The 140,221-nt window shown below is 48.4% G+C and overlaps 6 protein-coding genes across 8 annotated transcripts; 2 read left to right on the top strand and 4 right to left on the bottom strand.

Annotated features, from left to right (window-relative positions):
- The first annotated feature begins 8,469 nt into the window (after nt 1-8,469).
- On the top strand, nt 8,470-70,513 carry NECAB2 (N-terminal EF-hand calcium binding protein 2). The gene is made up of 13 exons (XM_050311102.1): nt 8,470-8,676; nt 17,052-17,076; nt 39,547-39,655; nt 53,448-53,473; nt 56,723-56,820; nt 66,403-66,539; nt 67,592-67,710; nt 67,822-67,901; nt 68,474-68,530; nt 68,643-68,755; nt 68,995-69,072; nt 69,435-69,526; nt 69,691-70,513. Exons 1-13 carry the CDS (start codon nt 8,479-8,481, stop codon nt 69,717-69,719), a joined length of 1,161 nt encoding a protein of 386 aa, XP_050167059.1. The 5' UTR covers nt 8,470-8,478; the 3' UTR covers nt 69,720-70,513.
- SLC38A8 (solute carrier family 38 member 8) lies at nt 70,486-75,333 on the bottom strand. Its single transcript, XM_050311655.1, has 10 exons — nt 75,142-75,333; nt 74,484-74,757; nt 74,109-74,262; nt 73,865-73,969; nt 73,482-73,539; nt 73,104-73,218; nt 72,834-72,981; nt 72,563-72,759; nt 72,350-72,401; nt 70,486-70,877 (listed from the first exon to the last, which is right to left on the bottom strand). Exons 1-10 carry the CDS (start codon nt 75,331-75,333, stop codon nt 70,781-70,783), a joined length of 1,392 nt encoding a protein of 463 aa, XP_050167612.1. The 3' UTR covers nt 70,486-70,780.
- A 2,460-nt stretch (nt 75,334-77,793) lies between these two features.
- MBTPS1 (membrane bound transcription factor peptidase, site 1) lies at nt 77,794-100,910 on the bottom strand. The gene is given in 23 exon segments (XM_050311101.1): nt 77,794-78,605; nt 79,634-79,764; nt 80,427-80,553; nt 81,027-81,047; nt 81,050-81,157; nt 83,457-83,597; nt 85,104-85,181; nt 85,601-85,725; nt 86,578-86,734; nt 87,925-88,040; nt 88,682-88,854; nt 89,399-89,587; nt 90,662-90,806; nt 91,368-91,529; nt 92,445-92,596; nt 93,320-93,422; nt 94,013-94,080; nt 95,046-95,162; nt 95,530-95,639; nt 96,852-96,962; nt 97,334-97,537; nt 97,936-98,193; nt 99,290-100,910. Coding segments are annotated over 23 exon segments (3,180 nt in total). The 5' UTR covers nt 99,477-100,910; the 3' UTR covers nt 77,794-78,408.
- Nucleotides 100,911-102,467: 1,557 nt separating this feature from the next.
- HSDL1 (hydroxysteroid dehydrogenase like 1) lies at nt 102,468-107,726 on the bottom strand. Of its 3 annotated transcripts, none has more exons than XM_050311517.1 (5): nt 107,625-107,726; nt 106,651-106,883; nt 105,598-106,043; nt 103,656-103,883; nt 102,468-102,753 (listed from the first exon to the last, which is right to left on the bottom strand). In XM_050311517.1, the coding sequence occupies exons 2-5, from the start codon at nt 106,868-106,870 to the stop codon at nt 102,652-102,654; spliced, it is 996 nt and encodes a 331-aa protein (XP_050167474.1). In that variant the 5' UTR covers nt 106,871-106,883; nt 107,625-107,726; the 3' UTR covers nt 102,468-102,651. The 3 variants fall into 3 exon arrangements, with proteins under 3 accessions (XP_050167474.1, XP_050167473.1, XP_050167475.1); XM_050311516.1 differs by lacking the exon at nt 107,625-107,726 and adding an exon at nt 107,322-107,392; XM_050311518.1 differs by lacking the exon at nt 107,625-107,726 and adding an exon at nt 107,047-107,288.
- Nucleotides 107,727-107,731: 5 nt separating this feature from the next.
- DNAAF1 (dynein axonemal assembly factor 1) lies at nt 107,732-118,700 on the top strand. The gene is given in 14 exon segments (XM_050311515.1): nt 107,732-107,824; nt 107,826-108,009; nt 108,622-108,756; nt 109,224-109,359; nt 110,137-110,228; nt 110,822-111,043; nt 111,776-111,942; nt 112,187-112,308; nt 112,827-113,041; nt 113,525-113,785; nt 114,348-114,442; nt 116,380-116,448; nt 117,566-117,920; nt 118,200-118,700. Coding segments are annotated over 14 exon segments (2,244 nt in total). The 3' UTR covers nt 118,298-118,700.
- Nucleotides 118,701-119,482: 782 nt separating this feature from the next.
- Nucleotides 119,483-139,935, bottom strand: HSF4 (heat shock transcription factor 4). The gene is made up of 13 exons (XM_050311394.1): nt 139,801-139,935; nt 137,094-137,202; nt 135,781-135,908; nt 134,805-134,929; nt 132,496-132,571; nt 131,015-131,079; nt 129,899-129,998; nt 129,013-129,137; nt 126,877-127,089; nt 125,518-125,623; nt 124,156-124,221; nt 122,511-122,598; nt 119,483-121,920 (listed from the first exon to the last, which is right to left on the bottom strand). Exons 1-13 carry the CDS (start codon nt 139,921-139,923, stop codon nt 121,724-121,726), a joined length of 1,521 nt encoding a protein of 506 aa, XP_050167351.1. The 5' UTR covers nt 139,924-139,935; the 3' UTR covers nt 119,483-121,723.
- Between the last annotated feature and the right edge of the window lie 286 nt (nt 139,936-140,221).

The raw sequence follows: 140,221 nt of genomic DNA, 5'->3' as shown, positions 1-140,221 counted from the left end.
ACAATTAAAACAGTTATTCAGATCATTTATCTCGTTGCAGTTTAAGATTTCTAAATTTCTGCAGCCATGGGCACAAGTTTTATTCTGCTATTAATTATAAATCTGACGTGACACCTGAAGAGAACTGCTGGTGGATCTGTCAGCAGGGAGCCTTGTGCCTGGTATGTGACATCCCAGCCAGTGCTCACACTTCCTGGGTGTTCATCAGCAGAGTTGGCTCCTGCCCCATGAGAATCAGTGCTGAGGAACCTCACACAGAAATCTCTCTTTTTGAGACTGAGCTTGCTGCAATGGACTTGGACAATCTGTGTAGACTGGGAGTCCTCTGCAGTTATAAGTTTATGGTTTCACTTAATTGCTCTATTTCTGCCATTTTCATGGGGAGAAGTGATAAATAATTAGCTTCATATTTTTGCCAATGTGTCTCCTACTGCATCATCTCCTGCCAAAATGTAGGGGCTCTCAGGTGCACCTAGAAATTAGATAGGTCTTGTACCACTGCAATCTGTGCTTCGCTTTGGATCTTTTTTTGGTCTTCCAGAAGGTGCAAACTGAAGTTCCCTGCAGTTAAATTGTCGTACTGTGTCCTGCCATCTGAAACCATGAAGCAGCAGGCAGAGGAAGGGTAAACCCCTCCAGACACCTATCCCTGGTGCTGGAGGAATGGTTTCTCAGGGAGTCTGTGCCTGGGAGCCCTGAGAAGGTGCTGTTGTGTGCTGGGGGCTCTGCAGGCTGGGCTGGAGCAGGAGACACAGCCCAGGCGTGGCCAGCGACACTCAGGGTGTTTGCACCGAGCGACCCGGAGATCTCCAGCAGGGTAATTTGGACGTGGTGCTGTGTAATTACCTGGGCAGGCACTGTGCAGATGTGTCTTCAAGGAGGGGATTGGCTGTCATGTCAATCCCCAAGCACCGGTCTGGACTTGCACAGGGTGGTGAAGCTGCTGGGACAGGTTTTGCTGGGAAACAGTTTCAGATGTGATTTTAAACCCCAATCAAAAGGATAAAACCTGTGTGTGTGACTCAGGGTGCAGTTGGCAGTGGGAAGGTCAGAGCTGGGGTCTTTCATCTTCCTAAAGAGATGACAGATGGGATGGGGGAGGATGGATGGGTGCCCATGGGTGTTGGGATGTTGCATAGAGGTTTTGTGCAAGCGGGGCTCCACTGAGATGGGGATGGTAAGCTTGTTAAAAATGTGGTTTTCAGGGGGCCTAAAGTTACACATAACTTGTGCCAATTTTGTTAATATCTATAGATTTTTAAAACTTCCAAAGAGAGAGGGGAAGACAGCTAAAACAGTGTTGATCCATTCAATGAAAACCTCTTTAAAGCAATATTTAAAGCACATTATGCTGTAAGGTCTGACTGGAAACAGGCTTGCAACCCTCCCTGAGGTGACCCTGTGTTGGTCCCACAGCAGCACAGCTCCCTCTCCCGACTGCAGAGATCCCAGCTGAGCGGGTTATTGTGAGACAGGCTCAGTTCTGCCGAGTAAATGTCCTTTAAAGCACGAAGGGATCCATCCCTGCCCATGGGGATGGGCTACATTAAGACATCCCAAAGCTGTAATTATTTCAGGTTCTCTGTTGAACTGTGTGGCTCAGTGGGACCTTCCCTATCTCCAGCTGTCTTCTCTGAGTCTCATGTAAAGAAAATCTCTATTTTCCAGAGCCAGGGCTGCTGCCTAAGGAAGGGCTATTGGGCAGGGGCATCTGCTGGCAGCACCTCGGTGTGATGAGTTCCTGACCTTGGCTGAAGCACGTGGCTGTGCTTGCCATCCTGTGTGCCAGGGTTCTGCAGGGACATCAGCAGCACAGGTACCATGAAACATGCTTTGTGTCTGAACTGCTGATGCTCCTATGTTTCAATCCGAGATGCTCTGACCTTTAGCCCCATGAAATTGTTTTGACATCTTGATTGTTCATCATTCTCAACTGTCAAGAACTTAGATTATCCTCAGATATGTGGTGTTTCTGCTTGTATAATGGCTTGGTAAACCCTGGTTGTGTTGCCCAAGCAGGTCTAACACCAGCTTGGCTATGGACAGCTTTGGACAAGAGGATGTCCTTTGAGAACAAGGTTGGTTTCTTGTGCTGCAAACTGTGTGGTCAGCTCCATCCCCAAATGCAGCAGTCAGGGAGGATGCTGGACCTGTGCTGGACTTTGAGAAGCTCCCAGAACAGACAGAGGAACACAAAGGGGGGCTCTATAAGCAGATGAAGACACAGCTCTCCACTGTGATCAGTGTGGTGTGTTACCTGCATTACCACCTGAGCATTTTGTGTCAAAGCCTGGCTGGGGAAACAGCCCAAAGCTTCTCAGGCTGCACTTGTCAGAGCAGCTGTGATTCAGGCACAGGGCAGGGGCTGCTGGGGAGCCCCAGCTTGTGAGACAAAGCCCTGGATGGTGCAGACACTGCAGTGTCAGAGCCTCCCAGGGACCCTCCCAGCAGGACCCCACTCTCAGAACACCCCTGCTGCTGGACCCACGGGGACTTTTCATTGCTGCAAGGAGACAAGGCAGCAGAAAAGCACAGTGCTGGAGCCCAGAGCCTCCCTGCAGCCTCAGCATCAGGCACTAGATGTCCTTGCATGCCGTGCTGTGGGTGTGCAGGTGGGACATTTCCACCAGGGTGACAAAGGTGGCCCTTTTCCAGCTCTGCCCTTGTGAGACAGAAGGGAATTTGTGAGGGGAAGGTGTTTGTTTCACTGCTCATCTTCATGCTGCCCTGGGGATGTGAGGTCAGGGGCTACCTCGCTGAGATCCCAGCAAGCTCCGCTCCTTGAGCATTCCAGCACCTGCAGCTCAAAGTCACTTCTTGGTGATCCCATTAAATTATTTCAAGAGCAGCCCTTTGTTGTGGGAAATCGATATCTGCCTCGAGGGCCTGTTGATGTCTCAGTGAAACCCATTAAATTACATGGGTTTGATCCCGAAGTGGCAAACACAGCAGCATTTTAAAATAGCTTCACAGCCAGGAAACCCAATAACATGCTCATAAAGTGATTTTTTTGTGTGTGTCCAGCAGTGAGCAGGACTAGAGAAATGGAAGATGTTACTCTCCCAAACTCTGGGTGAATAATTACTGGAGCAGTGTAAGATATAAATAATTTCCTTGCCTCTGTCACTTTGAGGACAGAAAATAAGGACAAATAAAATACTGCTGTGGGGAAAATGAATGTGCCTGGTGCTTGAGCAGAAAGCTCAAGCTTTGAGGATGCTGCTGAAGAGATGGTCTGTACCTGAAAGAGTTCACTCCTGGAGTTGCCCTGAGTGTCCTTGGGGAGCACCCAACAGACCCCTCTTTAATTTCAACAATTTGCAGATGCATTTTGACCATTAAGACTGTGTAAATTATCGGTTTTATGTAGCAATTGGGAAGGCCAGTTAAAAGAGGCAATATTTTATTTAGGTGCAGTAACTTTAACATATTAGATTGGTGGTCTTACCAACACACAGGCTTAGAAATCTGAAAGTCTACAGTTCCCTATTTCCATGTTTTTTATCCTGTTATATACAGCCTGAAGTGAGATGTATGTGGCAAAAGAAACAAAGGGTAAATATGAAAGGTAATCAGAAATATATTAGCTTACTCCAAGGGTTCTTAATAGTTCTGACCTAAATTGCATATTGAAGGGAAAAATATTTTGGTCTGCTTTAGGTGAATGCTATTATAAATAATAAACATGCAAGAAAAATATTACAATATCTCCTCCCTACAACCACACAGTCACAAGCTCTATCAGGTCAGTGACCTGTAACTTTAATTACGAGTGTATTGGTTTGGGTGTCAAATGTTCATTTGCTCAGTTACCAAAACAACAGAGCTCAGTAATGCCCCTTAAGAGTCAACACCAAAACAAAACCATCCACCACCCTCTGATGTTAGCAGCCATCAACACAAGGGGTTTAGCTGTCCTTTGCCTGCTTTCCTACACTCAGAATAATAAGAAGGCAATATTCTTTGGGTTTTAAGGTTTGCACTAAATGGTGGCAGGTTCCCTGGGGAGGAAAGGCCGCTGTGCAGCCCCCAGCCCAGGTGTTCTGGGTGTTAAAGGATGCCCAGCCCAGCCAGGAGCTCTGCTGTTGCTGAGGGGTTGGGAGAAGCCCCACGGTTCCCAGGCCCTCTCCAGGATGAGCCTATGTCTTGGAAGGTGAGTGCCTTATGCATTAGAGCTTTGATTTTGATTTTATTTTTAGAATTTTTTTAATTCTTTTTTTCTTATGTTTATTTTTTTCTTACGGTGATGATTCCTCATATTGCTCTGGAGAACCATCTTAGAGCTCTGGGGAGGTCTGGACATCTGAGAACTGTGATATCCTATGCTGCAGAAGTTTTATGTGATGGTTAGACTAGTCCTTATAATTTCCCTTTTTCGGATTTCCTGGATACCTGTGCCTTTAGGATCACGATCAGCAATAACCAGAGCTCTCAAACTGTGCCTGGTTTCCATTTGCAGCACTGGGTGGGCTGAGTAATTCCTCAGAGAAACTCAGGCTCTCTCACCTTGTGCTGGAGCTGTTTGCTCCCCCCTTGGCTGCAGTGCTGGGCCTGGAGCAGGAGGGGGTGTTTGGATGGAGAAGTACTTGAAAAGAGGGCTTTTGTCTCATTACAATAACTGTGGTTGGAAGATGATCTGGGGGTATTTAAAGGCTAAGACTACATTTTGTCTTTAAACAAGAACTTAGACTTCTGAGCTGAATCCAGCATAAAGTGCTGCATCTGAAGCTTTGCACCCCCCCTGACTTCACTGGAAACTTTGCACCCCCCTGGCTGCATTGGAAGCTTTGCACCCCCCTGGCTGCATTGGAAGCTTTGCACCCCCTGGCTGCATTGGAAGCTTTGCACCCCCCTGACTGCAGGGCCCTGGTCGCAGTGACTGGGGTGGGCTTAGCCCTTTCTTAGCTGGGTAGGTGAGCTGTGTTCCCCAAACCACGGGCTCTGCCCTCCTCAGCTTGCAGAGGTAGAGGGTTTGTTGTGTTTTTAGCAGTTAACAGCTGCTGCACATGGACATGGTCTCCCCAGGTCAGTATGGGGAGCTACCTTGGCTCTGTTGGCTGGGTGGCATTTTCAAGCTGGGGCATGAATTGTAATAAAATCACCTGGGGATTCCATGTTGCATTACAATAAACAGAAATTAATGCAGGCACTACAGTGTCATTACAGCCTCTGGGCTGGGCAGGCAAGGTTGCTCTGCTTAATTCCCATCGCTGTGACAGGGTTGCCATTTCCTCTTCCTGCCATTAACTGTTGTATTAACCTCAATCCCTCAGTCATTAGTTAATATTACCAAGTCATATGTGACATTTTGCACCAAGCACGGCTGCAGGTCCTGCCTGTTGGAAGTTTTTAATTAAATAAAGCTGCCTGCTGTGCGCAGAGGGGCAGGGGGGAGAAGGCAGAATTCAAAGGAGAGATGAAAGCCACTGCCTCTGCCTGCCATGCCAGGGTGTGGGCAGGACTTCTGCTCTGCCTCGGACCTTTCCTTCAGAGAAGCCCTTGGGCTTTTCAAGTGGCCTCTCATCTGAAATTACAGCACATGGTTCGGGCTCCTGCTCTAACAGGCTTTCCAGAAGTGGCTGGAAAATACTGTGTGTAGCACCTGAATCAGCCCTGTATGAAAGGTGATTGGGCAATCGTCACCAGTGAAGGGGTAAACCAATGCTTCGTGCTGAGCTCCACATTCACCAGGCAGGAAAAATTGTTGTGTCATGATCAGACTTGAAACTGGAATGGAAATAGCCCTTTTCTGAGATCTCAGAGTTTCTGAATGTGGGGCTGGGGGTGAGGGAAAAGAGTTCTGATCTCTCCCAGCCTTCAGAAACCTTCCGGTCCTACTGATCCCTCATTCATAAGGGACTCGTAGTCTGTAGTGGTCTGGGACTGCCGGGCTCTGCTGCTGCTGCTACTGCTGCTGCCGGGCACCGCCTGGCCGCCCGGCTCTGTCGAGAGCGGTAATTAATGCTTGCTGCTTTCCCTGGGAGGCCCTTTGTCTGGTTTTATCTGTGCTTTTTTTGTCGTATTCTCTCCGGTTTATTCCTATGCCACTCAGCATCTGCATTATGTATAAAGCTTTCAGGGCTTTCAGTGGCTGCTGGTGGTCCTGCTCTCTCCACCTTTAATGGAAGAGCAACAAGTGTGCTTGATGCCCAGGAGCTGCAGCTAAAGAGGCAGGGAGATGTTCTACAGCAGGGAAAACCCTGCTGTCTCCACCTGTCCATCCCTTGTTTGGTTTCTTCCTCTGGCCCTGGTTCATGGCTGTTTGCTGGGGACCTGCTCAGTGCCACAACCAGCAGCACAGGGTGACAGGAGAGGCTGGCAAAGCCCTGGTGCCTTGGCTGCAGTAGTGTTTATTTGCACAGGACAGAGAGTATCCTGTCTCCCTTGGAAAGAAGCAGGGGATGATTTTTGGCACACAAATCAAAACGTGAGGTCTGTGCCTCTGCCCTCTCCCTTGGCTGTGGGGTGATATGGGCTGGCACCAACCTGAGCATATGCCTCGAGGGTTCCTCTGTTTCCTCACCTGGATCAAACAGTCTTTCCCACTTTTTTTCTCAAAGGAAGACTTCAGCTTCATAGAAACTTGGAAATAGCCCCAAGGAACACAACCCAGTACAGATGGCTGGCTTCTTCCTACTGCCTGAATGGCTGAAACTTTTTCTGTCTAGATCCATTTAGGAGGAAAAATGAGTACTTAAATGCTGTAGAGCTGGTTTTGAATTAGGAAGAACTGATTTTGACAAAAGCACAGAAATAGCCCCAAAATTCAAATCCAAGTAATGAATAAAACCCTGAGGTTAGCTGAATTGGTTAGAGCATGGTGCTAATAGTGCCAAGGTTGTGGGTTTGATCCCTGCATAGGCCATTCACTTAAGGACTTGATCTTTGTGAGTCCCTTCCAACTCAGAATATTCTGTGAATCTTCATGGCAAATGGAAAGGAAAATCCAAAGAACCATGTTTATAAACTTATTCAGTCAATAGTTTTAATTGACAAGCTTATGTAGTAATCCTAAACTGGATATGATCAGTATAGTCTGAAGCAGCCATTTAGTGGAGGAAAGTCTAAAGGAGAAAGAACATAGGAATAGTCTGAGGATTGTAGGAGTACAAAAGGGTACAATGGTTCTGGCCACCAGAGGTACAGGCCCATGAATTTTTTATTGCTGGATAGGGAAAACCTGAAAGGTGAGAGCTTGGTGAAAGAGGGGCTCAGCCCATGGGTGTCCTCACCCACTGCTAGGCTTCTCTGTGCCCCTTTTGTTTGAAAGCTTTTCAAGAGCTTCCAGCTATTATGCATGTACTCCAGCAGAGAGAACCAGGCTCCCACTCACTTTCCTTTGAGCAGCAGCTGAAAGGAAAACGCACGTTTCCCACCTGTCACCTCAAACACAGAAGTTTCACCCTAATTTACCTGAATAAAGATGTGTGGTTAGAAGAGGAGGCTAAATAATTCCTCTAGGTAGGCTTTTCTGGGCTGGGGGTCTGGGCTCTGCTGCACTGCAATGTGTAAACTCTGCTGAAAGAAATAATTTACTGATGTTTGTTTCTCTTCAAGCAGTAATTGGTCAGGTCTTTTGGATCACGCTGTTCCTTATTTGCAGGTCAGGCACACAACTCAGTGTGGGAAGTGTGTAAGGACTGCATGGGGTGCTGGGATTTCTGGCTCCTGTGTCAGAGATGTTCTAATCTGGGGATGTGGCCCTGGTGGAGCATTAAGTCCCCTAGAGCTGCGTGTGAGGGGTCTGGCTGCTGCATGTGGGAAAGGCCTTTGGAGCCTGTGGCTGCTTTGGAATTCGAGGGAACCCTCCAAGCCTGTCTGGGGCTGAGCTCTCTGGCTTTGGTGCCTTTATGTGTCTGAACTCGAACTGGGAGCATCTCCAGTGGGGAGTGGGAGATGAAGTGATTCAGTGCCGTCTTGTCCAGAAGACTTATTGCCCCTGCTGCAAGTCTAAATCTTGGCCTGTGTAGCTGAGGACAGGAGTATCACAAAGGAATATCCTCACAAAACAGGGTTAGAAATATTTGTCCAGCTGACCACTGTAGCCATGGAAGCTGCAGTACCCTAGGTGGAATTGCTGGCTGTTCCTTGTATAGGGGCTTTCTGGAGTAGGGGTAGGTGGTCAGGGGCAAGTTTTATTTATTAGCTAGACATTTGTTCTCTTCTGTCCTTACAAAGAGCTGCTAAAATCTGTTATAGATGTAGGGAGGCTGTGGAGGGGAGTGAACGTGCCATAGGAATAGTCTTTTTAGACAGAAAATGCCTAAAAGGGTGTTTTGTGCTGGAACCCGGGTGGTCTGACCTGCCCCCACCCCAAAAACCCCCTCTCGCTCTTCGGGCAGCAGCCCCGCCAGGGTCCCCCCTCGGACCCGCCCGCTGCCCGCCGAGCGGCTGCGGGAGGAGGAGGAGGAGGAGGAGGAGGAGGAGGAGGAGGAGAAGGCGGGGGAGCCCCGGTGGCGGGATGAGGCCGCGCTGAGGATGTGCGAGCAGGCAGCGCGGTACTGCCGGGCCGGCGTGCAGAAGCTGCTGAAGAAGCCGGCGCCGGCGCTGCGCGGGCTGGACGGGCTGCTGCGCTGGGCGGCCGGCAGGATGGGCGACAAGGGCCTCGCCGAGCGGGAGCTGCTGGCCCCGGGAGCCGCCGCCGCCCAGAGGAAGGGCACCTCCGTCATCCTCGATGTGAGTGGTCCCTGCTCCCCTCGCCCCGGCTCCTGCCTCCCTCCCTGGCCGCGTCCCGAGCGGGAGTGGGTCCGTTCCTCGCCTCCCGCACCCCCGGACCGGCCGTACCCCGGGTCCCGCAGCCCTCAGCTGGGTGGGCATGGGGGTCCCGCATCCACTTGCCCGGGTCCCGCACGCACCCAACCCCCTCGGGAGCGCCGTTGTCTCCGGGTCCCGCACCTCCCGGACCGGCAGGGCAGGAGGGGTGTCCCGGCCTCTGGGACTGCTCGCTCGGATGCTGCACAGGCTGCACGGACACGGGGGGCACCGCGGACCCCCCGAGCGGCTCGGCAGCGGGGTTATTCCGCCATCCGCGGCTGGCTGGGGATGGGATGCAGCCCCAGCACCTGCCTCTCCCGGGCTGCTTGGGCGTAGGGGTGCCCAGATCCAACAACGCCTTTGCAGATTCCGTGCCCTGGGCTGACGCGGGTTCCACCTCCTGGACCGGCTGGGCACTAAGGGTGCAGTCTGGGTCCCACGTCCCTTGCCCCGCACTCACTGCGAGAGTTGGGAATAAGGTGCACCTTGGTCCTTTATCTCCCAGATGGGCTGGGTATGGGGTGCAGACTGGATCCTGTACCTCCTTTCTTGAGTCCTCCTTGCTTTTTTTTGTTTGTTTGTTTGTTTGGGGTTTTTTGTTTGGTTTTTTGTTTGTTTGGTTGGTTGATTGGTTGGGTTTTTTTGACCGGTCGGGCACAGAGATGTAGTTTGTATCCTTCATCTCCCGGCCAGCATCCTGAACTCTTTGGACCGGCTGTGCTTTGGGGTGCCCCCTGTTTCCTGCACCCTCTGAACAGGCTGGATGTGGGTGCGCACCCCAGGTTCTGCAGTGTTTTTTCCAGGTCCTGCATCCCTTGAATCAACTGGGATAAGAATGTACTGTAGGTCCTTAATCCTGGTATTAGCCTGGCTGAATGGAGATGAAAGGGACTGCGGGGCCCTTTGCCAGGTTTGGGGGAGCTGGTAGGGATGTGCTGAGCGCCTCAACTGCTGCATTTATAGGACTTTCTGATTAGGGAGCTAACGAGGCTATTTGCGCTTTAATGAATTGGGAGAATGGGGTGGAACCAACCAGAGTGCAAACGGTGTAATTACAGTCTTTCTACAGCATCTAGTAATTAAACACACAGATCCTCAGCTTTGCCATCTCCTAGCTTAAAAAAAAAAAAAAAAAAAAAAAAGTGAATGCAGAAATAAACTACTGAAGCATTGGCTGTAGTAAAGGATAACTCGTGCTCTCCTCCAGCCTCCTCAAAGAAAGGATAGGCAGTAGAAGCTCTTCCAAACAAGTCCTTGCATTTTCTAAATAATCTGCTGAATCTTCTGCCACGTCCCCTGTAGGCACTGGGGTGGGCTGGGGAGTCCAAAGCTCATTCCCCCTCTGAGCACCCTGGGCTGAGGAGCGTTTTGGTTCCCTGAGGAACCCTCGTGTGTGCCTGGTGAGCTGCCCGAAGCGGCTGGGACAGCAGGGTGTTTATGGGATGGTGCTGCCCGGTGGAACGGGCTGGCAGGTGGGCATGCAGGCTGTGGGGAACGGGCTTCATGGACAAACAGAAAGGGCAAGTGTAGCTAATACTACTGTGTCGTTGGGAGTTTTTTTCTGGGTTTTGTTGTTGTCATTTTGTTTGGGGTTTTGTTTTTACTTGGTTTTTCCTGGTGTGTGTTTGTTTTTTCCTCTGCCCTGAAATTACTGAAATCTTACAATAGTCTGGGGCTCAGAGCATAAATACAATTATAAATGCAAATAATAATACAAAAATTAAATACAATTGGGGAGCACCATTAAGTTTATAAAAAAGGTGCTTGAATTAGGACTGTTTTGCCACCAAAATGGTATCTTTTTCATTCAATTTTAATATCTTGAAGTGAATTTTTTTTCCACTTTGAGGTTTGAACTCGGGAAGCCAGCCATGAACTTTCAGAATGGGAAGCACAGTAGAGTATTGTATTATTTCAGTGGGAAATGCAATAGAACTGGCTGTGCAGCTCCTGATCATTTCTCCCTTTCACAATGGTACTGGGAGCCCTTTCTCACCTGCTGAAAGTAGAAATGGATACTGGAAATGTAAGACTTGTGGCCTTAGGGGTTTTTTTTCCTCCTTCCCTAGAAGTTGATTATCTCCCTTTTCTCCTGTCACAATAGCAATGCCAGTTGAAGCTGTGGCTTCACTGTGACAGGCTCTTCAAGTGAAGTGTGAGACCCTCCTTTCATAAAAAGGGTTGAAACGTGGGAACATGTATTTAGGTTAATTTTCACACATTAGCAGGAAAGTAACAAGCATCCCACTGAATGCTCAGGGGGGAGAACCTGTTTTCCCATTAACTCCTTCAGGTTCTGTCATTACTGCACACAGCAGTGCAGCTCCTTGGTGAGGGAGGATGAAGTGAAAGACCTGAAGATTTGATGTTTAACTATCAGGCTTGCAGGAGCTGCTGTGCTATGTAGGCAGTTCCTTGGGGGCTGGGGGAGGGATTAAGCTTGGCTTTGGCTCTGAATTAGATAAGATGGCTCTGACACTAATAGCACCTTAGTCACGTTTTCTTCCTTTTCTGGCTTTCTTTTGATTCAGCCGTTCCCAGTGTTCTTGTTCTGACTTCTCCACGAGGGTGGCTGGTGGGTCAGACCAAAGTTCCCTGTGCTCTTTCCACCAGAGAAACAAAACTGTGCTGTTGCGGGGCAGAACTGAAGAAACAGGGTTAGATGTCTTCTGCCATCAAGCTGCCTCTTGGAGGATGAATCCTAACTTTGGGCTGGTTTCAGTGGTTTTCTTTTATTTTGCCTGTGGCCTTTTGAGTAAAGGATTAAAAAAGGTTGAATAATGTTCACTAGTTCAGCTCAAAGCTATAGGTTTCCAAGTGTAAAAAATAGCTAAAGTTGCAGATTAACTGAACCCTGGTAACAATCTAATGAAGAAAAGTCCTAAGCTAAAACCAGGGAATGAGAGCTGCTCTTCAGTGGTGGTAGTAGAAATGGAGGTGATGGAAAATATCATTTTGTATTTAATGGTCAGCTTTCACAATGCTGGTAAAATCAGCAGAAGGGGTTGGGTTTGAGCAAGGAGTCTGTGCCCATCCTGGTACTCCCGCCGGTGCCTCCCTCTGGGTCTGGAGTACACACAGCTGCTCAGACTGCAAGAGCACAGGGCTGGCAGCACGAGCCACCTGCTGCAGGTATTACCACTCACACCACAGGCTGTGGACAGGCACCGCATTTCTAGTGCTTTCTGCACCCACAACAACAAACCCCCTTTACTGGAAACAGTCATGCTCAGCTGCTGCTCAAGTCCACGTGTGGTGATGGTGGCATTTCCAATCAAGAACAAATCCTCAAATGTCACAAGGCTTATGGAAAGGAGGATACATGGTGTGGGTGTGTGTTAGGTGTGTGTGAGCCAGTGTGAGAGCCTGTTTGCCAAGGGTGAATAGGGAATGTGCAATATGGAGCTGAGGTGGATGCTCCCCAAGTGCAGGAAATGTCCAGGCAGGTATTGCCCTGTCTGGGAGTGCTTCAGCACAGCCTGACCGATTGTCCTTGCTCATCTCCTCCTGCCTTTGTGTCAAAAGCCAGCAGGAGAGGGAACTGCAGCATGTGGGGGGCCTGGTCAGTCCCAGTAGCTGCAGGTGAAGATGCTCTGTAAGGATCAGCCCTGGGTATGGGGGAGCACTCCCAAGGCAGGACTGTGTGTCCAAGTGCAGCCCTTACTGGCAAAGTTATTGCAGCCCCAGGAATCCCCAGAATCCCTTCTCAATCCTCTTCTGCTTTGACCTTTTTTCCTCTGGTTTTGGTTTATTTGTTGGGATCTTTTTTTAAGGTTGGTTCACTCACCTTCTCACTTGTTGGAGTGAACTGGGAGGGCAGTTTCCCTCCTCCTTAGTCCTCCCTTTGGGAAATCCTTTGCACACCGTTCCCTCGGGCACAGCTGGAGAGGAGGGGCAGGGCACAGCTGGAGAGCAGGGGCAGGGCACAGCTGGAGAGCAGGGGCAGGGCACAGCTGGAGAGGAGGGGCAGGGCACAGCCAGGCTCTGCCTTCAGGGACTGCTCTGCAAGGTGCACAATCACACAGCAGAGGCCAAGCTTCCCCTTCTGATCTGCAGGGCTTTGGAAGTGGGGGCCTGAAAAGAAGCTGCACCCAGGGCTAATCTTTATGGAGAAGTAACTTCTAGTGCTGAACATCAGCAAGTCAGAACATCAGTGCAACTCTTACCTGTTTCCTGCAACTTTTATTTAGGACAGCTAGGTAAAGTCTAAAGAGAAGGTAACAGTGAAAACAGAGGCCAGGACATGGTGTCAGCTGCTCTTCTCTTGGGGGGGAAGGGAGAAAGAAAAAGATCTGCTTTGAACTGGGAAAAATGGCCAGAGAGCTGGAGCTGTGCAGCAGCTTTGTTTTGTGGGGACCTGCTCCAGGTGGGTCAGTATTTCCATAGCAATGGCATATTCCTTGCTGAAACACCAAAATCAAACCTTTCTCCTCGCATGGGGAAATGCTCATTAGCCTGAGGATGTCTAAAGGTGTAGCCCAAAGTGTCAAACCTTCAGGTCATTATTTTCTCACATCATTACCAGAAAGAGCAACACAGAGAGGCTGTAGGAGAGGAAATTCCAACTGGTACCTTGAGTTAGAGAACTAAAGGCCATACCTGACAGAAAGCTTTGTCTCACCTCCAAAGGAGGCATCGAGACTTGTAGGGAGAGGAATAGGAATGGAGGAACATAGTGAGTAGATTAATATTTTTTTAGGTGTATGTTGTCTCTGGATGCTTTCTCAGCCATAGGCTTGCCTCATGCATGAGACTTGATTTTGTTTGTCCTTGATTCTGCACCAAAATTGTGATGGAAAACAAAATTTCAGCTCAGCTGCATTCTATTTTAAATCAACATCATATTAACCCGCTCAAGGGATAATAAACTCTACAAACCCTGTAATAATTCTTGGGCTTCTTAGGGGAGTGCTTGTGTGAATTTAATAAAATTGGTGAGAAAACCTCCATTAAGCAGCCTCCAGTGTTGCATGTTCTCATCCAGGAGCTCTGAGAAGGCAGAACTCAATGTTTAAATTTGAAACCATCAATTTTTTTCCAAGTTTATTATTACCACTAGGGTTTTGAATTGCTTACTTCTGCCAGTCAAATATCTGTAGTAGCCATTGGAGAGTACAGCTAAAACACATATTTAAAGAAAACCTATTGGAAATCTTGACAGAAGTTCCTTACTCTAGAGAAAATAGTGTTTTTATTCATCTAAACATCTGGTAAATAGGCTAAGTATGCTGCAGACAGAAAAGTGCACACATTGCCTGGGTAAATCCCATAAAATGGGTCGATGCCCATACTGTGGGCATCCTGTGGGCTCACCATGGGACTCAGCCTGTGCTTCAGGAGACTCGCTTAACAGCCTCAGAGCACAGCTGGGGGGGCGATGGCTGCTGCAGCACTTCTTGAGCTGGATGGTTTCTCATTTGCCATCTGAAGTCACGCGTTGCCCTGGCTGGGGAGCGGGGGCGGTGGAGCAGAAGGAGCATCCCCGGCCAGGCTGGTGCCGCAGCTCCGGCTCGGTGGATCCGCTCCCTGCGGGGGCGCGGGAGGCCAATCCGTGCCGAGGGTTTCTCCATCAATATTTCATTCCCCTCTCTCACTGACCCCCGGGGCCGTGCCTGGGCTGGGTGTGAGTGACTGTGCTGCTGAGTGAGGGTGGCAGCGATGGAGCTGCTGAGGGAGCCCCCGAGGCTGGGCCGGCTCTGCAGGTGATGGGGCGTCCTCGCCCGGGTCCCCTTCTGGAGCTGCTGGGAGCTTTGGTTTCCCTGAGCTCCCTGGGAGCCTGGCACCGAGCTGCCCCTGGGGTTTGCCCTCTGGTCCGTGGGACAAGATGTGAGGGCTGTGGTTTCCCTTCCATCAGCAGCTCTTCCACCTTTCCCCTGCAGGAATCACCTCCTTCCCGCAGGGAACAACTGATTCGAGCCCAGGACTGAGGGTGTCTCAGGCCGTGTGTGGGAGAGCACTCTTGTTTGATGAGCTAGAACATAAATCCCAGGGCTTCACAGCAGCAGCAGCGTTTTTGGCAGCACTACCAGGCTATCACAGAGTATATTACATCTTTATCAGCCTCCCAGTGCTCGTTCCAGTGTTCATACCTTGATGCAGTGCCTGCCTGTGCTGACAGATGACTTTGTCTTAAATTGCTTTCCCTCCAGGTGTTCCACTTAAAATTTTTATGTGTGCAAATTTTACATGGTCCAATTAAGCTGGAAGAATAAATCCTGCCCATTAGCAATAAAAAAAAGCAAACAGCTTGGTCCTGTAGAATAAACTTTGATAAATAATACAGCCAATGTGATCTTTTATCAACATGTTCATTTACAATAGGCATACCTTTAAGGAGTATCTGTGTGAGTTAGAGCTCTAAAATGTTCACTTAGTGAAGCTGGACATAAATAGTTCAATTTCTAAACATTTTTTTCATTTCTTAATTAATTTGTTTTTCCTGATGCTCCAAGCATCCCTTGCAAGGTGAACAGCTCTGTGGAGCAGAGCACTGCAGGTTGAGCCTTTCTCCCAGTGTAAGTTATATTTTGCCTGTTGGTTGTGCCTTCCTATTCTCCCTCTCTCAGCTGGGCTCAGTGGGGTGGGGATCTCCCACGGGACCTTAAAATAGGCATTGCTGCTGCTGTGTGAGACTGGCTGCAGTGCCCTCCCTTCAGAGCAGTGGGAAGAGTAACTGAAGGGTATGTTGATGAAACAAATAGCCCAGAAATAATCACCTAAAAAGGAAAGTACCTCATCTGGAGGTGCTCAGGGGAGTGAGGAGCTGGGGAGCCCAAACCATGAAAAGAAGAGTATTTTGTGTGGTGGGCAGGGCGTGCTGCACACAGCTGAGGAATGTGTGCTAAAGCCATCCTGGGGTCCTGCTGGGATATATTCCATCTTCCATAGACAAGCCATGACTGGCTGGCCCCTCAGAACCTCAGTGAAGTCTGTGGGTAAGGAGACACGTAGGACTTCCCCCAAAAAACCTTCTAATGGCTCTAAAAATATGGTCAGCCCAAAAATTAAGGAGTTTGGAAGTGCTCACAAGCTGTAATCCTTGAAGGGTTTTTCTGCCCCTCTCTTGAAGCTGGGACTCAGGGACTCCCAGCACTCGGGTTTGGTTCATGCAGATGGATTCAAGCAGATAGATTCAAGCAGATGGATTCTGTCTCTGCTGAAGGACTCCAGGGAGTCCAGCTTTGGCTTTGCTGTGGGCTGCATAGCCTGGGAAGAACTTGGGACAAAAGAATGATTAATATGTTCCTTAATTAAGCCATATTCAGTGAAATAGCATATTCTGCAATTCAATTTGTCTCTTGGGTTTCTTGTTTTGTGCAGCAGTTTCTCTTTTGATTTTTTTTTAAATGGTTTTGTGACCCAGAAAATAAGAGATTCTATTTTATGGCTGACTCTGATCTGTCTTGCTGGTGCTTTTATTCCCTCTGCAGGAAATTTCTTTGCAAAACCAAAATCTCTGCTCTTGCTCAAATTAATAAGGTCAGGCCTGAAGAAATGATGAGAATATTTTACCTCTTCTGCCCAGTTAGTGAACATGCTAATTTTTTTGGTAATTTATGGCCAAACCTGTGCTAGCAGCCATTTTTGGCAGGAACCTGTAAGTTTTCAACCTTTGCACAAGCCTTTTTGGTATTAACTGCACTGTGTCAGGGGGCTATTCCTGAGATGAGACTGGTCAGAAAAACAGCAGTTGTTTCTGCTGTTCTCTTTCTCCCAGGCAAGTTCTTCAGTACGACACATTATTGCAATTTTTTTTTCTTCTGAAATGGCTATCTGATTCCTCTCTGTGGGCTGTTCCTCCACACTGTAGTTTTAAGTCTAAATATAATCTCCTTCCCACGCAGGAGACTTGCTTTAAAAAAAAAGTTGTAAATAATTTTTTTTCAGAAGTGCAGAACTGTGAAACTTGCTTTAAGAGACATTATTGATGCTAGGAAAATTGGCTGGACTGGTTGCAAGGCTGTTGTAATATTTTCTTAATGTGTATTTTTCTGGTGTTGGCTCCACAGTTTCAGCTTTCCTTTGTGAGGGAGGTGCTGGAGCTGCTGGAAGCATTTCCAGCCCTTATTCCAAAGGCAACTGTGTTGATACTCTGCCCTGGCAGTGGCTGGCCATCATATTGGTCTGGGGGAGAAGAGCTGAGTCTGGGAAGGGGGAGCTCAGTAAAGCACAAGAATTGTCTCTCTGGGGGCTGGAGCTGCCCCGTGTGGGGCTGAACGTGGCCCTGGCCAGAAGGACTTCACCCTCTCGTGTTGAACAACACAGTAAAAATGTTTCTCTCTCTCTTTCAATTCTAGATTTTCAGAAGAGCTGACAAAAATGGTAAGTCTGTACATTCATATTTCACATTTGTTCATTGGACTATTGGCAGCATTTCCATTTCTCCTGATAGCAACATCCGACTGTTTAAATGTCCTTCAGTTGACTGGATCTGACGGTGATACAGTCAAAGCATCAGAAAAGGTAGGGGTATTTCTTTGGAAAAGATATTCTTAGAGCAGAAGTGATACCAGTGTACCCCACCAGATTTGGGGCAATTTCACAAAAAAACCCCATAAAAATAAATCACAGGTAAGTGATAAGTGAGGATTCACCACCTGGTAATCTTGGAACAGCTTTGCAAAACAGACTGAATCTGTGAATATTGGTAATCTGGTTCCTGAATGACTGGACCCATCAAGGAGCAACATGTACTGATGTGTGTTTTCAGCCTGTACCTGTGGAAAGCTGAGCTGTGATGAGCCCATCCATGTCCTTACACAGGGAATAACATGCACATGTCTTCACTGGGAAGGAGAGAGCTGCTCTGCTGCAAGATAACACCCTTAAGGGAAGAAGAGTCAATGAGTCCAATCCCAGGATCTTTCTCCACCCTGAAAAGCAGTTTAATTTTAGCTACGAGAGCAAATCCCAAGAGCTAGTATCTATTCTTTCCCTGTTGCACAAGAAAATTAAATATGCATCCAAACTGTGTGTGTTTGCAGAGGGACCTGTGGGAGGGTTGTGCAGAGGAGCACAGGGGACAGTCTGTTTATTCCCTTCCAGATGAAAAAGCGAGATCCCTGATTTGTGCAGGAGCTCCCAGGTGCATGTGCTGGCTGCCCCTGGTGAGGCAATGCAGGTGCTGTCAGCTGGCTGCTGGATGGCAGTGAATGCCCTGCTGATGTGGCCTTCTGGTTATGATGACTGACACAGCAATAAGACACTGAAATTTGTTGCTTGGAAAAGCTGAGCAGTTGTGCCTTGCAAGGGGAATGGGGGGAGAGCACTCCAAGTGCTGCTTATGGGAAAAAATGAGTTTGTGCTTTCAGCCCCCAGCTGGACACACTTCACAGCCCCCTGAGCACTTCACTGCTGTGTCACTGGAGACCCAGGGTCTGGTGAAATATTCGAGGCTGCCTGTGAGAATGCTGCCTGTGAGAGAGGCTGCCTGTGAGGGAGGCTGCCTGTGAGAGAGGCTGCCTGTGAGAAGGCTGCCTGTGAGAGAGGCTGCCTGTGAGAATGCTGCCTGTGAGAGAGGCTGCCTGTGAGAGAGGCTGCCTGTGACAGAGGCTGCCTGTGAGAGAGGCTGCCTGTGAGAGATGCTGCCTGTGAGAAGGCTGCCTGTGAGAGAGGCTGCCTGTGAGAGAGGCTGCCTGTGAGAGATGCTGCCTGTGAGAGAGGCTGCTTGTGAGAAGGCTGCCTGTGAGAGAGGCTGCCTGTGACAGAGGCTGCCTGTGAGAGAGGCTGCCTGCTTGCTCTTTGCTGCCCCACGAGCTGAGTGCTGGGGCTGCCAGCCTGGCGTGACATCTTACCTGTCACTGCACATCAGGACAAGTCTGGGGAGGTCTGGGGACTGCAGCAGTCAATGCCTTTGCTGCATGGAGATCCTGAGTTCAGTCTGTGCTCAGTTAGTCCCATTTCTGTCTGAAGTTGAAAATCCCACTCCAGACTTCAACCTGGGAAACTGTTCCTTTCCAAATCCATGTTCAGCCTCCCTCCTTGGGCAGCTGCCTCCCAGTCCCCAGGACAGTTTCTGTGTAGGGCAGCTGAAATCAAAACCAGTGATTTTTCTTTTCAGTAACAAATGTTCCTGTGCTGAACAAAGCTGGAGAGGATGCACTGCAACGTCCCGGGCTTGGCACACTTATTTCCAGCCACTGCTTTTCGAGCTCTGTCAAATAATGCTGCTCTTTTGTCTTAGTTTTAATTAAAATTATAACAGCTGTGATGAGGCTGAAAAATCAGAACTCAAAGTACAAAATCTTGTCTTTGCTGTTGTGTGAATATTAAGGCTTTTCTCCTTCGTGATGGAAGGAGCTGCTGCCTGCCAGACAGACACATCTTTCCAACCCAGCCAAGAGGGCAGAGCTGTCGTTTTTGTGTTTACCACATCACAAGGTTGTGGGGTTAAATTTTAGTGTGGCTTTCAGTGCAGGGACAGCTCTCTTGTTGTATTTGGTACGTGCCAGTGACAAGCCATGAATCTGTGTCTTGTGATGTGGGTGATAACTTGGGAAATGATGAACCTTTGGACCCAGTTGTTCTGCTCTGGTGATGGGTGTCTGAGATGAAAAATTTACCTTTGGAAAGCTGATAACTTTTTCTGACCAGTTCCCTTACTGTTGGTGACACTCACCCCAAACTGGTTTTGCAGCCTTATCCCCTGTTCCTGCTGATGGCCAAGCAGTCCTCCAGCATTTTAACATGAACAACAGGCAAAGGCCAAACAGGATGCTTTTGTCAGCAGGAGTAAACCTGTTATTTTTACCTCTGCCCCTCACCCAGGAAAAACCTGCCCATCTCCTCCATGGTCTTTTCCCTGGATGTTCTTCCCTCTGTATGTCCTGCAGTGGTTTTCCCTACATTTATCCAGATGCTTCTTTTTTCTTGAGAGAGCACCTGCCAGCCACAGTGACCACCTTCACCAGCCATTTATGTTTGCTGGACTGTGGATAACAGACTTTGCCACTCTTTTTAACGAGCTCAGTGTGTTCTCTACAGCCCTTTTGGGGTCCCAGCCCCCCAGCCCCTGCAGCTCGTACCCCACAGCAGCTGCTGCAGGAGACCTGCAGGAATATTTGCCTTGGTAGAGCCTCCTGCAAACTAGGGCTCAGAGTTTCCAGAGCCAGAGGTAATATCTTTGTATTTAATATCCCTAGGGATCTCTTTTTCACCATTTTCTCTTTGACATCCTGGCCTTTAATGTATTGATTTGCTGAAGTTCAGAGTGTTCGTGGCTGTGCCTGGTGCAGCTCCAAGGAACAGTGGAAGCGTCAGGCTGCTGCTTTCATGTCTCACAGCAGGTGCAGTGACAGCCCTCTGTGGAGAAACGAAAATCTTCTCCTTTCCATTTTTGTCAGAATCCCAGGAAGGGGCCCTGAGCCCTGGACAGGCTGCTAAAAACGCAAGTCCACAGGTTCCCAAAATATTTTCCTCTGTTACCATCCTTCTGTGGTCTCCACACCTGCAGAGCTTCCTGTCTGGCAGGGACTTGGCTCTTTTTAATTAACCAGCTGAGCTGGGTCATTATGCAGTGCTGTGTGATGGTGACATACTGGGGAGAGAGCTCCCAGGGCAGGGAGTGCTGGCAGCTTTACCCAGAACTGGCAACTCTCGCTTTCCTCAGCTGTGCTAAAGCTCTTACAGACCCGTGTGGGAAATGGGCTGGGGGAAAATCTCAGAAAACTTCAGCTCTTGCCATCTTGTTTAACTAGAATATTTCCCTTTTGCCATGCAGAGATCAGGTGATTGAAGGGTCTCCTAACAGACAAAGGGGGGAATTGTAAGCTTAAGGAATAGTCTCATTTGATGCGCAGATTCCTACAGACAAGAGGTTATAAATTTGGAAATCTTTTTAGCATCTTGATATCCTTTCCCCCCCAGCCTGGTAAAAATGGCATATATTGTTTTAAAGCAATGTGGCTGGTTCAGATATGGTAACTATGGAGCCTGATCTTTGAAATCAAGAGCTTCTCCCTCCTCCCCCTGCCTTCCAAAGCTCCTCCACATAAATTGTTAATTCATGTAAAATTGGATGTTCTCGATGCAAGATGCTAAACCACGTTATTGCTCCTGCCATGTTCAGGTACTTGTATTTAGCTGATCTGATTCAGTGCCTGCGTGTGCTGAGAGGATGCTAATGAAGAAGCTCTTGCTTGTTAAAGACATCTTGTTCTCCTGCCCCCGAAAAGTGAGATTCTGACTCTCGTGTGAGTTCAGTTCCCAACTTTTTGCCCAGTGATAATATGAAGGAGTTGGATTTACAGCTGTCTACACAACTGGGAAAATGATCTGCATAGGACACCTGGAAATGATGAGCACATCGGAGATATCCAATAAACTGGCAAATGGTCTGAAGAAGGGAGAAGTTCTGGGGTGTAACCTTCTGACAGTGAATAACTCAGCTAGCTCTAGTCATGCTTTACAGGGGCATGGTTGTTAGTCATTCAAAATAATCTTTTTCTTCTGTGTAGGAGTGTTTTTCCTTTCTCTGCTAATAAATCCACCTACTGTCTTGTAATCCTCCCAGTCCCAGTAAACAATACTTAATCGTTTAATTGGCATGTGGTGGGAAAACGGAGGCATCTTGTTTCAGGCTGGTGCAGCAGAGCTGTCAATCATCTCAGTTATCTACTGTGTACTTCATCCTCTCATTAGAAAGCTGCTAATCAATTAAATAGCTGGGATTCTCTTTGAAAGATTAAGATGGCTTTATTTTGACAGGACAGCCTGACTGCTAAGGATTCATTCCAGAAATGTCGATTCCCAGGAATCGATGTTTTATCTGGAAATCTCCAGCTCCCTGCGAGCACCCAACTCCCACGCCTCGAGTGAACTAAATGTGAAGTGCATCTAAATTTAATCTGGGGTTTGGTTCACTCGGTTTTGCCATAGTTGTTAGATCTTGTTCCTGGAAGTGGCCATCAGTCTGGCCCATCCCTGGGGGTCAGGTGGTTTTGTGTGGACCTCTGCCGTGGAAGAGGAGAGATGCAAAAGCAAGTATGCCAAAAACTTGGCATATGGTGATAAAATGCCTGCAGAAGATGGCAGGAGGAGCTGGTGGTGCAGTATTTCACTTCTTAGTGACCAGTGATGAGTTATTGTGATTTGGTCAACTCGGCACCTTCCTATTGCTGCAGTCCTTGTGATTTCTGTCCCAAGGACTGTTGTGGTTCTGCCTTGAGTCTATCCCCTCTAGAGAAGGTGTGAATGGGAACCAAGCCACTGAGCACATACTTTCTTGAATAGCTCCTGCTGTTATAAGAAATGAAATACAATACCTTGTGAACATGGATTTAACCAAGTTCATTTTTAAGTTTAGCATAGAGATCTGGAGTACAAAAGCTGAGAGGAGGTTTCAGTTTTCAGCTGATCTGGATGAACAGCTGAAGGCCTGTAGAGGACGTAGCAGAGCTAATAAAGGGGAAAAAAGGAAGCATGAATGCAGCAGGAATTGGTGGTTGGAAAGGGCTTCTTGGTTAAGAGTCACCCAGGGCAATGGCATTGTGCCATTCCTGTCCCAGCAGGGCTCGTCCTTCAAACAGCTGCACAGATATCTGTTAGTCCCTTCAGAGCTCGTTAAAGGAGATTTATGCTGCTACTCTGCAAGGAAAGGTCTGCACACCCCGGTGTTCTGAGCCTCCCAGCAAATTCCACTGCAAACCTTAGGGGCACTTGGAGAGCCGCTGAAAAGCGGGGAACAGGAGGATCTTTGCACATCAGCTCACAGCAAAGGGGTTAAGGAGCCTGGGCAGCTGGCAGAGGGGTTGTGTGAGCAGGGGAAGCTCAGCTTCTTACACATAACCAGCAGTGCTGCTCTGCCTGATGGCTTTGTGGCCACAGTGCCTGGCCCACCCTTGGGGTGCAGAGCTCACAAGCTTCAAAAGCTGGAAAAAAAGGGAAGAGGAAAGCTCTGGCTATCATGGCAAGCCAGGGAAGTGATGGACATTGAGGATTTAACTCCCTAGTGCTTTTTGATCTGTCTCATTAATGTCTCATCTTGCTAGATCTGGGAAACTTTTCAAAGCAGATACAACAAATCAATATTCCTCTTGCTAAATTATTCCCTTTTCTTTTTTTTTTCCCCTGGTAGATATGAAATTTTGAAGTGCTTGGAAAGGACTTTTGCAACTTGGCTTACTGTAGTATCTTGACAGATTAAACAGCTGGCTGCAGGCTTTGGGGACTCAGCTGATGTGTAGCAGTGACCAGGGACATGACTTGTGTGTAGGGTCAGGGTCCTAGGGTGGACATCTGCCCTCTGAGTGTTGTGAGTCCAACTCTACAAAGTGTGGAGCTCCTCATCAACCTGCTCCACTCTTACACAGGACAGGCAAAGAGCCTGCTGTTCTCTTGTGCATCAGAATTAAGTGCAGCTCTGAGCATTTTGATTAAATCCTTGTGATATCCAGTTTCTCTGCTAGGTATTAGTGTGAAGGATCCGAGCTGCTGTCCCCTGTTCTGTGTTACCATTCCCATTGCCTTTGCCACCACAGGTTTCTTGTGTGACCCTCAGCTTGCATTATTTCCCTTGCTACTGCACCTAAATCTCACTTAGAGCTTCTATTGCTACTTCTCTCTCTTGGTAGCAGAACTTTCCTGTGTTTGTTTTTCAGTTTAATCTGTGGGAAGTTCCCTCAGGGAAAGTGAAGCAGATCCTGAGTGGAACAAAATCCCTCCTCTTTCCTTTTTGCTTGCACAGTCCCCTGCTCTTGTTGCCGTGGGAGGAAGAGCCAGCACTGGGCTCTGGCATTGTTTTTAATTAGGTATCTTCTGCAGAGCAGCTGTATTTATTGAAGATTTTTTATTATAGCTGTTAAAATTAAATAAGGCAAACATTAAATCCAGAACAAATACACTGCTGCAAGTTATCCTTATAATTTGAGAGCAATTTTCGCCAGACAATTGTGAGAAAATACGTTCTGGCAGCCTGTGCTCAGGCAATGGGCCAGGAACACCTATAAATCATGTAGACATTTTTCTTTCTATTTCTCCCTCTTTTAAAATACCAGATAACATATATTGGAGACAGGGGAATAAGCATCTTTCTGATTTGCAGTAGGGAAAGACGTGTCAGAATTTGAAACAGGGATACATCTGGATCTGCAGCTCCCAACAGGGATAATCTGGGGGACAGGAACAACTGACTTTTTTCCTGGGAGGATGTGATAGCAAAGAGTGAAGCTGGAGTTTCACAGACATGAGAAGCAGGAGCCCGAGTGTCTTGGTTTCATGGCTCGTTGTCTGCATTGTGGGAAGGAAAAAAGCCTGGAAAAGGCAGGAAAAAGCCTGCAATGCTTTCAGAAAGTTTTACAGGTGGAAATAATTTAAAATTATTTTTTGGGTGGAATTCTCTCTTGTGTGACCCTGCTGCAGCCTCAGTGCAGAGGTGAAACCTGGCTGAGTGCTGGCCAAGCTCCTGTGTGTGAAGGGAAGGTGCCCTGGCCGTGCTCCTGGGGCTGCTCAGCAGAACAGAAGGGGCTGGTGCCTGCTGGGCTCAGCTTCAAGAAGCGACTTGGCCTTGACTTGGGGTTTGGATCCAAGATCAATTCCTGCTGCCAAGTTTCTGCCTTAATTGGCTCCTGGCATTGAGGCCCCCAGCCTGGCACAGAGCAGCTGCCAGTGGCTTCAGCCCTGCTGTTGCCCGGGGCTTTCTAACCCCAGTCAGTAAAAGGGACCAGTTGTTATCAGTAATGACCAGAGTGGGTGCTTTTGGGTGCTTCTGGTGCTCGGCCTGTAAACACAGGGGTTCTTTTCCTTGAGCCAAAACAATTGACTCCTGGAACCTGCAGAGCCTGTGTGTTCTTCAGGCACGTGGTGGTTCTGTTGTTTATTGCTCTGCTGTGCCACCACCAAAGCACAGGCTTGTGCCTGATCTGCTAATAAAAATGAGTACACTGAAGCGTATTTCCCTTTCCAGAGGATTTTCTGCTCATTGTGGAGATGTTACTTTTCCAGCTGGCTGGTTTGCTGCCTTTCAGACATGCTCCACTTTGTTAAGCAGGGCTGTTTTTCCTTCCTCGCCTTTGTAGTGCCATCAGTTGCTTTCTTTATTTCATGACACCTCCCTCCCTATCTTCTAAAAAAGGCTGAATTAATATTGGCAAATAGTTCAAGGTTTGCCAAAATGAGTGTATTCACATTAATAGGCTCCTCACAGTATAATAATAATAATAATAATAAATGGGGCAGCAATCTGCACCCCTGGCGGGCAGCAGAGCTGCCATGGCTGCCACCTCCCTTGGCACCAGCACCAGCTGCAGAGAGCAAATGTGCACCACTCACCAAGCCCTGTGACATCCCCATGAGTGGGAGAAGAGGAAAGGAAGGATGGAGGGGCAGGAAGGGACCAGGAATGAATTTGAAACGCTTCTGCCTGAGTGATGCGAAGGCACAGCTTGCCTGGCTCCCTCTCAGACTGCAGACTGCAATAAGGGATGGGGGATGTGAGGCTGCCCCTGGGCTTCGTGGAGCTCAGGCTGTGACCATGAGCAAACACAGCCACGTGCAGAATTGTCTTGTTATCTTTTGTAGCTGGAGTGATAGTGGTAGCAATTAATACGCTTGGTATGTGTCAAACAGTGGGGGAAAAAATGTGTGCTATAAATGGAAGTACTTGCACAAGACTCTAAAAACAAGATAAAATATTTATACTTTTTCAAAGAAAGGAACCAAACTAGTTTCCTCTCCTCTGCATCCTGTGATCTAGTGGCAGGAAAAGAAATACCTAAGCTGGAAATGAAAAAGACAATGGTTTTCTAACATGTATCTGGAGGCAGAATTAGCTAAAAGAAGTTATAAAAATGGAACTGTGTGTATTAAGGAATATTAAATCCTCCTGTAACAACAGCAGTGTGGGCAAACGAGGTGCTGAGTGCTGAAATCCTGAGGAGATGAAGGGGAAAGGAAAACCGAGCAGTGGGAGACGTTCTTGCAAAGCATCGTCTGCAAAAGTGGCTGGAGCAAAACACAGACGCTGCAAACTTTCCAAACCCAATTGTTGCTTTCTAAATGAGGAGCCTGACATTTTAAAGGTCAGCAGCCAGGGACAGGATGACTGCTGTTCAGCAAATGCAATCACACTGTTTACCCTCTCCGTGTCCTTCACATCGGGGTGTGGGGCTGCATCACTGTCTGGGCAGACTATTTTGGTAGATGTTTCCAGAAATGACAGATTTACAATACCCAAATGAGGAAGGATACCTGATATTTTCCCCATTTCTCCTCCCTCTAGGAGCACTAGTGAGGAGGAAGTGGGCCAAGAAAGACCTGTGAGAGGCTGGGGGCAGATTTGGGTAGAGGAGATGGAAGCAGAAGGTGTCTGTTGGCAGGGGGACCTTTCTGCAGAGCAGGGCAGCAAAGACACACCTGCCTTGCTGGCAGCTAGGGCCGTGGGGTGATGTGTCCCAGGTGGCACCTCAGCGTGTCCCAGGTGGCACCTCAGCGTGACCCTGCCCACCCTGGCAGGAGAGCCCTGTCCAGGCACAGCCTCCTTGGCTGAAGGCTCAGGCTCCTCAGAGCAGACCCCAGCAGGGCTGGGTTCAGCAGGAGGAAAGAGGAGCTGGGCAAACAGATCCATGGTTTTTCCATATCCTGAGCCTTCATCTGGGTCACTGGAGCCACCTCCTCCCTTCCCACGGGCTCTTCCCGAGAGCCCCTCGCTGCCCTGAGCAAATGTGCTCATACAGAAGCACCTGAATAACCCAGGCAGGGTGAAAGAAAGCGCTTCTCATCTGTTCATAAATCAGCACAGACCAGGGCTGGGCCAGTGCAGCACAGCACGAGGAGGGTTTTTTCCCTTTTACCTCCTGCCTTCTCCCATTTTGGTATTCAAGTTACAAGCCTGCAGTATGTATTTCTGTCCTCTGATACTTGGATGTCAGGACTGCTAAACCTTTGAATTGTCAACATGCTGAGCATTTTGATCCTTTTATAAAGCAAGAATGAGGATTAATTTTTCTCCCAGCACTGCTATTGCAGCACGGTGCAGATTCACAGAGGCTGATCTTGCAGCAGGAACCAAATTGTTCTGTAGCACAGAGGTCCTGTGGGATTTGGGCAGGTAGGAAACCACCGAGCTGATCATCTGTGAGCTTCCTTCTCTCTGCCAAAGCATGTCAGTGCACTCCATGAGAGAGACAGGGGAGGTTTGGAATTAGCACCTCTTTAATTAGGATGGAAATAGCAGGAACCAGCAAATGTTATGTTGTCTCCCATACCAGATGTCATCTGAGCCCTTGTTCAGAGGTTTCCTCTGAGTGCATGGCACGATGGCATGGCCTGACCAGCACCATGACCCTCACCAACACCCCTGTGTTTGCAAGGACTGTTTTGTTTCCAGTATCCTGGATTATTCTTCTCTCTCCTTTTGTATGTAAACAAGACAGAAATATTTCAGGGTCACATGTGTACAAAGAGGCAAAGAGGTCCACAAGGAGAGGGGTGGCTCAGAAATCCTGCTAAATCCACCATCCCTTTGTGCACTGAACTGGTCTGAAATCCAGCCTGTGCTAAAGTTTGGGAAGGCAGGTGTGTTGAGTGGGTTTCCTGCAGGCAAAGGGGAGCCTGCAGAGAGCTGTGCTCCTCCAGGGCTGCAGCGATGTTTGTCTGCTTTCTGAAAAGCTTCTGCATGACAAGTTTGGCAGTGAGATGTGAGCTGTTAGCACTGGGAGACAGAAAACATCTCTGTAAACTGCTCCTTTGATGGAGCTCTCAGATGAGCCTGCTCCTGCACCAGGATGCTTCTTCCTTCAAATGGATCCAATCTCTGCTAATAAATCACCTCCTCCACACGAGGAGAGCTTGATGGAACATCACAGGAGATATCATTGAGGGCTAAACCTGACATTTTCTATTCCAGATGCTAAAGCTTGTACTGTTCAGTGGTTCAAAGAAGTACAGGCTTCCCTCAAGCTTTCCATTGCCAAACCAGGCAACCTGCAGTGAGTTCTCCATGTGCACAGCGGCTCTTGATCTTTCCTTCTTGGTCCCTGGGTTATCTTTACGCCTGTTTGTAAGTCCTGAACAGAACAAAGCAGGGCTGTGCTCCCCACCTCAGGGCTCCCCAGCTTTGGGAAAAAAGTGTTAGCCATTTGGTTTTCTTATGAGTGTCTTGGATAGCATTTCCTGGGGTGGCACTCTGTGAGATCCAGGTGCTGCTGGGGTTTGGTGGAAGTTTTTTTGGTCATGTTTATTTTTCTTTTTATAACTATCAAAGGATTCCAATGATTTTGCTACCAGAGCCTAGTGGAGCAGAGGAAAGCTCAAATGAGTGTGGTTTGTGTTGCAAACTGTTAATAATCACCCTTGGTGCTGGGGGCCCTCAGTAAATTTGGTTCTGCCAAAACAGATGGCTCTCCAACCATCACCTTTGGGCTTTGTAAGACCTTAAAGAGAAAAGAAGGGGTGAGAGCAGCAGTTCCCTGTGCAGGGGCTGCAGACAGTGCTGCCCTGGTGGGTTGGAACATTCGGATACATCGCTGTGTGTTACTGTGGGTGCATCACTTGGGTGCAGATTAAACCTGGCTGGTGGCTCGGGGAAGCTTTGCATCACAGGGTTCTACAGAAGGGCCTGGAAGCATCTCCCTGCACTGCCCTCTGTGTCTCTCCAGGGATCTGGCTAATCCCTGGTCTTGGTTCTGCAGGGAAAGGCTGCGTGCTGCTGCAGCTCACACAACTGCAGCTCACACAACTGCAGCTCACACAACTGCAGCTCACACAACTGCAGCTCACACAACTGCAGCTCACACAACTGCAGCTCACACAACTGCAGCTCACACAACTGCAGCTCACACAACTGCAGCTCACACAACTGCAGCAGCTCACACAACTGCAGCTCACACAACTGCTGCAGATGCTGCTGAGATGGCGTGGGAAAATTGTGGATTCAGCAGATTTAAGTAGTACAGGGCATTAAAAATTCACAAAGGTTTCTCTGAAACAGCCTCCCAAAGAAGCATCCTAATGAGCTGCAGCAGGACTGGGGGAGGGAGTAGGGAGACCCTTCCCTGGTGCTGTGTTAGGAAACAGTCCCAGGCACTGGTCACCCCGTTGGTTCATACATTTGTGGTTCTCAAACTGCAGCAGAGGGGTTTTGTCTTCTTTTCATGCTTAGGAACTCTGACAACTTGGTCAGGTTTGCTATGGAAAAGTAAACTCAAAATTGAGAGCTGTTGTCAATGTTCAGGGGAAGATACAAGGATCAAACTGAAACAAAACTTGAAATAGCTCAGGTCAGGGATTTTCAAAGGGTCCTTTGAAAGCTTTCTTTGAGAAAAGCAGCTGGGTGACCCCATTTTCATCTGGAAAAAAACCCATAACCAGCTTGCAGGCGTTTTTCCAATGCCTTTGTCCTTCAGATACTTTTTTTCCCTCATCTTAGATTCAGCCAAATTAAAGCAGGCTGGGCTGAACCGCAGAGCCCCCGGGGCAGTGGCTGCGATGCTGAGGAGGGGAGCTGCTGAGATGGGTGGGGGGTCAGGGGGACCTTCACAGCAGGAGTCTGGAGCTGGCACACAACTTTCCCTCTGCCTTTTGTGCCGAATCCAGCGGGTTTTGCTGCTCCTGCGATTGAACGCAGAGCGTGGAGCGGGCGCTGTGGGGATGCTCTGCCGGCTGCAGTGCCCTGACCTACTTGTTAAACCAGCCCCGGTGGGTCTGGGCTGGGGGGAGCTCTGCATCCTGCAGCTCCGTGCTCTGCTGACTCTCGTTCTTATTTTATTCATCATCCATTTACATTTATATTTTGTCATTTGTGCTTTATCCTCTACAACGTGAAGCATCACGGAAAAGACAGCAGAGCATCTTATCTTTGGCCTCCCTTAACCAAAAAGCTTGATAAGAGTTCTGGGGTTTTTATAACCTACTTTTGAAACACACAAGCTAAAAAATAAAGAGAACCGTTATTAATGCTGCAGCTTTGTTAAAAGGAGAAGTCGGTGATTAAAGCTGTGCTGGTTTAATTCACCGGAGCAGAAACACCTATTTAGGTTTTGTTTTTTCTCCGCAATCTTTTCCGAGCAGATGTGCCCTCTCTGCAAGACTGTTCTGTTCTCTGCTGCTCAGCCACTGTGCTGGAGCAAACAGATGAAAGCCTGTGAAAAAGATCTGCATTGTTTGCCTTAGAGAAGTTAAATATCTCTGACAGCGCTGGGACAGCCATCCTGCCCTGGACAAATAGCTGGAGACACTGAGCACGGGGCTGACATGTCCACTGGGAAAAGAATTGGGAAATGCAGAAGCTTCTTAAGTGGAAGCTTAAAAAATGAGAGCAACTGTGACGGATTGAGTGAGGTTTGGTTTGGCTGTGCAGCCGTGGGGAGCCAGGACAGACAGCACCGGAGACCTTCAGAGCATCCTGTGGGAGGGACCACTTAGGCTCACATTTACACTGGCTACTAAAGCAAAGATGACCCCAAAAAAGAAGTTTCAGGAGGAGATGCAGCTGTTGGCAAAGGAGTTTCTCAGAGAGAGCCCATCAAACATGAGCAGTAGTTCATTTTAGAGCCTGAAACTTTTTTCAACAGCAATTTTGAGACCATTAAGTTTCAAGAAGTGAACTGTTTGTGTCGCAGGAGATCGGTGTTGTCGGCTTACACCTGGATTTCATGGTGCAGGGGTTAACACGAGGAAGCAAGTAATTAATTATTCAGGTTCTGCATTTGCTATTCAAGCACCTATTGAGTCCTGGCACAAGGAGCTGGATGCCCTGTCTGCTGCAAATGATAAAGCAGTAGGAAAACTTCTGAGAATGCAAATGAGGAATCTGCTTTTTGGATTAGTTTAATTTGCTGTCTTCATCTCTGCACAGCTTGTTAGCTGAATGGAAAGCTGTTGATGCTGCCAGTGCAATCTGGATATTGTTTCATGGGACTGCAGAAAGCCATGAGTTTGTAGCTCTCTAATCTGCAGTAATTTGCTGCTAATTTGTCAACAGTCAACAACTCCAGTGGCTACTGCATCCAAACAGCCCCACTGCCTTCCTGTGGCTGCTGTTAGTGAAAGGTCACTTTTGGCAGTGCTTTCATGCCCTGTATTTTACTGAGCATAGAACAATGCTTATTTTAAAAGGGTGTGGGGGGCGTGGAATCAGAGGGTAGCTGTTGCAGTGACAGAACCAGGTGAGTTTTCAGACTTGCCCATGGCTGTATCCCAACATGCCACCATCCCACAGGGACCCAGCCCAGCCACTGCACCCAGGGCTGGTTCTGGCTCTGGAACCAAATCCTTCAGTTGGGTTGAAACACAGCTCCTGCTGCCAGAGATCAGGAAATCAAAGCAGGTGTCACAGTTCTATCCACTGCAGTTCATTAACTGAGCCTGTGCTCCCCTGGGAAGGGCAGCAGCCAAAATGCTGCCCAAAGCTCCAGTCCAGGCTGTCCCCAGGCAGCTCCTGGCCCTGATGTGCCCTGGCCACACCAGGACCTCACTTCTGGGAGGCACCACCACACATTTTCATCAGCTTTCCTTCTCTTGCTCCAACACCTGCCTCCTCCTGTCTTTGAAGCTGAGTGCTGGGTGTAATGAGCTGCAAACACTGCAAACCCTGCCCTGGCTCTCTGAAATATTCATCTGCACTTTAACCACCCTTCTCTCTTGCTTTTTCTAATGAGGAGCAGAGGGGGATTAGGGATGTTTGGTGCCTGTTTCTGAGCTTTTCAGGGAATCTGGATTTAATAGGCTGTTGCAGAGCAGAGCAGGGGTGTACTGGAGTTGGGAGTGTTGGCTTCTGCTTCAGTTTGATTGAAACTTCTCAGTAGATCATCCCAGGTTCACTTTTTTTTTTTAATGTTTCTGCCAAAATTTAATGAGTAAGTTTGAAAACTTCAGTGCTGGCAGTGTGCCTGGAGCCGAGAGTTCACGAATCTTTTGGCTAACACGTTCCCAGCTGGGGGAACATGTCTTTCTAAATCTGTGTTCTGAGTTGTCCTCAGTCAGAAGTGGAGACACTGATTTGGCACACTCTCACAGAGAGGTTTTCTCCATCCCTGCCCATCACCCCAAGATTTCTGCCTCTCAGCACATCCAGTGGGATGCATCTGGAGAAGCATCATGGCATGGCAGGAGCAAGAGCCTTGCAGCAGCTTGAAACCATGTGCAGTGTTTGATGTGCCTGTGGGGAATTGCAAAAAAACCTCCCAAATAAACCCACTGCTTTGCTTTGATGTGGCAGAGCTCAGGAGCAGATTTAAATATCTCTCTGTGATTCCCAGGCCACCTCTGTTGTGCACACAAAGAAACACTTAACCTTGCAGGGAATTATGTAGAACACTGCAGTTTGCTGATGCATAGGAATTGACTGGTTTTTTGCATGGGAAAACAGCAGCTATCCTATTTAATATTTTAACATAAGTATCCAAAGATCAGTTTTACTCCTGCTGTTTATTTTACTGTATTTTTCAGGGTCTGTAGTAATTCCCAAGCAGAGTAGTTGTTTTTAGGGCACTGTAGGAGGCAGGTTCTCCTTGTGAGAATTTTGCCTTAAATGGAGGAAGTTTTGAAGTCAGGTTTTACAGCTTTGGGATGGTTGGAGCATGGAGTGATCTCATATTAATGACAAGCTGTGCTGTCTTTGTGCTTTATTTCTTCTTTACATTAAACATTTAGAGAGGCTGTGAGTGGCTCATGGGCTTTGACTGAGGATTTGGTAGTGGGGAGCTTCCTGATGTTTTTGAAATCATAGAATCATTCCACCACTTTTCTGGGCTGTTTCAATGTTAGACCACATTTCAGTGAAGACATTTTTCCTAATATTCAATACAAACCTCCCCTGGTGCAACCTGAGGCCATTTCAGGAAGGTGACTGAAGAACTGGTCCATATGAGGCTGCCTGGAAAATAAACAGAAATTTTGGGGATCAAGCAGTCATCAAGTGGGCATCAGAGGTTGATGATGTTGCATCCTTTTCTCTCCATAGAATCTCCTCTGAAACAGAAGTCCTAGTTTTGTGCAGATGTGTCTACAGCACCTTATATGTTACACCTAAGGGTTCAAAAAGAGAAAGAAGGTGGGAAGTGTGGAGAGGGGAGATGCTGAAGGCACTTCAGTGGAGAGGCAGTAGATGTTCAGGGTGACAGAGAGGGGTGGGACTGGGTAACAGTGGAGAGAGCAAGGCAGATGTTTGGCTGTGTGGAGAATCAAAGCCTTTAGAAGAGTCAATCAGGCTGTTTGGGTCAGGAGGCTGCAAGCTCTGCACAGGGTTCTGCTGCTCTGCCACGTGGCTTGGGCTGGTGTAAGGCACAGAGCAGTTAGACTGGGTGAATAAATCAAAGGTGCTAAAAAGCTCTGGTTATTCCAAGTCAGTCATCCATTTAATAGTACCCAGTATAAAAAGGCAGCCTGAGGGCAACTAAGATGAAAAATAACTGAGAGGCAGTGGCTGTTGTGTGTCTGGAACTAAACTGGGGCTGCTGATGGCTGCAGCATCTTGGGAATGGAGAGCTGGTAGGGGAGAGTGAAGGAATGGAGGAGAAGGATGTCCCCAGTCTCTGCACCAACAACCAGAACATCAGTGTGTTGTCAGCATTATCCTCATACTAAATCCAAAGCACAGCACTGTACCAGCTACTAGGAAGAAAATGAACCCTATCCCAACTAAACCCAGGACACTCTATGCATTTACCTGTTGTGTGCTCTATGGTTATGGTATTTAGCCCAGAGCTCTGCTCTGTGCTCCCACACTGACCAGTAAATAGCCTTGGTGCACATCCATGCAGGAGGCCTCCCCTCCAGCCCCCCTTGGCTGCCCAGGCTGGAGACCAAAGGAACCATCGAAAGTTCACACATTGCCTCTTAAAAGGAACTATTTACCAGCAGTTTGCTCTCTGCAAGCTCCAGTTTCCTTTCCTGAATGTTTTCCCACCAGTCTGCACTGAGCTAAATCAGTGTACACAGAGTCCCAGGGGCCAGATCACCTGCACTTTGCATAAATTATTACAGAGCAGCAGCACGTGGAGGGGCTGACTCAGTGTTTTCTTTATGCTGCTACAGATGCGAAGCAAATATATTAAAATCAGCTGTTGATATTAATTTTCTTTTTAAACTGCAAGAAAAGAAACTGGGTAGTGAGAGGAAAACTGAAACAGGTTACCTCCTGTTTTCTGTAGGAAAATGGTGGATGGCAGAAGGTTTTCTGGCATCTCTGTCTGAGTCCTCTTTAATTGCTTGGGTAATTTTTTAATAGCCTCTATAAAGCAGCACTTGTGTTGTAACTTGGCCAGACTATTTACACTCTAGGAAAGTCTAATTCCAGCATTTAATTTATCAATAACTGGAAATTTCTTTGGAAGGAATTCCTAAGTAGCTGTGATAAAACATTCAAAATCCATATATTGGATGAGTACAGAAAAAAACCTCACATTCATTACAGCAGGGTGAGGATTATCTAGGAAACTGAAAAAAATTGACAAAAGACAGTGGGAGAAGATGTGCTATATCATTCCTGCAAATCTCCCTGCCTACTGGCTTACATTTGATAACTAACTATAGCTGCCAGTAAAAATAATTTTGAAATTACTTCTAATTCTAGGATGACAAAAGGCTTGATTTGATGGTAAAAGCTGAGCAGCTTGGGGAAAATCGTGGCATGCTAATGGACATTGCTTGATGCCCAGGCTGCTTCTGGTGGGAATGAGGTGCAGTTTTCTGACTGCCATGGAAATCCCAGTTTTCTCCAGACCAAGTCCTGCAGTAAAGATTACCAGCCATTACCTGCTTGGTACGTGCAGCATTACCCATTACCCTAGGCAAGAACCAGGCTTTAAGACATTCCTCAGCATTTTATGCTGAAAGATGTGATAATTTTGAAATGAAAGTCACTTTTTCCGCATCTAATGGAAATGAAAAGGTTACCCTGTCACAGAAAGGATCCTTAGTCCTTTTATATCAAGTGCCATTCAAAGATTTTGACTGTGCCCCAGTTTCAGTTGTTCCACAAAACTTCAGCACGTGCTGCAGAGAAGAAAGGAGAAGACCAAAATTGGCTAAATGTTTTCTTTGATGAACTTCATGCTTTGATACAAGAAGAAGTACGCTCAGATTACCAGAGAAGACATGCTCTTTATTCCAGGGGTGAATGAGCAGGGAGGGGCGTTGGCTGCCTTCTTCAGGAATGGTTGTTCATTTGCCACGTGCAGCTGCTGGATCCCCGAGGCCTCCTCTGAGCACGGGCAGAAAAGATGTCTTGGGAAGATAAAAATCCCAAAGGTTTTTATCACCACATGGCAAAAAGAAGGCGGTGATGCTGAAAGTAGAGCTGCAGGTGGCATTGCCAGTGGGCTTTGGTGCCCAGCCTGCCCGGAGCGAGGGCTGTGCCCACGGGAGCTGTGCTGGAGTCACCTCAAAACTGCATTAACAGCAAGAGGGTGAGGGAGGGGACTGTGCCCAGCACACAGAAGAACGTTTATCAGATGTTTCTCAAGGAGCAGAGTAAGCAAAACCCCAGTTCCTGAAGTTCAGTCCTGGTTTGTCCGTGTGTGAAACTCTTCTTCTGTGCCAGGCTTTGCAGTCATGCACCAGCATCACCCAGTCAGTCCCAGCAGCATTCCCAGCTGGCATTAGAAATGCACAGGAGTGTTCCTAGCAGAAATCATCTGCAATGATGGAAACATCAATCTGCCTCAGCTTATCCATGCAGATCACTTGGTTGGTACTGACCCTTGTGAAACCATCTGTGCTGGGCGTTAGTTAAGTTTCAAAAAACACCCAAAAAAACCCAAAAAAAGGGGATTTTGGGGCTATTCTGTAAATTTCTTTCGCTAGAAAATGACTGTAATTGTAGTAATTTCCTTCTAATGATGTGTGTTACATCTCATTAGCAAAGCCATTTGCAGGGGCTCTGTTCCAGTGGCACGGTCCTTGTATGGAGCCACCCAAACGTGGGCTGTGCTGCTCCTGCAGAGCTCCTGTGGCTTTGCAGCTTCAGCCAGGTCTGGAGGTGAATCACCAGGCCTGCTCCCAGCTAAATGCAACTGCCCCCAAAGGAATGCTGTGTGATTGGAATCAAAGTGGGTGGATAATTTTGTGCCGGCTGCTCCGTGCCTGAGGAGCTGCAGATGACTCTGGGAGCGGGCTGGGTGCTGCAGGGGACACAGCCCTTCTTTGGCCAGTGGAAGTGTTCATCACAGATCACATCTGTGGGCCTGGAGGTCATTTTTCCTGACAGCCCAGGACTGAAAACTCAAGCCCATATCCAGCTTGGTTTAAATGAACAAAGCCGCTCCCACGGCCTCCAAGGGGGCTGGATGAGGGGTTGGAGGGAGAAGCCAGGCCCTGTTCTCACTGGCTCATTGTCTGTGCACACACACACTCAAAAGAAAGAATAAAAAAATAGAGTTAGCATTTTTATTCACAGGCCACAATAAAATCCAATTTACTTCCTCACAGCTCTTGGGCACTTGCACACCAAGAGGAGCTTAAAGCATTTTAGAACTCACAGAGTAATAGAAGGAAGTAATGAAATATATTTGTAATATAGCTAGAAAATAGATTCATAATATAGCTAGAAAATATATGAGCAGCCTCAGCCTCATGTAATTGAGAACACATTTAGGAAACTTAGGCTCACAACAGTGACCTTATTTTGTAGCTCCTTTGAGCTCTTTGTATCACTGAGTGGATTTCCAGAAACTCAGCCATCGGATTGCCTTTGCTTTGGACGATTTATGCTCTCAGTTTGATTTTTCCCTGGGCTGTGTTAGTAGGTGAGAACAGCCTGATTGTGCGAGTTAGGAGGTGTAAAAGCCACCTCTGGACTCAGACTTTCATGATGGCAAATGGAGATATAATAACATCCCAGCTGGGGCTTTCTGAGGTTCTCTGTTACATCCTTCTCTCCAGTTAGTTTTAACTTTGATAACTCTAGGGCTGGTAATTTGCTTTACCTGTGACTGAATTATTTTGAAAAGCTAGAGTAAAATGAGGATTGCTCTCAGGAAGAAATGAGGCAGGATAGCTGTGGTCTGATTATCTCTTTTCTCAGGCAATCAGTGCCATTGGAGGTGATTACTGGTTAGTGGCACGTGTCCTTGCTGCCAGCTGGGTGTTGACCTCAAGCACTGGGTGTAAAGGGGCAGGGGGAGTCAGTGAAAGTGTGATGCCTGGCTTTTAGTATGGGCATCCAGATGAAAAAGTCACAAATATTTCTGTAGATATAGATCTTAAAGATGGAAACTCTGCTGAGTGAGATGTGGTGTGGAATCTCAATCTTTCCATTATCCTTCCTATCCAAAGGTGGTGTGCTGGGACAGTGTCTGCCTGTGCATTTGGAGAATTTGTATCTCTTGAGCCTGGGAGCTTTCAGCATAGAGATGGTTTCTGGAAGTCTTATCCATTCCCTACTGAGAGGAGATGCTTGTGCTGTGAGAAAAAGCTGGGACTGTCCTGATAAGGCTGCTCTGGAGCACAGTGTCCCATCAGCTCTTATCGCAGCACCTGCTGGCCAGCACACCTGGCGTGGGTGATGGTGGGGTCAGTCTGCTTTGCCCAGGATCTTTCACCAGTTTAATTTGATCTGACAAATACCAGCCCAGTCTTCTTCCTCTCATCACCCGAGTTCCCTGGAGGCATCCTTGCCTGCTGGACTCCAGCAAGGTGTGGCTCTCAGGCTGCTCCACAGGTACAGATGTGCAGCCCAAGGATTATTCCCTGTTGGGGAGGCTTTTGCTTTGTGTGTTTGCAGACAAGTATTCCAGTTTGGATTAAACAGCCATCAGCTTTAAGCTGACTGGTACTTTGTGGTGGTGGTTGTTGGGGGATGAGAGTCTTGAGCAATGCTTGCATTTAAAATTAGTACTTTTATTCAAATTCCAGGCAGGAGTCAAGGAGTTCTGTGGGGTTTCCAAACAATAAAAATGAAATAAAAGTCACTGTCACTTCCACCTTCCTCTAGAGCCTTTGATGATCCTGTATTACTTTGGCCAACAAAAATTCAGTGCATGTTGGTTTCCAGCAATCCAGCCTGTCATGGCAGTTGGGAGCTGCCACCCTGTTCTCTTCTGGGGCTGTGAGACAGGAGTCACAGCAGTGTTTTGGCACACTTTGAACACTGACATTTCAGGGGCTGCAACAAAAGTGTGTCCTGGAGCACGTTACTCCATAAAACCAAAAACCCAAAGTAAAAAGAGAGAAGTTTTAAGATATCAACTGGATAAAGGTAAAAGGTTTTTTTCCTTGAACTTAGAAACACCTTTGTGTCTTTCAGAGTTGGGCAAACTGTAAATTTGGATCAAAGTATTCTCCTGAAAAAAAATCCACTTCACTGTACAGTTTCTCTTTCCCAGTAAGTTGATTTATGTGACTTTCCTGGGAATTTATTTCTGCCTGGCCTCTGTGTGGCAGGGCAGTTTTGAGGTGAACAAGCACTGATTTCAGGTTTACAGGTAAAGTGTTCCATATATAAACAACTCTTTAGCCCTCATGGGATAGAAATGCTGTTACCCTTTGGATGTTGGTGCATGAAGATGCATTCACTGCCAGTCAGGATCAGAAGAAAGCAGACATGGTTGGATGTGGTGTGGATGGAGCTCTTGCTCTGGACAGTCTCTTTATCTCCTCAGCCAGTGAATGTCACCCCTGGGGTGGTGTCCCAGGGCACTGGGGGATGCTCCAAGCAGCAGATGCTTCAGTGTTCTGTGGTCACAGACAGAGCTCTGGGCCCAGCTGCTGAGCTGGGCACTGTGTTCTGCTCCCTGCCTGCTGCAGGGAGGGCACTCTGTGGGCAAGGGATGCACAAAACCAACCCAGGCAGCTGGACCCAGTCTGGGACCATTGTGGTGCTCGGGAAATGGTGCCCTCTGCACCCAGCGTTGCTGCAGACTTTGTTCTCCTGCTGTGTTCCTTACATAATTGCCAATTAAATAGGCATCTCAGGCTCAGTTTATCACCGGTCTAAATCTGTCTGTGCCAGGCAGGGGAGCTGGGTTAGCATCTGGCAGGGCAGGTATGTTTTAGGAGCAGCAGACTTACGTACTTTGGGCAACAAATATTGATGTGTGTGTGGTGAGTTGGCTAATTTTGTCCTCTAGCATCATTTTCTGAAAAAGAAACAACAGGGTTTACAATTGATTTGATTAAATAATGAATGATACATTCTGCTACTCCAAAGTAGGCAGCATTTCCAGTCTATGGCTCTTCTGTGGATATGAATGGAAAGACTTTAAATAATATGTGGCTTGGGGTAGTTATTCCCTCCCAGGCACTGCTGCACACCAGAGCACAGTGCCAGCAGATTGAACAAGAAATTAGAGGTAAATTAAGGTTTCCTTAAAGTTTCTTTTTTCTCTCTCCTGTTGCTTTAGTGCTGAACTTCAAAGGTTTTCTCAGGGCTTTCTCAAATCCAGCTGTGTGCCTGTCCATAGAGCACAGGTGTATCAGATTTATCAGTTTTTTCAGTTTTATCCGATTTTATCAGTTTTATCAGATTTATCCAGATTTATCAGTTAAGCCTTTGTGAGCTTATCTGCCAAAGTTGCAAAGAAGTCCTTCCATAATTTCTTAACCATAAGGCAGTGTCAGGGTGCAGCTTGCCAGGTTTTCCTCTTTAGTTTTGAGTCATGCTCTGGGTTAATAGCCCAGTTAGTTGCCAGTGGCCAGTGCATCCATGCCCAGGAGCATCTTTATGTAGCCCTGGGTCTGCCAGAGCTGTGGGGTCCCACCCTGAGGCCAGTGAGCTCTGCATTGGTTGTGAGCCAGTTCTGCAGGGGCACTTGGAGATAATTTTGGTCTGAATCTTTAAATCTGAACATAACTCTTGATTTTTCAGTCTTGCCCCTCACTTTTCTGGTTCCCTAATGTCAGCTCTGTTGCTGTTTGCAGATGATGGGAAGCTGTCACTGGAGGAGTTCCAGGCCTTTTTTTCTGATGGGACACTCAACGAAGAAGAACTCGAGAAGCTCTTTCATACCATTGACTCAGACAACACAAAGTGAGTTCCTCATCTTGACTCTCCCATGTCACAGTGCCTTTGGACCGTGGTGTTGGGGTTCAGCAGCAGCTTCTCCAGAGAGCTGAGCTCTGCACAGGCTGCAGGGGTGCAGCTTGCTTAGCAAAACTTTGCAAAGCCTCCATTTCTGCTCGGTTTGTGTCTCCCCGTGACAACTGCTGGGACTTCTTTGTCTTTGTGATTTGTTTCTTAGGCCATCTTCTTTTTAGTGTACAAACCAAAGTTTGCTATTGAGATTACATTACAGCTAGAGTAGAAAATGATGAAAATTATGTTCCTGCTGATTATTAGTAATTGCTGTTACAGCCAATTACAAAATGTTGATTCAATTTCCTGGAGTATTTTTAGAAGCACTGAACTGCCTTACTGGAGTAGATAAAATGAATGTCTGTACCAGTTTCGTGGCTTGGATTAGCTGGGGAGACAAAGAGAAGAGCTGGGCAGTGGAGTGGGAAGCTGAGGTGGGTTAGGGGTGGAGGAGCAGCTGTGCTGCTGTGGAGCTGGGGCTGCAGGAGTGTGGGAGGAGCCCTGGGCAGCACAGAGCCCAGTGAAACAACTGCTGGGCAGCAAGGTGCACTTGGGAGGATGCTGAACTGAAAAAAATTCCAGAATAACCCAGGGGCATCAAGGAGTTTCTTCCTTTGTCCTTCAGTGCCTAGGAATGTCCCAGGAAGCTGATGCTGTGGTGGGCATGAGCTCCAAACATCCATGCTGGGTTTTTTACCAGGTATCTCCATGCAGGAACTGTGCTGTAAGTCCCATCATTACCAGTTATTTCCTCTGGTAATGCAGGAGGAGCATGCTAAATGTGTCATGGATTTCTCTTGGGTGTTTTGGCAGAATTATATTCATAAACCTGCTGTTCCTTACACACAATGACCAAGCAGCATTTTTCTCTCCATTGCTCACACTGTCTGCCCTCCTTCCCTCCTCCCAGCTGAAGCAGGAGGCAAACCCAAGATGTTGCTGGGTGATTTTCACCCTTGGTTTTAGCTGTTATTTCAGGAGGTTTCAACAGTGCTTCATGGGGAGCTGCCTGAAGATTACTGGGGAGGTAATGATATGTTGCTATTAATACCAACACTACTGGAACTGCACAAATAATGGGCAATATCTGCACGTATGGACACACATAATTAAATGTATACATTTGGTTTAGTGGGGCTTTAAAACATTAGATTAATGTTCACCTGGGAGATCCTGTTATATTTGCAGAGTTATCTACAACTCTTCTTATTTTTTCTAACAAGATGTATCAATTTTAAAAGGAAAAAGTCATTGCAAATGCAAGGTCAAACAAGTTTTAAGTGCTTACAGCAGTGTGCATCCCCTTGGCAGGAAGAAGCCCCTCTCAGCCCCTGTGAGGGCAGGGGAGGTCGGACGTGATGGTTGACTGAACAAGTGTAGTCCTTGCAGGGGATTTCAAACATTCCTTTTCTGTCTCGTACATTTTTCATGGCTGCAGAGCTCAGTCCTTTGGGGAGGGATCTGCTCACTGGAGCAGGGCTGCTGCAATGAGCTGCACAGGTCCATTCCCAGGAGCCAAGGCCGAGGCATCAGCATTCTGCTGCTCTGTGGGTGTTATCTCTGTTCCTTTCATGGCTTTATTCTCCTCTTCTCCCCTCTCTGAATGAGCCTCCTCTCCAGTGGCAAGCACAGCAAAGGCTGGAGGCACATCTAGGATAATTAACAGGAGTGGAATCTCTTCTCAGAAGCCTTCACAGTTTGTCCAGACTGTCCCTTTTGCCAGAGGATTGTGACAAATGGAGATCTGAAGCCCCTCAGGTTCTCCAGTCTGTTCTGCACTTGGCAGTGCCACCTCCCATCCTTTAAGTCACTGACTGGGGTGGGGTGTTGGTCCAGAGGGCTGATGACAGGGGATGGAGGGAAAAATCGATCACCTGCTTTTGGGGTGCTGAACAACATCCCTTTGGGAGCATGAATCCACCTTCCTCCTCTGCACCCTCAGCTGCTCAGATACCACAGGACCTGTGTTATAACTCACTAATCTGGGATCCCTTCAGGGGGCAGAGATGTGGTGGGATACGCTCAGGGCACTGCCAACCTGTTCAGCTGCAGAGCTGGGGGGACAGGGCTGTGCAGGGCCACCCCAGGGGCAGTGATGATGCTGATGAGCTTCTCTGCTTGCACTAATGAGTCCCACTGTGAAGCAGGGCGTGTGAGCCCAGAGCTGCTGCCAGCAGGACACTTCAGCTCCAGCATTCTGAGACCTGCAAAGCCAGTGAGGGCAGGGTGGGACCTTTGTGCTGGCCCTGCCTTTACCAACATCATCCGGGCACTTGCGGGGCCAGAAGCTCTCAAAATGGGTCTGATGGCTTCCATCTATGAATTTTGATTCTCTGTGACTTTAAATGCATTGATACCCAGAGAATAAATCTGATTTACACAAACACTCTGTGCCCATGGCTGTGAAGCCTGATGCTCTACAGTGGTGAGCAGCAGCCAAAGAGTGGGAGATGCTGGCAAAGAGCTGCTGGTGTAGTTGGGGTCCAGACTGATGCTGTTCCCTGTGAGAGGAGCCAAAATGCCTTGGCAGCAGCCTTGCAGCTCTCTGCTTTGGTGGTACTCTGAGCTCTGACAACTCATGGGTTGGTGTTGCATAAAAGCAAAGTGACATTTTGATGGGGTCAGAGCCAAAGGCAAAGGAGCTCGAAATCTGTTCCTGAATATTAAACAAGAGCTGAGTGCAAGCCAAAGCTACACCTCATGCTTCCACTGGTAACCTGGGCAGAGAGGGAGCTTCACATCATCACGGCTGAAGATGAGGTTCTGGACACCCTCCTTCCAGCACACAATCCTGCTCCAGACCTGAACACCCTCAGTGCCTTTGGTGATGCAATTCTATTTTCCTCTGGTGGGAAAGGTCTGCTGTTACTGCTTTGTTTGGATGCCACAGCCACTCCAGGCATGTCCTCTGAAATGCTTTGCCTTCCCACAACCCACAGCAGGTCTGGTGTCCTTTGGTGTGAGAAGCTTCCCTCTGATGGAAGAATGCTCTGCTGCCCATCCTTTTCTCCAGGTTTCTGCAGCCCAGTCCTCACCAAACTGAACAGAAAGTGCTTTCACTTCTTGGGCAAGGAACAGTGATGATGATGATGATTGAGTATTTTTTTCCATTTTTTCCCTCCCCATCCCTCATCTTGGCTCTTTGATTCAGTGGAGTGCCAGATTTGTCTGGGAGCCAAATCCTGCACTGTGGAGATGGCTGTGCCCATTGAAACCAACTTCATTTCTGAATATCAAATCTTCTTAATTAGCTCTCTGGGAAACAAACTACGGGTTGTTTAATCAGCTGAGATTTTGATTAACTGATTCAAGAGACAGTTCTTGTCTCTTCTGAAAGGGACAAAGTGATTGCACAAAAATTACATGTCTGGCTGTAATTTCTGGCTCTCGGGAGCACGGGCATGTGGTGGATTATGTTTGTATGGAAGATGTTTTTTAGTCCTAGCTTATTCTTCTCTGTGCCAACACGTCACTTAAACCATACTGTGCTCTACTTTTCATTTAAGTAAAGGAATATTTGGTTCCAGTGCTGGTGCTGTGCTGATAGAGCTACAGAACATCTCAGCCTCACCAAAGAAAAGGGGCTTAAAATACAAATTACTCACTGGGAAGGTCACAGGGAGAAACACAAAGCTGAAAAACCGCACAGAATCTTGTTTGAACTAACATTTGAGAACATTTTTCTATTTCTAATCCTATTTCCCAGGTGTTTTCCCAGGCAGGCTCTCTGCAGGGTCCCTGGGGAGAGCTGTTTAATCTGCCAGCAACACAGGCTGGCACTGGGAGCAGCAGGCTGGTGTTCACTGCACAGAGCGAGGAGCAGGGAGGGTTTATCTCTGCAAGTGGAGGGAAGAAGCCTCACATCAGAGTTTTCTGCCTGGGACTGCGGCTCAGCACCTTTTTTTGATACTGCAGGGCCATTCTGTATTGGAAGTTTTCCAGGCAATGGAAAGATACCAAAATTTTGCATTAAAACCATAAAAGTGACTAAGATACTTAATTCTAATCAACCACTTGTGTTTGAGTCATGTAGGCATTCAAAGAGGCTGGAGACTTTGCTTTCAAATCCAGTCTTAGAAATGTATCCAGGTGCTTTTCTCTGAGTAAACGTGCATAGGGTGCCAGCATCAAACAGCAGAGGTGTCGAGCTGCTGCTTGGTAGGCAGAGCAAGCTGTCTGCCTTGGGACTGCATTTGGGAGGAGATTTTTTATATCATTTTTCAATGGCAGGAGAAGAGAACTCAGGAGAAACAAAGATACTGAGGAAAATACAGCAACAGAGTCCAGGGATTTCTTGCTTCACTTTTCTTTTACTAATTCCCTGCCAGCTGTGTTACACATCCAGACCTACACATTTGTTGCTCTAATTTCTTCCTCTCCTACATCTAACCTTGGTGTTGAACAAGATACCTGCAAAATCTAACAGAAGGAGAAGGCTGATTGAATTTTACTTCGTGCTCTCAATATCTTGCCATTTGCTTCTGGCAATTAGCAAAGCATTCAGCTGAGCTCCAAGCAATTGCTCCAGCCCTGCCTCCTTTGCAGTTCAATATTACAGAGATCACAAACAGAAATCAGATTAGCGCAGGCTTCCATCTCGAGTAGAAATAGGCAGTGGCCAGCCCAGACTTCCAAGGCCTTACAGTCCCAGTTTTGCCTGGCATTGTCCAGGGATAAATCCAACAAGAGTGATATAATCTCATGTATGCACACACTGGGCCCAAGTGTGAATACAGTAATCATCAACTTCATGAATTTGGAAGTGCCAAACCACCTAGCAGTTAAGCCACTTGTGGGCTGTAATTAAACCTGCCTTCTATTTTCTTTGGTGCACTTGTGGGCAGAATGACATTTCCAAGAACAAGTCATCCATCAAAAAAAAAAAAAAAAAAAAGGAGGGTTTAGATGCAATTTATGAGGAATTTGGCACATGCAGAGATGTGAAAATGTTTCATACTGTACTAAATGTCTGTTTTACTTAAGGTGGCAACTGTGCTTAGAAACTGTTGGATTAATCGTAGCAAATTAGTGTGCTGCATTGATATGTTTCTCATGATATTAATTGTGCTGTAAACAGGCATTTTATTGTGTTGTCATCTTGTTCAGAGTTTTTGTGAGCTGTTCAAGAGATTTTTCATGTGTGAGTGAGTGGTGAGAGGTTCTGGCCAGCTATGTCAGAGCAGTGAGAGGAGACACTGATTGTTTTTAATGTGCTGTGAAATGGTTTCTGCAAGGTACCAGAGATGCAGGAGGATCTGCCTCAATATTCCATGGGCATAAACAGCTCCAGCAATCTTTGCTCTCAGCATGCAGGTCCTGGGTGGCAGGGGGGTGGCAGAGGGGGGTGCTGTCCCAGCCTGTTTGGGGCTCTGGGCAGGGAGGGCTGGCAGGGACAGCAGCAGGGGGGCAGCTCTGCCCTCAGGGATCTCCTGCTGGGGATTTGGGTTTGTGATCAACCCTCTGTGGAAAGCTGCACCTTCATGGTGCATTTGGGATGTTGATTTGTAGGAGCAGGAAGGGCATTTGGGATGTTGATTTGGGATGTTGATTTGTAGGGCAGGAAGGGCAGAGCCTCCCTGGTGCTGAGCCCATCTGCCATGCCCAGCCCCAGCTCTGGAGATGTGTGGCAAAGCACGAGGCTGTAGCACCCACTGACAGCCTGAAATGCCATATTGCAGTGCTGATGAATGAACAAACAAGTGTCTGGTGCTGTGCAGGTGCCAGTTTATTGCTCCTGCCTTTTTTAAAGTGACATGTATTTCTCTTAACTAGTGAGAGCTTAGAGCAGGTTTTCCAACAGCATCCAGACCATGGTTTCATTTTTATCCATATTCAGTCACTTTTCATGATGCCCTTGATGATTAGAGCTGGGTGTTTTGTTCTGTCAAATCTTCACCACACAGAAAATGTTTTTTGGTTGTCTTGAAACTACTGATGAAAGAAAGCATCTGGTGTGTGTCAGGGATGGTTTGCAGCTTGGAACCTTCTGAGGATGGTGGAGAGGCAATTGGGTCTTCACTGTGCTATTTCTGGCCCCTACCTGTGGCTGTGTGTAGGAATTTGGGTTCCAGGGAGGCTTGGGTTAGCTATGACCCCTGGTTTCAGAAGTGTGGCTACAGAATACATCAGTATGCCGAGGGAGTGAGGAGCTGAACCAGCCTGGAAATGCAGCAGCAGCCTTTGAAAATGAGAAACTAGCAAATAATGTGTTATGTTGTGATGGCCTTCATCCTTATGGTAAATATTGAGCCCTGAAAGGAAACAGAAACAGAGCTGTGCTGCAAAAAGCAGGGTTCTATCCCCCCCTCCCCTGGCAGTGCCCGTGCTGGTTTTATCAGCCACACAAGCAAAAGCAGGAATATTTCTGCCAGCACAGGTAAACCAAGCCCCAGTGAGTGTGTGCATGGTGCTCACTGCCCCTCACACCCTGGGCACAGCTCTTGGCCACGCCAGGGGGAGGGCAGGGGGGTCCCTGGGGGCTGGCAGGGTCACCCACGGGAGCCTCGGAGAAAGTGGGAGCTGTCATTGCTGAAGAGTTTTCCCTTTTCCAAAGCTGGGAAAGTCCATCCCAAAGCCCTTCACTGAGGACTGTGATGAGTGTGGAACCCTGGTGGAGGTAAGGGGCTCTGCCAGGAGAGGTGGGCATGAATCCTGGAGGAGAAGATTTGATGGTTTGGGACTTCAGAGATGGCATTTAACAGGTTTAATAGCCTTGTTGCATCATTTTTATGAGGTTTATTACTGCTCCAAGAGAAATGCCAAATGCATTGAGGGTCACTGGCTGGAGAAGAGACGTTTTGCTGTCATGCCCTAATTACTGCTCGTGTGGAGTGCTGTGGCAGCTGCCTTTGTGCTCCACGCTGCCAGGCAGGGCATCTGCACTCCAGTAGCACAGCTGTTTTGGAGCAAGTTGCTTTTTTGGACCTGTTGCCCCCCAGAGTGTCCCCCCTCATGAGGTATCAGTTAGGAGTCAGTATTCAGTGCTAACCATCCTTTTTTCATCTCCTACATTTCCTTCACAGTCAGAGCTGCAGTGGGATTTGTGAACAGCCACCTTACTGTGGAGGCACGAAAGCTGCTCTGAGCTTGGGCTCTGGCAGGGTGGGAAGGGTGCCATGGTAGGGTGGGAAGGTGCCATGGCAGGGTGGGAAGGGTGCCAGTGGGCAGGTGTGCCTGTGGACCCTCCACCCTGGGCTGCAGAGCAGCCCTCAGGTGATGCAGCACTTTGTGAGGGTGTGACTGTCCCTGGGAGATTCCCCAGCCACACCCAGGGGGTTGCCCAGGGGCTTCCACAACGAGGAGGAGGAGAAGGGAGTAAAGGTCTTCTGCTGGTCTTGCCCATCACACCAGGAGGTCACCTAGAGGAGCACCTTTTGTGATGCTGAAAGCACAGATGTGGAGAGCTGAGATGCTTTAGGCTGAGCTGGGACCTCCTGGTTTCTCTGTGTGCCCGTGGAGGCAGAACAAGCCCATCCTGCCTGTGACTCTGCAGCAGCTCCATGTGCAGGGAGGGAACAGCCTTGGAACAGGATGAGTCAAGGAACGTGTTTTACTCTGAGCCTACCAGATTTACTGTGCTTGTTTGTATTGAAGGTCAGTTCAGTTTACCTTGAAAAGTCAGTTTTTTCCAGATTACTGGCTTTTAATGAGGAGCCTGCTGCCCCAGTGCTCTGGAGCAAAGCACAAGGTGCTTTGGGCATCAGCACTTCCAGTGAACGTGGGAGTATGGTTTGGAAACTGGTTCTGGGCAGTGTCTGTGTTAGTGAGAATGCAGATGGCTTATAAAGGCAAGGAGCTGCAGAGAAAGCCGTATGAAAATATTATTATTTAAATTTTTTAAATACTGAAATATTAATATCCAGTGAGCCTGACCACAGGTTTGCTGTGCAGCCCTGATGCTGCTCACCCCCTGAACAGCATGAGCCATGGTTGTCACACAGTGTGGAAAACATGGAAAACATGGAAAACTGTCCCTATCTCGGTCATCATCTGCCTGAATCCCGGGGAAAGAGGTGCAAGGAGCAGGAAGGTGCTGAACCCTGCACTTAGGGAGCAGAACATTCCTAAATTTCAGCCTTCAGATTGGTGAATGAAAATCCTGCCCATAGCAAGGGCAAGCAGGAGAGCAGAGAGCATCTCCCAGGGCACGTGGAATGTGTTACAAACCCCAGTCCCAAACCACAGGTGGTGAGACTCTGGAATACCAAATCTGTACGTGAAACTTCATAAAAACTCCTTCTTCCTTTTGCTTCTCTCTGTTTCTGGGCAATTCTTTGTCCCTGTTTTTTCCTCTCAGTGGTGCCAGGGCTTTGGAGAGACCATGATTTACTGCTGGGCTTTCAGAGGCCCGTCCTGTGCTCCCCCAGGTGCTCAGGGATGGAGCACAGGCCAGGGGAAGAATAAAGTTATTGGGTTTGCCTTGGATAAAGCAGCGTTTTTCTCCCTTTCAGGAGTCCCTGTGGGAGCTGTTCTGTAGGTGTTTTACTCTAAATCATGGTGCTCCAGTGCTGGAGGTGTCCCAGTTAGGTGTGATCCAAAGGGACTCTGCAGAACCGTGCCTGTTCCATCTAACTTGGATTTTGGGAGAAGCCTCAGTCTGGTGAATGTGAACCTGTGTCAGCTCATGCCAGTGGGCTCTCCTCCATTCACTCTGGGAATTCAAATAAATAGGTGGTGCTTTCTGCCCTGCTGGAAAAAGCAGAGCTAAATGCACAATTCCTGCTGGGTTTTGTCAGACACTGCTCACTCTGTCGATTGAACATGAGCAGGGCAGCTGTGCCCGCACCAGAGTGTGCCCCTTTGATTTGCTTCTGCTGAAGCACACCACAAAACACATTCTCCATTTGTGTCATGCAGGAAGCAGGGACATCTGGCAAGAGATAGAGACCAGCCTGTAAAGTAAGAGAATGGTGGGCACCAGAGCCCTGAGCAGCAGAGCCCTGAGCAGCAGAGCCCTGAGCAGCAGAGCCCTGAGCCCCAGCTTGGCACAGCCAAGGAAATGAAAGCCAAACCTACATATGTTCTGAATACCTCCCTGCCTGTGTCATCTGGAGCTGCAGTTGGCTGCATGTCCTTCTGGTTGTGGGCAGCCTTGCCATATGGTTTCTGCTGTTCCTTTGAATGTGGCACCTCAATTTTGGAAGTCCATTTTGAACTCATACCGTAAGAGTGTTGTTGGCTTTTTTTAAGGCAGTGGGCAGGTGAGGGGGAGGTACTTGGGTAGGCCTTGGGAAGAATTTACTGGGGTTCTCTGGAAGAGTTCAATGATGGGCTTGGAAAGTTGCTTCGTTCTTTAATTCAGCTCCTGGCCATCATCCAGTATTTGGTATTTTGCTTGCTCTGCCTGGAATAATTTCTCTCGCTCTGGGGCTTGTGTAAAAATGTTTAATTGAGTTCAGAAACTAATGATCAAAAGTGACCATCTGTGACCCCTTAGTAGGCATCTGGATGCACATTTTGCACTTCTGAGGTGTTGAGATAACACAGTGCTGTTGCTGCTGGGACTGGAAGCCGTATCATCAGATATAATAATGCTTTCCAGCTGCACTTGTTGTTTTTTAGTCTTTCCTAAACGAAAATGAGTTTTGCAGGTGGCTAATGCTAGAGGATAATTTGTTTCCGTGCTCGTTTGAAGCCTTGTAGCAAACCCAAAGCTGTGAATAGAAGATGGAAATAAAAGTAGAACGTGATTTCAGAAAAAAACCCCTCCACTTTCTGTGCTGGTGAAGTGACTAAGCCTTGTGGTTGCTGATGCAAACCTTTCATCTGCCCAAGGAAGAGGGTTATTATCTTCAGCTGAAGCCGGTGGGGCATTGAGCAGCACATCCAGGCAGCTATTTGCATGAGAAGTGTGAAGATGAGACTCTGATGTATTTGCAACTTCTGAATTGCCATTATGTTTGTGATTGTGCCTCCTGTTGGGAGAGCCTGGGACACCTTTCCCTTGGCTGAGCTGGAGCCCACGAAGGGAGTTTCACTCTCTGCTCCTCCACGTTATTTCTCCATTCTGAGATAACTTTCCCTCTCCTCTCCAGAGCTAGAATCCGTGAACTGTGGCAAGGGCAGCAAGTCAGAGCCCATCAGCCTTGCCCTGGGGAGGCAGGGCGTGCTGGGAAAGAGGCAGAGGTGCTGGATGGCAGACTCACAGCTGTGTTTGTGGGAAGGGTCCTCTGCAGCTCATCAGCTGCACTGGGCCAGGACATCCCTGGCTTTGCCATGCTGAGACCTCCTGGGATGCTCTCTGGGTAACCCCTTCCCATGCTGTGCTGCTCTGGGCTTGCTCATTAAGAGGTGATGCAAATAATGGTGGTGGGGAAATTCCAGAAATACTCTTTTTTTCCTGCTGGGAAACACTGATTTCCTTAAACAAAGTGTGGGGCTGATCTGGATCGGTGTGGCTGGAGCTTCTGACCTGGGACCTGGAGGTAACGTGGGTACCACCAACCCCTGGGGCTGGCTCTGGGATGTTCAGCTCCAGCCCCCAAACCCTGGGCTGTTGGGCACCCTGCCTGGCATGTCCTGCCTGGCATGTCCTGCCTGGTGCTGCCTGCTCCCTGGGGTGAAGTGTCAAAGGTGGCATCTTCTTTCAAGAAAGGCAGGGAGAGAAGGAAAAAATCTTATCAATGCTCTGAACATTTGAAAAGCAGCAAAAAGTCAGTACAGGGAAACTGATGAAAGCCCATCCAGTGGATAATCTGCAATCAGGGACACGGCAAGGGAAAGATGTGACTTCCCAGGGATCCTCATTAGCTCAGGTGCTCATCAAACTGCAGTTTAGTGCTGGGTGGGGTTCTGGGGGCAGAAATGTCTTTGTGTCTGGAGTACACAGGAGGCAGAGCCATCACTCTGGGCAGCCTCTGCCTCTCACCAGTCCCACAGCAGTAATTACCCTCAGGGCGAGCTCTCTTAATTAAGCCCACTGAGGAGATGCTCTCCCAGCATGGTCACTGCTCTTTAAACTCCCACCTGCACAGGAGGAGTGTCACACCCAGGTCTTTTCCTAATCTTTGAAATAGCTGGATATTAACCAGAAGGAAAACTATTTCCCTGTTGGCAGCATGTTTATCTGGTCAAATTATCACGTTGTGTTTCAAGTGTTGGTGGGCAGTGAGTGAGAAACTGTCCTTTTTGTGGCCAGGGTAATTCATGGCTTGGCTCTGACTTCTTGGAAAGGTTGAAATCTGAGCTCTTGTTTCTGCCTCGTGCTTCTGTTGGAGAAATAGGTCCCAAATGGCAAAGGGAGGATCTCCAAAGTGTGTCTTTGCCTTGGGAAATGACCTCAAAGGGTGCACGTGCCCAGTGAGACTGGGAATGCTGCTCCATGCTACAGCCTCACTGGTGGGAAAACAGCTTGGATTTTCTTGGTTTTTTTCTCATTTGAAAGAAAGACTTTCGTTTTAGAAAGAGTTCAGATAGATGTGGCCTTTACTATGCAGAAAAAACTATATAACACATGATTTCTTCATTTAAACTTGAACATTACGATATTCTGCTTCATTGGGTTATGGCTTCAATAAGCTCTTGAATTAGTCATACTATTAATGTAATTAAAACTGAAAGCTAACTCACAGCCAAGTGTTATTCTGGCTGAAAGATTTTTTTAATTTTTTTTTTCTGAAAATTGGAGAACAACTTGTTGCCATTTTTCTTTTCAGCTTCTTGTGGCATACAGGAATGTTGAATATTTGGCAGCTGAAAAAAAAATTGGTAACTAATTCTCACCTGTTTTCATGCTGAAATTCCTGTGATATTTGACTGCTCCAAAGACATTCCCTGAAGGGCAGCTGTGGGATGAAAGGCTAAGGCTGACAAAGGCACTCGTCAGGAGCTGCCACCTCCCATTTCACAAGGCTTGAAATCCAGATTCTGAATATTTACATAATAAAATGCCACTGGCATAGCCCATGGTGGGGGTGAGTTACTGAGGCAATAACCCACGAGATCAGCCTGTAAATTGTTTTGTAGCTGGTGTTGCACGTGCCCTGCATTGCCTGTTCAGTTGTGCAGCTCCTGCAGTGGGCAAGAAAAGCCCTGGAAGCACAAGTGGGGCTGTGGCTGTGTCAGCAATGTTCCAGAGGCACACTCCTGGGGGATGCAAACATCCTGCCCAAGTACCCAATAATGCCTCCTGACAAATTGTCATCTGAACACTATCATATATTTTTATTAAGTCAGCTTGTGAATTCAGTAATTCCTTTCATTAGGCTTGTTCTTAATGAAAGATGGCTTAAAATTAAAAACAAACTTCTCAGACAAGCTTCCATTCAAGCACAATTGAGTTAAACAGGATGACAAGATGTGAGGAAATAAAAGACCATTTTTGGCAGCAGCAGATCAATTATTACAATGCAAAGCCACGTGGAATACAAGAACAGATTGGTTTTTTCTCAGTAACGTGCCCCAGCTGCAAACCCATAACCACTGCAGTAGGTGTTTATAAACACTGGCTTCTGAAAAATATTACTGAAGCACTTCATGGACAATGCTGATGTAAAAAGGACCCCGTGCACATGCCTGAGAGCAGCAGTTGAGAGAGAGAGCAGCAGCTGAGAGAGCAGCAGCTGAGAGAGCAGCAGTTGAATTCCCAGGGTTGTGCTGGACAGAACTCGGATAAACCACGAGCCGTGCTGGTCAGGCTGTGCCAGGCTGGGAACGCCTGGATGTCCCCTGGGTTTCCTGTGCCTGGGCACTGCTGAGGCTCCGTGCTGGCACTCACACACTGCCCAGGCACTGAGGACTGCCCAGCCCCTGGGCTCAGCTGGCTCTGCTGGGGGGGGTTCTGTGTCTGCATGGTCAGTGGATTTGAGCATGGGAATATCCAGTCAGGGAAAGGGAGCTCGCAGCATCCCCAGGGGATGTTACAGGACTCAGGGAAGCAATGACAGGCTTTGAGAAAGATGATAAATCCCCAAGAGAACGAAGATAAAGCAGTGCCAAAGCTCCCTTGGCAGAGAGATGCACGTGCTGCCCACCCAGCTCGTGCCAGCGTTGGCTGCCACGCCACGTGCCCTGTGCCACAGGGGGACTCCTTTACACAGACAAACACCACTCACCCCAAGGGGGTGTGTCCAGGAATGGGCTTGGACAGCAGCAGACAGGGCAGGTGGCACCTTTCTGGCAGGCAGCATCTCCCAGGGTCCTGATGTTCGGGTTTGCCTTGATTTTGGGATCAAGGCAGGGCTGCAGGAGGATGCTGTCAATGGGTGTGCTACTGAAAATTTCCCTAATCCACTTATGGTGACAGGTTAGACAGAGCAGGGATGAGTTTAGTTAAAGAAATAGCTTTCTAGGACATAAATGGATTGATAAAATACAATTCTATTAAGAGATCATTCCAGTGCTTGAGTGGCACTAATGACTGTGTGGGAATCAGAGGCACAGAGAGATTAGCAGCAATCTTTATTTCCCAAGCAGGTTGTCTGTTGAGATGTTGTTACACAAACTAAATGTTCGTGTGTCAAGAAGTAATTGTGCAGTTTTGTCTGGAGGGAGTCCTGGGCAGGAGCTGCTTTGCAGGGGCAGAATTGGGAGAATTGGTCCATCCAGAAAAGTAAATTTTGCAATTTTTTTTACTGACTAAACTGGTGGCTGGGGAATGCCGAGAGGGTGGGTGAGGTTGCAGGTGGGTATCTGGGTTTAAGCCTGCAGGAATCCTAAATGTCATCCATCACCTGTCCTTTACATTAAAATTCTCTTTCTCTCTCTTTTTTTCCTGCTTCCTTCCCTGCCTTGTTCTCCCCTCTTCCAGCAATGTGGACACCAAGGAGCTGTGTGGTGAGTGTGGCCCTTTTTTAGGGTAAAAGCAGTCCTTGCTGCATGTGGGCTCTGAAGGATGCATGAAACCCAGCACAAAGCTGTGGTCATGGGGGATCTCAGCCCTTCTGCCGCTTTGCCCCTTATTCCACAGGAAAACTGGCAAAACTTTTCTGTATTTTCTTGCAACACAAATGGGGTCAGAGCTGCTCAAAGCACTTGGCTCCCGTTCAGTAACAAGCTGGAGTGTCATTTCTGGAGATGTCCTGGCTCCCAGCTTTGCTCTGGAGCTCAACAAACCCGTGTCCCTCTGCCCCACCGTGTTTCTCCCTGGGCCAACCTCCGTGTTCCCAGCTTGCCTGAGGTGGACACCACTCCTACTGCCCCTCCCACTGCTCACCAAAATGAAAGGCTGAAAAGGAAAATCTCTGATAATGTTTTGTCCCACGCCTTGACCAGCAAGGGAAAATTTCCTGCCAGGATTCCTGGAGGGCTTTGCCTCAATGGGAAGTGACTCCTGCTGCTCACTCAGGTGTATTTTTTCATGGATATTGATATTGAACAATGTTTCCTGCACCCCAGCTTACTGGGGAGAGATGAGGAGACAGAGGTGTGAGGCCTTGCAGAGGGCTTGTGCATCTCTGCTCCTCCTCCTGTGCCAGGATGCAGAAGAACACATGAAGCCACCTCAGCAGGTCTTCACCATTTGCCTTCATGGCTTTGCCACCAGTTAAAGCCTTCAAAGGCAGCTGGGAGTGGGTTGTGCAGCCAGAGGCGGTTGCTGTGTGCCTGTGCACCTGTCCTGATAAGTAAAAAACCTCTCCAGTGGTGGTAGTCTGTGGGTCTGCCTGCAGCAGGACACTGCCCAGGGTTTCTGTCCTCCTGGAGTACTGAACTCCTGCCCACACCTTTCTGAGCAGCCAAGCCTGCAGCAGAAGCAGCAGCATTTCCCCTTTCTGCTGGTTCTCTCTGCTTGTTCTTGCTTTGATATGCAGGAAACAAAGACTCCCATAAAATCCTTTTGGTTTGCTGATGATATGATGGGCTTGCTCCCATCACTCCACTCTTACTGTGTTAGGTCTCCTTGCCAGCTGGACCCAAGAAATCCAAACCCCACAGCTTGTACCATCAGCTTTGCCAGGAAATCCAGGGGTAATAATGGCATTGCTTGCCCCCACACTGCTTTCCCCATCACTCTGATAAAATCACAAATTACACAGCTGTCACCCCCTGTGATCCCACCTTGCTGCCTCTCCCAGGGCTGAAGCTGCTGGGAGAGGATGGAGATAAACCCATCCCCTCCTGTGGAAAGCTGGGGAAAGTCAGAGGAAAGATTGATCAGCACAAGCTCCTGCCTGGATCTCTTATCTGCTGAATTCCTGCCCTTGCCTGCAATTTCTTATTTGCTTGTCCTCTTCTAAGTATTAATTTAAACATAAAATCTCATTTTGGCCAAATGGGAACTGTGGTGTCTCTCTGGAAATGGATTATGTGTTATAAGAGGTTGGGAGCATCTTAAAAGGCATTTCTTGAGCCCTGCAGCTTATGTGATAAATCTGATATGGCTGTTAATCCATATCAGGCAGCATCTTAAAAGTTCTGTTGGTTTTTTTTTCTGCTGATGAATGCAACAATCACCAGCACCTTGATTGACTTAAAGGTGGTTGGGTAGCTCTTCACTGGCAGAGGAGCTCCCAGTCACAGCTAGGAGCTCTTAATAAACCCAGAAAATGTGAGTACAGGTGCCAAATTGTACCCACCACTCTTAGTTCAATCAAAGCACAGACATCCATGCAGAGGTACAAACTGTGCTGGGAACTGAGTGTGCTCCATGAGCCAGGGGATGCCATCAGCCTGTTACAGACTGTCAGGGGGATGGCATCTGGGGAGAGGTCCGTGGGGGCACCTCCCACACCAGTCCTGGGCTGCAGTGATGCTCTTCTTCTGAACACTGACCCCATTGCCTCTGCAGCCATGAGCAAGGACCCTGTAGGACTGGAAGAGCTGATCTCAGGGGTTCACATGAATAAATAAGGCTAAAGCAGCTTTAACTTTGTTAAAGCCAGCGCTGTTCTGCTCCAGGTGCTCCTTGCTCAGGCTCGAGGGCTGTGCTCTGCCCACAACAGCTCATTTCTCCTGAAATGTAAGCCCAGCTTTTTATTTCAGGACTTACAAAAACCTTTGCCTTTCAGATCTGCTCAGGTTTTCTTTCCCAAATCAAGTAAGAACAACACAAACAGACTGCAATGAGAATAAGCCGCTTGGCTTCTGGTGGCACAGCAAACAGCTGCTGTCAGTCATGCTGTGACATTCCGCTTTCTGCCAAAATCCTCTTCCCTTTGGATGTGTTCTCAGACTGTAAATAGCTGTAGGCACTTCTAATTAAGCCAAGAGAACCTAATTAGTGGAATTGTTTCCTGAAGTTTACGTGTTACTGCACTCCACAGAGATGTCACCTCAGCGTGACGCTCCGTGTCCTGGTGCTGAGGAGCAGCGCTGGGGGCGTTTAAGGACCAGCTTTAGCTGCACTCTGTGTCACTCACCCAGGAACAGGGAAATGTGGGGCTGTGCTGCAGACTCCCTGCACACCTTTCTGTCGTGCTCCTTGCTGCTGTTTCCACCCTGAGCAGTGAATCCCAGAGCTCGGGAGCTCTGGCACAGAGCTGTGTTTGTGTGTGATGGAGCCATCATCCCCCACCTGGGACACACCAGTTTTGACTGCATTCTGTGTCAGTGAGCTTGTAGCTCTGTTCCCTTCCTCTGGGGGAATATTTTACTCTCAGGAGATTGTTCAGCCCGTGATTGTTGGCAAATGTGCTGGGACTGTAGGGAAAGGTGTAAGGTCAGTCTCAGCTCGTGTAAACTGGGTTGAACCTGGGAGGTATTTGGGTGCTTTGGGTGGTAAAGAGTGTCAAGGGAGTAGAAAAAGGATTTCTTTTGAGGTCTCTCCCTCCATACCAGCAATAGGAGGGAGGGACACCAGATCCAGTCAAATGCAGAAGTGGGCATGAGTTATTTTCCATGGGAGCTGCTGGGCCTTACACCTCCTTTATGCAGTGGTCCCAAACTTCATGGGAATTGCACCACTTCCCATCCCTGCTGGACAAGCTGTGACTTTGACTCAGTGCATAGAGTATAAAAATGTACCTGAAATAAAAACCATCCTCTCTGGTTTGCCTTACCCCCAATAAACAGACCTTGCTGTCGTGTAGCCTGGAAGGATTACATTTCCTCAGCATGTTCCCATCATGTCCCTCTTGCTTTTCCCAGACTATTTTGCTGACCACATGGGAGACTATGAAGATGTTTTGGCCTCACTGGAGATGCTGAACCTCTCCATCCTGAAGGCAATGGACTACACCAAGCGGGTGAGTGCCCTTCCCTGCTCTCCCGTTCCACAGGCTTGGAGGGAAGGCTGTCCTGTTGTGTTACCAGAGCACATCAATCTGAAGGTCCTCACTCTGTTCAGCACTGCTGCCTCCTCTGCTCTGCAGACAGCATGGCCCAAGGGTCTCCTGGGTGGGAGTGTGAATGCACATTTGTTGGTGTCACTGGGAGGGCTTTTGGAAACTTCAGATTACAGAGCTGCCATTAAATCAGCTTCCATGCTGGAAGGCATCCTGCATTCCACAAATACAGTCACTGTTCAGCTGCTGTGTTGGAAACAAGAGGGCTGTGTGTCTGAGAGACCACAGGGGAATCATGCAAGCACCAAACCAGGACATAATGTCCTGGTTTATATATGCAAAATAGCCCTAAGCTCTTAAAAAATCCACCATGTACCTTAATGACACTGTTACTGATGGACTGACAGAGACAGTGACACTGCTCAAGGAGCATGCTGGTTTATTTCTGAATACCTAGAAAGTCTGAGCTGATGCACCACATGAACAGCCCTGCTGAGAGCTGCACCACTCATCTGTTGTCTTACCATGATGAGAGAAGTGTTTATAGAGCTTTAATTCCTTGGAAATCATTTTCCTGTCCTTCCATACCACTTAGTAATGTGACTGGGCTACGTTGGTGATATTTATTACCTCAGGGTAATCAATCCCTTCTCCCACTTCTACCTTCAACCATATTTGCCTTCAACCATATTCTTTTGTGGGAAAAGTGGTGTCCCTCTTCCCTCATGAGCAGTAATGGGGTACACTGAGGACCAAGGCAAGGAGGGAGGTTTTGCTTTTTCCAAGCAGCCATAAGGACTTCCCAATCCAACTACAACACTCCTGCAAGTAATCCAGATTGAGATCTCCCTTCCATTTATCTATGAAGCTAAAGGAGAAACTCAAAGTACTCCACATTAAAGATGAGGTAATGGTAAGAAGTTTTAGGAGTTAGAATGGGAAACAACAAATTTCTCTCCCATCTTGCTGCCTCGTAAAGAGCCTCATTTTCTTCCATCCTTTTTGATGTTTGTGAGGAGGGCAGAAAGGAAAGTGAAGGCACATATTTAACAAGTTGATGTCTTGCCATAATAAATTAAAGGCAAAAGTCTTTGGCCCATCACTGATCTATCTGAAGTGTTCATGAATTTTTTATCAGCATTATGAAAGGATGAAAAAATTCAGGACAACAGTAATAGTTCATTTTTTCTAATTAAGTTGCTGTGTCTGTTTGTGCCTCATTTATATTCATTATTAGCAAATTTTCTGGCAGTCAGATTTGCCAACTCTGTATTTTAAATAAATATTAATATGCTAATAGAGACTTCAGTCTTTCACCCCACCTTGCTGTTCGTGATGCCTTCCACCATTGCTTTTCCAATGAGAGGTTAACATAAATGACTAATTCTTCCCCATATTTTGCAAGAGGAAGATGCAGAGTAAGACTCCATGACAGAGAGGAGCTGGCAAAGAGGTATTTATTCAACAACACTGCTCCTGCTGTGATTTTGTGAACAAAGTGGTACAAACCTCATCAATGAATTATTCAAACACAGGCAGTTTATTCAGGTAAAGAAGTGAAAAGGAAACCCAACAGAACACAAGCTGTTGTGGGTGGCAGAGAAACTCATCTCCAGTGTTTGAACAGGATACACACCCAGGCAGCATCAAAAGGTTCTCCAAGTGCAAACCATGAGTGCTTTCCCCCCCAGCCTGTGGGGTGTGGGGTGTGTTCCCTTTCCTCCAGGGCTGGGGCCTCACATGCAGGGTGAGGCTTCCCCCCAGGAAGAAGATCCACCCCTGGACTCCAAAAGCTGGTGTCAGCTGCCACTTGCCCAGTGGGTGCCCCCATAGAGGTCTTGCAGAACCATAGATTGGTTCAGAAGGGATCTTAAAGCTCATCTAGTTCCACCCCTCTGCCATGAGCAGGGACACATCCCACTACATCAGTTTGCTGTCTCTACATCTTTTCCTGTGGCCAGATCCTGCAAAGGGCTCGGTGATGATGCTGAGCACTGTGACTTGTGAGCAAACTGCTTTGTCTGTGAGATGGTCCTGATTCTCCATAACAAATACACATTTCATAAGCTGGAGATCACTCCTGATCATTTAGCAGTGTTCCCATCCCCCCCTTTCAAACAATGTATTCAGTGCAGATGGTAAATGAAGCCTAACCTCCTTCTGTGCTGCCTTTCTGACAAGAGGTGCCCGCTGACGAGAGGGCTCTGAGAACCACGGCATTTAATTGCTGTTTATGTTTCTCACCTTAAAAGACAATTGATCATTTCTTGCTCATAAAAAGAGAAAGCAGCAATTATCTGGTGCTGGAGGACCTCATAAAGTATCAGCAGTAATTGGATTGGGTGGTGGAAGGTCTCATCCAGCAAAACAGACTCTGTCAGTGTAATTATTTTCCGATAGTGATGTCCGTGCTGAAATCTCTGCCGGGGATGGTGGGAAATGCAAAGCGGAATTGGAGAGAAAGGAAATGAACTTTGGGGATCTAAAAAAGGCTGACAGCAGGAGATGTTCTTTATAATTCTCTTCTGCTGTTGAATAGTGCTGTTGGCAAATACCAAACCTGACAGGAGTGGGGAGGATGGGATGGTCTGTGTGCCTGGTGACGGTGGGGCTGGGGGAGCAGAGCCACGTTAATTCTGTTCCTCTGCTACAGCCACCACCCCTGCCAGCTCTGAGGGTGCCAGGGGACAGTGCCCAGGGAGCCAGAGGGATGGCATGAGGTGGTGGTTACCACTGAACAGCCCAGGAAATGTGACTTAGCTCACATTTTAAAAAAGAGCTGGGGGTTTTTGAACCTGAGAGGCTCAATCAGCGCTGTTCCTGTCGGGTACAGCTTGGGCTGCCAGCTGCACTGGGACTGCTCCTGCTCCAGCTTCTGCCAATTAAGCATTTCTCAGGACTGACCATGGAAACATCAGCAAGGCTGACCTTTAGTGGTGAGTCAAACTTTTTAAAAGCAAGCTGCAGAGAAGTTCCAACAAAATGCTGAGTGATGAGTGCCCTCAAGGACGAAGCAGCTCAGATTTAAAGTCAAATCATTCCCTCCTGGAGATGTTCCTGTTGGGCACCAGACAGGTCCAAGAAGAACTGGTGACTGACCTTGGTGCATGCCACGTCCCAGATGGAAGGAGAGTGTTTGGAAAGCAAAATTGCCCAAAATTGCAGCTGAAGTTGCAACAGCCCCTCATGCACATGCTGGAATGACATCACTGGCTTCAGGGGAGAGTGGTGGTACTGCAGGAGGGATTTATGGAGGAGGCCTGGGGACCTGAGGGTGGCCCTGGAGCAGCCTCTGCTCGATGTTCAGCATCTGAAAGACAGTGTTTTACTTCTTGCTTGCTTACTGACAGCTCCACTGCAGTGTCTCAGTTATCTCATTAGTGGACCTGGAGCAGGAATAGGACCATGTGGTGACATCACCCACTGAGAACCTTCTCATGTCAGGGCTCCAAACACCACCCGTGTCTTACGGACTGGCACTGTCCCCAAACCAGCTGCAAACACATTTTCCCCTGAGGATCATTGTTTAGATGAGAAATACATAAATCATAAAGGGAAAACTGAGTGTGCTGACCTTCAGTACCAGCTGCTGGTATATACACCAGCAGCACTAGGGAGCTGGGAGGTATCTGCGTGCAGGTGAATAGTTTTGCATATGTTATTTGTGGTTCCAAGTGTTGGTGCAGCAATCCACCCTTCTTGTCTGTCCTTATGAGATGCCATCTCAGTGAAGAGAAGATGTCAGGCCCTGGGGCTCAGTGGGAGCTGCTGCTGCTCCAGCAGACCCTTCTCTCCCTGTTTTCAGCCCTCAGCAGCAAACTGCAAAGCTGTTTGAGCAGCTCAGTCACAGCCCCAGAGCTGCACCATCTGCCACCAGATGGATGCTAAAAATGGTGGATCTTTTATTTTGTAGCACAACCGAGGCCAGCAATATAGAGTGCTCTCACATTCTTACCTGTCAAATTAAGCTTGCCAAATGTGGTATTGCTCTTTTTTCAACGATGACACCTCCAGATAAAATAGTGAGTAGAAATAATCCTCAGAAATAATCTTTTCTTTCCATCCCCCAGCTAATCCTTTATCTCAGCCTTTCATTTTACGTGAGCAGGTTTTCTCCTGCTCTGCTGAACAAAGCTGGCCATCACCCTGTGGTGTCTGAGGCTCCTGGGCAGTGCTGGGTGGGGTGCCTGGCCCGTGGCAGGGTGTAACAACAGCCCAGGGGCAGCAGCCTGGGCTGTGCCAGCTCAAACACAGGGTGTAACAACAGCCCAGGGGCAGCAGCCTGGGCTGTGCCAGCTCAAACAGCGTGAGCTGCTCGTGGCTTCTCAGAGACCTCGTGCTCTGGCCTTGGCTCGTGGTGCTTCATGAACATCAGCTGAAGGTCTGGGCTTGGAGCCCCTGGGGTGCCCCTGCAGTGCAGCACATCTGTTGTTCATGTTCCCTCCTGGCTGAATTCACATCCTGTCCCACACCAGGTGCTCTTTTGGAGAAGCCCTTGTCTCTTGGTACTTTGAACCTGGCTGGGTCCCAGCAGATCCTGCACACCTTGTCATCCTCTTCCCCCTTGGAAGCACTTGGCTCTTCTTCAGGGGTTGTTTGCTCAGATGGCCGGTTTGCCCTTCCTGGAGGGCTCAGAGCATCGTCCACCTCACCTTTGCAGCACAGAGGTCTGTCCTGATGAGGAGGGAGCTGTTATTGGGGTTATCACTGCTTTGTTTTCTCCATTCTTGAATGAGTGATTAAATGATGAAACACCAGCTTTGGAACATTCCTGTGATGCAGTTAAAGATGGAATCATGATGAATGATTGTGGCAGAAAAAAGAAGGGAGTGGTGATGGGTCTGTGAATTGATAAAGGTTGAGTCATCTTTCCATGTATTTTGAACGACATTTCTGAACAATTTCTGTATCAGCCTCTACAGCAAAAACACAGATATGGATTTCTGGAAAAGTTCTGCAACTCTACAGTTCAAGAATAACCTGAAAGGAGATGAGATGTGTTTGTTTAGCTTCTCACAATGTATTTCTGCAACTTCTCTCTGATATTGATTTAAGAAAATATTGCCCTGCAAATTAGAGCAAAATGTGCTGCTTCAGTTCTGCAAGAACTGAATTTCCCCCAACTTTTCTGTTCAGACTCCAGACCAGAAAGCTGCTTTTCCATGCCATTTTCCTGCCAGCCTGTAGGGCTGTGCATGAGATCCAGCTGGGCTGCCAGACTGTTGGGGAGCACAGCAGGACTGGCAGGGAAAGGAACCTTAAGAAAGTCTCTCTTGGAACTTATTTTTAGATGAAGATGCTTTATTCACTGCTCTTCTGCTTTTCTGTAGCTGCAAAATCCATCTCTCTCCTCTCTCTCCCTGAAAAGGCAGAGCATCTTCTCTGGGGGTCCCACTTGTTCTTTGCCTGCTGGGTGAGTGGAAGGGAGCAAAGGTGCCATTTGTCTCTTGGTCCGTGGGTGACCTCAGGGATCTGCACTGCCCACAGGTCCCTGCCCTTCCCACCCGTGGGGCTGCAGTGGGACACGAGGGCATTCCAGAGCAGCAGGGAGATCCTCTAACCAGGAGAACAAAGGCCTGGGATAAACTGCTTGGGAAGGGTCCATGGCAGGAGACCTTTAGGATCAAACCAGGTAAACGTGAGCTGAGAAAGGTCCAACACTGAGATTTGCAAAAGGAGGATTTTATAGTAAAATGCTTTTAAAATCCTTATGATCCATTGTAGTTTTTTAAATCTGAACAGGTGTCTTATTTGGCTTTTTAGAGCTGTTTCAGGAAGGCTGAACATCTTTCATATGGTAATGCTTTCATTTATCAACTATTTAAGTCTCTGTTCTCTTCATGTTTCTTCTACTGATTATGTGCCAGGCAATCAGGTTTGGGTCTCTGCTTTGGAAGGGATTTGAGAGTCAGGGGGAGGGAAAGGAGGGAGAGGCAGGTCTGAGTGTTATTCTAATTAAAAGAAAATATCTTTTGGAAGAAAACAGGCAATTATGAGCAACGAATTCAAATCAGCCAGTCAGAGGTTAGAGCACAACACATGCCTGGTTTTTAAAGGGCTGAGTGGGTGGAAGATAACCTCTCCATCACCCCAGGCTGAGGCTTGACAGGGGTGTTTGATGGCATTGCAATAGATGTGGTGTTGGGTTTGGGGTTTTTTAACTGGAGGAAAAGTGTGGGTGAAGCAGAATTTGCTTTGGATTCCATCTGAAAAGCCTCCTCGGTTCAGTGCCATCCCTCTGTGGGTGTGCTTCTCTTGTGATTATTAACAATTGGAGAAGCCATCAGTGTCCCCAGGCTTGGAAACTGCCAGCCAGTTTGGCCAATCCCACTGCAGACCAGCACTGGGAGGACTTGCTGGGGAAGGGAAGGTGTGGGGTGGTCACAGGGGTTCTCTGAGTTATTGGCTGGCACAGAATAATTTATGTTTTACACCTTGTAGCCTTAATGAGCTGAATAGTGACCTTTCAAATGCCAGCAAAGAAGCTTCAGGATGCTCAGCAGCATCAAAAGTCTCCTTTTCCAGTCATTTGATACCCACATTTGATACTGCTGTTTGCTGCTGCTGTGTGTGCAGGGTGCCTTACAGACATGTACAAAGCTTGTGAGGTGAAGAGAGGGGAGAGATTTGGGGCTTGGACCTCATCTGACTGACCTGGCACTGTGCAATATTTCCCAGTAAAGCCAGCTTTCCTTATCCCCCTTTTCTCTCATTTTTCAATGTCTCTGGCTCGTGCCCTGCTTTCTCAAGTGGTGATGCTTCCTGAGGCTCTCCTGAGAGTCTCAACACAGAATTCTCAAGGCCATTATTTCAAGGGGGCTTTCACATTTGCTGCTCACTGCAAATGGGCACAGCCACCTGTTTGCAGCAGCAGAACCCGGGCCAGGCAGTCAGAAAAAATCTTTCTAGCCTGGAACTGGGGGATGGAAAAGAGCAGGCTTGGAGATGTCCAAGAGCTTCTGGCACAAAGCAGCTTCACTGAGCAGCAATTATTATATTATCTCCATAAATATTTTAACTTCTCAGGCAAAGCAAGGAGGAAATAACTCTTCAAGGTGAGATTAATAAGAATAAGCCTCATTAAATCTCACTAGGGCAGTCTGACAAATGTTTTAATAAGACAATGGGAAGGATTCCTTTGGAGTTGGTCTTCTTAATGACTTGTTTTTGCAATCCCAAAGAAGATGTGTTAGAGGAGAGCCCAGGGGATTGTACAGCCCAGTGAACAGTGCAAGGAGTGCACACAGCTCTGTGCTGTGCTGGCAGCTCCTGAAGGCCAGCAGGTCTGCATCAAATGCAGGAGGAGAGACAAAGCCCCAGCCTGTGGGAGCAGCTGCCTCCACCACTGCAGCCAGAGCTGGGCTGGGTGGGAGAGCTCATCTGCAGTTCCAGCAGGGCCCAGTGCCTGGTCAATGCCTGCTCAGTGCCTGCTCAGAGCCTGGTCAATGCTGCTCAGTGCCTGGTCAGTGCCTGCTCAGTGCCTGCTCAATGCTGGTCAGTGCCTGCTCAGTGCTGGTCAGTGCTGGTCAGTGCTGGTCAGTGCATCCACGCCCCCAGCACGGGCAGTGCTGGCTGCAGGCAGGGCTGGCTGAGGGGGGAGCAGCCAAGGAGGGGGCAACTGCAAAAGGAATTGGGTTTGATCCCAAATGCAGTGATGTGTTTGCCAAGGAAGCGTTTCCATTTCATACACCCACCTGTGTGTGTGTGGCCAGTGGAAGATGCTTTAGAGGATGAAACAATTGCCTGGGTGAAGGGGCAGATTTGGCCCCGTGTGGGGCTCTTTCCAAAGCGTGAGGGCAGAGGAGGGGGAAGGGTGAGGTGCCCTAACAATGAATTCAATGCACTGTAAGTCTGGACAGACTTGTTCAGGTGTGACATGTCTGTCTGTGTGCACAGGTGTGATGTGATGGCTGGAGAGGACACCCATACACATACAGTGCATAATGCATGTTCTGAGTTGGGAGTGTTTCACCAGGGAGAACAGAGATTGTCCAGCTATCCAGGAATATTTGTGACTGCATTCAGGGTTTTTTCCCATTCCAAATGCTCAGCAACTGTTTTCTCATCTCTCCCTTGGCTCTGTTGCTGTTTATTTGTCTGGTGGTGGTGCCTGTGCCTGCAGGGAGCCCAGTGTGGTGCTCCCCCAGCTGCCTGTGGTCCCAGGTGCCATCACCCTCCCTGCCTGCATGGGGCAGGAGGATTCAGCATCACCATCCACCAGCGATCACCACGTCATGCATGTCCCCCAGAAACACTGTGGCTGTGACAGGGAGGGGAGCAAGGTTTTTTGTGTCAGACAGATGTCATTAACCTCTGTTAATTGGATGCTCAGGAAGCTGTCAAGAATCTCGTGCTTCCCTACGAATTCAGGGGTGAGAAATCAGTTCTGTGATCAGAACCCCAAGGGTTTTTCCTTCAGCTCGTTCTTCTTTTATGATTTAATATAAAAGATAAAAGCCCTCTGGGTTCTTGCAGAGCTGCTCCAGTTGCCATGGAAATAAACCTCACTAATCGCTTCTCCATAAAACAGGAATAATCTGCTGTGCCAGTGTCCATCTGGGTGTGCTGGTGCCATTCCAGTTGTGCCACTGTGCCACCTCTGCTGCTGGCTGGCAGGAGGTGGAGGAGCAGACCATGCCATCAGCAGGGTTCAGCAAAGCTGTTTGGGGAAAGGGGTCCTGGGTGCTTCAGGCAGATCAATTGTGCTATTAAAATATTTTAGAATGGCACAGAAGGGTTTGGATTACCCTGGGAGTTTCTGTTGCTCTAAGAGTACACCCAGCCCTGTTCATCATCCCAGACTCCCTTTTCTTTAGTGCTGGTTGGCCATGCTGTTGTGGATTAGAGCACTGTGAAACACCAAAGTTCTCAGAGTAGGGATCTCCAAAGCACAAGAGGGGCCACTTTTCCCACCTCCTCCAAGAGGCTTGCAAGAAAATAAGTACAGCAATTTAAAGTCATGGTAAAGAGAGCAGCTACAGGCTTTGGGTAATCACCTTTCCATTGCTTTATTCACCTTTCCATTGCTTTATTCATAGATTTATCTATGAACAAAGCAATGCTGATGTGCTCGCTGCCCACACTCCCTCCCATCACAGCCTCTGCCAGTCTGTCCCCGAGGGTGCTGGAGGTCCCTGTGCTGGGTGACCCATGGGTGCCAGTGGGGTTTATGCTTCCTGTGGGGTGGGACAGCACTTGCTCACTCCTCCTGTGGCCCCTACAGTCAGGGGTACTGAGGGGACCAGCGTGAGCGTGGGACGATGGGTGATGCTGGGCTGGACGGGGCCTGCGGTGCTGGGTGGGGGTGCTGGGTGAGGGTGCTGGGTGGGGGTGCTGGGTGAGGGTGCTGGGTGGGGGTGCTGGGTGGGGGTGCTGGATGGTGGAGCTGGATGGTGGAGCTGGATGGTGGTGCTGGGTATCGATGCTGAGAGCCAGTGCTGGGTGCTGGGTGCCGGTGCTGGGTGCTGGGTGCTGGGTGCCGGTGCTGGGTGCCAGTGCTGGGTGGCACTGTGGGGCTCAGCACCGTCCCTGTGTGCCCTGCAGGTGTACGAGAGCGGCAGCAACGTGGAGCAGTTCGTGACCCGCTTCCTGCTGAAGGAGACGGCGAACCAGACCCAGTCCCTGCTGAGCTCTGTGGAGAGCGCCGTGGATGCCATCGACGAGCAGACCAACCCCAGCAGGTCTGCAGCGCTGCTGCCCTCCTCTCTGGTGGGGGAGGGTGAAGGGGAAAAAAAGCAGGAGCTCCTGGGAATCTGTGAGGAGGAAACAAACCCAACATCAGGCAGAGCAATTAGAGACCCTGAAAGACTTTGCTGGCTTTTATTTCTGATGTGTGGGCCTGGTTCATAATGGGGAGTATTGTAGTTGTTTTCTCACTAAGATAATAGCCAAAAAAAAAAAAAAAAAGTCCCCTAAATATCTATCTTCTGCATCCACACGAAGACAAAGAGGTGGCCTAAAAACCACCAAAATAAAGGGCTGTACACCAAAGTGCAAAGGCAGAGGTCCAAGCTTGAGACACCTCATTAAATTGTGATTAAAATAAATCTCCTGTCTGTTTTCACCTAATTTCCTGCCTATTGACAGGGGATTATGCAGCACCAGCAGTGGGATTATTGCACAGCAAAGGGATGTTCCTGCCACCTTTACTGTTCTTTGTTTCCTTATCTTGGGGACGTTCCTTGGGACCAGATCCTCACATCCTGTTCCTGTGTGTGCAGTTGAGTCCACACTGGCTGATTTTTGGGGCCAACAGCAGGCTGGGCATTGCAGCACCAAGGGAGCCTGTGCCAATTGCCTGGGGTGGCTGGGAAAGGGCACCTGGCAGCTGTGTTTTGGAGGAGCTGTGTGCCAGGGGAGGGGCAGGAGGGCAGGAAGATGCTGGCTGGTGTGATGCCCATCAGCTCCCTGGCACTCCCCCGGTCTCCAGCTGGGAGCTGTCTGACCTGCAAAAGATGCCAAGAGGGGCTGGGGCTCCTGGGCACCTCCATCAACCAGCGCAGCACGGAGCTGCTCCTGCTGCAAGGAGCTCTGGAAAGCCTTTGAGCTGCTCAGCTCTCCCTCTGTGGTTACAGGAGGGAAGCCTGCGCTGCCTGGGCACGGTGTGGGCACTGCTGCCCTGCAAAGGCTCTGGTGTCACTGGCAGAGCTGCCAGCAGCGTTGGCTCCCAGGGGCTGGCTCACAGCGTGCCCAGCTCTGCCATCCTGACGGCTCCTGTGCTCTCTGCTTGCAGGCACTGCCCCAGCAAGGCTGGCCACGGCGTGAGTGACACCTGGTACGACAGCCCCGTCCCCAGCTACTCTCCCACCACCTGGGTGGTGCCCAGGGAGCACGGCAAGAACTTCCAGGCTGGTGAGTGATGGCTGGGAGCGCTCAGGGACGGGAGCTGCGGTGCCAGCACGGGGCTCACAGGCAGTGCCCACGCGTGCCCCTCGCTCCATCCCTGCCTCCTGCTCCCTGCAGGTTCCCCCGACACCAAGGCAGAGGGGCTGGAAGGGCAGATCAGCAGGCTGGCCAAGCTGATTGGCAAGCTGGAGGACAAGGTAAGGGCCAGCGTTTCCTGTGTGGGACTGTCCCCGGGGTGTCCCCACAGCCCCACCCCCTCCCTGCCACGCTGGGCCAGAGGTGACCAAGAGGTGGCCGTGCCCATCCCAGTGCTGTGGTGTGCATGGACCATGCAGCTGGGTTGCTGGTGGTGCTGGAGGACATTCTTTCTGATGAGTTGACAGCAGCTATGGAATGTGGAGCAATTAACTGTGAGTGTGGTTGGCAGAGGAGCCAAGGCTGTGCCAGGGCTAGGAAGGGCTCAGAGGGCAGTGAGGAGGAGTGGGTACCGCTGGTTCTGCCATCCTAGGGACAATTCAGGGACTGTGAATAAGTGACAGCTGTTCTGGGGCAGGGGCAAGGACAGGGTGTTGGAGATGTTGGCTGTGCTGGGAGCACAGGGAGCTTTTGCAGAGGGCCTGGAGTGGAGGGCACGAAGGTGCAAACGGCTCTTGGAGCTGTCCCCTGCAGACAAGGGGGCACAGCCAGTCATGCCAGGTGCTGGGGACAGAAACCCCCAGGCAGCCTCAGCCCATCCACCACCCCCTCCACTGCTCGCTCCCGTTCCCAGACGCTGTGGTTCGACCTGCAGCAGCGGCTGTCGGACAGCGAGGGCACGGCCTGCACGGTGAGTGTGCCCGACCCCACCCCTGGGGGCTGGGAGCCCCTGGGTGCCCCTGCAGCCCCCAGCCTGGGTGCTGCGCTCTCTGGGTCTCACTGGCTGTGTCTCGGGCCGGCAGTACCTGCTGCTGGTGCGGAGTGAGATGACGGTGTGGCACAAGCACCTGAGCGAGTTCTGCAGCTCCCTGAAGCAGTACCTGAAGAGCGTGGCCGGGCAGCGGGACTGCTTCCAGTGGGTACCACCGGCACAGGGGGTGCTGGGGAGCTGGGAGGGCTTGGGGGGTGGGGGGGGGACAGAGGATGTTCAGCTGCCCTTGCAGCAAAGGGCACCCCACCAAGTGTCGACACCTGGGCTGTCGGGGCTGGGTCACCCCTCGCTAGCCCAGCCTACAGCACCTCTGTGGCTGCAGAGGCCGAGGGGGCAGGGATGCCCCGTGCTGGGGGCTCACCCCCTCTCCCTGCTTGTGCCAGTGTCACAGCAGTGAAGCTGCCAGACGGGGTCACCTTCATCGTCTATGAGTTCTGGGAGACTGAGGAGGACTGGAAGAGGTAGGAGAGGAGGTGCAAAAAGCCCATTTTTTTGCTGGGGTGCTCGGGTGTGAGGGGTTGTTGGAGCTGCTGAGCCCCAGGCTCTGTGCCCTGTCCGATGGTAGGACCAAAGAGCTGTCTGTCCATCCTGGGACTGTCCCTGTAAATGGGACATGGGTTTGGGGTGGGTTTCTCTGCACCTCCCACCTGGGGATGCCTTTTCATGTGGGGCCATCACTGTCCTGAAGTGAGGCAGGGTGCTCTGCCCAAGGGGAGGTGAGTGGGATTGCTGGCACCCAGCCCCTACCAGAGCCCCTGGAGCTGGGGGGGCTGGGATGGTGTTCCTGGGGTGGGGTGTCACCCACTCTCCCACCTGGACGCAGGCACCTGCAGAGTGCCACCTGCAAGGGCTTCCAGCACGTCAAGGTGGACACGCTGAGCCAGCCCGAGGCCATCTCCAGCGTGGCCGTGCCAGGTAGGAGGGCGGCTGCCCTGCAGGGACAGGGACCCACGGCAGCCAGCCCCGCTGCAGCTGCTGGGGGAGGGCAGGGAGCGTGGGGTGGAGGACGGTGTGGGCTGGGCTGGCTGGGGGGTTGGGGTGGGCTGGGCAGGGGTGACCCCCGTGCTGTTCCCCTGCAGCTGCCTGGTGCACCCTGAGCCGGGACTGACCGCTGGAGCCGGGGGGCCCCGCAGCACCTGCCCCTCTGCAGGGTGGCCGTGACCCCCTGCACGGCTGGGGAGGGGGAGGTGCCGCTCTGACCTGGCTGGAGTGAAGGAAACCCCCATGTGTGTCCCCACCACCCCATAGAGTCCTTCCCCAGCTACCCCAGCACCTGGGTCGTCTCTCCCTGGCATGAGGTGGTCCCTGGGAAGGGAAGGGCTGCCAGGGAGGGGCTGGCAGGCTTTGGGGAGGGGGACATCCCCCAGACATAGGCAGGCAGGGATGGGCAGGGTGCAGGCAGCCAGGCATTGGGAAGTAGAGGTGGGAGTGGGAGGCTGGAGCCCCCCCTGAAAGCAGGCAGTAGGTTGGGGGTCCGTGCCAGTCCCCAGGGCCACCCAGGGAAGGGGCTGGGGGAGCTGAGGCTGTGCCTGGCACAGTGTGTGTGTGCCTGCAGGGAGGGGCACCTGTGTGCCTGGGGAGTCAAGGTGCTGGCAAAGGGGGGGATATCCCTGCTCCCAAGGCAACCCTGAGTCTTTTCTGGGTGTGGAGGATCCCAAGGGGTTTCCCTGTGCAGTTGAAGCGAGTGAGGGTGGCTGCCCCCCCTTCCCCCTTCCTGGGGTCTGTACTTCTGTCTGTGTGTCTGTCTGTCTGTGCCCATCCTGCCCCCAGCCCCCTGTGCACGGGGGTCCCTCAGGGTGTGGCACAGGACCCTCGCTGATACCCTGTCCTGTCTTTATTAGCCCCTGTACAACGGGGACGTGCTGCCAAATAAACCACGATGGGCTCCAGTGCTGGGCTGTGTCCAGGGCTGTGTCCGGGGCTGTGTCTGAGCTGTGTCCAGGGCTGTGTCCGGGGCTGTGTCTGAGCTGTGTCCGGGGCTGTGTCTGAGCTGTGTCCAGGGCTGTGTCCGGGGCTGTATCCGGGGCTGTATCCGGGGCCGTGTCTGGGCTCTGTCCGGGGCTGTGTCCGGGGCTCTGTCCGGGGCTCTGTCCGGGCCGTGGGCTGGGCAGGGTGGGCAGGGGCCGTGGAGGAGGGGTCCTGGTGGGACTCTGGCCGGGGGCTGAGCCCTCAGCGCAGCAGCCCCAGCACGGCCAGGGCAGCGCTCTGCCCGCAGACGAAGGCACCGCCGAGCACGGAGAGGACACCCCAGGTGATGAGAGCAGCCCTGCAGTGACACAAGCACAGGGCCCCTGGGACAGAGCTGACCCCAGCAATGGGCCACTCCCTGTGCCCCAGTCCCCTGGGCACGGGGCTCTCTGCAGGGTCTCAGCCTCCTCTGCCAGGCTGCTCTGCATCGTTCCCAGGGGATGCTGAGGAGCTCAGCAGCCCCTCTGGCTCAACCCCAGCGTCCACTGCAACGACACACAAACCTCAGTCAAAAGCCTTGCAGATGCCACCACGAGGTCATCCCCAGTTCTGCCTGTGCCCAGCGGCCCCACTGAAGGAGGACAGACCCGCATCCACCCACCCTGTGCTCGGCACAGCCACGCCCCCAGCCCCATCCCATTGCCACATGCTTCTACCCTTCCCCATCTCCATCCCCAGTTCTGCCACCCATCAGTCTGCACCTCCTTGTTTCCCTCTCCCTGGACACACAGCCCCCAGCTCCAATGGATCCCCTGGGATGCAGCACTCACCCCCAACCCTGCTGCTGCTCTGTGGGGTCATCAGCGCCGTGTTCCTTCCCAAACTGCCCCAGGCCAGCTGGGACAGTCCCCTCGCAGTCTTCATCACCCCAGCTTCTGTTGTCCCCTCTCCTTGTGACAGGCTGGTGCTGTGGCAGGTGTCCCCAGGGGACTTCTCCAAGCCCTTGTCACCTACCTGGGTGCCCCTGTTCACCTCCTGACTCAGCCCCTCCAGCACTTTGGCAGCTTTGGGGGCACCCTTGGTGGCACCCTCACTCCTGCCCAGACAGCCATGGAGCCCCAGGACACCCTCCTGACCAAGACTCCAAGGTCCTCGGGTGCTCCCTCCACTCACCGTGGGGGACAGGGCCCCTCCACACTCATGACCTTCATCCTCACTCAGACTCTGCTGCTCTCCCGGGGGCACTGCAGACACACTTAAGCACACACTCCAAAACTTGCCAGCACCATGTCCAGTCCCCCTGACGTGGGCTCCTGCTGTGCCCCAGCCTCTCAGGACAAGAGTGGTGATGGGGACACTGCCCTGGCACAACAGACACTGAACACCCCACAGCTGCCTGCCTTGGGGCACCGTGCCCCTCTGACCCCCAGCCTGACCCCCTCACCGGTGTCCCAGTGCCACCAACCCCACAGCTCTTTTGCCCCTACAGTTACTCTGGTACCGGGACATCTCCCTGGTGCCTGGGCACAGCCCTGGTACTCAGGTACATCCCAGATACCTGGACACAACCCCGACAGCTGGGTACAACCCCCTTGCCTGGGCACATCCCTGATACCCTGGCACAGCCCCAGTAGAGCACTTCCCTCCACACCCAAATCCCCTCTTGCAGGGTTCCACCTCGGCCGGGGTGACCGCCAGGGATCTGCCTGGGCCCTGGTTCCTGGCCTGCCACGCCCTGCCCCTGCCCTGCCCCTGCCCTGCCCTGCCCCTGCCACGCCCTGCCCCTGCCCCTTCGCTCGCCCCGTGCCGCTGCAAGCACAGACAACTCACTTTTTGCGAGGGCCGAGGCTGCAGGTCCCAGTCATGCACACCAGGCACAGCCCTGCTGTCAGTGCAGGAGCTCAGCCCCTCTGCCACAGTACCCCCAACCCAGCCCCACCGGGCATTCCCAGCCCTGCACCCCCAAACGGGGCCGGGATGGGCCACCCACCACCCCAGCGACGCTCCCGGCACCGGCAGAGCCCCCTCCTACTGCCTTCTTGCCTGGGAAGATGAAGATGAAGAAGGCGCTGATGCCCCCGATGAGTTCGATGACCTTTCCGATGTCAGGGACGGCCAGGGCGATGGTGAGGGTGGCGCCCATCCAGGTGACAGTCAGTGCCACCCGGCCCCGCCGCTCCTGCGCCTCGGACACCGCGGCCCCGCGCTTGGGGGGTGCCCACAGGTCCCTCACCACCGACCTGCAAGAGAGGATCAGGGGCTCGTGGCACCCAGAGGAGCTGGGGGGGCACCTGGCCCGTCCCCGCCCCCTCACCTGCCCAGCAGCACCACGATGGGGTAAATGGTGACGATGGAGACGCCGAAGAGCAGGCGGGCGACGATGACGAGCGGGTCGTTCCCCGGGTAGGACATGAGCACGTCGGACGCCACGGCCTCGCCGAAGGTCAGGTAGCCATAGAGCCCTGCTGACAGGGAGGGGGGGCCCTGTGGTGAGCAGGCAGGGGAGCCCCGAGGAGGATGGGGAGCCACGGGGAGAGGGGACCCCCGGGGCAAGGAGGGGGTGAGGGGTTTGGTGCTGGGTTACCAGTGAGGGAGTAGATGAGCAGGCAGATGAGCATGGAGAGCACAGACACGGTGACCCAGTGGGAGAAGCTCTGGTTGCTCATGCTGCTGTAGATGGCCACACATGCCTCGTGGCACTGCAAGGCAAGGGGGAATGGTGCTGGGGCCCCATGCAGGGACAATCCCCCCTCCCAGCATCCTCCCCGTCACCTATGGGTGCCCTGCCCTGCTCTGCCCCATCCCCAGGGACTTGCATCCTGCCCTGCAGCCACCTCTGTGACAGCCACAGGACCCCTTCCCTGCAACCTCCCCTTGAAGGGATGGCAGCCCCATGGTCTGGGATGCTGTGGGAGGCTGCTCTGCCCTGGCAGCTGAGACTGGGGGGGCCTGGGTGACCTACCTGGAAACCAAAGCAGATGGTGGGAATGACACTGAAGATGGAGGCCCAGGAGGAGGACCTGTGGCATGTGGGGAGGAAGCAGACAGTGGAGGGTGTGAGGCTCACAAAAGCAGAGGGAACCTTGGTGACATAAATTGTGCAGCCTGGATGCCACCAAGGGAGCCTCCTGCACGGTGATTTTGGGAGAAAGGGGAATTGCTGGAGTAAAAAATGGGGCTGGGAGCTGCCATTCACCTACCACTACTGTGTGCTGTCCCCAGCTCCCCCCCTGCCCCATACACATGGGGCCCAGGACCACCCCTGCCCTACCTGCAGCCCTGCCCCATGTCACTGCTGATGTCATGGAGGTCAGGGCAGGAGAGACACGGGGCTGATCCCCTTACCTGGAGCGCTGGGGAGGGTTGGTCAAGCTCAGGCTCTCTGTCTCCAGGTAGTATTTCAGGATGATGACCAGAGTGAGGTAGCAGGCGGCCAGTGTGCCCAGGATGCTGCCAGGACATGGGAGAGTGTCAGCACACAGCGGGGACAAAGGGAGAGGGGGTCCCATGGCCCCACAGGTTCCCAGGAGCAAACCTGGCGTACAGGGTACCCAGGGGTGAGCAACCCCAGGGACAGCCCAGGTGGTACCTGGAGTACTTCTGGAAGCCGATCTCCCTGGGCACAGAGAGCGGGAAGATGACGAGGGCACAGAGAGCAGAGAGGGTGAAGCGCTGGTCCACGTACCAGGGGGGCAGCTGGGGGGCCCCGCTCAGGGTCACGTTGGGGTACAGGGAGTCGCACACTGTGGGGGCAGGGGGGGTTCAGCTGCACCCTGAAAGGTGGCCCAGGGGGGTCGGGAGCATCACACTATGGCAGGAGCCCCAGGACCAGGGAGTGCCAGGTCCTCAGAGTTTGCAGGAAAACCCTGGGCTGGGCCCAGCCCACCCCGGGACCAGCTCCCCTCACTGCCGAGAGCTGCCGGCCCCGAGCAAGCCCCAAACGCGGTGGGCGAAAACAACTCACGTTTCTCCAGCTGGTCCCCCACCACTCTCAGAAGGGCCACGGAGATCATGAAGAGGTTGAGGAGGAAGCAAATCTCGCAGAGCTTCCCCACCGCCGCCCCGCACACCGCCCGCACCACCCCCTGGTAGGTGGGCTGGGCGCTGAGAGCCGCCGCATAGCCCAGCACCGCCAGCCCGCTCACCAGGAACACCAGCGAGCCCTGCGGGGACACGACCCGGCAAGGAGCACCACACAGAGCCTCTGACACCCCGGGCCCAGCGGGAACACAGCAGGGCTACGAGCAGGGACCGGGTCACCCGCTAGGTTGCCTTGTGGCCCCAGGTAACACAGGTCAGCAAACGGATGGAGACACAGCCCTGTGGGACACTTCGGGTTTAGATTTGGATTTTGGGGACATGTAGGGGAGCAGATACCAATTTTATCTTAGGTTGAGCCACAAGCCAGCTACAAGTGTGGCTTCAGCTGCAAAGGGCATCCCCTAAGGCTGCTGCCCCCCTGCTCCAGGCGGGGTCGGGACGGGGGTGCTGTGCGAAGAGGGGCCCCGCCAGCTCCCAAATACCAGAGCAGGTGAACCCCCCTCTCCAGCCCATCCCCAGAGCGGCGCCGCTCGGCTCCCTGCGTCCCTTCGCCCCCGGGTGCCCCCCGAGTGCCCCCTTACCAGCTCCACCAGGAGGGCGGGCACGGCCCCGCCGGCCCTGCCGAAGGCCCAGGGGAAGCTCAGCAGCCCCGCGCCCAGCGCAGACTTGAGCAGGATGAAGACGGCGCCGGCGGAGGAGAGCCCGGGGGCGCGGGGCGCGGCCGAGCCCCCCGCCCGCAGCAGGGGCCGCGCCTCGCCCGCCGCCCGCTCCATCCCGCACGCTGTGCCGGCCCCTCCGCACGGCCCCGCGGGGGCGGGCAAGGGGAGCGCGGGGGCTGCGCGGACCCCCCGCCCCCGGGCCGGTGGGGAGGGGGCGCCGGGGGACGGGCAGGAGCCGGCCGTGGGAACCCCCTCCCGGGAGCTCACCCACGGAAAGCCCCGTCCCGCTCCCACCCGGTGCGGGGAGCGGGCATCGCCCCAGGGTTCACGCACCGCCCCGGCTCGAAACCCGCGTCCCGCTGTCCCCGGACAGCCCCAGCCCTCCAACAGCTCGTACGGACCGCGGCAGCCCCAGCAGCAACCAGAGCAGGGCTGGGGCACGCAGGCTGGGGGCTCCCCACTCCAACTGCGTTCTCCCCATCCACGAAATTCCCACCACAGGGCTGGGGCCTCCCTCTTCCTGCTGTGTTCACCCCATCCATAAAATTCCCACCACGGGGCATTTTGGAGAATCCTGGGAACGGTGAGGGAAGGCAGCTGCATTAAGTGCCCTTCAGACTATTTGGCTGGCGGGTGCTTCATCACTTGTTGGATGCAGGATGAGCCCAGCACCCCTCCATGTCCCCACAGCACCTAAAAGCCCAGTGGCACTTTCCTGCACTGAGAGACCTTGGAGAGGAGCCATCCCACCCCATCCCACCGCTTGCTCCGCACAGGGGAAGGGGGTGCTGGGATACCAGGATGGAGAGGCTGATGCTGCCGGGAGCTGCACAGAGGAGGCTGCACCCCACAGGGGAGAGGGGCCCATCCCGACCTGGGGCACAGGCAGCAGCTCTGTGCCCCTCCCAGCACCTGCCACTGCCCTGGGCTCAGCACACAGACCCTGGCTGACAGCCTCTAATACATTTTTGATTTCCCAAATATGTGCCCTTCTGATCTCGGTAAGACGGATAAAGAGACTTTAATCAGCTGCTAGGTGGAATTATGGATGGCTAATTGTGCCTGCCACCTCCATTACATCTCTGCCGCCTACAGGGCTTATAACCACTTAGAAGGGCCCTTCCAGGCCTTCATTAGCTGCACACCAAAGGCTTCGGAAATAATTGGCCTTTACGACTTAGAAATTGGCCACTGGGCTGTAAAATACCAGCCACTGAGAAAGGCTCTTAATTCGGACTGGGCTTTGATTTCACTCTGGTTTCACGGTTGCAGTGGGGCTGTAATCTCTCATTAGTGCTGCAATGAGAGAGCAAGGCTCCTCATTAGCACTGACCTGAGCAGTGAGAGCTTTCCAGTCTCCCTCTGATGGATCAGAGCACCTCAGACCAAAGGGATGCAGCTCCTCTCCCCTGATGGCACAGCAGCCCCAGGCGCTTCCTCTGCTCAGTGGCTCTGGGCTCCCTCGCTTCATTTTCCCCTCTTTCTCCCATTTCTCTGGGTGCTCCAGTCCCTGAGCTGCAACCTGTAACCTGAGGGTGCCTGTGGGTTGGCAGCTTTACCTGCTGCTGTGTCCCCTTGGCAGGTGGAAAAGGGGCTGTTGACATGTTTTCATTATTGTCTTTGAAGACAGTCAAAGGTACAAAAATGCAAATGGACAGTCCTTGTTTTGGACAAATAAAAACACTGGCCACAGCTACACTTTGCTGGAAAAAGCCACCACTCTCCAGCTTAGGGAAAATGGGTTTTTCTAAATCCTTTTTGCAGGATACTCATGCACTGGCAGACCCCATCCACAGCCACCCCTTGAAAGGCTTGGCCCAGGTTACATGGAGAAAAGTTCTCTCCTGCAGTGCCCTTTGCAAGGCCCACCCCCACCATCCAGGATCACAAGCCCTGACAGGATGGGTGCAGTCAGACCACCCAGAAGGGTTGTCCCTGTCACCTTCTCTTTCTCCAGCTGTGCCCAGGGGTGCCCAAGAGCTCACCCAGGACCCTTCACCAGTGCAGAGCACTCACCTGCCCAGGCTGTGGTTCTGTTACCAGCAGAGGCAGACACAGCTCCTGCTCCTCCTGGGAAGAGGTGCTCACCTGGAGCAGGGACAGCAGCAGTTGGCAGGGAAACCCTCACAGCTTCGCTACAAAAGAGAGAGGCTGTTTCAATGATGGCAACCTTAACCAGCAGCACATGGACAGGGGCAACTTATTTAAGTCAGTGACAAGTGCCACACTTTCAGGCAGGACCAACCAAAGGAGACCAGGTTTTTGGCTCTGTGACACACCACACTGTGCTGTCAGGTGCCATCCCCACGACAGTTTTTTATACAGCTCTTTGGGAGCGCTCTTCTCACCACAAACCTCTCCTTCTGCAGGTTTGCAGAACCTCGTGCTCACCCAGGCCAAGCACCGTTTGTACAACTGCCCAGTTAGTGACCCAAAGGAAAGTCTGCAGCTTGGATGCTGCTGGAAAGGATAAAGATATGGTGGGAAGAGGGAAAACATGAATATCTCCTCTACTCAACAACTTGCTCTCTATGACAGCCAGTGGAAAGAAGAGCCACTTAGCACATTGTCTTTGCTTCATATAGATAACATATTTATTGAAAATCTGCTTCACCAACAACGGTGAAATCATGACCAAAAATTACAAAACATCATGGTAGTTGGCTTTATAAAAATAAACTGCAGGAGTATGCCTCACTGATTTATACTGGTCTCTCGGCCCCTCCCTCCTTTAATGGTGCACGTTGTACTCTCCAGCGTAAATGCCGTTCTAGAAAATTGCATTCCATCCAAAAAAATGCACTTGTTTTCCTTAGTAGAGGTCCTTAAAGTGACTTTTCCCCCGCCCTCCCCAACAATAAATATAGAAAATAGCCTCTAAACAAATAAACTTTAGTTTGGTCAGCTTAAAAAAAGGTCCAATTTCTCCCTCTTGGGATATGTAGTGACTAAGCAGCCATTTAAACAGTATTCAAGTCTTTGGTGGCTTCAGCTGCTTAAAGCTGCAGTTTTATATACAGATGATCAGATGAGGTCCTTTTTTTTTTTCTCTCCAGAAGCCAAAGACTATGAGATGATGTCAGGTGCACGTTACTATCAGTGCTGCATTTGCTGCACCCTCACTGGGAGCGATCAGCTGCCCAGGAAAGCACGTGGTGACAGGAGGTGATCTTTGGCACGGCAGAGCTTTCACACCGAGGGTGTCTTTGGTGGATGAACCTGCTGCATGAGCTGCGGTCGCTTCACTCGTGGTTTCCGTCTCTTTGGCCTGCTCTTGGCTTTGTTGATCTGCACCACAAAGAAGGCCAGAACCACCATGGCCCCGAGGAAGGCAAAGACCGGGATGGTCTGTCCCACGTCCTGGTTGTACCGGCCGGGCATTATACCTGGAAAGGCAAAGAGGTTTGGCAGCAGGTCCTGACCACGTGAGCTGCGATGTCTCTGTGGTGTTAATGCCACCTACCAGAACGGCCCGACGGTAACTCTTGTTCAAAGACCAAGCAGCCATTAATCAGATTACACTTCAGACAGGAAGATTAACAGCTGCAGACCGATTAGCGAAAACAAGACAGGATGCTAACGCTACAGAAAAGCACCAGCACTTCCACCCTGATCGATGTGGGCACATCAAAGTATAACCCAGATTTCCCCTGTAACAACAATCTTCTGTTCTGCACTAGGAGAGAGATGCAGATCCTCGGCCATAATCTTATTAGTAAGTAATTGCTGTAACTCTAACCCTGATGGAACAAGGAAAGTGGTTTCAGGCTTGCTCCAGACACCGTGGGTGGATACGGTGAGAATGAGCTGTAGAAACAAACCTTCATTTTTACAGGTGTCTTCTGGTCTAGCAGCTCAGACTGGGAAAAGAGTCCGTATGAGGCTTTCAAACTGCTTCCAGCTGGGTCTTCAGGGCCAAGCTTGTGTAGGAGAGCAGCCCACCACTGGACAAAGCTGGTTGGAGTCCTCGGCATCGTGTGCTGGTGTAATAACCTGCCCAAGGCACCATTCCAACACACGCTTCTGGACTCTGCTTTTGGGCACTCACAGAAGGAACTTTATCAGCAGTGGGTACATGGCCACAGCTCCCAAGGACAGGGGCTGCTGCTGACACCTGTCCGTCTGAACTGTGCCAAAACAAATCTCAACTACACAAAATGCACCCACCACGATCTTCTTCCCAGTGTGTCATGATGCCTTCTATCAAATAAACTCTTCATGTGGAAAAAAAATTCACACCTGTCTTTTCTAACAGCCTTTTCTGACACAGCCATACTATTATTTGTATGTTTTTTGCAACTGAAAATAAACAGTGGCCTATCATATGGCTGTGTTGGGTTTTGGGGTTTTTTTTTCAAAACTTATACAAAAAGCACAACCACGAACATCAATTTTCAAAGTTTTCAGTATTTACCTCCAGGAATGTCCCATGCTCCACTTTCTCCAGGGGACAATGGTCTCACTTGGGGTCGGTTCTGTCGAAAACTGGGCAGTGCCACTTTATCCAGGTCAATTGACAATAATTTCTGATGTTTCCAAAGGTTGCTAGAAAAAATTGAAAGACAGAGGTGTCTGCCCACCTGCAGGTAATGCAAGGAATTTTCTAGCAACATATACAGAGAGTGACCAGTTGAAAGCTCCGTCTCATTCACAGTCTGGACCCAGATGACAATCTGATCCATTCTTTAGGTTCTGCAGTTGGCAGGCCTCCAAACTTAAATTCAGACACCACAGGCACACAACTATTTACTAACAACCACACTCTCTCCTGCACACAGACTACCAAAAGGACCCATCACCAGCTCAGCAGACAAGTCAGGGCTGGGTGCTAACACACATTCCTTTGAGTGCCTGACAAATGACATGACAGAAGCAGCACTGGGAGAGCTGTCCAAGAAGCTACGTCAGGAATTTCAAAGCCACACATTGATGATGGGTTTGTGCAACACTGTTCACTCAGAGCTGGGATCATTCAATCACAACAGTGACTGGTGAAGCTATTTTTAAAATCCCACAGTTTCACAGTGTAGCTATTAGGTGAGTCAGAATTATTCACTGAAGAGACATTTATGATTATTTCCTCTTTGCAATCTGGTAGTTCTCTAGGAAAGGCATTCCTGTTGTCCCTTTCAAGAGCAGATGGAAGAAATAAATTTTCAGCTGAACTCGAAAATGAGACTTCTTGTGTAAGAAAGATGTCTACAAACCTGGGGGCAGTTTCATTCAGAGGCTGTGGTTTGGCCCAGGACAGGTGAGGACAGGCAGGAAGGGACCGGGGTTTAGGGTCTCCCAAGTGAGCCTCGAGCACCTTCGAGTATCGATGCAAGTGGTTACCTGCAACTCACAGCAGAGAGGCTGGGTTACCAAAGGACAGGATGAGCTACCAGCATTCACCCCAGGCCAAACAGTGCTGCTCAGTGACTGTGGCTCACAGCTACAACTCAGGGACAATTTACCAGAGGGTACCTTACAAAACAGTACGAGCCTGCACCTGACACAGCAGGTAATCCAAGCTTTGCTGGCAGCACGTGAGATGAGACTGAATCCTTTATAACTGCTCTGCAGCCATAACTAGAATGCTCCCTAGCAGAACCAGGCATCTAAATATTCCTGCTGGAAGGACAGAATATTTTCTTCAGTCTAACCACAACTATATCATGACAAAACCTCACAGTAAGCGCTCTCTTTAGTAAAACAACACAGGAGAGCTCCCAACAAACTACCCTTACTGGCACATAACCCAAGGGGTCTCCCCTCCCCTGACAGCCCCTCAGTCAAGGGCTCTGCTGGGCAGTGAAGGCTCTCACCTTCCATCCTCTCCGGGAGGAGGATCCCGCTCCCGACGGCGGCCGCTGCCGGCTCTCGGAGTGGCTGAGGCTCGGTGGCATCACCCCGTAGGAAGTGAACTGCAGCAGGGAATCCAGCAGCCAGAAGCAATCTGTGGATTGCACAGCCCCAAGCCCCAAACAAGACATGCATTATGCCACATTTCAAATGGCTCATCTGTCTGTTAAGAAGGCTTTAAGGACACTCAGAAGCACAATCCGTTTTCCTGGCCTCGTCTTTCACAAAGACGCAACTTCCCACACACTATCCCCAAACACAAAATTAATCTGTTCAGTCCTAAAATATCTTCTCTTTTGTACCAAACCAGGCTCTTTTGGGGAGTAGGACATAAACCAGCAGGTCTCAGATAGAGGAATTCAGGTTGTGCGAGGCCATCCAAGTCCTGACAAAAATCACGAGGTTTTTCAGTGTGGAAACACAGCAAGCTCAGAGCTTTTGGTATCACTTTTAACAGCAAAAGGGAGAACCAACTACTTTTTCGAAAGGACAAAATAAATACCTTGATAAGTAAGAACAAGGCAGTGTTTTCAGTGCAAGGCTGTAACTCACTTGCTTCCACAAGCTTAAAAAAGAAATAAGCAAAGGGGAAACGTTCTGGCTACATCCCAGCCAAAGCACAAGCAGTGCCCACGGCAGCTGTGGCACAGACCAGCCTGGCAATCAGTGCCACGATACACCTGGGGCATGGATTTCCTCTGCACTTCAACAGCAGTGATCCCTTGTTTTGATTCTCTCCTGAATTACTGCTACCTTAACCCAGAGCTCCTCCTAACAAACCAGCACTCCAGCCAGTTAACATCACAACCCTCCAAGGTTCCCTTGGCAGGAGGAGGACTGTGCCTTATTAGCTGTTTCCAACCACACAGCAAACTGCTTTTCTCAGAACTTCTCCCCCCGGGAACAGCTGGCTGGGAATGGGAATTAATCTTCATAATCCTGGTGCCCCTTAAACCCTCACCTTTGATTTTTTAAAGAGGTCAATCAGATTTTAAGGATTTATATTCACAAATGTTAGGAATTTACCTCACCCCGATGTCTCTGCAGGAGACATAGCTCTTGGTTCACAATTTAAAAGCTAATTTTAAAGGATTTCCTTAAAGCCTTCCACTTTTTCTTGCTTCAGAGGTCACACTGAATTTAATGGCATTTGGGAGGTCACAAGTTATTTTCTACTACTTAATTTAAAGCTGTGTATCTTCTCCTATGCTTTGTGCTTTCAATAACCTAAAGCAAGCACTAAGGCACTGCTAGGCAGGTGTTAGGGCAACTCACAGGAAACAACTCAAAGACAGATAAGGAGAAACTGGAGAACTTTAAAAACAACCCAAAATATGTGGAGAGAAAGAAATGAGCTACAGATGGGAGAGCTCCCTTAGGCAGTAACTTCCTTTAAACTTAAATAAATTAGGCATGGATTGCATAACCTAATATTTTAAAATGTCGGTGACAAAAGCTTAAAAAATTAGAGATGTACTTTTCATCACAAAAGGAAAATCCAGTTCTGTTCAGTGGCAGTGCAGAAAGACTTTGCATATTGGATTACCTTCGTCCCCTCGAGCCACAGTTCTACCAGCTTGTGCTTTACATGTTATGAGACCCCCAAGCAACTTCTTATAAATTTGAGAAGTCAGATCAAACAAAGTGCTAGAAAAAAAGGTTTTACAAAAATCCAGCCCAGTGTGTAGGCAAAGAGCATGGCTCCTCTGGGAGTCACAGAAACCACACACACACAAACCCCTCACACACTCACCACCCAGAGCTGCAAACAAACACTCTGACAGCACAAATGGGAATTCCTGCTTTCTGACATCTTTTCAGCAGCTGGATTGTGTCAAAGCAGAATAACCAGAAAATAGTAATGCACAACTGCAATGTGGAACATCACCATAAATCCTCACAGGAAACCTTGCAAAGGGAACAAGGCAGGCTAATGAGCAAACTCAGAAGATAAAATCCATTGTTCCATACAAATATTCTGAAAATGTAACCAGGGAAAAAGTGAAGGGAAGGGATCCTCCAATGGCCTCTTCACAGCTCAAATCAGGCATGTGTAACTGTTTGTGCTTTCTGTAAACAAAAGCACCCCAAAGAAGCAAAAAAACCCACCAACCACCCCCTCCCTGCAAAAAGACACCATCCCAAAACCAGCCTCCAAAGCTTGTGGAACAGAAAAATACAGTGTGGGGGAGAAACAGCACCATCTACCAGAGGGCTGTTTAATGGGGGGTGCTCTTTTGTTTAACTGAAGAGCTCTGCAGAACCGAGATCAATCCCCAGTAAGGACTATTCAGAGTCCCTAAAGCCCAGCTATTTCTGATGGAGCTGTAAACCCCCCCAGGACAGCTGTCAGAGTAGGACAATAACCCTCCCTGTGTGCCAAACTCACACACCTTTCTGTCGATGGCTGTCATCCAGGCAATTGGAGTCGCCGTACAGAACAATTCTGCCACCACCTTCGGAGGGAACTTGGTAAAGCCCCAAAATAGGGACATTTTCAATCACAGCAGTCTCTTGTTTTAAAACTTCAAGACCTAAAGCAAAGCACAAATAAATTGCACAGCCTGCAGAGCATCAGTATCGACTCACCCGACAGTCACCGCAGCCTGCATCGCAAACTGCCACACGCTGCTCTGCCACACGTCACGTCACACACTTTTAGAAAGAGTTTTCAACCCCCCCATGATGTTATGATAAAAATGAAACTGCTCTGAGACCCTGAAACTGTAAAGTTTCCTACTGGTAATAAATTTTTTCTTTCTTTGGTGGAGAAGAAGAAAAGACCCTGGATTATCTTCAACAAACTTAGACGAAAAATTCCAGTATCCTCAGTAAAAGGTTTAAAGCCAAAATGTCCTGCTCTTTATGTTGTTTCAGTCCTTCTGCAGAATTCTACAGAAAGCTGATTTTAGGTTAAAGGTTTGCCACCTCTAACACCCATTCCAAAAAGTAAAGACCATCAAATTTCACTGCAATTCATGAAGCAGAAGAACTCTCTGCTTTGCTTCTGGTGTCTAAACACAGTGTCCCAAGCAAAGGGAATAAATTCCAAATACAAATTTGAAAAGGATTCAACAGGAGAAGCAGGTCTAGGAGGCTACTTGTCAAACTGACACTCCTTCTCTCTCTCACATGAGGAAATACCTAAGCCATCAGCATACAGGGATACTGTCTTTCCTCCAAAAGGCTCAAGTGGATGATCTCCTCGCTGTTCCAGAAAGGTCTCCACTAGGTAATCACCTCCACTGCACATCAGAAGTCAAAAATACAATGAACTTACTGATCTCCTCTGGCAGCTGCTGGGTTGTATCAGAAGCTCTGCACGTGCCTCTGCTCTCACCCTCAAACCCTCTACGCCCTCGTACACAAACCTGACCTGCAGCACTCTGACAGTTCACTCATTTGCTCCTGCTCAGCACTTCCTAAAGGCTCACCAAATACAAGATTTTTTCTTTTTTACCTGCCTGCCGTCCTTACAGTCCTGAATTTCCACCTCACAAGATATTCTGATAAAAGCAAAGAGAACATATATGCACAGACCCCTGAAGTCTGAGACCACAGGCTTCCCATAGGCATAATCTTTTCCTTTATGAGAGTTTAGCTGCTGACATTTTGTCTACTAAAATTTTCCTTGCTTACATCCTTAGATCACCACAGCTACCACAACACTCATGCTAAATATGGCAGTGATTAGGGGATACATTTCAGTGGCATTTGAGATTCGTGACAAACACGAACAAGTAACACAGGTACAACCCATGCCCTTCAAAGATGCACAACACACATGTAGATGTGTTCACACACAGCAATCACAGCAGAAGACTGCACACATCCACTGGGATGTTGTTCTGTAGAACACCTGTACACAGAGTCGTGCTGCAGCTGCCTGTTAGGCATCAACTGCATGTTCTGAGCAAAATGAAGGACACCGAGCCTGGCAGTGTGGTTTTACAGTCACTGCTTTTAGACCTTTAGACTTTGCAACTTTGCTTGTGCAAAGTTCTACCCAAAACACAGAGGAAAGACAAGGAAGCTCATACCTTGATCCTTAAAAGTCTGTGCAATGACAATGCCATCTTCTGGAAACTTTGCAATACTGCACCCTGATGCGTAATTCACTGAAAGACACCACCACAAAACTGCAGTTTAGACCAAAAATAGCACTCCCTCCCCTCCCACCATAACACAAGCCCAGAAGAAAACATTCCCAGGAATATTGCACTGAATTTGCATCTTTTGACTAATGAGTGTATTTGCAAACGAGGCACTTCCCAGCACAGCTTTTGCAGGCTCACCTTTACATGCTGTTTTCAAACCTTTCCATTTAGGAGATTGATATGATCTTTTTTTAAACTGAGAAGCTTAATCAAATGCTATGAAAACATCTACAGAAGAATTAATTATTTAAGCACCTTACAAGCCTCTTGCCACTGAATTGGAGTGGTTCCCTTCACTCTCACCCAACTCACACTTTCAGAAAACTATTTTCCAAACAACCCACTGCAGCCTGTGTAGGCAAAGGGACTCCAGTACTCACTTTCATGACTTGCCATGGTAAAATCTCCTTCATACAGCCCATCACTAAAGGCCATATTCCAGACAGAAAGCAGATCATTGAGAGCTGGGATATTAGCACCTCCAGTATCAGGCATCCACCACTGCCTGTAAAAATTACAGTGTAACACTTCACTAAGATACAGAATACACCTGGATAACCAACAGTTATGTGTCTGCCTGCATACAGACTTTCAAAGTCACTGAGATAATAAACTCCATTTCAAAGCCTGATGTAAGACCAGGGACATGTGAGCAGCTGTCTCTCTTTGACACCAGTGCTTTTGAGCAAAAGGTAGGTAATACTAATGTAAAGTTGCCAGTGCATTTCAGTTGCATGGAAAACTTTGATTTCTTAGAAAGAAATTCAGTCTTATGCTCTTTGTTTGGTAAGCTGAGGCAAAACCACCAGTCAGGTAACCTGCTTCTCATCTTTCCAACTATTCAAAACAAACTGCAGAACAGATCTCTCTGGCTCAACAGTAACACAGGATAGACTGACAACTACAGCAATTACTCACTGGTGATACTCAGGTATTTTTTCTTTATATGATACATGGAATAATTTCAATAATGGGTGCACAACCTGGTTATGCTGCTTGCAATGCACATTTTCTTTCTATTCTGCTCCCCTAATGTGAAAACACATCCATTTGTCATTTGTTTGCCATTCTCCAACTTCTTATTTCTTTTCACTGTAGATGTTTTTCTTGGCTTTAGAAGAAGATTACATTACCAAAGGGGCCTTTGCAATCACAATAAAATAGCTATGCTCCTTAAGCTGCAGCTTAAGGTCAATTTTGCTCTTCAGGTAATCACTTCTTATAGGTACCCAAGTGTAAGTACTATCCAAGTGCTAAGTACAGCATGTCACATCTGGGATTTTCAGGGTAATATGTGCATAAAATGGCAGTTCTGTGGCATTTTATTTCCTGAAGAACTAAGGAAATAAACCAGTACCTTGTGTTTTCGTCATAAAACTTGACTTTTCTCATCACAGATGTGTTGTACCAGTCACTAAAGACTATCAGTGAAAGTCCATTATCAACGTCCCTCCTCAACTTGGTGATCTCCTCAGGAAAATACTCTTCCTCACTGTCCACCATCAGTAAAGTCCCTGTGTGTAAAGGCAGAAAGAGGAGCTCACCACGGTCACTGCAATGTAATCACTGTTCACACACCCAGGCAGGACTCAACACAAGTGCACATTTTGGCAATATCTGGTCTGTGTACCCTGCTCTGGCAGCTCACCTAATGAAGTCACATTTAAGGATGGACAATATAGGATATTTTTTGTTTACAAATGTATCCAAAAATTATTCTGGCAGCACAGTAAGCTTTTAGGGTGTTACTTATGACTCATGCTTTTGTGGTCTCATGAACCAAATGTCTGTGTATGTCAGGTGTGTATTCTGCAGTCTGGTCTCACCCAAATGCTCCATAAATGGACAACAGGGAGATTGGGAGAACAGGACAACGAGGGGATTCACCACTGATCCAAACTGAAGTGCTAATGCAGACACACCTTGGGCAGAAGCTTTTTCACTGCTGCTACTCTCAAAGGTACTCCACTCCCTACTCAGACTGGCAGCCAGGGAGACAGCAATGACACTGCAGAGTGGTTTGACTCACACCTTGAAAACTACAGCTGCATTTTAGCAGACTGAAGTGCCACTGCCACTTTCATACAATCCTCTCCACTCCTGTGAACGTGCAAGCACAACCTTCTCTGCATCACTGAAAAAACATTACCAGAAAAACATCTTTTTCTTCCCTGAAAACGTGCTTATGCTTTTAGACTGCTTCTAAATACCAAGCCATTTTGCTGCTTTTCTTTCTGATTGCCCAGAGAGGTGGTGAAATTCCCACCCTCAGAGACCCTGCAAATCTCCACAGGGTGACACCCTGAGCAATCTGATAACCCACTGATACTGGCTCCATGTCTCACCGTCCCTTGCAACCAAGACAACTCCCCAAGTCCAGGCAGGCTGTGTTTGGAAAGCATTCTGATAAAGATCATGTAGAGACCACGCTAATGGCACGGGTGATGGGACAGAGTGCACTCTCACCAAAGTGTGCAACAGCACAACCTAGGGAGAAGTGGCAGATGGACCAAGCTTCTCCAGCAGCACTTTGCAGAACCAAATATCGGCACATAAATAACAAATACACTCACTGTCATAGTATTTTCCTACTGCCATGAGAATTTTTATTTGCCCACCCACAACACTTTAGGTCTTCCAAAAACCAGGCTCCTTTAGGAAGAAGTTAACAGTCTGGAGAACAAGGTGATTAACTGGTGCTTACCGTACTGACTCGCATCAAAGCACGTGAATGGGGAACCGAGAACCTCGACAAAGTACCCCATGCTCCTCAGGTGCTGGTACATGTCCCTGAAGTTCGTGTGGATATGGTCCCCATTCCTTAGAAAGAGAAGAGTGTTGAAGGCATTTAAACTGGCATGCAGAAATCTGATTTCCACCTTTCTGACCTCCTGAAATCCTGTCCACCTGCCGTATTTACATGCTCCAAGCAGCTTTCCAAAAGCCCATGTCCTGGTCACCGACCCAGGCAATCCTCACTGAGACACTTAGGCTGAATGACTCTTCCTACAGAGGCTTCCCCCTCCATCTGTCAAAGGCAACAGGTCAGCCAAGCCTTTCCCTGCTTCAACAAAGTCTCCCTCAACAGACAAGGGGTCTATTCTTTGGGAGCCAGTCTTTTAAATTCTCATGTTTGCTTGATAAGTGAGTGCTGAAGCATTTAATAAAGTACCCCCCTTACCTTCCTGGGAGAAATTGGGGTAGAAAAGTGAAAAAAAAAAATCTTAGTATCTTAAATGTGGATTTTAAAAGCTTTCCATTTCATGTGAATAAAACCATAGAGCACAAAAAACAATCCTGCACCAAAAGCATACAGAGTCCAAGTGCTTTTCATGGTTTTCTTAGAGGAGATAATCCCACACCACACTGAACAGGGCCAGAGCTCTCTGGCATTCAGTGAAGTTATCCCATAGCATTAACACATCAAGAAACAGTGATTTAATAGAACCTGAGATAAATACCAATCTAATGGATCGTTCTTCATCCTCAGATTATCCCTGGGGAAGTATCCTGGTGGGTAGCGGAGGTTGTGGTACTGATCCCAAAGGACTCGCTTGCTGCGAGGTGGAGTGGGAATAATCTTCACCTTTATGGGAAGCTTCACCGTCGAGGTCTGCTCTGCACCGTTCTTAGACTGCAGGACAGAACAAACTACAGCGTAAAACACCAGAGAAATGGAGGTACCAATCTGCTTTCAGTCACCAGTACCAGCTCTGGACACAAAGAGGCGAGCTGTGCCTTAAATCACCCCGGGACTGTTTTCTGCACTCAGCAGTTCATATTTACACACAGAATATAAAATACTTGATGTATGTTACAACTGTGCTTTGGTTCAATTGTTTAAAGCCTTAAAAGCTTCTCAGGAACAATTACACATGGTTATAGGAGAAACATATCTGAGTAATCTTTTCCAAAACCCATAAAAATTCGCAATAAACAAGTAAAAGTATGAAGTCAGTCTCAAGGAGAAGTTTTTCTGATTTCAAATTATATCCAATTTGCAGTTAATCCTGCTCTCCACTATAAAGATCATTATTTGTACTCTTCAATTTCCTGACCCCAATTTAACTTATGCTTATGACAGGAGCAGAGCAAACCCTTAAAAACAAGGTGTTTGTATGTCCACAAGCAGTTTAAACAATCCTTAACCCAGAAAACCAGAAATACACAGAACTTACTTCATTTTCTGCAGGGGATGATACTGTGATCATAACGTGACCCTGGGCAATGCCTTCCCAAGATGCTGCTTTCTTTGCTACAGAGATGGAAATTGCCAAGTATCCAGACCAAGGCCACAGCACGGGGGAATAGGAGAAAGCCACCTCGATGTTATCCCCGTTCTGAGGGAGATAGGGCTGCCAGTCTGGCTGTGAAATGAAGAGTGCACAACATGGGTAACACAGCACTGGCAGTCACCAATTTCTGCACACAGAGCCCCCCCTTCCTCTGCACAAAGAAGTAATAACAAACATTAGCTCTTCTGAAGGTTATGTCCAATTTAAAAATAGCCACAAAGTTTACAAGGTTGGCATTGTGCCAGTGAATCAACCTCACTGTGACAGCCCTAACGACCCAGACTCCAGGCTTTTCAGAGGCAGGACAGTGAGAAGTTACCTGAACTGCACACTGCCCAAGTGAACCTGATTCAGTGTTCTGAGGTCCTGTGCAAAAATGTGTTGGTAAGGACACCGACTTTCCTTTCAGTAACAGAGAGAGCTAACAGTTTAACAGACACAGGCAAATGACAGCAGCTGCGTGGGAGTGTCACCATAAGCTAAAGATCTCAGATAAGAGCTTCAACACCCTTTAATGTAAGCTTGAATCCAACACACACCTTAGGGATCACCCTAAAATGTGGAAATTAGGCTCATTTACACTGGCTAGAGTTATCCAACAGCTGTCTTATTTAACTTGTCTCAATTCCCTAATCTATTCTACATTTAAACTTAATTAAAAACCTCCCTACCCAAGGAACTCAACATCACTGGTGTGAGAGAACAGGTTTTGCAGCAGAGCTTGGTTAAGTGGATACATTCAGGTCACTCTGACCCATGGAAGAGGCATGATTTACAGCGTCAGGATTCTTTACTAAGAGCATTTATGCTCCAGACCAAAAAAAAAAAAATAAAAAGAGGAAAGTCTATCCAAAAGATTTTAAATGCTGTTAGAGAATACAAAGAAATCTCTAAGCTCATCTCAATTCAAACTGATTTTACAAAGATAAAACACTACACCCCTCTGAAACCAACGCATTGCCTGGAAACTTGTAGACAGCCCGTGTTGACAAACGTACCTGTCTGGGTGCACCCTTTAATCAAACACTTTGCATCTCTTGCCCTCAGCAGGGACATCTGTTCTAGGAAATTCAGAGCTAAAGCAGTACTTTCGGGGAAGCTTTCAGCAACACTAACAGTGGAACTTGGAACAATGTTGATACTTACCTTGTCCACGATTCTCCCGGTGACTCCCATGCCATTAAGGATCGTAACATTAACAATAGTTGGCATCCCCCCATAGTATATGGGCTGAGAACAATAGGGCCACATGTAGGGGCACTCGGTCAAGTCAATATAGCTTGGACTCAAACTACAGCAGGAAGGAGGAGGGAAAATTTAAAGAGAAAAAAAATCAATAGGCAGAAGAAGAACACGCAACTACACGTAACTATGAAAAAATTACAGATAAACCATGTCAGTCATAGTTACTCTGTCAAGCTCTCACCTCACTGCCCAAATCTGCTCCAAAATCTTCTTCCCTCCCTCTCTAACTTTTTTTCTAAATTTTAAGTTTTGTGAAAAGATTTTCACACACAAAAAGAGAAACTTTTCAGTACAGGGAAAATGTTCTTATTCTCAAAAGTTAAAACTTAAGTACTTTTCCACTGTGTTCCAGATTACATTACTCATACCATCTAAGGCTATGAGAGAAAATAAATCATCCCCTACACTGCAATAACCTAGGCAGAAAACACTTTCGACTTCTCATCCGTTCTCTCCTCCAAATTCACGCTTCAGGATTACGTAAGATCTGTGCAAGTTCTTGTTGCACAAGCACAGATTGCTCAACTGAGTTCCACCCACACCACCTGCTCTCTGAAGAAAAGAACACATTACAGTGCCCCATTGATAATTAAGGATTAAAATTAACCTGGCCTGTGGTTTATAGCTGTTGAGGATCTGATAAGCTCTCAGAAGATCCAATTTGCCATGCCCTTGTTCAAACATGTTGACTCCAGGAAGCCTCCGAGCTGACGCAATGAGTGCCTGCTTCATACTCGCTGGATTCACCATTTCCCGCTTCTGAACTGTGCTGCAAGAGGGAATAATAACCCCCATCAGGTGGCCTTTGGTCTAGCTTTTACCTAGCCTTGTTCAATGTTCTGCCTGAACAGTCATTTGATTTAAAGAAAATCCAATCAAAAAGCCAGTTTGTTGTGAGTAACATCTTCTGCTCATACTAGTCAATTATTGCTTGATTTCTCACCCATTCAGAGGTAGAAGAGCGACAAGTTTCTGATGCACTTCTCTTAAAAACTAATAATATATGATTTTTTCTCCTTACAGTTTCTCCATGACCAGCTGTCATTACAATCAGGGCAGTATCTTTATATGCTAAATAAAATACTTGGTGTCTTCCAAGGGGAGAAAATAGCTTTGTTGTTCAAAGAAAAATGCACCATTTTACAGGGGATGTGCAATGAGGACTTTGAATTTTTGGCCTGTTTCTCCAAAAAACATTTGTTTCATCCTTATGTAGCTATGGCAAACACAGAGGACACACCTGCCATTCCCACCTTCAAGTCCTTTCGTCTGCAACAGCTGACTTATGCAACTGGGGAGAAGCCATAAACCCTACATCCTATCAGATTTACAAGTGTGCAGATAATTATCTGCTACAGGCGCCTACTTTGAGCACCTGCTCTTTTATAACACAATTAATATAAGCTCAGCAATTCCAAATGATTAAAAAATGGGACAAAATAGCTTTATAGCTTCCTAGCTATATTCTCAAAGATGTAACTATTATACAAAACAGTTCTCAAGTTTTTCCCAGGAAACTTAGAGGTAGCCAGACAAGGTAATGTGTCAGGCAGAATAAGAGTGATTTTGTAGTCCAGGTTTGTTTTCCTACCTCTAAACACAACTCAGTTTCAGTCGGTGAATTCCTTTATATGGCATTTTATCACCCTCCTGATGGGTTTAGAGATCCTTATTTAGGACTCACCTCACTAACAAAGTCACAGCACCTGCCACCACAGGAGATGCCACACTGGTCCCAGAGAGAGAGCGGCATCCACCCTTCATCCCAGAACCTCTCACCCCAGAGCCGTAGGTGACAATGTCAGGCTTCACTCGACCGTAACCTCCAGGCAGCTCCTGCAAACAAACAGATGGGTTACTGCCCTAAGTACAATGAACACTGTGCTTCATCTGCACACTTAAAGTAACTGCAGCTCATGCAGAAGTAAAATTATCACCTGAATTAGCTGAGGTTCAGCATCACAGAATAGCAACCTAAAGAAAGACTCAGGCTGTTTATGACAAGTTCTCAACATTTCAGCATTACTGCTGGTTAGGATCTAAGCATGAAACCACTGACAAAATGAGAACCTCGCCACCACCTGGCTACACAAACACAGCCATGTGATATTCCCCTTCATTGAGATCACACTGCAAGCTCACCTGAAATCGTGTGTGCAGCAACCACGACCTCAGCTCTACAGGTAAGGAAGTACAATGTTACATGTAGCATCTGGAAATCCTAGGATTTTTAAACTAAAGGACAAGGGTAGGCCTTCATGTTTGCAGATTGAACCCCACAGACAAGTGCTCACCATCAATCAAAAGGAACTGAATGTTTTAGAAATTTATCAAAAATGTCAGTAGTGGTCAGGATTAATAATGAGACACCCTGAAAAGAACATTAAGTTTCTTGCTTAAAGACTTACAATCTCTAACTACTCTGATCTCTCACGAAATCTTTTCTCATTGGTTCTCCAACAAATCCCATCTGCACAGGATTACCCCTTTGAAACAGGCTGCCTTTCCAAGGCCCTTATTTTGACTGCAGATGTGGCTGGCACAGTCAGAGTGTCTTACCCAAGTGGTCATTCCCCTAGATGAAAAGCGAGCTATGTTATCCTCAAAGTCAATGCCACCGACTCCAATCACATCCATCTGGTCAGCAGGATTGTTGAGAGTCCTAGAACGAGTTGGGAGATAGGAACAACAAACCCCAACAAACCAACACCCCAAACCCAAGACACAGCCATAAGTTTATCTCGGTGACAGACACGCTGCCATTGGATTTTTGTCAGATACTCCTTTTCATCTCCACAGAAACAAATTTTGTCCCAAACAGATACAGTTATACTTGACAAGTGACAGTAACTTCTCAGGCAGTTACTAACTCAGTAACTACCAAACCACACACCCTGAAGACAAAACAAAATCCCTTTTTAGGCATTTATTTTAGAAATACACCACAAATTGTTGTGGCTTGATCCCTTCTGTATTCCTTAGGTCCAAGGTCAGTCTGCTCACTCTAACAGAGAAATGTCAGCTGAAAGCACTGCCATGATTCTTTTACTGACTTTCCACTGTTTCAGTGAAAAACATTGAGCTAAGTACTTCACAAAATGCAAGTAATAAGGACACTGAAAAGAGTTTAAGAGTCACTTTCTACAAACAGACTACAGAAAAAAAGAGAGAAAACTTCTGAGCAAGCATAACTACTTCCAAAGCCACGAAACAACACAGTTGGTTCTCTCTGAAGTGGTCACTGAAACTCACCCATATAAAGGGCCATCGTTGCCAATAGCAGAGACCATGATGACATTGTTAGCAGTCAGTTCCCAAACCTACAAAAAATAACATTCACCATGAGGCTCTGCCACTAAAAAAGAGTCTTGTCTAAAAACCAAATACTCCATGGGGCCTGACAGAAATGAAGGATTAGTCCAACACCTCTTTCTTTCTCAGACACATAAAATACATCCCACTGTATACCCAGTATTAAGCTCCAAACTTACTTAAGATTATGTGACAGTGCTGACAGAACCCTTTTATATTACAAAGGAAAACTCCTGTCCACAACAAAGCAGTCCAGATGCCAAAGCCAAGTAGGGATTATGAATCCCCTCCAGCAGGACTCTGAGGAGTACAGTGAAGTCACTGCCAAACCACATTTCAATGCAGGTTATCATAACAAAAACAAGGAAGAATTTGTATGCTTCAAACCTCCTAATTACCCTTCACAAAGAAGGACTGTATCCTTTTTTAAAAAATGAATTATCCACTTAATGCTTCTGAAGGCCAGACCAACAATTCAGGGAACCATGACATTTACAAAGACAAAAACCTAATTCCATCCTAACCTGAAACAAGTATCTTGCCACACAGCTGAATCAACTACCTGTACCTTCTTACCTATTTGGTCTTCAACAAAATGGTTTAAGAAACTCACTAAATCCACACTATACATATTTTTTACCATTAAATGAATTAACCATGCTGAGATGTAAAAAAACCAAAGAAGGGTGGATTTCAGTTAAGCATTTGCTTGGGAGTCACTTTTAGAAGTACACAGAGCATTTTGTAAAAGAGCATTTTCCATGGCTCTGTGAACATCCGGGTTGTGCTTGGGGTTTTTTAATCCGTTCCTTAAATATATTCCTAAAAGCCTGTACACTGTACAAAATTACTCTCATCAAACGAGACTCCACAGAAACTGTCAGCAGCACCAGATGCAAACAAACAGCTCTGCAAGTCCAGCATTTGTGTGAAGGATACAAGCACCAGGACCACTTCATCTCCTCATACTAACTTTGTCAACAAACGGATGATCCATGAAGTCTGGCCCACCAATACTTAGATTCAATACATCTATCTTCTTTAAAATTGCATAATTAAAGGCATCCAGAAACCAAGATGTATATGAGACCTGTGTGAAGAGAAAGGGGGGAAGAGTTACCATTAAAAATCCAGTGATTGCATGGCAATACAGACTGCAGACAGAGCAGAACACCACCAGAATAAAGCACAACAGTGACAGTGGTCTCCTTAAACCTCCAGTGCTCAGTACATTTGAGTGATGGCTCCCACACTACAGAGATCAGACTTCCACATATCACTGCTGAAAACACACCAGCTCTGCAAACTGTAAGGAATCCTGTGGTAAGTCTCTTACAAATGTCTCTACCCTTCCTACTTATCAATGCCTGCACTTACAAGTGCGTGCAATATTCCCAAAGGGTCAGTACAGCATCAACCTGGAAAGGCAGAAATTGAAACAAAGGTAAAGTAGCTACCTGATTATTGGTGAACACTCTAAAAATGTGCAGTTCTGCATTTGGAGCAAATCCCTGGCATTCTCTCATGCTGGCTATCACACCTGCTACAAAAGTCCCATGGCCTAAACCTAGCAACAGGAGAAGGAAACAAAATAAGCTGTCAGAAGACAAACATTGCCAAGGATTTGTAGTATTAAACATCACCTATAGCAAAAATCACATCCATTTATCAGACTTTACAACAAACCACGAACACTGGGTTCAGTCCTAGTCTCTCTGAATCACATTTTGCTACCAGGTTCAGTGGGGACAGAGTTTGCAGCCCTGTGTAGCCAGAAAACCAGCTGATGAAACTTGAGTGATACACTCTCCAGTCCATCCACTCCTGATTGCTACCACTGAAATCATGAGAGAAAAACAGTATTTTGGAAAATACAACTCCCAGACACAATGCAGTTTAACGTAAACTTCTTACAGAATTTTCATCCCAACTCTGCAATGGCCATATTTTGTTAAGTATGAACAATGACACAAGAAAACCCTTTTTTTTTCCCCCCTCTCCTCAAAAAAATAATTCAGCTTTTGCTCTATTGGACCACCTGCATTATATTTTTGTACTCCAAGTCTGCCTGTGCAGCAACCATGTGGGCACAGAACAGAGCGAGCTCCCAGAAGCAGGTGCTGCAATGTAAGGGAACACCACACATGATAAAACTGCAGAGATGCACACAACACTGAGCAATATAATCTAGAGATTAAACTGCCAGCTGACTCACTGACCCAAACTGCAGGAAGTTAATATGTGGGAAAGCACACGGTCAGGGCAAGCTGGGGTCGGCAGGGAAGAGGGAACACAAACACACTGCGGAAAATAAAAAGTTCAGTTATACGGAACAAAAAACTTTCCACAAAGGTGCCAGAACTCTGATCAGTTTAGGACTGCCCAGCAAAGAAGGCAAATGCTCTCCCCCTTGAGTATGGAAATGTGTATGCCTTGTGAAACAGCAACATAAAAGGAGTAGAAAAGAAAACAGCTTTGTGGGTTCTGCTCTCGCTGCCACCTCCTGTGACAATGCATTTACACCTACACAAGATCTTGCCCTGGCATTTCCCCACTGACCATGATGAGTGTCAGGTATGATTCAAGGGAGATTTATGCAACACCCTCCTGGAACCTTGATACCCTTTTCTGAATTTGATTTGAGTACAAAGTGCTTGGGACACCGCAGAATTCAGCTTAAAATCACAAAATATAAGGCTTGAACAGATGTTGGCAGCACAGCAGCAAGTGCAAAACACAGCAGGGTCAGGAGTAGTTGGAAAACTGCACAGTAACTCACCATCATCCAAGGTTCTCTCATTAGTCCAGTTTGTTCTCTCCTTTACATTCTTGAAATGTGGATGTTTCTCACTCAGACCAGTGTCAAACACTGCTACTCTCACACCAGCACCTATTAATAGAAAAGCATTACTTTTTCTGATTCAGCTCCATTGTAAATCTATTCTATCGAGTTAAAGAGAACTTTCACTTCATGTAGCACGTGATTTACAATCTCAGTAAGTTACAGATCTTAAATAAACTCACATTCCTATTCAGAAATTCAGCCAAAGATCATAAATATGACCAGTTTCTCCTAAATACAATACTCACACACACAGACCAGCACTCCATAAATATACAACGCATTTCAAACCAAATTCTTTCTCAATCTTTCTGGATCTGGCACCCAAAGAGAGATTAACACACAGAACTCAGCCAGCCTCCCTTACACTTCCCTTGTTTTTCCAAGGTCATTGTTCTGAGGCAACCACCAAAGCATACCTGTGTAACCCATCTGCCAGAGCACATCTGCCTGCAGGGTCTGAGCGACCTGGCGAGGGATAGCCCTGAGCAGGCGCCTGCTGGAGTGTCTGCCGGTCGCGTGCCAGAAGCCAGAGCCTAAGGAGAGACTTGCTCTCCTCAAGGGGCGGGATGACTGCCATTTCTGAGTCCACCTGGTTTCATTGCAGGGCACCATCGCATCAGCTAGGCAGCACCAGGATAAAAACAAACAGTGTGAGGAAAAACACAGAAGATTTCTTTTTTATGCAAATATACACATCATGTTGTTATTACTGAGTATCTATTTTCTCTAATCAGAATCAGTAAAAGCTTCTGGTTTATCTGCTAGGGATACAGAGGTCCACAGCCTCAAGTACCTGACTGCTGCAAAGGAAGTGTTTCTGAGTTGAACACAGAACCACTGCCATGCTTTAGCAAAGGTTATGACAGCACTGTGACAGTTTTTCTAAGCAAAAGAACAGATTTCTGTAAATTAAAGAAAAACTGCAGGGCACTTCTCACTTCTGTAATGCTAAGCTGATGGTTTGAAACAAGAACACTTGCAAAGCAGATCTCATGAAACCACACAGGAAATTACTCACACTCCAGATATTTGAGCGACCGAAAGACCTTTCGCTGAGGCGTCACACGCTTGATGTTCGGGTGGTCCTCCAGTGTGAGCACTCCATCTTTCTGCTTCTCATTGATCTGAATGACTTCAAAATCGCTAGGATAGTCACTGGCGGGGTTGTTGCGAGGTACAATCCTCCAGTTCTCAATGTCACTACTTTTCAGCGCACTTGAAATAAATGTACTTCTAGCTTTAGCTGTGAAGTATCCATTAAAAGCCACAATATACTCTGGAACGAGAGCACAACTTATCAGAACTGGTGTTTAAGTAGCTTACTCATGCATTCACATCACAAAGCCTGAATCTTTCTTTATTCAGAGCAAATAACCACAATTTGAGGTACTTTTTTATTGCTTTTAGAAATCCGCAGTTTATTTCTCTGCTACATAATGGGAAGGGGTGGGGGGTGTTGCATCAGGAAACCTGCAAAATATGATAAAAACCTTTGAAAGGAAGGTAGAATTTTAAGTATTATGGAAGATGAAAGGATGTAGGAGGAGCAGGGGAGAGGGAACGGACTTGCTATCACATCCAGCAGTACAAACCTATATGCCAATTCAGTGTGTTTAACAGGTATGGCTTAAGACCCTGCATGGTACTGAGTTTTAGTGCAAATTACTGACTTTACCAACTATTACACACACAGAAAATGAAGCCAGTCCCAACAGTGCAGTCCTTGAGGTGCATCAGTGATTTGTGAGCGGGCTCAGCCCCAGCACCCCCTCCACTCAGCAGGCACACGCAGAGGTGTCAGTGCTGACACCCCAGCCACGAGCACAGCTCCAGGGGGAACACGACAGCTCCCTGAGGCAGCAGGGCAGGCAGGGTCAGGGTGTCCTACTGCTTCCCCTGCCAGCTCAGCACATCACCTCACCCAGCCTTCCATCTGCTCCCTTTGCCATTATCTGCCATTTTTCCATGCTCATATTATCGCTTCCAAACTTCAGCAAACCCACAGAGCCTTCTTGCCTTTCTCTCTCCTTCAAGGCCCATTTGTGCAGTTACATTTCATAGAAGAGCCTCAACCTCACCCCCAGACCGAAACAAACAGCTCCTGAACACTCCAAACTTACCCACCTGAGCCCTCACACTCCATTTCCACTTTTAACCCCCTCCTTGTTTCCCTCTCCCTTCTCCTGTTCTTTGAACGCTGTCCCCAGATAAACAAAGAACCTCAGGAAAAGGGTTTCTCTTTTTGAATATAGAGAATTTAGCAGATGATCCTTCTACAGAACCCCTGAATGTTACAACTGCACAAACACCACAGATCAGTGCCACACACTGGAAGTTCACATGGATTTTTTGCCTGCTGAGCTCTTTATTACCATGCTCCACGACTGTCGAAGTGAACTCCACTTTCAGAGTAAGGCGAGAACATCCAGGACAAATGTGAGCCTCCTGGGAGGAATTCCCTAGTCTGGTACCAAAATGTTTTTTGCCACAGAGTAAAATAACAACCAGAACAAGCCAGATGTTTGCAAACTTCATGGTCATAGAAGAAAATGGTTTCATTCCAAAAATTCCATATATTCAAATCGCGATTTTCTTCTTTATAAACTAGTTCATTTTTGTTTCAGTAAACGTTGCTTTCACTGTGCTGATCAACTGCATATTCTTAAAGCTGGGTCCAGAATAAGGAGAGATTTCATGGTCTTTTCAGGTCAAGCCTAACAAACAGGCTCATTTCTTTCTACGCTTCTTCTCCATTTTGTATTAAACCATTTGGTCACTCAGGATGTGGTGGCTGAGTCCTGTACTCCATTTCTGATGGTAGAGTTAACTCCCTAGAATTAGCAAAGCTGACTGCAAGCCAACCTGTAAGGCAGGGCAATAGAGAAAATGATTAGATTCATGTTTGTGCAACTGTATAGTCTGAAAAGCTAAAAAGACCCAAAACACGACACCCTTGGTAGCTCATTTTAGAAATCATCAGGAAAAATGTTCACATGTCATTTAATAATTTTTCAGTAACTCTCAAGTCTCTCCCTTGCTCAGATCAGAGCAGATCTGGAAAACCTGGTGTTAATCTGACAACAGAACAGTCAACAGTAACAACCAAACTCGACCACACTTTGTGTGAGGGAAGCAAAGAGGAAAAAATCAGACTCAAACTCTATGACAAGGCCTGGTAAGGACAAGAGATACAAGAGGAGGCAAACTTGCAGTCCCTGTGCTTGAAAATCGACATGAAAAAAGTCTTTCAAATTTGTTTGATCTGGGACATGCATCACTACCACAGGGGCACCCGAAAAACAAGGGCTGATTACAGAATGCAGTAACATGAAGCTAAAGAAACGTGTTCAAAGTGTTTCCCACCTGGAGGGACACCCTCTTCCCCTTCTGTTCCAAAGTGCATAATGCACTCAGGAAATATTGCAATGCTGGCATTGTTTTACATCCCAAACACTTGACCAGCAACTGCCAGATTAAAGGCCATTAAGAGATAAGCAAAGAGAAACATTTCTGCCTGGTTTGTCACACCAGCAGAGCAGAGCTGTGCCCTGCAGCTGTGAGCGGGGCTGCAAAGGAGGAGCCTCACTGGGGGTCACACTGCTTGGGGGAATGATGCACTGACCCCACAGCACAGCCACGGCACGAAGCCAGTCTGAACGGGACAGCTGGTGCTTCATTTTTATTTAACTTTATTTAGCATTACTAAGTTTTCCCTTGACTGACAACACCATGACAGGCTGGGGACTGCTTGTGATTATAAAGTTTCCCCTTGATCCCTAAACTTGACACAGTTACAGTACAGTACACGGACTGCTGGTCTTCCCGAGCTTTGCCAGCCTTATCACTTCCCTGGCTTATAACCCTTACGACAATAAAATAAAACAACCACACAAATAAGCAAAGCAAACACGCTTCGGGCCGATAACAGGTTGTACGCGAGCGCGATGCTGAAGTACGATGGAAACCAAGCGCAAAGGAACAGCTACCCCCGAGCTCGCTGTTCTAACGCCGCCCTCGCAAGGGCCGGACGGGGCTCACGCTGCCAGCCTGCCCGTGCCCTGGAGCGGGGCAGGGGACGGGCACAGGGACCGCGATGGGCCGGGACAGCCCCGCGGGGCACGGCCGCGGTCCCGGGGAGCTGTGCCGGTGCCCGGCACGGAGCGCGGTCCCGCCGGAGAACGGCCGGTGAACTGACAGCCGGCGGGCGAGGCAGCCCGAGCCGAGGGCCGGCGAACACCGGGGAGGCCGCCGGGCCCGCCCCCCCCCCAGCCCTGAGGGAGCCGCGGCGCCCCTGCCCCGCCCGCCCCGCCCGCCCCGCTCACCGCTCCGCAGCGCGGCCCGCCGCCATCTTGCCGCTGTTTACCACACAGATCTCGCGAGAGCCGCGCGCGCGCGCACGCGCACTGCCCGGCGCCGGGCGGAGCCGCTGCCCGAGGGGAGGGAGGGACGGGAGAGAGGGGGAGATGGGTGAGGGGATAGGGGATGGGTGAGGGGATAGGGGATGGATGAGGGGATAGGGGATGGATGAGGGGATAGGGGATGGATGAGGGGATAGGGGATGGATGAGGGGATAGGGGATGGATGAGGGGATAGGGGATGGATGAGGGGATACAGGGGTGAGGGGACACGGGGATGGGTGAGGGGATACAGGGATGGATGAGGGGATAGGGGATGGATGAGGGGATAGGGGATGGGTGAGGGGATACAGGGGTGAGGGACACGGGGATGGGTGAGGGGATAGGGGATGGGAGAGGGGACACGGGGATGGGTGAGGGATACAGGGTGAGGGGACACGGGGATGGGTGAGGGGATACAGGGGTGAGGGGACACGGGGATGAGTGAGGGGACACGGGGATGAGTGAGGGGATAGGGGATGGATGAGGGATAGGGGATGGCTGAGGGGACACGGGGATGGATGAGGGGACACGGGGATGAGTGAGGGGACACGGGGATGGGTGAGGGGACACGGGGATGGGTGAGGGGATACGGGGATGGATGAGGGGATAGGGATAGGAGAAGGGACACGGGGATGGATGAGGGAGCTGGGAGTCCAGGGACAGGGCCGGGTGACGGGTCTGGCTGCTGCAAGGAACACGCGGGTAGTCCTGGAGACAGGGATAGAAAATATATAGAAATATCCCACAGCCTCACCTGTCCCGAGGTTCACTTAAGGCCCTGCTGAAGTTACCCGTGTTTAACTCCCCTTTGCAAACGAGCAGGAGTCAGTGCTGCCACACAAGCCCTGGTGTTACACTGCACAATGAGGCGCGTTCAGGGCCAGCTGAGGTGGGGTTGGTGCAGACAAACCCCTATGGTGGGTCCCTGCCCCTGCTCCCCCTCCCCACCTGCTCCCCGTCTTCACAGCTTCCCACAGTCGGCTGGGATTGTCTTCTTGAACAGCATCATTTCAGAGGGATTTGGAGGATTCTCAAATTCTGTCAGCTGTACAAATGGACATCACGTAGCACCATGTGAGAGACAGTCACTTACTGTCAGAAATAAAAGTGTACCTGCTCCTGCCCAACTACCTCACTGAGAAAGTGAAGAACATCAGCACTCTGTCGCCCCAGAGGAGCTCTTTAATACAAGGATACAGAAAGGATCCAGCTGTCTGGGTTACATAGCTTGTTTCTCAAGGTATGGGTAAGTCACAGTGAGTCCTCCCAGGTTCACTGCACATCTCTGCAGCGCTGCTCAGAGTCCAGCACTCGGCACACAGGACCTCTGGACGCCCCTATTTCCCTCGGGGTGCCACCGCTTGCTTGCGCAGAATCCTGGTGACGTAGAGGGTGAGCCGTGCCCACATCCACTCCGGCAGGCGCTCGGCCAGCGCCAGCTGTGCAGAGCCACAGCGAGGGACAGCACAGGGAAAGGAAGGGACACGTTAGAGACATGCCACTCAACAGGCTCAAATCACTGCCAAAGCAAGGCAAAAACCGCTTGAACATCAGCACCTAAGCCTTAAATTCAAGCCCTTGGGAGTTAAGCTGTTTAGCCGTTTTGGAAGGAGCACCCACAGCTGAACAATAAAGTTCTGCAAATAAATCCTAAAGCAGTTTGGACAAGTTCCCAACAGCAATACTGTCCACTGGCTTTAATTGCCACGTCTTGCCAGAATTCTTCCCATCTCTTTTATTCCCTTTGGACTAAAGCCCACTTCTTCACTTCCTTCTATCAGCCTCATGCTACAGGAAATCAGCAGGCAGGATACATGAACTGTGCATAAAACAATCTGCCCCCAAAAATGAAAACCCTAACAAATGGAGAACCTGCTTCCAGATAAATTAGAACAAAAGTATGTGGGTTTTTTTCACTGCTATTATTCCATCCTCCCTACCCACCCTTCCCCAATACAGAAATATGCTCCATGCATTAAGACTGAAAAAAGCTGTTTCTGTTCACAGAAGACAGCTGGCCAGTCAGCAACACCCCAAGTGAAATGATACTCTCTGCCCATTAATAAAAAGGTGTCGCTTCCCCATTTTTGCAGCACATTTCAAGTGGGAATTGGATTTGCTCTCCCATCTCAAAAATAAGCATGCCCAAGCATAATTTTCTAAAGCAGAACTAGTTAGAAAACATGGCACAGCGTCTTGAAGTCCTACAATACACATTGCACTTTTTCAGAATGTGACCAGAGTTTTCATTGAGACTCCTAAAAAAATAAACATTTGATTTCTACATGACAAATAGTTGAATGAATATTTCCACATGAAATAGTTGAATGAATGCCATTACCAGGATTTCATGCTTCCAGTAACCAGCGGTCCTTGTGGATAACCCAAGAGTAGAAACAGCATGACTTGCATATTCTTCAGCAGAAGGTAACAAGAAAGATCTCTTTGACAGAAAGCTGCTGAATGCTACCATTTTTGTAGCAACTGTGCTTGGGATTAGACTTTGAACAAAAATTCCTTTTGAGCCATACTCGTGATGTATTGCTCTACTGAAATAGTCCAAGTACATCTAGAAAGACAAAAGCAGAGAGACACCTTTTTTTTTCTTTTTTTTTTTTTTTCCAAACAATGAAATGTCAGGGCAGAGTCTTATTAAAATTACAGAGAAGTTGTAACATACTTAATAAATCAGCTCAATAACAGTATAAAAATATGCACTTTTAAGTATCATCAACGTTTCTGTGTGTTATTTGTTTGCTATAAACCTGCCACAGTAGAGTAACCTGCAGGACAGAGTGACTGATTAACAAAATCTGACAATTTCTGCTTAAAGACAATACAGAAACATTTATTTCATCAAAAACAAACACCTTGTTTAGTTTGGAGGCATTATAGACAGCTATACCTTGTCAGAAGGCCAAAATAAAGTCCTATTCTTTAATTTACAGGGGAATTTTGCATTCAACTGCCTTCCCCAGAGTCCGGGTTAGTTACTTCCTGGGACTCCCTTATGCAGAATTCCTCCTTTGTTTATGGGTATCTGTGTTACCTCCTTTAGCTCATTTTACTGTTCCAGAATAACAAAAGCACAGGACTGGTGAGTGGCACTGCTGGAATCAGACAGGACGAGGCTGCCTCAGTCCCATCAGGGCAGCACCACTGATGTCACGGTGCTGCTGCTGCCCTGCCACACAGCCACTTACCCCTGACAAAGGGCATTTCACAGAGCAGCTTGTGAGCAAACGTGTTTCTGCTCCCCAGTTGCCTCACAAAAGGCTTTCCCAACAGTTTGCTGGGAAATCATCTTGTACAAATGCTCTTACAAGTGATTTAGGAAAACCAAAGCAATCACTTCAAACACTGTGCATTGTTAATGCACCCAGAGGCTGAGAACGCTAGAGCAGCTTGTTCTCCCTTCTGTGTTCTGAGCCAGGCTTAAGACTGGACTGCTGATCTAGGAACTGCATTAATGCTGCCAGCTAAATAAAGGAACTTTGGTACTGTTTGGGTTTGTTCCTTCTCTTTCAGTCAAGCTTTTTAATTATTTTAGTTCAGAGTGCAGTTCTACTCACAAAAGCTATCCCAAGAGCAAGGCTGCAGCAGACAGCTGCCACTGACAGCTGGGAGCAAGGACCACTGGTGTTTAGACACCACATCTAGGCCAGATCCTTCATGCCAGCAGCACATCATGCAGTGTAAATCCACACCAACATGAGCATTCATACTGCCAGCATCACCCACCCGCCCCATCCTATTCACTACTGACTGGATCTTCTCAGGGTGGACAATTACAGGGGAAAAGTTCCTTTCACTTCTCCCCACACATGATACAATGGTGTAAAAGCCTTCCACCCCTTGGTGTTCAGTGAAGCAGTGGCCTGATTTGGCCACAGCCTTGTCATAATGGTGGCTTGAGCCTCTTGCTACCAAATACTGGTGTGTAGGAGACTTGAAGTATGTCTGCACAGTTCAGCTGAATAAGGGAGATTAAATTCTGCCACTCTGCTTTGTGCATCTGAGGAAAACAACATTTCTCCTAGAATTAGTTATGCCACAGTTCACACAAAATCAAACATCACTGACTTTGGTTCACAGCCCAGCACTGGTGAGGATGAAGAGTTTACTGCATAATACATGTATCATTCACCTCCAGTATTTAAACAAATCCCTAAAAAACCTTCAAGTATTTTGACATCCTTGCTGAAAGTGTTTAAAAAAACCCATACCACAACCAACCTATAATGTACTTTCCAGTGCATACCATTAATTACACCCCAACTTACTTTAGAGGCTCCATAGATTGTTATCAGTGGTGTTGGCTGACAACAGAGTATAGAAGAAATGTTCACAATTGCTCCTTTCTTCTTCTTTAGCATACCTGGCAGCACAATATGTGTCATCATGTTAGCAGAAGCAATATTTATATGGATCATGTCCCACAGCACATCCTCAGACAGATTAGCAAAATAGTCCGGGTACTCAGTAAACATTCCCACATTATTCACCAAAATCCCAATTTCTCTGTCTTTCAGAGCCTCTTTAATGGCTGGGTAAGGCTCACGGCCCTTGCTGAAATCAGCTACTATGAAATCTGTTTCCACTTTGTGTGTTTCAGATATGCTCCTGGACACGGCCTCCAGCTTCTCCTTGCTCCGGCTGACCAAGATGAGGTTGACTCCCCGCTTTGCCAGCTCCTCGGCGTACGCCTTCCCGACACCATCCGTGCTCCCTGTCAGTGAAAACAGCAACAGAATAAACGAGGGGGAAAGCAGAGCAACCCCAGCCTTCCCTTTGACACTTCTTTCAATTATAGCTCTGTTCTCTTTTTTGAGATCATGTGGTGCTGAATACATTGATTTCAAAGCCACAGCATTGAAGACAACGTTGTCAGCAGCCACCTTCTGCAATCCCCCTCGTACAAGTTTTAGTTTCTGTGACAACAAGAGAGAGATCAAAGCACAATCTTATGAAAGGCAGAGATGCCAGAGCTACAGGACTCAAACTGTGTTGAAGAACTACAGCACATATGAAAATATCATAGCAAAAAAAGGATCTCATCTGCATCTCTGTCTACACTTGCAGGTGTTCATGGTGTACCTTGTAAATTTTGGGGACAATTGCTGTAATTCTTTCTCAGCAGTCAGTCAAATCACTTAGCTTGTCCATATGCTGAGGAACTGAACCTAGTAAGGCAATGAACAACAGCCACTGCAACCAGAGGTAATACAGGCCCCAGGCTGTGACATAAGCTCACCCAGCAGCACAAGCCACAGGTCTCACAGTACTGGCACAGTATGCTACATAAACATAGGTAAATACGACGCTTCCTCTCTTACCAGTGACCACGGCCCATTGTCCATACTGCTTGACAAGATCAACCTCACAGCCCAGCTTGGGCATAACATGCAACCGAAGCATGCTGTAAGTGTCAAAGGCCAGAGACACACACTTTCTGACTGTGTACCAAGCTCCAACAAGAGCCAGGGCTTCCATGTAGAAACTGCAGGAACGACTGATCTCCCTGTACAAGAGGGAGAAACGATCCACCGCTGCCATGGTGATCACAAGCCTGAAAAAAAAAGAGAGACACAGGCAATTACAACTGGCTCTTGGGCCGTGCAAACTTTTCAAACTGAACGGATAACCTTTGAGATTCACCATGTTACAGTCTGAGCACTGTTTTGATACAGAAAACCCACATGTCGGCCTGCTAAAATCTGGGTATCACCTACCATCATCCCCATTGATTTAAGTACTCTATAGCTCTTGTTCTAGGATTTAGCTATTAACCAGTTATACTGCAATGACACTGATCAATGACAGCAAAAGCAGGAGAAGCTCAACATGTCAAAACTAATTTCGGAAGACGAAGAACTTGCCGCAAGAGAGGCAAAGGATAATCAGCAGGAGAGAGCTGAGAGGCAAAGAAACAACGGGCTCTTTCAAGGCCGAAAAGCTACACGGGGGAGGACAACGCAAGCCCTGAGGGCAGAACTTCATTCCCCACCGCATCTCCCGCTGGCCCCCGAACCAGGGCGCGGTGCAGCGCATCAGCCTCCCGGAACCCCGCGCCTGCCGAGCCCTCACGGCTTTCACTGGGTAGCGCATTTCTAAACCAAGCACAAAGCCCAGCCGCTGCCGCCGCCTCCGAGCAGGGCCCGACCCCTCGGGCCGCCACACGCAGGAGGGACCCCAGCGGCCCGCACAGACCCGGGCTGCGGGGCCCCTCCGGTACAGCCGGGCCCCCAAGGGGCCCGGCTGTACCGGAGGGGCTCCGCAGCCCGGCCGTGTCCCGGTAGTCCCTCCTCACCCTCGCCCCGGTCCCGCTTCCCCCTCAGGCCCGGTCCGGTCCCTCCCGCCGCCGCTCGGGGCCGCCGGGAGCGGCCGCGCCGCCTTGTGGGCCGTTGCGCGGTCGCCATGGCGACGGGCCCGGCTGTGGTGGCGGCGGCGGGGCCGGGCCGCTCTCCCCCATTGCCCTGCCGGGCTGTGCTCCCCACCCTGCCCTGCCGCCCGCTCGCCCACACCGCGAAAGTCAGGCCGTGAGTCCGGCGCTGACGCGGGGGCTGCGGGAATGGAAGCGGCCGCCGCAGAGCGGGACGGCGGCGGAGGGGAGGTCACAGCGCCAGAGGCGCCGCCGGGCGATGGCGCGGCCGGAGCTGCCCCCACAGAGCGTGAGGGCAGAGCTGGCAGCGCAGGTGAGCCCCGGGCTGGCTCGACAGCACCAGCTCGGGACACTCTGGCCAGCACAATGTGCAGACATCGTCTGCTAACTACTCATCTGGGTGCCACAGGAGGCTGTGCTTTCTCCCAGCAAAGTCCCTGGAAATCCTGCCATGACTGAGGCGCGCTCAGTTGCTACCTGCCTGTACCTTTTTTTACCATTACCTCTGTTCCTTTACTCTCCTCTTGCTGGAGAGAGACTTTTTCGTGTGTTGTAGTCTCCCTGCTGGCCTGCGCTCTAAACCACAGAGCTCATGTGGCAGAAGGGACCACAGTGGCTGGGAGCGTCTGGCCCAGCTCCCTGCTCGAGCAGGGCCATCCCGGAGCACAGGGCACAGGATGGCACCCAGACAGTCCTGGAATATCTCCATGAGGGAGACTCCGCACCCTCCTGGGTGATCTGTCCCGATGCCTGGTCACCCCCACAGTAAGGAGGTTCCTCCTCGTGTTCAGGTGGAACATCCTGTGCATCACTTTCTGCCCATTGCCTCTTGTCCTATTGAATAAGCCCTATTATTATTATGTTTCAGTTACAATCCTATTTAAATGAGCTGGTACAATCACCTTGTTCGTACTCTCTTTTTAAGTGTACGGACTGCAAGTGCAACTAGAAGGTCCAGAGCAAGGTTCTGAAGAGAGAAATACTGAAATTGCAGTTAATCAGTGTAAAGACAGCGTGAAGGAGTGCAGCTCTGCAGACACCGTCCAAGGAGTGCCAAAGGGTAAACCTGTAGAAGAGCTGAAAGACAGTGCTTGGGATGACTTAGATACACCACTACCATAGTCTCTCTACATGCAAAGTTAAGAGTCTTGTCAAACACAAATTAGTGTTAATTAATTATAATACATGGTAAATGTCTAAGACCATAAGAACATTGATGCCAGTACTTTATTGCCACTGTATGTTATAATAATCTTAAGACTAGTGAGTAATACTTGACTTCCAGATCTAAAAAAAAAAATAGAATAGCAAATTTCAGCAGTTAAATTTGCTACTACTTATTTTATACTTTACCTTCTAAAAACATTAGGTTTCACTAAAATTATCAGCAAAAATCTTGGTTAAAACCCTCCTCTTCTTGAAATTCACATTCAGGTGCTCTTCAGTATTTCTCTAAAGTAACTGGCAACATGACACATTTTCCCTACCCTTGCTGTTAAATTGCAACTCATTTTCTTACCTACAAAGATGTTAAAACTCAAGAGAAAGCTGTCAACTGCATGTCCAGAGCAGGCCAACAGAATGAACAAAAACCAGGCGTTGATCATGAGTCTGTAACCAGCTCATCCCGTCAAAGGACAGCTGAGAAGAAGGGCTCTGTGAGGTAATACTCTGCTTGTGGATGTGTTTGAGTTAAAGCTTGGAGCACTGAAGTCAGTGGGAGTTTTGCTACTCTGCTTATTGATCTCAACTCGGAGAACAATTTTGCAGATGAGCTTGAGAATAATTGATGAATCAGGATTAGTGAGATTCCCAGCATCTGTACAGATGTTTGGGTTTTTATGGCCACAGTAGCAAACTACATTCTAACCACATGAGGTAGTCTATTTAGTGGATCTGGAGAAAATTGTGCAAACTCTTGTGGTAGCTGTTTGCCAGTAGATCTGACCATTTCTCAGCATCAGTTCAGGCAAGGCATTGTGTTAATTCCTAATGGCATTCCCAGCCAGCCACAGCTGCATATTAAAACTTCCTTGAGTGCTCTTTCAGAGTCAGCATTCCATTAAATGTTGGGCTGAGGTCCTGTACCAAAGCAAGCAGGAACAGAGGAAAGAGCTGTCGAGGAAGGGAGCAGAAGCTAACATAGGATCACGCTGCTCTTGTCCAGGAAGATGGACTCTCTAATTCCCTACTCATTTTCCTACATACTCTGTTTTTTAGCGGGCCTGGTAACTCACTTCACACAGGTAGAAATGAAAAGCCACTCTAAAAAAACCTACTGCTTTTTTAATTTGGAATGTAGTTTTGAAAACTGTAGCTCTTTCTATTGCATGACAGAACTATTCATTGTGTTGCAGTGGAATCTATAAGGAAGCAAAAGATTTCAGAATGTGCACTGAAACACTTTTTGTTTTGTTTCTGCTTCCTGTTATCATTTTAGAATGACAAAAAAGACTCTGCTGGACATCTGTAAACAGCAGAAATTATACTGGACCCCCTACTTAAATGATACACTTTATTTGCATTATAAAGGTAAGATGTGGACATGACTGTTTGGATTTATCATTCCAAGTAGCATTTTAGCAGAGAATCCATTTCTTGGCTCACTGAAGTAAGATATGTAGTCATTCTTTTCAATTAAAAACATAATTTTATATAATACTGGAATTGGGAAACAAAATGTCTCAATATGAAGGTAGAAAAATAAACTGATTATACATCTAATTCACTTTGTGGAGTCATTCAAAGGATCAGTAGGAATCAGGGACATATTTTTGGTGTTTTTTCCTAAAACAATAGCCTCTGAGGAATGTCTTAAAATACTGGTCTGGGTTGCATTCAGAGGAAAGTATATGTACTTAGGACATGCTACCTTCTGCCTTTGGCCTTGGTTTTGCCATGTGTTATTTGGCATCCAGAGGGCTGCATGAGATCCAGAGCAGAACAGGTACTGGGGTGGTTTTGCCCTGGACGGGGCAGGAACAGTGGCATTAATTCAGAGGAAGCACTGTCAGTGGGCTCAGCACCAGTGTCCTCACAGGCTGCAGCAGCTCTGCTTCTGTGGCACTGACTCTTCCAGAGAGCCCCTCTCAGCCATTTCATTTTCCATCCTCCTTTTCCTGCAGGATTTGACCGCCTGGAGAACCTCGAGGAGTACACGGGCCTCAAGTGTTTGTGGCTGCAGTGCAATGGCTTGAGGAAAATCGAGAACCTGCAGGCTCAGACAGAGCTGCGCTGCCTCTACCTGCAACTCAATCTAATTGAGAAAATCGAAAACCTTGAGCCCTTGCAAAAGCTGGACTCCCTCAACATCAGTAACAACTACATTAAGACCATTGAGAATCTCTGTAAGAACTGTGGGTGCACCGTGTGTTAACCTTGGGCAAAGCCCACGTTCCTAAGCTCTGACTAAGCTATTATCAGTGGCACTGGTTTCAAGGGATATTTTTATTCATGGCAGGCATTTGCACAATATCCCATACCAAAGTCCACAGGGCTTCTGCTGAGGAGTCAAACCTGTGTAATTGCAAATTAAATAGATGAGAAAGTAGGAACCACTTTCACGTGGATACCTAGAATAATTAGGTAGTGTTTTCCTCACTTCTTAATACCATCTCAGTCTTATCAGTGTTGCAGACAGGCTGACAATCCAGTTTTCACTACTTGCTTTACAGTTAAGGTGTGCTTTGGCAGTTGCAGACACAATTACTGAATCTCTTATGTCTGCTAAAAGATTATTCTGTCTGCAGCAGACAGTAAAAAACAATGCCCCTACATTACCACTTGCATACACTGGGAAATTTTGAAAGGCAGCTTCTTGCTTTTATGTAACTGATTAGTTTGAAATGTGAATAAAAGACAACCACCATCCCAAAACCAAATAGCTGTTTTTCCCAGGGTGAAGAAAGCAGCTTTGGAGGCCTAGCCAAAAAGTGCATGTAGCAGAACACCAAATTTAGAAAAAAGCTCCAAATTCAATACAATGAGTTTGACCATGCAGTTTTTCGCTTGCTCCAGGAAGCCCTCTGTGAAGTAACAACTCTTACCTTTCCTTTCCCCGCCCTGTTGTTGTCCCACAGCTTGTCTGAAGGTGCTGCAGACTCTGCAGATTGCTCACAATAAGCTGAGGACGGTGGAGGACATCCAGCACTTGCAAGAGTGCCCCAGCATTTCTGTCCTTGATCTTTCCCATAACGGCCTAAGTGACCCAAGTATTGTAACTGTTCTGGAGACCATGCCTAATTTGGTGAGTCAGACACAGCTGAGGGTTCCTACCATGTGTGTGGGTGAGCCCCATGAGGTGCTTTTGGTAGTTCAGGTATTGGTCTAAAAAAAATCATTATTAACCAGTATTTTATTTCTTGTTGATTACCTGTAACACTCAGGAGGTTTTATTCACCTCTTGTTTTTGCAATGACAGGCAAAGTGCATATCCAGAATGGAGGTTTTTTGCTACTCAACTTTAAAAATTGTTCCCCTTGTTTCTGTAGCATGTGCTGAATTTGATGGGAAACGAGGTGATAAGGAAAATTGCTAATTATAGAAAAACACTTATTGTTCGACTAAAACAACTCACATATCTGGATGACAGACCAGTTTTCCCAAAGGACAGGTAAGAAACACAGCCTTCTTCATTACACAGCAATAAAGGTCAAATGCTAATGATCCCTCACACATTTCTTGTCAAAACTGTCATGGAAGGAAAGGAAGACTGACCAGTATAATTTATTGAAGGAGACTTGGAGGACAAGGGTATTGTATTACAGAGTTCTACATCTCACATACCTAGAAAAAAGCAATCTATTTTTTCACAAAATGATTCTTGAGAATGCTCTTATGCCAAGTCTGTAGAGCAGAGGCAAATCCTGATTTCATCATTAACTGAACAGGTGTCTGGAAGAGCCAAGCCCAGCCCAGAGCAGTCTCTGGTGCTGTGATCACCAGCATCTGCCTATCTTGAGGGTTTTTGTTTCAGTTCCACATACAGGATGAGATAAACATTCATCCCTGTTGCATAAGGGATTGTCACTGCTAAATGCTTTTTTTCTATTTTCAAGCTATTTTGAATTTCTCTCTCATTGCAAAGATGGGCTTCTCTAGCTGTATTACCCTGATTTGTGTTTTCATTAGAGCCTGTGCAGAAGCCTGGGCTGTTGGAGGGCTTGAAGCTGAGAAAGCAGAAAGGGAAAAATGGGAAACCAGAGAGAGAAAAAAAATCCAAGATAGCATCGATGCATTAGCAGCCATCAGGCAAAAAGCAGAGGAAAATAAAAGGCAAAAGTGCATGGAAGAAAGAGATATAAGTGCAAGGTGTGGAAATGGAGATGCAACAGATGCCCTGGAAGGTTTGTGCTGACAATTTTGGGAGGTGTCTCTGACCACTTCAATTTGAATGTGCAGAGGAGTCTTTATCTGGGTTTTTTGTGTTGACTAAGAAGTAAAATTTTTTCTGCAAGCAAGTGAATTGCACAAAGGAGAGGATAATCAGCACTTGTTGCTGATCCATCAAAGTCCTCAAGCCTATATTTAAATACGTAGTCACCTGGGAGTCTTTTCAAAGTTAACTCTGAGGACCAGCCAGTTGTTCACTACAGTGTTTTCTCTAGATGATTTTTTTTTTTGCTGGGGAACTTTATTTGCTGGGGAGTTGAGATGGGAAAACCCACAACATTGTGCAGTCTTGGGAGGACTACTCAGCCACAAATAGCTGCTCACACAAAGCAGGAGCTTTTGCTGCATATTTTAGGCCAGGGTAGTAATGTTTGGATATTTAGAATGAGCAGTGGTAGACTGACTTAGCAATTTTAATTAACTTGTTTCTTCTGTAGGAGCACCTGAAAATTCAGAAGATGGTGATGGAAATTCTAAAACATCAAAGCCTTCAAATGTATCAGAAGAGGAAGAAGCTCAAGAGAAGACTGAGAAATTTAAAAATGAAGGTTTTGATGGTAGTGATGAAGTGATAACACTTCTACCAAATAGGGAAGATAACAGAGATTTCACATCTGGAAATATTCCTGCTGGAGTTCAAGAGGATCTGCAGGAACCTGACTTTTACAAATGTGCAGATCTCAACCAGGAGACAGATGGTAAGTGAGGAACCAAACCAAACTGAGGATGCAGAGGTGATGAGCCAAACTCTTGTCTTAGTGCAGCCTCTGCTGATGCACAGATAAGAACATTCCATTGGATTTCCACAGGGCAAATCAAGCAATACTGGATAAAATATTCTTTAAATACAACAAACAAAAAAATTCTGAGGGCTTAACCTGCAACTTCTGCAACTTAAAGGTGGAACTGCACTTCTCCCCCATGCCAGGTTTAGTGGCAGGACAGGCTGCCCTCAGTGCCACTGTGCAGTCTGTCTGCCAGCAGAAGCTGGCCATCCCTCCAGAGATGGTCCTGTGCCTTCACACCTGGGAGAATGCTTTTACAGATTGTGGAATACATTATTGCCAAATGAAAGTATTAATCTATACAATATAAGATATAAGAGAGACCAAGAATGTGATGGAAGGACAAAGTGCTGGGTTCAGCTGTGAATTCTCAGTGGTGCTCAGGTCCCCAGCAGTTTGGTTCTGCAGTGCTTGCCCTTGCAATATGGACATTTTTGCTGAGTGAGTTCTCTCCAGCTGATTGTTTGTTCTTTAGATCTCCCAAGAAAGAAGGCCGTGCCTCCTGCAGGGGATGAACCTGCTGAAAGCGAGCAGTCCCAGGTGGAGACACTGGAGGAACTTTACCTTGATGTATGTACTGGATGGGGATGTTGGGAAGTTCTCGTGTGGGTATTGTCTTCTCCAAGGTCATTCCTGTAACATCCTGGCCAATAAAACTGTATGGCCAGGTTCTTAGGGAGCTCTGCTATTAGAAAAGGAAAAGGAACCCAAAAGGTAAAGTTGCAGAGGTGTTTATTCTGTCCAGTGCAGCATATATAAAGAATTTACCACTGCTTCCAAAGTTCATTTTACCCTTAAAATTTTTGTCCTATAAGTGCTTTTGTCCTATAAATCACCTGAAGTTGACCTCCTATCTCTTTGATTTCTCTGGAGAAGTTAATGAGGGCTCTCATTTAAAAACAAATCACATCAAAAAGAATCTAGTAGATATGTTTGTCCTCTTAAGCAACACTCAAATGAAATATGCAGTTGAAAATGTGAACTATAGCCGAAAAAGCATAAGGAAGAAATGTTACCTATCAGTATCAGTATTATAAATTAATTCTCAGTATGGAACTTGGAGGTCAATTTCCAAGAAAAGCAAGATTATTCAGGTATATAATAAGTAGTTGACATTTGTAGTATGGTGCTGTATTACCTAAGACTGCTGTCTGGTGATGCAACATTTAAACATGTTTGCCACACTTAACCCTTGGGAGGACATGGATAGCACTGAAAAATGCAACCTCCCTGCAGAGGGAACTGCTCAGTGTGTCCTGACAAGGACCCTGCTGCTGCACTGACAGTGCCCCACTGTGACATAACCAGCAACAACAAACTTCTGACCTCAGGATTTCCCAGAGCACTTCATGTGCTCTTTGATACCTTACCCTGGCATGGTTAACTCACTACTGGCAGAAAAGTCTCTTATCTTCGCCATTTCCCAGGAAAAAAATGCCACGTTACCGAAGGGCTCAACCCAGTGCTTCGGTAGAGGGTTTGCTGCTGCCTCCTCCTGTTTGGCTGTCTTTAATAACAGGTTTAAAAAACACAGTGGAGAGAACTGGCAACAATTCAAAGTATAAACAACGCTATTTTCAAAAGCAGCTCTTGCAGGGTCTGCAGTAAAGGCTTTACATCTGTAGTGATACTGCAGGAACCCACCATGTGAGGAACTCATCAGTTCAGGGTTTGGTTTTGCCCTGGTGCTCTGTGGCACCACAGGGAGCTCCTTTGCGTGAGCTGTAACACAAAGAACTCTCCAGCATGCACCCAGGGGAGGTTTTTAGGCTCCTAAACAGTGGGCTATTTTAATTCCACAGAAGAAAAGGCAGGCCCAGATTACACACTAATGCACATTTCTGTTCCTTTGCTGCTTTGTTCTCCAGCAATGTTCAGTAACAGCAAGAGCCTCTCCCAGCACCAACCTCCTGTACTTACATTACTGCAGATATTCCAAGGAGTCTGAGAGCTGACATAGCAGGGAATGGCTGGGAAGGTGCTGATGGTGAGGAGCTCTGGAGCTGTCCTTGTTCCTCTCCTGACCGTAGATGGTCTCAGGAGTAATAGAGGGGAGGAGAGTGGAGAGGATTTGTAATGTGGTGGTTATGACATCCCTTTGTCAAGCAGAAGCAAGCTCATGTTGCTGCACATGCCTTGGCAGTGTTTGAACCACATTCCAGGTACCCAAGTCAGGATAACTTGCAGTAAGTGAGTTTGGTTTGATCTGCAAATGCACCCTGCTGACTGAAACAAGACTAACAGCTATTTCATCTCCTATTGACACCAAATTCCACCCACTAACATTAGTCTCAGATCTTAGGTTGTACTTTTTTAATGCTGTTTTTATAAAACTGTGACTGCAGGACATGCTGCACCAGCCACACCTGGGAGAGGAGCACAGTGTGGTGCTGCTGGCTGTGGCCTCACACCCTGACAAGCACTGCCTTGGAGGAGATCCCAGTGAGCCACAGGGGTCGTGTTTCATGGGTTACTGATCACTGATTCAGGATCTGTCATTGTTTCAGGAACTGCCTGATTTAGAAGATGTAGATGTAACCGAATTTCCCCCAGAAGAGGAGATCTTTGTTCAGAAGGTAACATTTCTATTAACTCCAGGAATGAAACTTCCCTGAACACATGCACAAATGTTCTGCAAAGTGAGGATAATCTAAGCTGTGAAATGCTGGTTTGGGAGGTGCAATCAGTTATGCATTTATAAACTAAAATGGATGGTTTCAGCAGATCATATCCACTTGTAAATCTTTTTTTGTTTTTTTATATTATTTTATAGCAAAAATAGGAGAATGAAAACCTAAGATCAAGTAATGCACCAGTTACGTAGGTTTAATTTCTTAGTAATAACATTATAACATGTAATTTATAATGAAGATTACTCTTAAAATGCACTTTACCAGTACTAATATGCTGCAAAGGACTGAATAGAGAGAACAAAGCACCTGGTGCTGAATAAAATCTGACATTTCAGCTGAAAACACAGAGAGATTGAACCTCCTCTGCTCCACTGCAGGCCAGTCCTCGTCCACATTAGCACTTTGCTTGGCTCAAACCAATCTTTTAGGCAAAAGCCCAGAAACAGAAACAGAAGGGGCCAAAAGAAGGCAACAAAGACTAAAAGCCCAGTTTTGGCTCTCATGCCAATCAAAGAATCACCCTGGCCATGCTGGAGGCAGAGGCTGGTACATGTTCCTACAGGTCTCTCCAAGATAACTTTTCCAAGAGTCAGCATAAGGCAGGGAATTTATTTTCTCTTTGGGTCACAGAGTCGTAACAGGGTTGCAAAATGTCTTGGCCAACAAAGCCTCCAATTACCAGAAGGCCAGGGAAGGGAACACGGGATTAGTGAAGGAGTGTGTGTTAGCAGCTGTCTTGCTCCGAGGTGCTCAGCTCTCAGCTGAAGACAGATGATGTCAGTCAGGTTTGCAGCCCACACTCTGCTGAGCTGCTGAACCAGATCTTTTTGTGAACTGTTACCAGTTTATGGTCAGTTGGTCACTGCAGGCTGGGAAACAGGTAACCCATGGGCCATCCCTAAAGCAGCAGGGCTGTGGGTGCAGCACATCTTCCCTGCACTGCAGGAGAACAGCACATCACAGCTGACAACTGTGACATGGATCCAAGCCATAGTTACCCATCCTTCAGCTTTTATATCAGAGAACAGTATGTTTTCAATTACCTTTTCTACCTTTACAGCAGGACTATCACCCAAAGATTGAAATCATTTCTGAAGTGACAAATGACAGCGATTCTGCATTAGAGGAAAACAATAAAAGCATGTTTGAGAAATCACTAGAAGAAGTTCCAACAGCAATTTTTTCAAATGTGTGTAAGAGCCATAAAGAGAATGAAGAGGAGGAGCACTTAAGACCCCTTCTTGAAAGCTTCTTTACAGAGCCTGCTAATTCAGAAAGGCACCTGGAGATCAAAGATAAAAAAGGAACCCCCTTGAAACCCCTGATACAAGAGGTGGTCACTGGGCCCAAGGACCATCTGCTGTTGTCACCAGTCTGCCATCAACCAGATGACCCAAGCCCATGGGAAGAGGATGGTAAGATTACAGTGACTTCTCTAATCACAGAGAAAAAGGTGGGTGGCACATGCACACTAAAAGTAAGGATCTGTTCAGCTCTCGTTGAAGATTGCTAAGTTACAATCACCTCTTCCTTTTATTTATGTGGGAATCCTAATCAATTAGGAATTACAATGGTATTTTTTTCTACAGAGGATTTCTTGCTGAGTTTCATTTAAATGGTTTTAAATGTTTCTTTTCTCAGTATTAAGGACCAGCAGTGAGCTTTATTTGTCTGGTACCTTTGTGCTCTGACAGGGAATGGCAGTGATGGCGAAGCACAGGGCCTGGCTGAGGGTGAAGGATGTCCCCACGAAGCACCAGCTGCCAAGGACACTGAGGGTGGATTGGATTAATCCCTTTGGAAAAAAAGATGGACCACATCTGGAGCCCAGCACGTGGCTGACTGCAGGGAGCACCCCAAAGTGTGGAGCCCAGCAGTGGGACCATCAGAACTGACACCACCCAGAGATACAAAACCCCCCCCGGCTCCTGGGGCAGGAGGCTGCTCACTGCTGTGCAAACCACTGCTCTGAGGGTAAATCCCAGGCTCCTGTTCTTGTGCCTTTGCATCCTTCTAGGAATTACTTAGTTAAATGTTAATGTCTCAGGTTTCAGTACAGATGTAGTTTCAAAGCAAAATGTTACGACTATCTGTGATTTGAACTAAATAAAGATTCTGCTTGTAACCACACCCTGTGAGAGGTGGCCTCATCGTCAAGGGCTGACAATGTTTTTGTGACACAACAACCACCACAACATCAGCAATGGCCTAAGCTCTGAGTGACCTCCCTTCATTGAGCCCCACCCAAGTTTAGGCGAGTGTCTTTTTTCATTTTTCTATAAATCCTTAATAATTCGTGATAAATAGAATTGTAGATGTGCACATTTGAAGAAATAAAATATTACTATGGGCTTGTTGAAAAGATGTGTTTCCAGTCAGCTGGGCTTAGGTGCCATCTGGTGGCAAGCGAAGTAGATCTCACAGTGACACAAAATAATTGTAAAAACCCTCAGGGAAGACAACACAGTTGCTTTAAATTTCAGCCATTTTCCACTTTCCATGGATTAAAACATGCTGGTAAAATCCTTGGCCTCCAGGACAGGGCGGGAGGGTGAACCAAGGGCCTGTGGAGAACAGGCTTGGCTGAAAGCACCAGCAGAGGAATCTGAAATTTATCACTGAAAGCAAGAAAAAAGCATACATTAAAAAAAAAGGCAGCAAGTGGTTCCAAGATCCACAGATTCCTTTACTCTGATCCTGGTTTTATCAGATACACCCACCCTGACCAGCATTTCTGGAGAATTGAGCAGCTTTCTGAGCTGTGTTTGCCACATTTTACACATGAGGTGTCTCCAGCTCCTGCGTGTTCCCAGTGACCACAACCCAGCAGCAGGGCCTGTGTGAGCTCCCGGTGAATCTGAATGCTCACAGGAGATCTGCGTTTGGGAAGGAGAAAAGGAGTAAGGGCTGAAAGGAGTGAGAGAAATGCCAAAGCAGGACTAAATGAGAAAAAGGAAACATGTTTAATTAGTGTTTCTGTAAAACTTTACAAATGTACAGCATAGTGCAAAAGGCAGTCACATCACCTTCAATAAATGAACAGTGTAAAATGCTGAGGAACACGAGCTTGGCTCTTCACAGCAGAGCCTCCCGAATTCTCTTCCTGGAGGTTCCTCTCTCCCTGTCAAGCTCCAGTCCCACATTTATAGCAGAGCAGAAAGCCTAAAGAAAACCTCAAGAACCCTCCCGAGAGGCTGCTCCCCACGAGCCCAGGCTGCTTTGGAAAAACGTGGCAAAACTACTCAGGAGCTTGAAGTGCAGCATGTGCTTAAATACCGTGTTGGGTCAATACACTCAGTGTTCACATTTCAGCAGCCTGGAGGGTGGGAGTCCAGAGAAGGACGTGAATGTTGAACACTCGCTGTCGGGTGTCAGCAGACACCAGACAGTCCTCAATTATCTATGAGAAAGGAATTAAACAGAGTGCAACTCAACGACTTCCCATCGCTGGAAATGGCAAAATAGTGGCAAATGGGCTGATCTAGGTGAACTTTCTGAGCACAAATACCTTAAAAAGGAAAACCTTTTCCAGGATACACTCAAGCACATCATCTAAATACCAGGCCAGTGGGGGCTGCCAGAATTTTCCCTTAGTCCTGAACACAAAAACAGTGGCTGGGATTAACTCAGAAGCTCTCACACCCTGCTCCTGCACAGACTGCAGCACCGAGGCAGTGACAGAGCTCCCAGCACACAGCAGTCAGCTGGGGGGAAATGGGCTCAGAAGTGAACGTTTCTGAACTAACACATCTGTCCACATAGTGGTAAATGGATGGAGGAAAGGGCTGTGACAGGAAGGTCCATTTAAAACATGCTCATCTTTTTGTGATTTTGAGCCTGCACTCATCTGATTGATTGACTGCATTTTGGTGTGGATTCTGCTTGACCAAGATGCTCAGGAATACAATTTACAACCAAGAATTGTCATGGCAATGAACAGCTTACACCTCCCTGTCTAAGCCCTTAGGAGGCCTGAGTTAATTGAATTTCCTGGGTCTGTTCTACTGCAGTTGAGCAGCTTTCCTTAGGAAAAGCCACTCAGGTAGAGGATATTGAGATAAATAAGACGTTCTCATTAGAACTACAGCATAAAAAACAAAGCTCTGCTTTGTTGAGAAACTCAGTCATCAGAAACCACATGGAAGGGGAAGATCAGGTCAGCCTTTGGGGCTGCTCTCAGATGCACAAAGGACAGAAGAAAAGTTTGTGGGACATGGTGGACTAACCCTTCTGCTTCTCTCCTACACTGAGCAGCTGAGAGTCCTTCTAAAAAGGGGATCCAATCAATTGAACTGTTTAATCAGATTTTATACATCAATAAACCAACAGGCACATCTTCAGAGGAAATAGAACAGGTCAAAGCCAAGGGAAAAAAAAAACCATTGGACTGGACATGGAATACTTAGCCAGCACCAAAACCCAGAGTGTGCTCCCTCAGTCCCCTCTGCACATGAAAAATTGCCTGGGCAGAAGAGTCTATCCCTTTTTTGTGTTTTTTTTAAGTATGGAGTGCCCTGCCTTTATCTAAGAGAAAAGAAATCTGGGGCAAAACAAATCCCAAACAACAAACGCTCTCAACTCAGCGTGGGATGGTTTGTGGCCTGTGATGGTCTGGAGCTCCCCTGGGAGCCACAGTCCTGGGGGTCACTCAGAAAATGATCTTCTGCACACCCTGAGACATCTGTTTCCTCCTCACCCTAGGAGGACAAGGGAGAGGCACAGGTGCATCCCATCAAACCCAGAAAATGGATTTAAAAATATCTGTAGAGCATTAGATTCCTTTCCTATTTCAAGAACAGCATCAAGAAGGGTCAGGCATCTTAGCTAATCTGTGCTGCCCCTATAAAATCCCACAGTTTGCCAGACACTAGTCAGAATCACTATTTTATGAAGTCCCAGATGGACTTTCAAGCTACTTTCCACTTAAATTTTATGAGAAGTTTTGAAATTTCTAAAAGCATTTTCAAGAAAAAAAATCCTGCCAAGTTCTCACTCCCCCTAGGAGCAAGCACCAGAAACAGTATTTTGTTTTAAAAAACACTGACAACCAGATGCAGGGAGAGCAATGCAACAGCTACCAACCATTTCCATCTACTCCAAAAAAAAGGGCACAAAAATAAACTCTCTGTTGGGTTTCTGAGTCACTTTTGTTTCTTTACATTCAAACCTGTGGATGCTTGGGTGGGTGGGAGGGAGATGATGGTTCCTGGAAGCAAAATCACTGGCTGTTGTCTGTGGAAGAGCTCAGGTTTAAAGGGATGTCCCCTTGGACCCCCACAGAGGACAGGTAGGAGGCCACATTTTCAGATGGAACGTAGAGGGAGGAACTTTCAGGCAAGCTGAGGAGGTCGTTTCCGAAGAGGGACTGACGGTCGAGGAGGAACTGCTGGGCACTTTCCAGAATGACATCTTTCCCTGGGAATGCAAACACACAGGGGAAAACTCAGCTTCTGCAGGGCAAGTTACCCAACTTTATTGAGCAGAACTGAAAAGGGACAAATCCCCACTGCACCAGCAGTGAGGAGCCTCACTCCAGGCAAAAATCACTTGGAAACACTTGAGTCAAACTTGGACTCCCTCAAAAGCCCCTTAAAATCATGGGAATCTCTGCAGGTCACCAGGTGGGTTCTGCCTGGATGCTGAGATGCCTCACAGAAGTGAAGGAGGGATGACCAAATGGTTGGAGACACTGGGAAGTGGAAGAGAGCAGCTTTCCTTCTCCTTCACTCAAGACCTGTCTGGTTTTCCTCCTCTTTGCAGAAGGACACCTCTGCCAATTGTCCCATTATTCCAGCATCCCACCACTGCATGGGCCAGAAGGGCTTTGCAAACAGGAGATGCTCAAGGACTCCTTCTGGTGTAGCTGGGCTGCTGTGGCAACATTGCTGACTGGCAATCATGGAAGTAAAATAACAACTGTGGGCTGTTCCCTCCCCTGGCAAACAGGCAGTGCTGGCACTCTGAGCCCCTCAGTGACAGCCTTGTGCCCACACTGCCGCTCCTACCTGGGCAGGTGTTGCTGAACGGGGGGTTGAACACTTTTGGGGGCAGCTCAGTTGCATTCTTCTCCAGATCCACTGTGAGTCGCTGCATCTTGATGCAAAAATATAAACTACAATGTACAATTATACAAAGACAGGGGAGCTCGTTAGAACGAGGCCACTTGGGAGCGTCGGTGCCTCAGCAGGCTCCCAACACCCACCAGCACCAGCAGCCATCCTCCCAGCCTCACCTGCACCTCGGAAACACCCCAAACCACGGGCTCCAGGGCACATCTGCCTGAAGGAGAGGTTCAGGGAGGTGCACTCCCTAATTAGCACCGGCTGATATGGCTCATGTCACCCGAGGCAGCCAGGCTGGTGTTGCTGTGGCAGTCCCTGCCCTGCTGCCAAACAAACCAAACCCGCAGTCCTCTGCAGCCAGCAGCAAAGCAAAGGCATTTTCTTTCCATTTGCCTGTGACTGTCCTTAAATTAAGACTAGTTTTTACTTGCACAGTGCACAGGGACCTGCTGCAGGTATTGCTTCCAGGCTTCTCTGTGCTCGTGGCTTCCTGCAGGACAAGCAAATCTAAGGGCAGGCTGCACCAGCTGCTGGAAATCCAGTGGCTCCAGCACTGCACTCCTGAATCCTGCAGCCTCCTTCCCTGGCCTTTCCTCTTCTGCAATCCCTTTTAAAAGGGAAGAGCCCTTGCTTCCAAGAGTTGCTAATATTATCTATCTCTTCAGACACTCTCCTTCTAAACTCAGGCAGTGCAATTACCTAGGAAATTCAGAGTCATTAAATCAAACCCTAAAAAGGACGTTGATACCACCAAGATGGCTTAGAGACCTTTCACACTTCATTAGAGTAGATTACACTTGGCTTGTGCATCTGTAGAGATGGCAGAACCATCCAACCCTTCCTCCAACTTGGCTGTCAGTGAGGACTCTGACAATTCACCCTCTATCACGCAGCCATGATACAACCCAGCCATGACACGTGCTCCCAACCTGAACACTTCTGTGAGCCCAGGGTTCCCTTCACTGCTTGTTAAATTACCACACACACTTCAGAAATGTCTGTGTCAATGGCACTTCCAAACAAATGCTGCCAAACAACTTCTCCTTGTTCTTCATGTACAGGAATGCACGAACCTCTATCCTAACTGCATGTGGTTTTACTGCTCCTGAAATGTTCACAGACAGCTGCACTTTACAAAGGCATATTTGTAAAGAGCTTTGGCACAAAGACACTGGAAGAATCTGTGGTATTAGTAGGATGTGACACTCACACCAAGAGAAAGTTTAGAGCAGCCAGCTGCAATTAAAGACTCTGGGACACCAACACTCAGAGTTTGTCTCTAAGCAAAGTCTGGCTGAGTGGGAAAAACAGGTCACAAGTAAAATCCAGCACTCTCAGCCTGCCCTCAGGAGATGTGTTTGTGCTGTGCTTTACCCCCTCTCCCCTCTGGCTATAAAATAACTCCTCCAGTTATGCACAGGCTCTGCTTTGCAGTTACATTATTATCTAAACAACCTGGTCTGGTGGAAGGAGTCCCTGCCCATGGCAGGGGGTTGGAACCAGAGGAAAGTCAAGGTCCCTTCCAGCCCAGGCCATTCTGTGGTTCTGTGGCTGTTATTTGCATAGGTCAGAAATACTCATCTCTTACCGGGGACAGGCTGGCCTCCATTTCAGTCACATTCCACTCGCTCAAAGACAAGTTGGGATTAAAGACCTGTTGGGAGACAAACACAGTCAGGGCTCTGAAAGGTGGGCTGGTGTGAGGTGGCCACGTCCTCCCCCGGCTGCTGGGGGGTTGTAGCCCTGCCCTGAGTGGAGCTCCAGGCACAGGCTCCCTGTCCTGGCTGGCAGCACAGCCAGAAGAGCCTGGGCTAAGCCAGGGCACCTGTGCTGGTCCCAGGCCCTGCTGCTGCCCCTGCAGGGACAGCACAGACACCTCGGGGTGCCACGGGCCAGGGCAGCTCTTTGTGCCCCTTCTGCACCGCTCTGGGCACTGCCAGACTCATGGGGGCTTTCAGAGCATTCCAAAACCTGGCAGAGGGCAGTTCCTGCTGCATCACTGCTGCAGGGCAGTGAGTCTGAGCAGTCTGGGAAAAGGAGCTGTTGATCTGGGGCAGAGTTTCGTGATTCATCCTCACTCTTGTGACGTGAGTGTGTGGGTAACAGGAAAATGAGAAACATCTCCTAATGAGAAACAAGAAACAGGAACCAACAGAGCCAGTGATAGAGCAGGCCATTAGAAATGCTGTCTGTAAAGTCAAAATCAATCACAGACACTTGGGAAATGAGTTGAAGAGAATAAGATCGATTTTCTTCAATGATTTTTCATTCCTGTTTATCCATGCAAGGTTAAAATGTGCCTGTAACTGAAGCACCTCCTCAAGGGAGCACATCTTTGACATACAGATTCTTTCCTCATGTACAGAGTTATTTGATTATTGGCAAAAGCCTTTCATACACTGACTATTTGTACAACAACAGAGAAATGAACAAACCTTCCTATTTCTGCATGTACAGCCCAAGTAAAAGCCACCATTTCTAAGGAAAGGTGACCTGAGAACTGAGGCAGGTAAACACCTCAGCAGAGAGAGTTTGACATCAGCTCCACTTCCCAGAGTGAGGGGAGGGCAGTAAAAGCTAAACACTGTCTAGGAGTATCTAAGATGCAGAAAATAAACTAATCCACACAAAGTAATTACCAAAGTCGCTAGAGAGTCACATTAAACCTGTTTTACATAAATTTGTCAGGGCTTATGTTGATTTCTTTACCACATGCACTGTGTTTTGTGCTCTGAAAGTTCAAATATGTGTATTTGCAGTGTAAAAAAAAAAAAGTATCATTTAAATCTGAGATCCTGCTGGTTCCTGTGAGCAGGTCAGAACGGGGCTGTGACTCCACAGGCAGCCTGTGGCAGGTAAAGTGCCACACAAGAAGGAGCAGCACGGTCTGATTTCCAGTCCAAGGCAATCACTGACACTCTGACAGCCCCCACACCCCAGCAGCACTCACATCCAGCAGGCTGGCAGGCTCCAGCCCGTACTGCTGGCTCCTCAGCAGCAGCTGCAGCCCCTCCAGGCTCCAGTCAGTGCCCTCCAACGGGTCTGAAATATCTGTTCTGAGGAAACACAACGGGAAACGCTGCCACAAAGGAATTTGCACAGACATGTATCCAAAGCAGGACTGAGCAGCCTCCCAACAGGGTGCTTGTGTTTAAATCTCATTTTGAAACCAAGAGCCCGCTGTCAGTCCGGTTCATGCCATGTAGCTTGGTTTAATCCCACAAGTACAACTCAGCAGAGCACACAGGGGACTGGGCTGATGGTAAAACAAGTGAGAGTCCCCCTCTCCTGGGTGACACATGTGGTTTGGGGGTGGAGAGTGTGCAAACATCTCCTCAAGACTGGGAAAATTAAAGCTTTCCTTAGGGGAAATCCTTTTAGAGGCACTTGAAACCAGAACAGGCTGCACTGCCATCCTTATGGATCCAAGAATTACTGTTAACTGATGCTTTATAAAGGAGTGACTTTTAGCTGCAGGCATTCAGCCTGCAGGCTGCATTTACTTGAAATACTCAGCTAAAGGAGCAACAGTGTGGCCCTGCTGGGTTTAATCCCCCCAAAAGCTATAAAAGAATGTCTCTTAAACTCAGATCTTTAAAAAAGGATTATTTTTCCTCTAATAAAATGTTCTGAAGTGTCCAGTGGATTCAGAAGGAGGATTTTGATTCTCTGTAAGGACCTAAAGGAAAATGGAAGCTTTTCTGATAACTCTAAAGAGTGTTTTGGGTTCCCCACCATTCCTCCCCAGTCCTCCTTACAGTGTTGCAGTTGCCATCAAGAATGAATTGCAGTTGCACATCACCCACCAAGCTGCACCATGCTTTCCTTCTGCTGCTGAGGTCTCCTGGACACTCAGCCATGACTTCAGTGCTGCTGGGATTCCAGTCTCAGCCCACAGCTGCAGAGGTGGCTCTGGCTGAGCCCAGTGGCACTGTGCTGATGGCCCTTGCAGATGAGCAGCACAGCTCAGTGTCCTGCCAGCCTGCAGCACAGATGCTGGTCTGGGCTCCAGCTTCCACCTGGGCCTTGGGTAAACCCCCCTCACTGCAAAGAGCCTCCTCCTGCTCCCCTGGTTCTGCTGCACATCCTCTGGCAGCTCTGCTGGCTCCTTCAAGCCAGTCACCCCCAGAGCCCATCCTCTGGGAACTGTCCCTGGCGCTTCAAGGCTCCTCTAGCAGGTGCCACGGGTACCAGGCTGCACTTGGCAACTTAGAGTCCCCCTCCCTCCCTCCTTCCCTCCTTCCCCACCACGAGTGGGCAGGAACAGCCCTGCAGGCGGGCAGGGCCGCAGCTCCCCTCGCTGCCTCACCTGTCCAGCAGTGCCCTCCTGCCCCTCCTCTCGGGCTGCTGGGAGGCCCCTGGGGGGGCAGCACAGCTCCCCTTGCCCTCCAGGACAGACTGCACCATGGCCACCGGCAGCACCGGCGGCTCCGAGCAGGCCCGGCAGCCGGGCAGGGGCTCGGCCGAGGCCTTCACACCGGGGCTCACCGGCTCCTCCTTGATCAGCATCAGGCACTTCTCCCTGCTCCAGAGACAGGGGTTAGCACCTCACACTGCTCTGCTCCAGAGACAGGGGTTAGCACCTCACACTGCTCTGCTCCAGAAACAGGACACAGCACTACACACACTGCTCCAGAGACAGGACACAGCATCACACACACTGCTCTGCACCTCACACACTGCTCTGCACAGGCTCGTGCTACTGGGAAGGGCAGCAGCACAAGGGCTTGCTTCCACTTCCCCTCAGACTGCCCCAGAAGGGCTTTCCACTCCCCCCACGAGCAAAAGAAACCAGCAGCCTTGTTTTCTTTTCAGCAAGCTCTAGAAACCTGCTCAGCTGAGATATCTTCAGTCAATTCATTCATTGGTCACAGATATAATGAGTTTGGCCCGTTCAATTCTTTTGCAAATATGGAAAGTGCATGGGTTGATCACTCCTGGGATGAGTGTTAGGTTAGAGGGTCACTAGTCTCCACCCTGGAGATAGGAATGGAATCAGTAAGACCTTCCCATGCAGGAGCTAGGTTTGGACCAGCAAGCGTTCTCGAGATCCCAGTGACACAGGTGGGGATCCTGTGGCCCTTCAGGACCTGGAACAGAAGCTGTGAGGATCTGACAGTCAGTCAGTTTTACTTGTTTGGAGGTTTGCCTTCTTCCAGTGGGAGAGGCACTCGGTGTTATTTCCAGATGCACATGTAACAATGAAGTTTTTATTGGGAGCATTTTGGACGTACAGATCTGCTCTACAGTGCTTACAGGGGATTGTACAGCTCCCTGTGCACCTGCAGAGCTGAAGCCAAAATGACAAAGGCACGTAGATCAACAGGCACAGGGCAAGGAAAGCCATTCTGACAGACTGTTATCACACAACACTCACAGACCTGCTCTGCTGTGAGACAACACCATGTCACACACACAGGATGGTGTGTGACACTACAGAGCCTTCCTCAACAGCCCTTTCTGACCATCTTCTCCTCTCGAGGATTCTCAGCTCCCAGCAGGAGCTCATGTTGTTTAGCAAATACCACATCTGAACTGATTAGGGCCATGGCTGGCTCAGATTCTCAACTCATGCAGACACAGCACAGATCAGAAGCCACCAGATGGCACTCAGTAAGTAGTAGAAATAAGCAACTTAACTTGAAGATTATATTAAAGTTTTTCTGCTTTAGAAATGGCTTCCAGGGTTGGTTGTTTTTTGTTGGTTTTTTTTTTAATCTGAGGCTCTTTACATGCTTCTAGCTAATTTTATGGCTATGGTTTCAATTATGTGGCAGATTTACAGGCAATTTCTAGAGTATAACTGCCTTGCCTCTACGCCTCAGAAACTGTTTCCATGATTCATCTGTCTACTTACTTTCCACTGACATAGCTGTAGCTATTCTGCTATTAGCCCCAAACACACTGCATGTCTGTGGCAGGAAGAGATAAGCATTAAAATACCTCTGCATTCAGTTCTTAAGTTACTGGGGCCTTTTCACAGAAAAGTTGTCAAAAATCGGAAGTTGTTGTGATGCAACCCTTCTGTTCTCATTAGCAGTGAGATGTACAATTTGATTGTTCCTTCTTTGCCAAAGCCAAAAGGAAACACTATTTCTCTCTCTCAACAAACCTGACAAGTGTTAGTATCTAATTATTTGACTAAGTCTGAGACAGCCCCTGTCTTGAGGACAAAATAGAACATTTCTCAGAGAGTGGAAGCTCTCAGCATGAAACTCAAGACTTTTTTCTGAAAGTTATGCTGTTATTACCCCTCTCCTAATTCTGAAAATCTGACCCACTTTGCAAACTGGAAAAAGTATTTCATCCCACCATCTCTATAGAGACTTGTGTATCAGACAGAAACTCTGGTAGAATTACAGCTGAGAAAAACTCTTGTGAAGAGTTGCATAAGTGTGTCCAGACCTGGCTCTCCTTGTTTTTAATCACAAACAAACATGTTTACCTGTCATTTTCAGGAGGGGGCTGCATATTTATTATGTTGGATGGTGATGCTTCAGTGACATCAGATATGATGGGTCCTCCCGCAATTCCAGGGCTGTTTAAGCAAGAGGCAGGTTCTGTTGATGGCTGAAAGAAAGCAAAAATCATACAGATTTGTCCTTCTGAGCCCCAGAACAAGTTCCAAGGCCCTGACATTGTTAGGGTTTACTCACTGGGACCTTGATTCCATCCTGCACGGAAACCAACCAAGCTCTGACCAGCTATGGAACATCACGATTTCCTCTCACCTTTTCTCGGACTGCACCGAGGTACAGGTGTGAAATGAGCACTGTGACTCAAGTGTCAGCTACCAAGAGGTTTCACCATGTCTGACATTCTGCCTAGACTGCTCAGCTTCCTCTGGAGGGAGAAATTCAGCACAGCCCAGCAGGGCAGGATGGGTCTCCCGTGCCAGCCCACGTACATTAACTGCAGGACAGGAGTGTCTGTTGTCTGCTGTGGTGGGTGAGGGGGGTGCTGGGGATCCCTCAGCAGATACAAAAATCTGGCTCTGGACAGAAAGATCATAGTACCCACTTTCAGAACACACTTCTTCCTCTTTTCCCCTGAGGTGAACCAGGCTGGGGTAACACCAGGGAGAGTTTGGTGTACAGGGTCCACCTTTCCCCTCACAGCCCACGGCCTCCCACACAAACATGGCAGCAGGAGCACATACAGGCACCCCTGAAACTGGGGAGCTGAGGAAATTATAAATGTCACTCAGCTTTGCAAACCTATTCTTCACTGCCAAACTCTTGCCAAATTACTTACTCCTCAATTTCTGTTATTGCTCCAAGCATTTCCCCAGCCTGGCCCAAGCAATCCCACAGAGGCCACTACAAACCTACCGACTGTATGAAATAGGGGTCGTGGAGCGGCTCTGCAGGCAAGTGCCGGCTGAACTTGGACACGGGGGGAGCTGACATCCCATTGTCAAGCATCAGAGGTCTGTGAGGAGAAACAGGTTTGTTGTGCAGCACATACTGACTGGCTCCTGGTTGCTCATACAAGAAATGTCTCTCAGCCAAAGGCTCTTTTCCCCAAATACTCTGTTTTTCCTCACCTTTCTTGTCCAGTTTTATGGACAAGAAAGGGAAACCAGTTTTGTAGGAGGTCACCATTAAAAAAGAACATTACCATATAGAGAAGGGATGGTCCAGATTTTCTAGATCTTATTTGAAAGATGCCAGGAAAACAACAAATTCAATTCATACCTCAGTGGTTTCAAGCTCTAGGCTGGATCCTCAGCTCGTTTTACTGGAGGTAGTTATGCTGACATGATTAGTGCAATACTGGGAATCTGACCTTCTTACAACTCCCTCACCCTCAGAGCCCCTCTGGCAAAACTGCATCTCCATACACAGCACTTCATAAAAGGAACACTATTGCCACTGCTGTGGTGACCCTATAAAACTGCCTACAAAATTCCTTTTCTCCACAAGCACCAAAGGCACAGTTGCTTTCCTAGAAGGCACTAACCTTCCTCTATTCACTTGCCTGGAAGAGCTTATCTGAAGACACCCTTTGGCTAAACTGTTCCCCACCTTCCTCTCTGTGGTTACATGACACCAAACCTGTGTTGGATAACACCACATTCAGTGACTGTGGGTCAAACTAAAGGTGTCCATGGGCTGGCTGGGCCCTGCTCCTACTGATGTCAGGTGGCAAAACTGGAGCCTGTAGGACCAGCAGCGGGGTCCTGCCCTTTCGTCTCCCACTGGTTAGCATTCCCATCTCCCATCAGGCTCTGTGTTGCCCAGATAAAGGTCGTGAGCTGACACGGTGCTTCTCTAAAGAGCAGTGAATGGGGATGTCAGCAGGTCTGACTCGGCAGTTCAGCCCATTCACTGCCCCCCCATGGAGCCCCGGTCCGGTGACCGCCCGCCCGGGCAGCTGAGCTGGTGCTTTTAGTGAGGGGTAGCATTGTGCACCCGTGAGCAGCGTGCTCCAACAAGGGTACTTACAGCTTCCTCTTTATCCCAGAGCTGCTGGGGCTGGATTGCAGCTGGCCAAACAGAAACTGAATCAGCTGTCAGGAGAGATCAAAATCCGGTGTTAATCAGCAGAGTGATTCAGCACTCCCTGCTCCCGCAGCCTTTCCTGTCTCACACATTCCTCCCTCCCAGCAGCACCCCAAAGCTGGGAGCAGCCATGAGATACAGGAGCCAAGCTGCACGAGACACTGGAGCCTGAAACAGAAATAACCTGTCCAAGGACTCAAACAGCCTGCCTGGCTCTCAAGGGACACGGCCGGGAGTCTGCTTTGTGCAAAGGCTGCTGGATCCACGTGCTCAGGGCTTTCTCTCACCACTTCTGTGCAAGCAGAACTCAGATGGTCCTATCAGACCTGGGAATAAGCCTGTGAATTGCACATGAAACATTTCTAGGCCTGAGTTGGACTCTGGTAAAGTCTTCAGAGATGTTTATAAGAGGCTCTGTAAAGTCTGACAAAGATTTTTCACATGAAAGAGGCAACTCATGAGGGGAGACCCCAATGGAGGTCTGAGCTCTTTCAGTTGAGTTTTTCACTCCTATGAGAACAGGGCACTAAAAAGGATGCAGAATGGCTCTGTAGAGGAATCACTTAGCAACATATCCCCAGGTCAGCTTGAACGTAATGCTCTGCTTTGACCTCCAAACAAAGAGAGCATTATTATTATTATTATATATCACAGCTGGCTCTTACTCACTGCTCAGTATAACAAAATAGAGTTGCATAAAAGCCTCCACAATGAGCTGTGGGGCTGGTGCAGCCTCAGAGCTGGAGGAAGGCTTTGATAGCCTCGTGCATTTCTGTCCAGTCCTATGACTCTGTGATGCCACGTGAGGGTCAGAACACGGCTCCTGGGCACTGGGAAAGGTGACGTGCTCAGTCATGGCAGCACCACCCAGGAATCACTGGAGAGGCCTTTTCTATACTGGTCATTCTAGATTTTTTTTTTAAGGGAGAAGGCATCACACTCTAGAAGGTTGTACAGTGATTCCTTGACTATACCTGTAACATCAGAAAATGTAATAGTCCCAGTGGGGGGATGGCTGGCCAGCGTGCCACCTGCAGCTTCGTGCTGGCAGGAGGGGGCTTCTCTCTTGCACAAAGGAAAGAGGAAGCATTTGGGAAGCTCAAAGGCATTGGTACAATCAGAACACAGCTCAGACAGGGCAATTAGTGACAGTTGTGCTCTCCTGCTCAGGACTTCAACATAAAAGGTGTTTCTAATATCACAGCAAGGACTGACAGGGAAATGAAAACCTTTTGCTCGAGGGGGTTGTCTGTGTTTTGTTAATGGCCACTTTCCATAGGACACATAAAAGTGTAACACAACTAAAAAAAGGGAAAATAAATATACTGCAATATCAGTGTGGAGATTATGGAACAAGAGGAAAGAATCAGAGGAGGACCCAGAGCAGGCAGGACAAGCGAGTTTGGAGTTCCTGTGACCACTACCTTGTTGATCACTTTCTGCTGCTGCGAGTGGTTCTGCCGGAGAGAAACAACTTCCCGCCAAAGAACTTCGTTTTGCCTGCAAGGGAAACAGACATTTTCTGTGAGCTCAGAAACGTCCCAACAGCCCAGTGTTCTGCCATGACCCCTCTGTGCTAGGTCTGTCTCACTCTGCAGCTCCTGTTGTGCTTGGCTCTTTTCAGGTGTCCCAAACAGGGTCACACAATTGCCCTCCTTGTTCTTCCTTGACCTCAAAAGAACTAAAGCCCAAAGCATGGAGGAAAAACAAATAAGGAAATGCCAGCGTTTATAGGGGAAGGTAACAAGGGAACACATGTGTTTAGTTTTTGTGGAACATTTGGGCCAAACTCAGAATTTCAGCAAGGCCTGATTTGCGACTGTGAATGATTTGGATCACCAAGACTATCCTTCCCCAAGAGCCAAAGAAGCCCAACCTCTCCACAACTGCCCCACTGACAGAGATCCCATGGACAGAGAGCCCCAGTGTATTCTACCTGCTGAAACCTCCTAACATGGTGCTACAAAGGCACGTTTGGGAGTGACTGGAGCAGCAGCTAAAGAGATGCTTCTGCACCTCAGAGCCTTGAACTAGGAGGACTGCAATGATCTGATCAGTGGGAGAGACTGATTTAACCCAGCACAGACCTGTGCTCACATTGCACAGAGAAAATCTGTTTTCTGTCTGCAAATGAAGCAGCACAGAGGGGAGCTTACAGGCTTCCTTGAACAGTCAGCCCCAGCAAGTGGGATGGGGAGATGCAGAATTTATTTCCTGTGCTGTCTCCAAATCTGGATGCTGGCCAAGTTCTGCAGAGGGTTTTGCCAGACAGTTAATGTCCAGAGTATATGGATGTACCAAAACTGTCAGGCCAGCAAAACCCATCGTACAGGTGAGACTGAGAAATCCTCCTGCTCTTTAGTCTTTCTAGTGTGGATGCTAGAAGTGGGAAGATAAGGTCCAGGGCTAGAAAGAGCAGAGCAGAGCAGCTTGTACAGCCAGAAGCTCTGCAGTGACCTTTCTGTGCTGGTACTGACAGGATTTTCAGCAAAGCAGTGTTCCTTAGGCTGACAGCTTATACTGGAGTTATGTCTAATGGTCCTTCATCAGTGTAAATTCCTGAACATGGTTCCAGCCTGGGATTTCTCCTCTGTCATAGTTTATAAAAATTGTATTCTCTTCATCATTTGAATGCAATTTTGCCTTTTGCCAGATGGAGGGAGGGAGCAAGCAGATCAGAAGGGAGAATAAATTAAAATCAAGGCCAAATAAATGATACTGGAATTCCTTAAGAATGAAAACAAATTCAAGTCTAGAAACTCATTGCCACTGTATGTGGATTTCACAGTGCCATCTCATGCATGGGCTAAGCGTGGGAGTCATTAAAAAATGATGTAGGATAAAAATATTTATCCATTGCACATCAGGTGCTGGGCTGGAATGAAATTTCCCGGGATGGCACTGTCTTCTGGTGCAGTGTGAATATCAGCTCTCATTATGAGGGAAAGGTCTGGGGTCTTTTTGATTATTCAAGTGCTTTTTAAACAAAGATCTCTGTAAAGATTAAAATTCTGGAGGCAAATAAGAACCTCTTCAAGTACATGATTTATAAAACCTTATCCATTTAGTAAGCTTCTAGTGACCATGTCTGAGTCAGAAAATCCCAGTCTCAGACAGCTGGAGGTCTGGCAGCCACATGCAGGAAGCATTGCATCTGCTTGGTTTGCTCTTACACAACAGCTCTGGCCGTGTCAGAAGACACCATCTCCAGAGATGAGTCCACGGACCAAACACTACAGCAGTTCTTGTGTTATATATTATAAGATACTATATTTTTTAGGTCAGTAAAGCAGATAAATTTTGGAGGTGGAGGATGGCAGAGAGTTATATTTTTATTTTTTTAATAGCTGGAATGGACTCCTCCATATCTCTGCCAAGGACTCTTCTACATGTGAGCGAGTTCCTTCTTTACCATCCCTTCTATCTGGAGGAAACAGTTATCTGAGTTCAGTCCCCAGATTATACACATATTTCCTACATGACCTCCTCGGTGCCCTCCTCATCTGTAAGGGGAGAACGTAAAGACAGAGAGGCTGAGCATTAATTCATATTTTGTAGCCCAGGTGTGCAGAGAAACTGTCCATGTTACTGTCTCTACAGGGCCAGTCCTGTGCTCAGCCCCTGGCTCACCACAGGCTCCCTGGGAGGGAGGTGTGTGAGGCTCCTCCTCCCAACCATTCCCCACAGTGCACAATTCCAGGGAAAGCAGCAGCCTGAGTAGGATCCAACTCACTGCTTCATGTCCTGCACTTGACACTCCATGTTCTCCTGCTGACTCCTCAGGATCTGCACCTCGTACAGCAACCTGCTCAGGTCCTCCTGGCGCATCTTGGTCTCCTCACTTTTCACTACTGACACCTGAGGAGAAGAGAGCAAAGCTGGATTTCACTCCTGCAAGAAGGGCCATGGGCAGAGAGAGTCCTGTGGGGGCTCAGGAGCAGGACTGTCACCAGCTGGGCTGCAGTGGGCTGAAACAACGTGCACAAGAGCCTGAACTGCCCTTACAGCACCACTGCAAGGGCCAAAGGGATAAAACAGAGCAAGGTGCAGGACAAACCTAATTGTACAGAGCATCTCCTGGCAGGAAAACATTCCCTGCCAGAGTGGGGACCTATTTCAAATCAGCCTGGGGGAATATAAAAGTATTTTGAGGACCAGGGAGGAACTGGGCTAGATTGTTTGATTTAATCTTTCTACTCTACAGAGACACCCAATCCAGCCTCATGTTTTCCAGGGGTGAGTCTGAGGTAATGCTTCAACTGACATATTACACTAAAAGGTTTTGCTGAAGTCTCTTTCCTGAAGTTCCTGTGCTAATTCAGTAAGAGAACAGCCCTTTGGGGGCATTTATAACAGGTTAAAAGGCAGAAAACAGAGGGCAGGAGTAGGTTCTCTCTTCTGTAAGAAAAGGAGATGGCTGCTGGGGTCCCTGCAGGAGTTATGCTGTATTTGTCTAGGAAAGTGGGTAACAATTCCAAGGCAGAGGGGTGGGAAGCAAGCCTGGCCCTGCAGCACTGTGTGGAGGTCCTGTGATACTGAGCAACAGAGCAAAAAAGCACAGACAAAACTCTGATGAAAGCCAAGCCCTGCACACCAAGAACCCCTGCCCCAGCTGCACATGCACGTGGAGAGGGCAGGAACGACCACAGGGTGATGCAGAGTTACACTGAGCTGGGGCACATCCCCCCTGCCCACCCAGCACCCCTCACCTTCCTCTTGATGTGCTCCAGGAGGTGCTCGTGGCCCTGCAGGAAGCAGAGGTGCTGGAACTCAGTGTCATCCCGCTCGGGCTTGACCAGCCCGCCCTGCTCGATGTTCACCACCTTCCTGAAGCCATCTGCACGAGAGGACAGGGCTGAGGGGCCACCAGACCCCGGCACCCCCTGCCCCCCACACCCAGCCATCTGCACGAGAGGACAGGGCTGAGGGGCCACCAGACCCCGGTACCCCCTGCCCCCCACACCCAGCCATCTGCACGAGAGGACAGGGCTGAGGGGCCACCAGACCCCGGCACCCCCTGCCCCCCACACCCATCGCTGCTGAGGATGTTTCTGTTCACCCTCCACACTTCTGGAGCTGCTGGTGCTCGGGGCACAGTCATGCCCTCTCACCACAGCTGGGCATCTTTTTGGGCCATATCCACAGAACCCCAGGGTGAGGGAGAGCCCTGTGCATGCCACTGCTGACAGCCACCCCTGCTGACAGCCCATGCCATGAAAGCCTTGCCACCATGGGCACCTTGGTCTTCCAGGAGCCAAAATGGCAGCTTTCAGAGAATTTCCAGTTCAATTTGCAAACCAAAGGGATTCAGGGGAAGGTTTTTCAAAGGCACAGACCATCACCAGGTGCCACTTTTGGAAGAAAGAGTCACATACACATTTGGAAATCTGCTTTGAGTATTGCTCTGAAATCCTGGAAATGTTTCTAAACTGTATTTAAGGACTGGCCTAAAATTTACAATAATGCTACTGCACAGTGAAATAGCTAAGTTAAAACTTGACTGAGGAACTCTGTAAATTACTCATTGACAAAATTCCAAGAACTACTGGAAAACAGCTATATGTAATACAGTCATGGTGTAGAAGTGGCTGAAAACTACACCTAAAACTCCTTTAAGGGGCGAAGATGTCTGATCAGCAAGGCCAGGTTTGCAGGCAGAAGTACTGTCCATTACTGGTTCAGGGGTACAGCTGGTGAATTGGAAAAGCTCTGGGCACACAACCCTCCAAATGCAGCAGTTCCTGGGGGAGGTGTCCCAGTACCAGGCTGCTGGAAAAGCTCCATATACAGTAAAATGAAAAATAAATAATAACAGGTCATCAACCTGATGCAAGAGAAGCAGAACACCTGATGGCTGAAAGTTCTCAGCTCAGATCTTAAACTGTAATCTAACAGGAATTTCATGCTGAAATTCGAGGTAAATGAGACCTCAGCTTTCTCTCCACAGTACTCTCCCGTGTCCCCTGTGCCACCCACCCGTCCTGCCTGTCCCCCGTGCGTGCAGGGCCCACGTGGCACTTACACATGTTCAGCTGCCGGACAAAGCTGGCCATGTTGTTGTGCTTGAAGTACTTGGGCAGCACCTCTTTGGCAAAGCGGCCCTGGTCGAACACATGGAAGCTGGTGCCATTCTGCAAAGGGGACAGGGACAAAAAGGAGTCAGAGGAGCATCCCTGAGCTCCAGAGGGGCCCAGGAGGAGTCCTACAGCGGGCAAGTCATGCTCTCTGAGTTGTCACCTTGAAGCTAAGAAGAGTGACAACAGCCCTTGGTGACAGCTCCTCTCAGTCCTGGTACAGTACTGCTCAGTGCTCCACAGCTGCAGCTTTGAGCTGTTTCTGCTAAGCTTTGCCAGTGCTAAGTTGTGAGATGTGGATGGGAGAAAGAAACCACTGACTTGTGTCCAAATAGCTGCTCGTCTGTGATCATCCTCCCTTGTGTGGACCCCACAAAAAGACTCTGGAGTCTCAAGAAGGCCCTGGAAAGTAGGAATTGCCATTATACCTCCTCCATCTGCTCGTTCAGCTCTACTCCAACACTCTGCTGCAGAGCATGGCAGTGCCAGGGCAGCACTGCTTGGAGACATGGCACAAGGAACACAGCAAGGCGAGAAACAAATCATCTCTGGAGACACCACACGAATCCAGAAGCTCTATGCACCTTTTCTTGATTATTTTTGAAAGTACACGGCCACAAGGGCAACCCACAGAATGTTGATGGTCATGCTCTGCTGTCCAAACTAGCAACACACATGTCAAGCAGATAAATTTCCATTTCTGGGGCTGCACTGTGAAGATCCATGACTGCAAACCAAGGCAAATGCAGCTGTGCATCCCAGCTGCACCCACTGATGGAAAATGAGGAGCACAAGGGTTTTCAGTACCTCAGCATCCCCCTATGACCTCTCTTGAGAGGTCACTCCTGTGAACTCAGGGCTGCAGTGTTCTCATGAGCTGGCACATCCAAAAGGGTTCCTGCAGCACAGGGGACTTGGGAGTCCCTGTGTGCTCACAATGAACTCAGCTTGTTCCCACACAGCAGCTGGGCCTTGTCTGTCTTACACAACCTGGGAGAAACTTTGAAAGTCTTCTCTGCCCAAAGCAAAACTGACTCTGCAGCATGACAATGGTGGCAGATGCTTTTCTTAACTGCTTTTGACAGCCCCACCATGACAGACACCCTGTGCTCTAACCAGACAAGTGCTACTCCAGGAATTTGCCAGGAGTTCTTCCTAACTGCATCTTCCATTTAAAAAGTTACTTGAATTACTTCCTGTCCAGTCTGCCACAGGCACAGAGAGCAGACTTTTCCTTTCCACCCAGCAGCCTTTAGTGTACATATAAACCATTACTACATTTCCTCTCTGTCTCTTCTTCATGCTAAGGAACAGTTCATAGGTCCTTATAAGTCCTATTTTCTGAAAGTTCTGATTACATCCAGCAATCTGAGGCATGCACACAATCTCTCAGCTCCAACAGCACTGACATATAGAAGATGAAGAATATGGGAAACATGGGAACCTGAAACAATGGGAAATTTAAACATCTAAAAACCTTACAAAAACCTCCAAGAAGGTGTTTGTAGCCTATGTTAGACTGCAGGAAAGCAGGGTATGGGGGTGGTCAGTCAGAACAACAATGTTCTAAGTGTAACAGAGAGAGGACTATTTGTACAGGTTAGAAGATCATTCCTAGTTTGAAAATCCTTATTTAAAACACACAGTACCAAAACTTGGTGGTTCTCAGAGGTATGACCATGTAACACCAGTATCAAAGCACAGACAGCAATGCAGTTCACATCCCATCTCAAGTTTTGAATGAAAAGTCTACTGGACACAAACACAGGACAGAAAGGCTGCTTTAGACCTTTTTTTAGCCCTCCCCTTTACATCTGATTTTGTTACAGATTCTTCATATGGGAGAACAAGTTTATGCACACAGCTTATCTGATAACTCCATACTGAAAACAAATCATGCTATTGCAGCAAGTCTCAGCCAGGTCAAAAGCACAGTGTGGTGGTATCAAAGTGCTGTCTGAAGGGAACAAATAAATCATTTTAATGCTGTGGTTGCACTTAGTATAGCAATGCCTCAGTGACATATAAGAAGCCAAAGCAAAGCAATGTATCCCTGTGAAGCTGTACAGACAATATAAACACACGTCACCACGATCATCACACAGACTCATTGGAAAATCAAGTTCAGCACTTACAAAATGAACATTCAGGGTGCCAGTCTGAGATCTGTTTAAGCTCTAGGTTTGAGTCTGAGATCTGAATACTATTTATCTGCTGCCTTGTCCCAAGACATTTGTGAAAGGCTGCTGAGAAACACATGTGAAATAATACAAACAGCACTGAAATTTCTTAAGGTCTTTGCATCTTCTCTAGAAAATTTTAGGGAGCAGCAGGTTCAAACAAGGTGAAAAACCTCTCTCTTGAAGAATCTGGAATTTTTAGAATGAGAACACCAGACACCTTCTAAATTGTTTCAAGTGAAGTGTGTAAATATTATTATTAAAACACTCCCCAAACCGTTGTCCCTTTGAAACAGAAAAGCCACAGTATTGCAGGCAAATAATAGCAAGTATACCCAAAAGGGCCCGTGGTGAACTGCCAGCCCCTGCACTCTGGGCAGCACCTGCAGAGCAAGGGGCAGCTGCTGTGCCAGGCACTGCCTGGGCTCTCCCTGCTGTTGCAGCATCAGCGACACCCGACGTTCACCGTACTCACAGAACTCCAGCAGATGAGATGGTTTGTTTCAGGATCTTCCACCAGCGTCCAGAGTTTCGTTAGGAAGGCTGGGACATTGCTGGAGTATCCATCCATCACCAGGGAGCCGGGTGAATCCTGCATAGTTCCCCAGGGGCCCAGCTACACTAACCCCATGGCTCTGCGCCTGCCTCGCCGCACGCGCCCGCGTCCCGCAGACACAGCCACCCAATTTTATCCCAGGCCAGTGCAAAGTAGGCTCCAGGGAGTCACATCAGCAGTGCCGCTCGCACTCTTCAAAACTCAGCACAATGCGATGGCATCACCAGCCCGGAGAACAATGCACAGAATGAAAATGCACTGCAGCCGATCTCGCAGCGCTGTGAATAAACACGCAGCGTCATGCAGAGGAACACGTGCTGCCCACCTTCTGCTGGCAGGG

Source organism: Myiozetetes cayanensis, unplaced genomic scaffold (genome assembly GCF_022539395.1).
Source record: "Myiozetetes cayanensis isolate MyiCay16 unplaced genomic scaffold, myiCay2020 scf16, whole genome shotgun sequence".
Taxonomy (NCBI): Eukaryota; Metazoa; Chordata; class Aves; order Passeriformes; family Tyrannidae; genus Myiozetetes; species Myiozetetes cayanensis.
Note: the sequence above shows the minus strand (reverse complement) of the source record. Positions and strands in the feature narration are given on the sequence as shown.

Coding starts and splice junctions, on each gene's coding strand:
- NECAB2 (XM_050311102.1), top strand. CDS start 8,479: ATGTGCGAGCAGGCAGCGCGGTACTGCCGGGCCGGCGTGCAGAAGCTG. Junction 39,656..53,447: donor ATTGACTCAGACAACACAAA/GTGAGTTCCTCA, acceptor CCCCTCTTCCAG/CAATGTGGACACCAAGGAGC. Junction 67,902..68,473: donor TTGGCAAGCTGGAGGACAAG/GTAAGGGCCAGC, acceptor TCCCGTTCCCAG/ACGCTGTGGTTCGACCTGCA.
- SLC38A8 (XM_050311655.1), bottom strand. CDS start 75,333: ATGGAGCGGGCGGCGGGCGAGGCGCGGCCCCTGCTGCGGGCGGGGGGC. Junction 74,758..75,141: donor CCGCCCTCCTGGTGGAGCTG/GTAAGGGGGCAC, acceptor CCCTGCTCGTAG/CCCTGCTGTGTTCCCGCTGG. Junction 73,540..73,864: donor AACCCTCCCCAGCGCTCCAG/GTAAGGGGATCA, acceptor CACATGCCACAG/GTCCTCCTCCTGGGCCTCCA.
- HSDL1 (XM_050311516.1), bottom strand. CDS start 107,365: ATGCGCTGCACCGCGCCCTGGTTCGGGGGCCAGCGGGAGATGCG. Junction 106,884..107,321: donor GGGGGCCAGCGGGAGATGCG/GTGGGGAATGAA, acceptor TTTTTTTTTCAG/GCTTGTGATCACCATGGCAG. Junction 106,044..106,650: donor ACAATGGGCCGTGGTCACTG/GTAAGAGAGGAA, acceptor TTTCACTGACAG/GGAGCACGGATGGTGTCGGG.
- HSF4 (XM_050311394.1), bottom strand. CDS start 139,923: ATGCAGGATTCACCCGGCTCCCTGGTGATGGATGGATACTCCAGCAAT. Junction 125,624..126,876: donor AGGAGGGCACTGCTGGACAG/GTGAGGCAGCGA, acceptor GTGTTTCCTCAG/AACAGATATTTCAGACCCGT. Junction 124,222..125,517: donor AGCCTGCCAGCCTGCTGGAT/GTGAGTGCTGCT, acceptor GTCTCCCAACAG/GTCTTTAATCCCAACTTGTC.